General features: G+C 47.2%; 2 protein-coding genes across 4 annotated transcripts; one reads left to right on the forward strand and one right to left on the reverse strand.

Annotated features, from left to right (window-relative positions):
• The first annotated feature begins 3,361 nt into the window (after nucleotides 1-3,361).
• TLDC2 (TBC/LysM-associated domain containing 2) lies at nucleotides 3,362-22,979 on the forward strand. Its single transcript, XM_077832547.1, has 6 exons — nucleotides 3,362-3,505; nucleotides 7,979-8,143; nucleotides 9,283-9,435; nucleotides 14,544-14,639; nucleotides 20,884-20,957; nucleotides 22,844-22,979. Exons 1-6 carry the CDS (start codon nucleotides 3,362-3,364, stop codon nucleotides 22,977-22,979), a joined length of 768 nt encoding a protein of 255 aa, XP_077688673.1.
• A 2,686-nt stretch (nucleotides 22,980-25,665) lies between these two features.
• On the reverse strand, nucleotides 25,666-89,483 carry SAMHD1 (SAM and HD domain containing deoxynucleoside triphosphate triphosphohydrolase 1). 3 transcript variants are annotated; one of them, XM_077832110.1, is made up of 16 exons: nucleotides 89,257-89,483; nucleotides 85,265-85,331; nucleotides 69,997-70,069; nucleotides 68,728-68,888; nucleotides 67,360-67,475; nucleotides 66,505-66,575; nucleotides 65,228-65,383; nucleotides 63,285-63,385; nucleotides 63,048-63,156; nucleotides 54,155-54,246; nucleotides 52,253-52,368; nucleotides 43,965-44,104; nucleotides 39,220-39,315; nucleotides 30,246-30,350; nucleotides 29,758-29,895; nucleotides 25,666-27,440 (listed from the first exon to the last, which is right to left on the reverse strand). In XM_077832110.1, the coding sequence occupies exons 1-16, from the start codon at nucleotides 89,471-89,473 to the stop codon at nucleotides 27,312-27,314; spliced, it is 1,887 nt and encodes a 628-aa protein (XP_077688236.1). In that variant the 5' UTR covers nucleotides 89,474-89,483; the 3' UTR covers nucleotides 25,666-27,311. The 3 variants fall into 3 exon arrangements, with proteins under 3 accessions (XP_077688236.1, XP_077688238.1, XP_077688239.1); XM_077832112.1 differs by lacking the exon at nucleotides 30,246-30,350; XM_077832113.1 differs by lacking the exons at nucleotides 85,265-85,331; nucleotides 89,257-89,483 and adding an exon at nucleotides 84,201-84,244.
• Nucleotides 89,484-133,864: the final 44,381 nt, after the last annotated feature.

A 133,864-nucleotide genomic window follows, 5' to 3' on the forward strand; every position in this document is an offset into this window, starting at 1 on the left:
TACTGTTATTACAGGTAGGAAGTTTTCCCTGAGATTTAATCTAAATCTGCTATTCTATAGATTGAACTCATTGCCTCTTGTCCTGTCCTCTGTGGCAAGAGAGAACAATTTGCACACATTCCTGTCTCACTGGTCTGTCAGGGCCATCATTTGTGCATGTGTTTAATGGTATGCATGTGTAAAGCCAGACATAAGCCTTTGCAGGATGGAGGCCTTCAACTGTACTCTCTGGAGGGCAGGTCCTGCCAGCTGTATGCTCTCTGGTAAGTGCACTCCTGTGGATGCTATCATATTGTAATAACAACTCTCCTTCCCACATAGATCAGAGATGGCAGCAAATACTGGATTTGTGGAATTGGAATATTGGATATTGAATATTAGCAGAAAATACTGGAATTGTGATCAGCAACAAGCGTACTCCTGCTACAGCCGAGCATCACATGAACATACCTTTAGCTCTGTCAGCCAAGTACCCTAGACCTTAAAGGGCCTTGAACTAGCAGGAGCCCCACTCTGACAAGACATGAGCTTGCTCCATGAACAGATTTAGTTGGCTACCAAAGACAGCAGCTCAGAGGCCTGGATAGCTCACAGCACTAGTGACTGACTATAGAGCCCTCTGTTGCTGCGGAGCACGTAGGACTCCCGTCTAAGTCAACGTATTCAGGGTTCTGGAGGTGCTAAGCTCCCACGGACTCAGGGAGAGCTGGGGATGGTCAGCATCTCTAGAAATCAGACCCGTAATGACCAAAGTCAGTGGCATCGGATAGAGGTTCATCGGTCCCTGTGGGAAATGAGTTGGGGGGTCTCCATCCAGTGACCAGCCAACTGTGTCACAGCACTAGCAGCAGAATAATTTGTCCCCTTGCTGTCTGCCTCATGAGAGCAGCTGGGCATCTGCTGGGCAAAGGAGCCGGGGCCCCTCCAGGAGATGTGTGAAGCCCATTGGCGGGGTGGTGTGTGGGGAGCTGGCAGTGCTGCTGCCCCTGTTGTACCTGCTCTGAGGGCTCCGGGGAGCTCAGACAGACCAGCATGGAATTCACTCAGGTGAAGAAACAAATCCTGGAAGCTGAAGAACTGCAGGTTCCAAGAACTGCTTCCTGGGACGGGAGAGAGGAGCTGTCCCTTCAGGATCTCCCTTGTACACCTGGGCAGGGGCAGTGCTCTAAGCCGAGCTCCCCACACCACGGCCTGAGGCGTACCTGCTGGTGGTCAGCAGAGCTGGCAGGTCTACGGTACTGCCTTTCTTTTGTGGCTTGAGCTGGAAAGGAAGTGACAGGGACTGTCAAGGCTAATTCCCCACTCAGGCACTTCGAGTGCAGAAGGTGGCGGCCCGCAAGGATTCTAAAAATTAATACTGGCCACTCTAGGCTTGTATTAAACTCCCAAGGTTACAGCTTTTCTCTGACCTTGGATTGGTAGATGCTGCCACCACCCAAGTGCAGCACCCCTTTGAGAGCCCAGGAAGGCGCACTTGGGAATTCCTTCCTGTGGAGTACTCTCAAGCCCTTTCACCCTCTCTCCGGGGAAGAGCTGAGAAAATAAAAAAAAGGAAATCAGCTGTTGCCACCAGCTAATTAACAAGTGCACAAACCTCTTAAGACACAAAAATCCAATTCTGTTCTTAAAAAAGGTCAATTTTATTAATAAAAAAAAGAAAGAGAATACAACTGGGAACTCAGGCTATTGCTAGATTTTAAAAGAGCAATGACAAGGATTAAGCACCAAGGATCGCTTTCTTGAGGTCCAGCTTACAGGTTACAAGCTAAACAAAAGCACCTGGGATTAGCCTTTAGGAATCCACAATCGCGTCTTCCTAGACATTTCCTAATCTACTTGCATATCTGGGGTTTTAAATGAGTAGTTTCTAGGTATGATACTGATGATTTTTTCATATCTGGCCCAGGCTTCTCACAGCACAGCTGCTGCCCTGTCCGCCTCGCCCCAGGAGAACAACAACAGACCGACAAAAGGGGAGTCTTTTTTCAATTTCAAAAAGTTCTAGCCTTCCCATCGGCTCTTTTGGCCAGATGCCCACTCCCTTCCTTTTACCTGTGCATCACAGTGAGAGTTTTAACCCTTTACAGGTAGAGCAATTAGAGAACAACTACTAAGAGGGATTTTATAGCTACTGGCTGGCTCGGTGTCTATAAAAGGGAGCTCCTCTTCCCCTCCCCCTGCTTCATTTATCACAGGGATGGGGTGGCGAAAGGAAGAGGAATAGTAGATAGAGAGCTCTTCTAGTCTGCACTCACACAGCCCTAGCATTCCTGTCCTAGGGGTTCCAGTGAGGCAGTTGCTATAGGGATACTGTGTGATTAAGAATAGGAGGGGGGTTAGGATGGGCAGTGGGGAACAGGATGAGAGGTGGGGGCCAGACAGGGGGAATGGGGCCATGGGAAAGTGTGCCAGTTGGTGGGGAATGCAAAATGAGGGGTGGGCTGGGCCAGGTGGAAAGGCAGGGGGTCTGGTTGAGAGGGATCAGGAATGAAAGGGGGGCCAGTTGCTGGGGACTGGTAGGGGAGACAGGTCCAGTGAGTGTGGAGAGGAAGAGGAGCCGTATGTGAGATCATCTCTCTACAGAGCAGTGGGGCACTATACAGACAAATCTGGGAAGCTCTGCAGTTTCCTGGGTCTCTTTGTGGGACTGACTGTGTTCTGTGAGTACAAGTGTGTGTTTCTGTTGTCTCAAATAGTCTCTGGGTTGAAGCTTTCTCTGAAGTTGTCAGCATCTCTTGCTGATGCTTACAGTATTTATTCTGCTGTCAGAACAGCCCTCCAGGTGTGGGGACTTTGCTCCTAATCACCTTAGTGTTTGTTTGCCCAGGTTCACTTTCTAATTTCTGTTTGTAGACTTGCTGTATTTCTTATGCCTTTAAAAAGCAGAACTAAACCAAACCCCAGTGTTTCAACCGCTTCTTTCTCCTTAAAAAAATAAACCCACCTTCAGCATTCATGAGCAACCTGAGTAAGAAAGTACATGTAACCGGTCCTCCAATACCAAAGCAGGGTGCTCAGCTCAGTACCCGGGTGAGACCCTACAATAACAAAGCCAGCTGCATGCAATAGAGGGAATAAGCACTATGGTTAGGACCCCAATTTTGCTGCAGTCTTGCAAAGAGCTCTTTGAGACCGCCATCAGGAAGACATTCATGTGCAATTACAAAGAGTTCAAAGCCCTTTAAACTCCTTTTTCCAATTGGAGAGGAGGGGTTTGATCTGTCTTGTAAGCCCTCCACAGACACTTGCTATCCAATGGGGCCCTGAGCAGTAGAGGCCGCCCACGGTTGATGACCTGACTGCTATACCAGGAGGTGGGAGAGCCCAGCTAGAGGGAAGCAGTAAAATCTGCGTTCTTTAGATGGGAGTGTTCTCAACAGGCCATTGGCAGGCACCTGCTTTCCCCTCCCATAGGCAGCTCTCAGCAGTGAGCACAGCTCCATGCACCTGCTGCAGCACTCGCCCACACACCATGAAAGCTCTCCGGGGCAGCTACACTCTCCTGGTATGTACCGCACCGCGTGTGCCCAGGGGAGACGGATGGGGGTTGAAACTCAGAACAAACCGCAGGCAGCTGTGCTCCGTAACTTGCTTCTTTCCTTTCTGAAACAGGCTGATCAGGTTCAGCTGTAAGATGGTGCAATGACGCTAGCTCGGATTTACTGCTACTGGGGCATCAGTTACCAGCTAGATTTCATTGATTTTAACAAGGGGACCTTGTCCAGAGTGCGTAGGCTGTTACCCTTCAGATTGGTACTATTCTTACTAGAGAAAGTCCTGACCCAAAACCCTAGATCCAAGTGTCCCCAGATTTGGGGGAACCAGATCCAGTCATCTCAATCCAGCTCCAAACACTCCTGGACTACAGGAGCTGAGATCCAGAGCTTGAGTTAGAGGGTTGGGCCCATTTCTAAATCCCGGTGCTGGCTTTGAACTGTGCACCTGCAAACCTGCAACTCTCCATCACGGATATGACAGCAGCACGGGCGGCAGGCTGGGTGTTGTACAAATATGTGAGAGACACACTCGCTGTCTCGCAGAGACTGCAGACGGAAAAGAACAGACAAAGGGGCGAAAGCAATACAGCATACAGGCAAAGTGCCCTGGCTGACAGCCAACACAGGGTGTAAATGTTTGAGTTGTTCTTCCCTTCCTTTAATATGGAAAATGAAGGGTGCTTGCTAGTTACAGAGGTCTGTCCTGCTCTCACTGCATCTGGTGCAAGCCTCAGTGTAGATGCAGCCTCAATGGAAAGGGGGCTGATGGTGCGATAGACCCTGGTAATTTACCAGATTCACCTGCACTGGGCTGAACCCCACTTCACATCCATGTCATGTGTCTATATTAGGGGTTTGCACTATCAGTATCACTTCAGCTGTGCAGTGTCTTTAATGCGGACATGGCCCAGCTCCCCTGGCCAAGGGCCCAGCCTGCAGCATCCACCTGCCTTTTCAGTCACAGCTGGCTGCCCAATGTAATCTGATCTGTTTTCTTTTTAAATTGTGATTCTTCGGTGCCGGGCAAGACCAATCAAAACAAACAGGGGCAATGTGGCTCTGACAAGCTCCAGCTCTGTTTACCAAACATCAGCACTGGTTCTGACCTGCATGTGGATCAACGGGGTCCCAGAGCCAGAGGTGCTGGCTTCCCACAGTAACAGGTCCAGGGCCTGACTGTTCCACGGCTCAGGCCTCTGCCTGGAAAGGAATGTGATTTCAGCACCAGAGGTGGGGTGCAAAATGCTGCTGCTTGCTAATTGTTTTCTGTTTCTGGTGCCGGTGGGACTTTCTGTGCATCCTTAACTGTGTTTCCTCCTAGCATGCATGCAAAGGCAAGGGGAGAGAGAGCTGTGCCTTGCGGAGGCAGGTTCTCATTAATTTAATGCAGAAAGAGAGTTGCTTTGCAAGTAGCCCAAGAAAGAAATGCTGAGGCAAGGAGAAAAGATGAGTCGGGAAAGCAACTGACTCTGCTTTCAGCCTTAGCATAGTCCAGCTGGGCCCTGAGTCTTGACTTGAGCAGATATTAGTGGACTTTCTAGGAGATCTGACATGCTTCCTGCTATTTTCCCCTTGTTTATTTGTTTGCATTTTCTTTGGGGATGGGAACTCCCCTGAGTCAGGGAGCGAAGATGAGTTTCTGACCAACTATCCCAGCGAGGGGAAAGCAGGGCTGGGCAGTGATTTCTGCCTGACTCACGGGGCACAAGTGCTGTGAAAAGGCTTTAGATCTGTCAGGGCTGAAATCTCTTGTACAATATCGAGCAGGAAAACTACACCAAAGAGCAAATTCTGCCTTCATAATTTGCCCTTCTAGACTCTGCAGATGTTCGACATTATGCAATGTCCAAGTACTTGTCACAGCCGGTCACGTAGCCGCAGAAATGTTTAATAGGCGGAGCTGATAGAGCCACCTGTAGTAAAGGTTGCTCGACACTTTCACTGTTCTCAGGTCTCTGCTTGAAACAAACAAACAAACAAACAAAAACCTTTCAGCTAAGATGTCCAAGAATGAGATTGGGGGAAACAATATTTTTGCAGTTGTTTAACTGAGACTCTCTAGGGCCTCCATGAGTTAGAGCATAGCCTTGAAATCCAGAGTGTGGTGTGTGGGAGCGGGGGTTACCTTTTGTTCTTCCCCTGAGTATTTGCCCAAATTAGGTCAAGTTATAAAACTATGAAAAAAAATCTCAGTTTGCAGATGGTCAGTAGACACTTGTTAGAGTTTGGCAGCTAAATTCTCTGAAGATTCTGCCCACACTGAGCATGTTCCACTCCCTTAAAGTGCCTAAGTGCCCACTGCACAGGCGCCTTCCCAGGGCTGCAGAGGCTGAGGTGGGCTATCCCTGCATGTGTTCCCCTGCAGCTGTTAAGGCCACCATGGTGCTGCGTGCTGGAACTTTGAGCCGGGAGCCAGTGTCTCCTGCGCTCTCAATGCTCCCTTTGCCAGTGCCCCCGCAGCATGGTGGGCAGGAGGAACCAGCCACATTGGAATGGGGTGAGGGGAGGCCAGGAGCAGGAGCCAGGGACATGGGAGGAGCAGAGTGAGAGGGAAAAGGGGAGTATATAGATGCTGAGGGTGAAGAGGGTGGGAACTAGGGTGGGGAAGATAGGATAGGAGCAGAGTGGAGTGTAGGGGAAAGGCATGGGGCTAAGGGCTCTATAGGTGCAGAGAGAGGAGAAGCCAGGGGATGGGAGCAGGTGGCTCGGGGACAGGAGTCGGAAAGGGTGGGGTGGACAGGAGCAGAGGGGGAGAGGATAGGAGAAGGGAGGGGAAGGAGCCAGGGGTTAGATTGGTGGATAGGAGGAGGAGGAGGGAGGAGCAGAGACAGGCTAGGGAAACAGGAGTAGAGGGATCTACAACCACTAGATCACACTCCCCTACAGATCCTAGAATAGAACCCAGAATTCCTTTGCTGTCATCAAATAGCTGTGTAACTCACTTCTCCTCCTCTGGGCCCCATAGAGGTTAAAGCCTACTGCTGCTGCTACCGGCTCCTCCGGTAGCTCAAGTAGCAGAGGTCTGTGCTGTGGAGCAAAAGACCGAAGCCCTGCTGTGGACCCAAACTGAGGGTCAATATGAGGGAATTTTCATTTTTCAGGGGGGGGTTTTTCTTCAAAAAATTAGGAAAGTATGTCCCCAAAACCACATTAAAAGACTGTTAAAGTTGCCAAGTCAGGCACTCAAAAGCCAGGAAATGCCAGGATCAAGATCGCCCATGCAACCCTTATCCAGGTCCCCCGGGGGGCCGCATCCTGCATTTGAGTTGCACTCAGTAGCACCTGAGCAGCAGCGGGCAGTTTGCCCAGTGGCAATACAAAGCCTGGTGAATACTGGCAGCCCGCCCCTTATCGAAGCCTGGGGGTGGGGCGGCAGGGCAGGTGTCACGTTCTCAGGAGTCAGCTAGGCGTTATGGTGCAGGGTGCCAGTGAGCATAACAAAATCACAGCAACAATGCTGAGATTCCCAGAGCGGGAATTATGTGCCTGGCTCCCTATGTGACGAATGGGGAGACAAAGGTGCCTCACAATGCAATTCACAAAAGCCATCAGGGGAGGTGAGAAGCCACCTAAGCTAGCCAATGGGAGAGGCCAGTTAGAACCGCCCCCTCTCTGCTTGCAGGTCTGAACCCTCGCTTGGCAGTAGGTGCCTGTGCTGTTAGCAAGATGCCTCCAGCACATCTTTGAGCCCCGTGATTAGGGCCCTCACCTGGAATGTGGGAGATTCCTGGTTCAAGTCCCCCCACTGCCTGAGGGGTAGAAGGGCTATGGGGTATTCTCATGTGGGGCTCCCTCTCTCTCTCCTGTCGAAGCTGTTGCACTGGACAGAGTTGGTGTGGAGCCCTCGGGATCCATGCACACAGTGAACCAGATCGTGGTTCGTGGGGCAAGCCCAGGAGTTGGTACATGGCAGCCAGGCCCAGACTGAGGGGCGGTTCTGGCAGCCTCTTTATTCTGTGCCAGTAACAGAAAGGGACCATACAGAAGGTGAATTGCCCCAGGCAGGGGCAGCACTGGCCCCACACGCAGCCAGATATGCCCCTGACTCCCACAGCTCCCAGTGTAGGCAGTGACAGAGGGTGGGGCTGGGCTGGGAGGCGGGCATGTGTGTTTCAGCTGTTCTGGGCTGTGGAGCAGCCCTGGGGTTGCTCTCTCTCACTCCAAAGGCAGTGCTGTGTCCTGGAGCTCCCCAGACTTGGGGAAGCTAAAAGCCACCTTTTCCCCCCGCTGCCTAGGGCCTGACCCACGCATTGGGCCCTTGAGAGGCTCAGACTGGACCCTGCCCAGTGGGCTTAAAATGCCCTTTTCTACTGAAGGGCTCACCAGGCAGGGCGTGGGTGGTGCCAGCCCCATCTCTGTGCACCAGCGCTCTCTAGATGGGATGTCCAGGAGCACTGTGGCTGGGTCCGAGGGGGAAGTGCTGCTCTTTGTGCTGGGGTCCCTTATCTCTTTCCCCACATGGCGTGGGCATCTCCCCCTAGACTGACTGCCTGGAGGAAGCCCAGACCCTGCAGTGTGTGGAGACTGCTGAGCAGGAGGAGCCAGGCCGGGCAGGCGTGGGTGTAACAGCATCGCCCCCAGAGGAGCCCTACCAGCCGGTGCTGAATGGAGAGAGCAACATCCTGTGTGCAGGGCAGGTCCAGCAGGTGAGCTCAGTGCAGCCTGGGGGCTCACCCCATTGCAGGGCTAGGTAACCTCACGGGGTCAGGCTGTGGCCACGTGCTTGGCAGTTCTAGAGCCTCCTCTGGCCTGGAGCTGGCCCCTCCACCCTGTCCTCTGGACAGCTCCTCACTGGGATGGAGCCATTCTGTGGGCACCCCAGGGCATGGAACTCGTTCCCCTGGCCGGCCCGGCCCTCCCGGCTTGGTTCAGGCTGGGCAGTGCTGCTGTAGGCTCCTGCTGTCGTTTCTCTGATTCGTAGCCTTGGATCGGCTCACCGCACAGGGCCTGCAGGGGCAGTTCATGCACCAGCACTGGGCCAGCTTGGACCTCGGGGATCTCAGTGCAACTGGCTCCAAAGCTCTGCCCTGTGGGACTCAGAGGACCATTTGCTCCAGAGACAGTGTGTCACTGGTGAGGGTGCGTGAGCAGGGACCAGCCCCGTCTGGCTCAGGGCCCAGGGGTTTGCCGGGCTGGCAGCTGGGGAGAATGTCCTGGTACTTGTGAAAGGAGGCAAAACCTGATACAGACACACTGAAAGACAGCAAATGTGGAGTCCACAGAGCCACGTATCCAGTCACCCCGCAGAGCTGAGCCCCGTTGCCAAACGACAAAAATAATGAGCAATAAATGCATCTAATAAATCATTTGCCCGAACTGACCATTACCCCTCATTCCTCCCTTCAGTGAATAGCCTTCCACCAGCTCCAGGGTAGGCCTGGACCACAGTGCGCGTTCACCAAGAGGGGTGATGTCCCTGGCAAACCTCGTTCTGGGGGTTCCCCCTTCTGGGACTGGGACACTGGGATTGTTCCACACCCCCACACTGCAAACGCTCTGGCAAATGTTATCCCGAACATCTCTGCCGCCCTGGAGCTGTGTGGGTTCTTCACCCTGAAATAGGTGATAGCAGATAGCAAGTGTGAAAAATCGGGACAGGGGATGGGCTCTGTGCATGCAGCCCCCACGGTGCCATCCAGCCCAAAGCCAGACACCCGGAAGAGGACAGCGGGGAGCAGTTGGGTGAGGGAGGGTGTGGAAGTGACTGATGGGAAAGGCTCCTGCCAGAGGTCGGGGAGCAGCGAGGGACCCTGGTGGGAACTGACTCCTGTGGCTCTGTTCCCAGCTGGTGCCCCACCTCCCACCGAGAGTGACCGGGTACCCTTGGAACCTGCTCTACTGCACCGCCAGGGATGGGTTTAGCCTGAAGAGCATGTACAGGAGTATGAACAAGCTGAGCTCTCCTGTGCTGCTGGTCATCCGAGACACCGACAGGCAGGTGAGAGGAGGGAAATGGAATTGTATATTGCACTGGGCTGGGCTTCCCATGCGAGAGAAACATCCAGCTGCTACAGGCCAGCACAGCTCTGGACCCTGCACACTAGGGTCATCCTGCAGGGTCTGGCCCAGGAGCCTGGCTCCCCTTTCTGGCTGTAAGCCCCTTTCTGGGTCCAAGCATACCCCGCAGCCCCACACACTCTGTGCTGGCTCCCATTCCATCCAGGGCATGTCAGAAACACAAGGCAGGGAAGCTACTGCCCTTGTCCCTAGGTCGGGTGGAAGACCTGCAGCCCGGTTCTGCTCTGTGACCTGACAAGTTGGCTAGGCAGAGGGTTTGTGGCCTGGAGTTGGGGTCTGTGTGGTTTATCCTGAGCAAGCTGCACTAAAGGGGATGGTGCTGAGCTCTCAGTGCATTTGCCCTGGGACTCCCAGAAGAAGCAGGCAGAGACACTGCTTCAGATGTGTTTACCTGACCTCAGTGAATGAGCTGGGGACTGAGGAGAAGAGAGCCAGGGAGATGGACTCCTGGGGGATTCTGCACCAAAAAATTAAAAATTCTGCACACAATATTATAAAATTCTGCGGAATTCTGCATATTTTATTGGTCAAAATACCACAATAGAATCATGGCAATTTCAATTATTTTGGTAATTTATTTCAAAATACCTGTCAGCCACTATGCCAACAATATGGACAACAAAAAAGATTTCCCCAGGAGTAGAGAGTTAAAGAAACCCCTATAACAAAGGTCTCCAAACTGTGGGGCGTGGGCCCCAGTGGGGTGGGGAGAGAGCGCCACCCAGCCCCGGCCCCAGGTCTGCTCTGGCCCCGTCCCCAGCTTTGGCCCCGGCTCCTGGCCCTGTGCCTGACCCTGTCCCCAGCCCTGTTGTGGCTCCACAGCTGGCTGGGGACCCAGCTGCCAGCCCTCAGCCTGGGGCAAAGGCTGGGGGTCGGGGAAGGAGCTGCACCCAGCAGCATGGCTGCCAGCCCCCACCATGGCCCAGCTGCGGCTCTGCTCCCACCCCTGCCTCGAGCCTCGGCCCCTGGCCCCAGACCCACCCTCAGCTGTGGCCCTGCCTTGGCCCCCTTACCCTGTCTGCGTACCCCTCCAGCGGCCCCGCTCCTGGCCCTGGTTCCAGGGAGGAGGCGGGGGGCGTGGACTGGGGCAATTACTTTTCATGAGAAATTGTGGGGGGAAAAAAGTGATTACATGCGAGTCAGGGCCACAAGGCAATCGAGTCACGAGTTGCTGAAATTGTTACTGTAAGGTAAAGCAACAACATTTCACTCCCCACACACCCTGACCCTTCCAGTTGAAATATCCTCTGCCAACCACTGGAAACAACGTGCCCCTGCCCAGGAAATTCTTAACATGTTCTCATTGGTCCACTTTTTACTCCTACTTTTATAGTTAATGTAAAGGGGTGGGTTGCGAAGATTTTTGACTATGAATAAGGGGTCGCCAATCTGAAAAGCCTGAGAGCCGCTCCTGTAGCCCACGGAGCCCCTCGGGATCTGAAACGAAAGGAACGTGTGATCTGTTACAGTTCTGGGCTGTCCCTTCTAAGCAGAGCAGAGACAGGTCTGGAAAGAGAAGGATTTGTTAAGGAATTCCAGTACCCAGACTGGAGATCCAAAATGCAGAGTATGCTCAGTGCAGCCTGGCACACAACCCCCGACCTTACAGTGGTGCTTGCCATTGTTTTGAACTGGCTATGTGCTCTGTGCTGGCCTCAGAGAGTAACCCGGCATCTGTAGACTCACATGGGATTTGACTATGTCAGCATGCTGCTGAGTAAACACCAGCGGGAGGGCAGATGCTGCTGACTGTGGCAGGCAGAACTGTGCTGTTCAAACACACTGGGCGATCTGGAGAGCTTTTTGCTGTCTCTGCCAGTACAAAGCACTGGCCACCCATCTGCACAAACATATTAATTTCCCAGTACTGCACATGGGCCACGGCAAAGGCTGCAATGAAAGGCGTGGTGCTGAGTCAGTGAGGGAGAGAGTTGGTAGGAAACTCTCCATAAACAGGTAAAAGCTGAGAAAGCTCCCTCAGGAGTGGAGACGAGAGCAGGAGGGGCTGGTTGGCAGGGCACCCTGGGTAGCACTCTTCTTGGTCTGGGGGGAGAAACCCAGCCATGCCAATACATTGGTAGGAACAGAGGGGCCTTTCAGTAGGGGGTGGAGGGTGCTGGGCTAGGGCCTGCAGAGCAGGGGGCAGGGGCTGGGCTGCTGAAGGCAGGCCAGGGGTAGGCAGGGCACTGCTGAGGCGAGTGAGGTGGTGTAGCTGAGCTCTGCCAGGGTTTGTTGTTGCCTTTGCTGTCTCTCTGTAAGCTCTGGCCTTGGCCCAAGGTGCAAGTGAAACCTCCTGAACTTCTGGGCCACTAAACTTCTCTTGCATGCTCACGCCCCAGGCTCTCCCCATTCTGTATGGTCCATGGCAGCCCCAGGGCTCCAGCCTGCCAGCCCAAGGGGCCTGTGGGATGCATTCGGAGTCCTGGGGCGTGGGAGGCGCTGGCCGGCTGCTGGGGAACACGTGGGCTGTTTGCAACCGGGCATTCCCAGCAGGGCTCACCTGCCAGGAACTAGTGAGCACCCAGCTGCCCTCTGGTTCGTCTCAGACCAGGACCTCCTCCTCTGGATTTTTATTAGAAGAAAAAGGACAAAGAAGCCGGCCAGTGAATGAGCAGCAGCGTCCTGCCCCAGGGACCCAGGCTAGCTGCCAGGCTGCACAGCCATGCAGTCCCACTCAGAGAGACGCTGCAGCGGGATCCTGAGGCCAGCTCCGGGCACCGGGGAGCTAGTGCCAGAGCAGGAAGAGGTGGGAGGCAAGCAGTTCCCATAGTCTCAGGGATTGCAGGGGGGGCCTCTTATCTACCAGCAATAGCATCCTGGTGCCTGTGCACCTCCTGCAGCCCCACATGTCCCACCTGCTAGTTCCCCCAGCATCCCTTTCCACATTCATTGTGACCTTAGAGTGCATCCCTGCTGGTCTGGCCTATCTCTACCCTCCCTGGTCTCCCCTCGCCACCTGACCCGTCTACGCCCCCTCCCAGGCCCCCTAGGCATGTGCTAATCCCTGACCCACCTCTCTTCCCGGTCTTCTCCTAGGCTAGTCCCACACCTTGCTGCAGGGAGCCCTGCCCTGCCCTGCCCTGCCCCCGGGCATGTCCCCAGTCCCCAGATGCTCGTTTCCGTGGGTCTGCCCATTGCACAGAGTGAACTTAGCCAATCAGTGAAGGGGACACATGCCCCAGGCTGGCGCAGGGCTCAGCCAGGCCTTCCAGCCCCTCCCTGACTGGTCCAGACTAGAGAGACCGCCCCCCTCCCCCCAGCTGCCAGCCTTTTCAGCACTTCCACTTCTTGTCCCAGCTGAACCAGGGAGAGCAGAGGTGACCGGAGAGTTAAACAAGCAGAGGAATTAGCCCAGCATCTCCGGCGCACACAGATGGTAGTGCTGGGATGACCGCACACGCCACTCATCTAGCCCTGGATAGCCAAACCTGGCATAACTCTTCCCTATACCTTGGCACCCGCAAGCCAGAGATCAGTGCCACCCAGGCAGGGAGTGAGGGGCTCACACAGTCCAGCCATGCAGAGCTGGAGCACATGCTGGTTAATATACCAACCCGCCACTGTCCAGTGGCATGGGCAGCTCTGGACTCTGCACACCTGGCTCAGCCCCAACCCAGCAAGAAAATGGAGTTAACTCCCGAGAGCTCACCCCCCTGTGTGCTCCCACTCACTGTATCACACCCACAGCTACAGCACACGCACCCTGCGGGCTCCTCGCCCCTCACCGCAGCACACTTGCCCCCCTGCCGGTAGTGGTGGGATAGCACAAATGCTGTGCTGGGAGTATGGGGGGTAGGAGGCCAGAGGTCCTAGGGGCAGTGCTGAGGCTGAGGGCCTGTGGGGTACAGGAGTGGGGGAGAGCTAAGGTAACGTCGGCTCTCTGTAGTTCACCTACTGCCAGTAACTCATGCAGTGCAACTGGGCCAGGCTGAGCTGTTGGAGGGGATCAAATAATCCACCCGCAATTCCCCAAGGCTTTTGCATCCTGTGTCTGGCCCCCCCAGATGCTCCTTGGAAGGGGCTGGGACTGTTCTGGAGCCCATCCCCAGGTCCCCTGCCCACGGTAGGCATTGGGGTGTGATTGTGTCTCCCTGCAGTGGATGGCTCTGGTAACCGTACAGCCTGCTGGTCACAGCCAACGGAGCGACTCTTTCTCACATGGTCACGGCCTGGGCTGCTGGTGATCAAGGTCCCACGCGCTGGCCCTGCCAGCAGCAATGGTCTATGGGCAGAGCATGCGAGTACCTGTAGCCACAGCCCTGCATGACCCTAGCTGACTAGCACATGGACACCTGTCCTCAGGGAGCATCTGCCAGTGTCAGGGATTAGCCCAGCACTGGCTGGAGGGAGGATCCAAGGGGTGAGGCACCTTTCAGATGTGATGGTGATGGCTTTGTCCTGTCTGATCGACCCCTTTCCAGCTTGGCTGGAGCCCCGGTTACAAGCCGCAGAACCTCCTGACTGAGTGATACAACCTGGAGCCACTGGTCCTCCCCATAGGGCCTCCAGCATGGGATGTGGAGACGTGGAGGGGACAGCGGCGCCATGGATTGGCCTGGGTAGTGACTGTGGGTAACTGTTCATAATGGTGCCTAAAAGCCTGGGTGCAGATTCCAGCAGCCTTAGGGCCCTAGATACCCTGCGTTTGGGAGGGGAGCCAGGGCACACACAGCCTGCCCTGAGAGCTGCAATGGCTTGGAGAGGTAAAGCCAGTAACAGACCTTGCCCAGGTCACTTGCTGCTGCTGGTAACTGCAGAATTGACAGCCCCAGCAGTCACACATCACAAGTGAGGCCTCCAGAAATCACTCACATGATTGGTTTACAAATCAGGAGATTTTTAAAAATAATACATTTTGGGTTCTTTGCCTTCCGGCTTCATTTTGTATCTAATGCAAGCTGAGATTCCCCTGGAATCCCAGGACTCCGGGAGCTGGGGTTTTAAGGAAACCCCAATTACAGCAAAACTTTTGTTAAAACCACGAGAGCCGGCAGTGCTCTGACCTTCTCTCCTCTGCTTCCATTCCAGATGTTTGGGGCCTTCTCCTCCACCACCATCCGACTCAGCAGCTGCTTTTATGGCACAGGGGAGACTTTTCTCTTCTCTTTCTCCCCAGAGCTAAAGGTAACAGTGATGCTCACGTTCTCGGTGCGGGGGCTTTGGAATCAGCCTGTGACTCTCTCTCCCAGGAGCAGAGACAGGGGCTTCTGCTGGCCAAGGCCCAAGTGCAGTGCAGGCCCAGGGGCATGTGGGGGTGCAATCATGCGGGGGAGGGCAAGTCCACAGCATTTCTGCTTCCCCTTCTCTGCCAGCAGTGTGCCCTTGTGGCTCTGCCCCCAACCCTACAGCAGGAGCTCTGGATCACTCAGCCACTCTGTGTGTGTGTGGTGGGGGGGGGCTCCTCCACTTCCACCCTAAAGGCCCCATGCTGCTGGTCAGCTGCTCCCACATTCCTTCCCCAGAGTGTCACCGGGAACCACGCTGGGAGCCGAGCCAGCGCTGGGGAGAGCATGCTGCACTTCTGGGAGCACCAGGCCTGTGCTGGCCCTATGCCTCCTGGAGCGCCCGCCTGGCATCCAAACAAGTCCTTAGTGCTTCTCTTGCTCAGTGCTGAGCAGGACGGGTGCAGGGGGGGATTGAGAGGCTGCTGCTCTGAGGAAGGGAGCATGTCACTAAGCCTCTCGTTAGCATGATGGGCATTGCCCACCATTAGCTGTATGTCTCCTCTGACAGCCATGCTCCACCCACCCCTTCACACCCTGCACTCTTGCCTCATGCAGGGGCTTTGGGCTTGGCTTAGTGCACAGGGCTGAGCCGAGCCCCCTGCAATGCGCACAGCTGCTTTGTGCAACCTGCTGCACACCACACAAACCTGCAAGCCCTAGGCCGCCCTGCTATGCCCGTCAGTGCCCACCGCTGCAACCAAGCAGGCTGCTCCTGGGAGCCTAGGTGAGAAGAGGCCTGGAGGGCCCAAAGTCCGTGGCATGTGGCTGATTGAAGCAGCATGAGTCACACCTTGCACAGCATCACCGAGACAGTTTCCTTCCCAACCTGCAGGCACCGCCTGAACTCAGCAGGGCACGGCCAGTTCCTTCCTCACTGCCTCTAGAAATGGCTGCGTAACCCGGTTCCCAAGCCAGCTCCGCCTCAGGGCTCCTTTAACCGGCAGGAGCATTTAATTAGTAGGAATAATTACCAGTAAGTAATTCCTCTCCTTAGTCATTAAATAGTGAATTAATTGTAACAACAGAACTAAGTAACTGACTAATTCAGCATCTGATTATGGAAAATCACTTGACGTTCCTGCTAATGACTGGCAGAGTCAGACTAACCCACGCTCCTGAGGGCACAATCAAGCGTTGCTTGCAAGGCACAGCTCCCCTGGAAGCTGAGTCTCCGAAGGACTGGGCGGAAGCCTCCTCCTTGGACCCCTACAACACCCTAGAGCTTGCGACCTGGCTGGCTTCAGAGGTGTTTCCGCCTGACTTCTGGAAGGGCAGGGTCAGGCCCTAAGAAAGCCCAATAGTCCATAATGCTTTTCTCAGGGCCTGACAAATCCACCCGGGTAGGTGTCCCCCAGACAGGCACGCCCCGCTCCCCCCGCAACACTCGCTGCCCAGCCCCGGGAGATACTGCAGCAGAGCCCCAGCCTGGGATCCAGTTTGGTGACTGATCAAATCTGAAGCATTAAGACCCCTTTGTGCAGCCAGCTCCAGCCCTGGCATAAGCTGCACTCACCAACATCAGAGCTGAGGTTTGCTCCTTGCTTGCCTGTAACCTGGGGTTTGGTGAATATTTCTCCTTTCCAGTCATAGGATGACCGGACACAGCAATAGACAATGCGTGCTGTGGGTCGGGGGGGATGGGAATTCTTCTTGTAACGTACATGCTAAGAACTGGGAAAGCCACTCCCACAAATAAGACGCCTTTGGTGCTTTAGAGCTAAGGTTGCCCAGGTGCAAATCATAGAATCTTAGGGTTGGAAGGGACCTCAGGAGGTCATCTAGTCCAACCCCCTGCTCAAAGCAGGACCAATCCCCAACTAAATCTACTGGAGTACCCGCTAAAATACTAGGAAACCCTCCTTGCCCTTTCCCGCTGTACATGCCATCTACCCTGTCCCTAGCACCTCACCATCCAGCATACACACACCTTAGCCTGCGCCATGCTGCGCAAGCTGCTGGCATTGCCTGGCATGGGTGGTAGCTCTGGGGCAGGCGGACAGTAGTTTGGGCTGGATTGTTGTTGTCACACTGTGTAGGACTCTGGCTTTGTGGTGGGAGATTAGGAGCAGGTTACATACCAATGTGGCTCTGGAAAGATTTTTAGGAACTGTTTGGTGCATGAAGGTGAGAGTTAGAGCTGCTTAGAAAAATAGCTTTTTTCCCCCCACACTGAAAAATTCAACTTTGTGGTGAAAAATGTTGGCTGAAAACTGAAAATTTCTACTCTGACTGGAGCGGCAGTGCCTCATGGGCATTGCAGTTCTGTTACCTAATGCTCTGAGCAGGGTTTTCTGGCTGGACTACATCGCCCATGATGCACTATTTTCTCCCCGCTTGGTGATGGGAGGAGGTGCACAGAAGTCCCTGGCAGTGATGCATCATGGGTGATATAGTCTAGCCAGAGAGCCCTATCCATGGAAGAAGGTGGCAGCATGAGGCACCCGAACTATTAATCCCATGAGACACTGTGGTGGTATTTTGAACCAGAATGTTTTGGATTTTCACCTCTTTTTGCTAACAAAATATTGAGATTTTCCACAGCAACAGACACTTCATTTGCTTGAAAATCCAATTTTCTATCAAAAAACAGTTTTGATGGGACCTTTTCGAGCAGCCCGAGCAAAAACATCTGTGACACAGGTTCTGTGTTGTGTTAGGCAATCGTGTTCCAGGGGGCTGCCATGTTGGCTTGCTGGGCTTGGCCTCCAGGCTGCACATTTGTTGGTGTGGGGTATGGGGGCTGTACGCTACGGGGGCTGGAGAGATGGGTGAAAAAGGAGCAGTGTGTCCTGAGCAGGAGCAGGAAGAACGTACCTGGGTGTTTCCTAGTGTTTTAGTGAGTGTGCTGCTGGGATCTGTACTGGAGCAACCCTCATTCTCAGCAAACCAAGTGTTTTGTTTGGGGGAATCTGCCCAAACACCTGGCTAAGTCAACTGTTGCTGGGACGGGGGAAATAGTGACTGGGAAGTCCTTGGTTTTCATAACGATCTAACAAGGCAGCTTAGACAAAATGCAGTAGGATGATGGAGAGTTCAGGTACCTCCCGGCTCCGCAACCTGCTCAGGCCCTTGGCCTTCAGCCTGTCGGACGCAGCCGCTTGCTGGGCTCGTGGGGGTCATAACACACGGGAACGGCCAATCCCACTTGCTGCCTCACCTGGAAGCAGCCGGGAACAGGGCTGTCAAACCGAGTCCCATCTTGACTGTGGCGCAGACAGGTCTGTTGGTGAGATTCTCATTGCGTTATAGCAGCTTTATGCCAGCAGAGCCGGCGTGAAGGTGCCATAAGCCGCAGCAAGGCCCCCGTGGGGAACGCTTCGGCATGCAGCTCTGGCACAGGGGTGAATTCCTCCTTGGAGTCCAGTCTTGCCTGCATGTGGGGGCTGGATCTGCCTCTGACTTCAAAATCAGCTCCGTTTCCTAAGGCCGCACGCTGGGAAACCCAAACACAAAGACAGTTTTCATTTGTGATCCTGTACGGCAGCCACGGCTGTGTTGGGTCGGGGTGGGGAGGCTGCTGTATTGTGGGCTGAGTGCTGGACGGTGTGGGCAATGCAGGCGAAGTTTCAGGTGAAGCCTCTCCTTACACTAGGGCCTCTTTCCTCCTCCCAGTTCGCTCCATCTTTCTCCTTTTCTGGGGCTGGGGAGCTCCGTGCACAACACCTCCCACAAGCCATTCTGACCCGCAGCACTGAACTGATTTATCAGCCTCCAACTCAGCTAATTCAAACCCTGTACCTTATCAGCCTCATTTCCTCCCCCCTCTCCCTGTCTGTGGAGTTCAGAGCCACCTCAACATTTAGGGGAATTGTCCACACTAGGAAGAGCCCTGGGCAGTTACTCATTTAACCCCTTATAGGCCTGGCGCACCCTCTGCTAAGCAAGGCACAGGAAATGTTGGCTCCTGGCACAAAGTGCCACCAGGACTGGAACACGAGCTGATAGTGTGAGAACCTGCTCTCTGGCCAGCACTGCTGGTACACCTGTGACTGGCCAAAGGTGCAGTCTAGTGGGACTCTCCCCCTTCCTCACCAGCGGTAGCATTCATCATCCTGCCACATCGCCAGCCACAGGGACCCAAAGCCATGAGTTAGACCCCAGGGAATCACGAGAGGCTGAAAAATAACAAAGGTCAGTTCTTATTCTTTGCCCCCTGGTTTCTGAACCTGGAGGTGCATTCGGGTCAGAGTCACCAGCTTTCCTCTGCTACCACAAGGGCCAAAAGCTGACATATTTTTAAGGAGAGCCAAGATGTGCTGCTGAAGTGACTCCAGGAGCTGGGGCTTGAAGAAATCAACCATCCCAATAGTCGCTATAAAAGCATGCGCGAGGGCAGCACGGCCAATGCTGACTCACAGGCAGTGGGACTCATCGGGAACAGAGCTGTCAGCTGGCACAGCTCCCCCAACGCGCTGCCTGTGTTTACCGCTGTGGTAGTGGCTATGCACAGCCCCATCGGTGACTGCACTGCCCCGGAGAGCGCCCCTGCAGGCAGAGTAAAGGAGCTCGCACCACTCCAGCCAGGGAGGAGGGGCACTGTGGGGTGCTGCTTACCCCAGCCACATGGAGTGGAGGGGGAGCCATGATCCCCTTACTATAGCCTGTGCCTACATTTTGCTAACCAGGACTCTGGAAGAGATAGAAAAGATTCTGCCCAAGTGTGACATACTTCCCTGGGGCACAGCCTGGAATTGAGGAACCGCTGAGCCTTCTGTCTCACGAGCCTGGGCTCCCTCTCTCTCTGTGATGCTGTGACAAGCTGCAGACCCGCTCCTGGTCCTGCCCTTCCACAAACATTCATAGTCTGGGACACTCCCAGCTGAGTTACATGAATGCTTTCACCAGCCACCAATGAACCAACACTAGGGAGGCTTCAGCCAGTTCCTCCCAGCTCCCCAGCCTAGGACCCTAGAGCTGTGCCATCTTGCCCTGGTCAGAAGCCTGACCAGTGTATGTTATTACCCAGTCCGCCTACTCCCTCAATGTGGAGAGGACAATGTACCAACCTCTGTTCCTGAGCAGATTTCCCTTTGCACTTCAAATAACACACTGTTTTCAGGTTAAAATATAAAAAAGATAGATTTTAAGTGATTACAAGTAGTAAGTCTACAGATCAACATAGATTAGCTAAGAAATAAAACAAAATTGCAATCTAAGTTCTATTAAACTAGACAGGATTTGAATCAAGCAGTGTCTCATCTTGATGGTACAAAGAGTTCACCGATCTGCCATATACAGTCTGGGATTCCTCCTTTCCCACTTGGGACCACCTCTGCAGTCCAGTCTCTGTCCCTGAGGTGTCTCCAGGTGTTGGGCGGGGGGGGAAGTGAGGCCAAGTGATAATGTCACTTCCCCCTTTTATAGCTTCTCCCATGTGGAGGGAACTTCATTTTCCCAAACAAAGCCCCCAGCACAGTTAGTGGAAGAGTACAGACACAAGATGGAGTACAGAGTCATATGAGTTGGTCACCTGTCCTTGCATGCTTTGATTACCCATATTCTGGCTAGAACGGTCACAGGTCCAGCAGGTGGGGCTAAGCTTCTTCCATGGCCCATTGTGTTCACTGATGAGCCATCAACCTGACTAGTTCATTCACAGTGTGCTGGCTAGACAATGTAAACTATTTTGTGGGAGCTACTCAGGAGCAAACACATTTGAAATACAGATACTTAGTCAGTATTCATAACTTCAGATACAAAAATGAAACAGGCATGCAAAGAGGATAATCATACTCAGCAAACCATAACTTTTCCATAGACACCTCACACAACATGTTTTGTACAAGATACATCATAATTATATCACCATGGTAGATGTGGGGGGTGCCAGGGTGTTGCATTGGGGTACAGAGCATCACACCAGGTTTCACAGTGAGCTGGTCGGGGTTGGGGAGCTGGTGAATGCATAGTGCAGAGAGGATCAGTGACGCTCTAGGCTGAGTCTTGGTCAGTACTTTGGGCCAAGTAGCTCCTGGTGAGTGGGGTTGCACCAGTGACCCCAGCAGTCATGGCAAGCCACCGCTGACCAGCTCCCTCCACACTGCAGCACAGCTCTCCATTCCTGTGCCAGGTGCTGCCCAGAGGGTGTAATTAGCTGTTCCTACACCCCTGCTCTGATTGCTAATGGTTGCTTCTCCTTACAGGTGTTTAAGTGGACTGGCAGCAACACCTTCTTCATGAAAGGAGATGCAGATTTGCTAGTGATTGGCGGGGGCAGGTATGTAGCTGACTGGATGGAGCTGCCTTTCACTGGCAAGAGTTCTGGGGCCTGTTCTGCCTAGATGCTCCTAGGGGCCCTTCTGCCCTCACAGCATAGGGGAAGGCTGGGGCTGCAGTACTCCAGGCCAAGCACAGCACAGCCCATCCTGAGCCAGCAGCCAAGCGGAGTCCTCCATCCAGTCACAGGGGTCTGTGTGGATGTATCCACTCACACACGCTGCCCTCCTGGAGGCTGGAGACAGACCTGGCTGCTGTCCTGAGATCTGCTGCGCTGGGTAGCCTTGGGAAGTGGAAATGACTTTGCTCATCTAGTGCGCCTTCAGCCCAGCCCAGTCTAGGGAAGGAGGCTCCATGGGAGTCGAGTACACGATTCCTACCAATGAATGGATCTGGCTGATTTCCCCTCTGCAACGTCCATGCTCAGAGGTGAGTGAAGGGTTGCAGACGTGTTTGCACTGGTTGCTCTGTTCTCAGGGTACGTCCACACTTGGAGCAGGAGGAGTAATTGCCAGCTTGAGGTGACATCCCTGGGCTAGCTGTGATGCAGCTGGTGCACTAACACTAGAAGCGTAGGGGAGACAAGGCCATTCCCCTGGGAGCAGAGACACTCAGTACTAACAGGAAGGGGGGTCTTGGGGAGGCTGGACAGCCCCCCCCCCCCAGTCCAAGAGTGGGGGGACAGGTAGCATAGAACATGAAGCTGTGTGTCCCCAGGCAGACCGACTGCGAATCCCTCTGCCAGCACTGAACCCCTGTGTGGGTAACACATGCTCAGCCTGGTCATGGCCCCAGCGCTTTGGGAAGCGCTGAGCCCTTCCCTTCTGCCACCACCCAGCGCTTTGTGACTGACCGCATCCCCTACCTGCTGCCATATTCCAGCCAGTTACAACACAGGGATGTACCTGACAGAACCAGTTTGCACCAGGACTCCCCTGGAGTTGACCTTGACCAGCTAAATCAAGGTAGAACCTGCATGTGCACCAGGAAGAGGACGGGGGCTAGCCATGCTGACACCCCACCCCACCCCATCCACCTTCCCTAGCCTAGAAAAACCCTTGAAAGTGATCGCAAAGCAAAACTGCTCAGCAGCCCCATGCCCTGATCCCTCCAGAGTTCCCCGTGTGCATGGCACTGCCCCTCCTGCTCTGTTCATCTTTCCTGGTCCTGCTCAAGGAGCATAGCAATGGCTGCAGGAAGCCTTGGCTAGAGCATGGCTCCGGCTCCAGCTCCTGCTCCTTGCAGGTTACGCAGCCTCTCTGCGCTATTCACCTAGCTGTGAAACAAGCACATTAAAATGCCCCGTTGCCCTGAGAAGCGGCTGTAGCAAGGGGTGTTGTGGGGCTCTGAATGATTCACTTTCGTGTGTGCTCAGCTAGAAGGAGGAAGCTATTTCTTCCACCAGCCCTGCATCCTGCCCCTGGATCTGAGAGCCAGGCAGGGCTCTTCCCCCTTCTGCAGCCTCGCCAGTAAAACAGGTGCTGCAGGGCGAGTCAGGAGCACAGGACTCCTGTCCAGCCCATTAGCCTCCAGAGGCTCCCTCAGTGCATCTCCTTACCCTGCATGGGGCTGCACCAGCAGGAGCAGCTGGGCTGGGGGCTAAATAAGGCATCTCTAGTGCTCATCAAGAGCCTAGTGCAAAGTGTGGTAGAAAGGCAGCTTTCATGCTGCGCTCAATCCTGGGCGGTGCTGAGTACCCTGCAGTCACTGAGAGCAGGGGTGCCTTGTGCTTGGCAGGATCAGGCCCATTAGCTGTCCTTACACATGGGGACAGAGGCAGGGAACCCTTGTTAGCTGATGGGTCAGAGAGGCCCCTGCTCTGCCTGTCTTGGCCCCGGGACTGGAGCCCTTGTCCGATACTCAGCTCGATCTTCCCTTTATTTTCAGTGGCAAATTCGGCCTGTGGCTGGATGGGGACATGTACCGCGGGGGAAGCCACCGATGTGAGACGTTTGACAACGAAATCCTGTCGCCCCAGGAGCAATTCTTCATTCAGGACCTGGAGGTTTGGGCCTTGACCTGAGCCCTCAAAGCCCACCCCACTGGGGGTCATGGGAACTGACTGCTTTCGAATGGACCCTGGCTGCGCTTGGCAGTTGTTCCCAGCAGTGTCTGGAACCCTTCGGAGGGCAGTGCTCAGCCTCTCCTCCCCTTTGCCAGCCTGTGCTCCTTTCTCCTCCCCCGCCAGCACTCACGCTCCAGAGAGGGCAGCAGGGGCGTTCCCACCCATTTTCCCATCAGTGCGCTCACGCTGTGGGGAATCAGAGCAGCCCCAGGGGCTGGCTCCCACAAGCACTGGATCTCGATAAAAATAGAATCTCACAAGCAACTGGGTGATTTAAAAATAAAATTCCCACAGGAAGTGACTGAGTGTTAGCAGCAGGGGAGCTGCCAGCTGGGGGACGCCCTGCCAGTCAGTGCCGTGAGTTTGGGAAGTGAGCTCAGCTGTTGTCTGCAGTGAGTGAGGCAACCCCCCCTTCAAGGCAGAGAGAGCAGGGGCACCATGAGATGTGATAGCCAGGCCCCCCTCCACGCTCAGAGAAGCTTGTTGAAGTCAGGCCAAGACCAGTATCGGTGGTGCCTGAAAAGCTACACACGAAAGGGGCACACATTTTTCTGAGTAGCAGCCGTGTTAGTCTGTATTCGCAAAAAGAAAAGGAGGACTTGTGGCACCTTAGAGACTAACCAATTTATATGAGCATAAGCTTTCGTGAGCTACAGCTCACTTCATCAGTATGCATCCGATGAAGTGAGCTGTAGCTCACGAAAGCTCATGCTCAAATAAATTGGTTAGTCTCTAAGGTGCCACAAGTCCTCCTTTTCTTTTTACACATTTTTCTGTTGCTTGTCACGAGATGGGCCTGAATCAAAGCCTCAATCCCAGCAGCCCAAGTTGCAGGAGAGGTCCAAACTCTCCCACTGCCTCGTGTCCCTGTAACAGGCCAAAACAAATCCCACAGCAAAATCCCTCCTGATTCATCCTCCCATGAGGTCATGGGGCAGTGCAGGGCCTGAGCAGAGCATGGTGGTTAAAACCCAGCCCAGAGACCGCCACGGTGGACCTAGAGAGCCTGCAGCACTGATGAGCTGTTGGCTTAATATGGCATCAGACTTCTCACCACAGCTGGGGTGACGAGGAGCTAGCTGTGAACTCTGTTCAGACTCTGGAGGCTTAAAGCACATCGGATTCAGCATTTGGATTCCCTCACAGCAAGCTGAAGCCCAAGAGGTGAGGAGTTAGGAAGAGGTGGCTCTAGTCTATCAAGGACTGTGTCATGGATGTAGTCTATCAAGGACTGTGGCTAAGTCATTATGCAAGGTAGCCTATTTCCTCTTGTTTTTTCCTACCCCCCCCCCCCAGATGTTCTGGTTTAACTTGGTTTTAAACTTGGAGAGTGGTCAGTTTGGATGAGCTATTACCAGCAGGAGAGTGAGTCTGTGTGTGTATGGGGGTGGGTTTTTGGAGGGGGGTGAGGGAGTGAGAGAACCTGGATTTGTGCAGGAAATGGCCTAACTTCATTATCATGCACATTGTGTAAAGAGTTGTCACTTTGGATGGGCTATCACCAGCAGGAGAGTGAATTTGTGTGGGGGGGTGGAGGGTGAGAAAACCTGGATTTGTGCTGGAAATGGCCTAACCTGTTGCTCACTTTAGATAAGCTATTACCAGCAGGACAGTGGGGTGGGAGGAGGTATTGTTTCATATTCTCTGTGTATATATAAAGTCTGCTGCAGTTTCCACGGTATGCATCTGATGAAGTGAGCTGTAGCTCACGAAAGCTCATGCTCAAATAAATTGGTTAGTCTCTAAGGTGCCACAAGTACTCCTTTTCTTTTTGCGAATACAGACTAACACGGCTGTTACTCTGAAACCTATCAAGGACTGTGTGGCTCCACATACTGAACGCTACAGTTGCTTGTAAAACTTGAAGAAATAGGCAGATGAATCCAAATCAAACCCTCTGGGATCAGAGCAAGGAAAGCATAGAGAGGTTTACTGGGCAATGGAATGCAACACCTAGGGAATGTGATGAGGCCCCATTACTGGATACATTCAACACTCTCAAAAGGAGCTTTGGTACTTATGTAATCCCCTCTGGCAGATTCACAGTCCCTTTTTACTGGTCACTATCTTATCTGCCTATTAGCATCCCTCCCCTCGTCTTCAAATGCAATCTTCATATCTATAGACCAAACGTCACATTCTCTTCCAGTAGCATATGATGGTAAAACGTTGCTGGTTCTCTCTTTATTTATTACTCACCTACAATAGCTGAGAATTTGAGGTCACTTTGAGCCATCATGACCATTGTGGCAGCATCTCAGTAACATCATGCTAGGCACAGGTCTCCCATCTGGCTGCTCTGGGAACCTGCCACATGTCTCAACACAGGACATTGCTTCCTTGGCCTTCTAATTGGCCTGAATCCTTATTACCTTTCATGGTGCCTTAAACCTGAATTTGACTCCAATCCAAAATTATTCCTGCTCCAAAGGACTGGGAATAGAGCCAATCTCTCTCTTCCAGCATGAAGAGCTTCCAAAGCACAAGGGACATCACAGCAAACTGATGGAAAAAGTCATTCTAAATTGGGCTCAGACTTGCTTTAGCTATGAATGTCTGTCCTTTAAGAATGCATTTGGCAATTTTCATTTTAACTGTGCATTAACTGTAGTATTGATTTTAATACAAACAATCCACACTGCAATTCTATGAAAAAAGTTGTATTAAAATATTTGTATACATTCGTTTTCAGTCAACTCAGGCTCAGTCAGTTTGAACTATTAAAAAAAAAAAAGATCCAGCTCAGAGGTAAAGTTTCACCTTTCAGAAGCAAAGAGCATGGCTCTCTCAAGCAAAAGATTTTCTATAGAACACTCTTTAAAATAGTTTCAAATAAGCAAATACCTTGAAGTGACAGCTGTGAAATGAATACATTATTCTGTATGTAATGTTTCAAGTTGCCTTGAATGACAGGGTTTTAGCACAACTGCTTCACTTTCACTTTGATGAAGTCAAGTACATTCCAGCACTGTTAGAGAGGTGCTTCCCAAGTCCGTGAAGATTTCTGACAACCACCATTTCATCCACCTGTAGATCAGAATCACTGGTAGTGCACTGAAAAAGGGGTTTGTACAACGCCCCCCTCTGGTGAACATATGGGCTTCTGCATATTAAGAAAACAGCATACCAGAATTATGGCCTGCCTCCATCTGGTAATTATCAGATGCCATCTCTAGAAGGGACAGTTTAATTAATTTCATGTAACAGAGCTGGTCTTTCACTGAAGACTTCTTATTACACTGATTTTGTATTCAGACCCACTGGTGACTAACACCTGACTTCCAAAGTCAAAGGTTCAGAAAAAGAGGTTAAGGTTGTTTTCTTCGTGTTTCAGGTACTACTTTAAAAAATGGACACAGGCAACTTAAAAATCCCATTTCTGTATGAAGATTTTTTTTACTTACTATGTTTCGAGGAATCTCTAAATGAAAGACTGGAGGAAAAATCTGCCTAGTTTGTTTGCCCTGTATACTGGACAGCCATTTGTCAGTAGTCAAATCGGGTCCCCACCCCATTTGTGCTGTATGACAAGACCCAGGGGAAAGAACATTTAAATGGCAGGAAAAAGTGATTGTAAAGCCACAAAAACACAATCTAAAAAACAGGGTTAAAAAAAAAGCGCCACACCTCACTGACGCACTTTTCACTTCAGTAAGGCTTAAGAAATCTGAGCTATAGGCTTGGCTCTGTCAGAACATGTGACAACACAATTATCTTAAAAGAAAGGGATCTGAAGTAGGGGACATAAAAGAGAAAAAAAATTGAGAAGATCTATACTGTCTATGACATTTGCCCCAGTAAAGGAAGCTGGGCACTTGCTGCTCACATTTCTCTGATTTTAGGGAAGTCAAAATCATGTTGAAGTGCAATGCTAGTTACACTACAGCAATGGTAAAATATTAATTTCCTTTTGGAATTTTATGGCAGTTTGGGGTATTTCAAAAGCCTTCATTTTTAAAGGTACTCTTGCCACACATCCCCCATACATTCAAGTCAAACACTAGAACAGCAGTTTGTTCGTTCTGCTGCAAGTACTCACTGATCACATATAAAATTCCCCTTTCAATGTCAATGCTCGCAGGGCTTTTAAATCACTATGTTACATACAGGAAACATATAGCAACTTAAAAAACGGCATTATTGTAAACTTGTTCTGTAAAGCTTTTCAAGTAGGTTTTATACAATGTGCTGTTCCCTTTCAAGTATCTTTTAAAGGGATAGAAGGAACAGCACAAAACTGTTACTGGAAAGGCTTTAAATATTGCAAATAAACTCCATTTAACAAATCAGTTATTGAAAGAGTCTGGTTCTGGATTTTGAAGCTTCCCTGCAGTCATTTGCACTTTGCAATTCATCCTCGTCAGGGTCATTCCAGCTTGGTTTCATTGGAGTTAGTTCAGGGGCGACCACATCACCATCCTAGAAAGTAATTGAAAGGAAGTCGAGAAAAAGTTACCAACTTTTACAAGCACATTCTTACTTTATTATTTGTCTTACTGTAGAAACCAGGACCTCATTGTGCTAGTTGCTGTACAAACAGAACAAAACAAGAAGCACAATTTTAGGCTTATGAATAGAAAGGATGAGAAATGAGCCATAAAAGGGTCATTATCAATGACTGAGCACTTTGTAGGTGAGAACTCTGTACAAACGTATCCGAGTCGTTCAGCTGGTTCCCAAAGCTTAGTTATCAATAAATCCAGGAAGTAGGTGAGCCAGAAAATACTTAGTGTATTATCACACAAAGTGAGCCCAGTAACCATCCCATTGTCCATCTCAAATTCAGCTGTCCAATACTGCCACAACAAAGTGCTGAGATCCTGCAGCATACCTGTGGCATGGATTACCCACATTCAGTTTTACAGACTTGGCCACGTTTCACCTGTTAAGACACATTACTACGGTGCAATGAACTGGTGTGGTGGTTGTAAAGCTGGTTGCATGATAAAATTGATATTGTTAGAAGCACAGAAAGCTTTTTACGAATCTCACATGCAAAGCACATTGTAGAAATTAACTCTGATTTGCTCTCAGAACCCAGAACTGTTACAAAAGGATGAGCCCTAAGGGGACTCACATGCCCAAGATCATGCCTGTGGAAACCATATTCCAGTGGCTGGATTTCTGGAGGTACTGAGCGACCCCCAAGATTAGCTGTGGGTGCTCAGCACCCCTGGAAAACAAGCCCTGAGGCCTAACACACTGGTTTTAGAAATGCTCAATACAAGGTATTATGCTTCGTCACACTGAAGGGATTTAAAGCTCTACATTTTTTATTAAAGGACATGAAACTAATTTGTGATGCGAGTACGTTTCTCTCAGAGCTCCTCCAGACTACATTTCATGCAGGGAAAGGTATTTGAGAAAACATCTAGACCTGAAAGAGCAGATACAGAAAGAGGGGCAGCTTAATACGAGATACAGATTAAAAACCAACTGCTATGAGAAAACCTTTAATTGCTGGAAAAAGACACCTTATCACACTGTCCGTACCGAACTTGATGTACAAGTCACACCTACTAAGGCTTACTGTCCAGAAAACTAGAGGTTCAGTGCACCTTATGCAATGCTATGATTTGCATATTTAATACATGTGAAATACCTAATTTACATTCTCATTTTATTTATAATGGCAAAAATGTTATTTGTTTCCATCATATTAACTACTCTGCTACAGTGATGGACATAAATAATTTTATCAGCTGAAAAACAAGTTTACTGGGAGAAATGATAGAGGAGGCAAAGGGCAGCACAGGGGAGGGGATGCTGTCTCAGAAATGCCAAGTTAGCTCTATTGATATTACAGGTGCCACCCCGGCAGGCGACTGAGGTTCCTATTTCCTTCAGGATCAGGTTCTGTCTGTCTCAGAGAGAGTTTTTGACCCACTGACTCAACATCCCCAAGAGCTGGGACCACAGAGGTGGCTCTGGCCCTGCCCCTATTGCAAAAGCCACAACTGCATAAAGGGCCTACAGTGTGCTCCATCCCCATCACGTCCTGTGGTATCTATGGCTCTGGAGTCTGACAAGCAGCAGGGGCAACAGGCTTTACCCACACACAGCAGCAGGGACCTTCGAAACCAGGAATGTTTGGGCAGTCTCTACCCTCTTCCTGTTCAAGTCGCCTTGTTTCCCCAGGAGATTGGGGCTCCTGAACAGGAGCCCATAAAAGATCAACAAAAGAACCAAATTAAATTCTCCTGGGGAAACAGGAAGCTTTACAGGCCTGGGAACTGGTCTGAATGATTCCTTAAAGAGATGCCATTGAGCCCCACCGTGGTGGTTTAGGGCTGGTCTACAAACAAAACTTGCACCAGTTAACGAAACCGATGTAAACCCTTGGGTGGATGCTCTTATTTCAGGATAAAAGTGTCTCACTTCAGTTCAATTTACACCTGTTCCCAATCAGTTTATGTTAACCTGATAAAAGCTACCCTTAAACAGAAATAAGAGTGTCCACATGGGTTTGCATTGGTTTAAGTTCACTGCTTTGGTTAGAACATTCAGCATTCCTGTGTAGACAAGGCCTTACAGGTAAAAAATCCCTAACAATGCACAGATTTTGAAGGTCCCAAGTCCATGTGCCAAGGTGAGACGCTGAAGGAGTAGGGATTATTTTGGGCAAGCTCTCTGGCCTGTGTTGTACAGGAGGTCTGACTAGATTATCACAATGGTCCCTTTTGGCCTGGGAATGGATGAATCTGTGTGTAGGGGTATTTATAAAGTAGTACGTTACCTGTGGTTTAGTAAAATCCATGTTCATACACCACTGAATAAAACACTTTGTTGCAGCATCTAAACTCTTCTCATCCTTTTTCTTGCAATAAACCCGGATCAGCTGCTCTGCAAATGTCTCTGGCAGAAGCCTTGAAACCTTTTGAATAGAGGAAAAGAAATTATACTGTTTCTTGGAATCTAGAGCCAGCTGATCAATGAACTTCAAAATGTTTCCAAATGTAGGTAGAAAAATGTAAGTTCTCATTATAAAGCATAATGTGTACCACAAAATTAGGGAGTTTGACTGGAAAAATTAGTCAATCTGAAGATAATGAGGAATGGATTTTGGATGGACTGTGTTAAATACTAAGATTCCAGATTGTGGTAAAACTGCACCCCACCACCACACTATTGCACAGAAGTATTTCCACAACCTGTTATATGAAAATTTCCTTCAGAAGCAGGCCGGGCATGTATGATAAGGGCCTTTGGCAAAGCGATAGCTACCTGTTCTTTCGAAATCTTGACTGCCTGGCTCGGATCAGACTTGCAATAGAAGCGAACTTTATCAATAGGGTTCTGTTCTTTCATTCCATAGTCCATATTGATAACCTTGATGGAGACAATTCAGAAACGGATACAGATGAACAAAACACGGTTACCCACCTTTTACATAACTGTTGATCTTCGAGATGTTGCTCCATTCCATTCTAGGTGTGCTGCACCCAGACGCGCGGTTGAAAACTTTTGCTGCAGCGGTATCCGTAGCGCCAGCTGTGGTGCCCCCTTGAGTGCTGCGCTCCTGCGTCGGTACATCAGGAGCCGCCGGCCTTACGCCCTCTCAGTTCCTCCTTGCCAGCAAATCTGACAGAGGGGCAGGAGGAATGGACATGAGCAACACAGCTCAAAGAGCAACAGTTACAAAAGAGGTGGGTAACCGCTTTTTCCTCTTCAAGTGCTTGCTCATGTCGATTCCATTCTAAGTGGCTCCCAAGCAGTATCAACGGAAGTGGGCTCGGAGTTCACCGTCTTGCAGGCTGCAGCACTGCTCTGGCAAAGCCAGGGCTGTCTCGAGCTTGCTGGGTAAGCGCATGATGAGATGCGAACACGTGGACAGACGACCAGGTAGTGGCTCTACCGATCTCTTGGATTGGTACCTGCGCCAGGAAGGCCACTGATGACGCTCGTGCCCTAGTCGAGCGTGGTCCCACGATCGCAGGCACTTTCACCAGTTCATAACAGTAGCGGATGCAGGCCGTGATCCAGGACAAAATCCTCTGAGCAGACACTGGGCGACCCTTCATTCTGTCTGCCACCACAACGAACAGCTGTGCTGACTTACAGAACAGCTTTGTCCTGTCTATGTGGAAGGCCAGCGCTCTCCTGATGTCCAGGGTGTGTAGTCTGCACTCCTCATCTGATGTATGAGGCTTTGGAAAGAAGAGGTAAGTATATGTCCTGGCCAGTATGAAACTGGGAAACGACCTTGGGCAGAAACGCTGGGTGCAGTCACAGCTGGACCTTGTCCTTGTAGAAGACCATATAGGGCGGCTCCAAAGTAAGCACCCTGATCTCAGACACCGTGCAGGCCGACGTTATCGCGACCAGGAACAAGTCCTTCCATGAGAGAAGCAGGAGAGAGCAGGAAGCCAGAGGCTGAAAGAGAGACCCCATGAGCCTCGACAGCATGAGATTTGGGTCCTGGGCGGGGAACGGGATCCCAGACGTGCAGGTAGAGACACTCCAGACCTTTCAAAAACCATGCCATCATGTTGTGAGCGAAGATTGACCTGCCTTGGAACAGAGGATGGAAGCCAAGATAGTGGCCAGGTGGACCTTGATCGATAACTGGGACAAACCTTGGAGTTTGAGGTGCAGCAGATAATCCAGTATCTCCTGCCTCAGGACCTGCTCGGCCCGACTATGCCATTCTGAGGCCCAGCACGTGAGTCTTTTCCATTTGGCCAGATAAGTCGCTCTGGTGGAGGGCTTCCTGCTACCCAGCAAGACTTCCTGGACACGGGCCAAGCACGGCCATTCATCCATGCTTAGCGATGCAGCAGCCAAGCCGTCAAGTGCAGCACCTCCAGGTTAGGATGCAAAAGGCTGCTGTGGTTCTGGGACAGCAGATCCAGCCAGAGGGGCAGCTGCAGTGGGGCAGCTACCGAAAGGGTCAGCAACATGCCGAACCAGTGCTCGTGAGGCCACACAGGGGCTATTAGGATAATTCTCACCCTGTCTTGCTTGATCTTCACAAGGAATCAATGACACTGGCGGGAAGGCATACATCAGCGCCCCCAACCATGGAATGAGAAAGGCGTCTGAAAGGGAGCCCCTGTCCATTCCCCGGATCAAACAGAACACGTGGCATTTTCTGTTCTGCCTGAATGTAAATAGGTCCACCTGGGGAGTCCCCAACCTCTAGAAGTTTATGCTGACCATCTCCGGATGGAACGACCACTTGTGGAGAGATGAGAAAGTCCTGCTGAGGTGATCCACCAGGACATTACTGGTTCCACGCCGGTGCGTGGCTACCAGATGAATGGCATGCCACACACAAAAGTCCAAAGGGCAGAGAGCTTCTGGACAAAGGGCCGAAGACCTGGCACTGCCCTGCCTGTTGATGTAATAGATCACGGCGGTATTGTCCGTCAGGACCTGCACCACCTTGTTCCTCAGGTGGGGCAAGAAAGCCTGGCAGGCCAGGCGAACCACTCTGAGCTCCCTAATGTTGATATGGAAGGCTAGATCGTCCCACAACCAGTGGCCCTGGGAGCTCAGCTCGTCCAGGTGGGCTCCCCAGCCCTGGTCCGAAGCATCGGAGACCAGGGTCAGCAACGGGAACAGGGTTGCGAAGGGGACTCCCTCCAACGCTTACCTGAGGTCCAACCATCAATTCAAGGATGACCTGATGTGGTCCAGCACCCAGACTATCTGGTTCAGGTCGTGCCTGTTGGGAATGTAGACTGACGCCAGCCACATTTGCAGGGGCCGAAGATGAAATCGACCATGTACGTACATGCGGCCATATGGCCCAACAGCCACAGGAAGGTGTGAACTGTGGTGGGCAGGTGGTTCTTTACATGGGAGATCAGGTCCATCTGACATGGCCTGAAAACGAGCTCCTGGAAGGAAGGCTCTGGCTCGCATGGAGTTGAGAACCACCCCAATGAACTCTATTCGCTGGATGGGCGTTAAGGTGGATTTTTTCTCGTTTATTAACAGGCCCAGGTTGCGGCAGGTGGAACGCACCAGATTAAGGCTCCTCTGCACTTGCTCCTGAGATGGGCCCTTGACGAACCAGTCGTCATGATACGGGAAGACCTGGACCCCTTGATGTCTCAGGTAAGCAGCCACTGGCCCCACACATTTTGTGAACACCCTTGGGGCCGATCAGAGGCCAAAGGCTAGTACTGTGAATTAAAAATGGCATCTGCCCACTATGAAACTGAGGAAGTGCCTGTGACCTGGGAATATGGAAATAAGCGTCCTTTAAATTGAGGGCAGTGTACTAGTCTCCCAGATCCACGGAGGGCATGATGGAGGTCAGGGACACCATGTGAAACTTCAGCTTTTTGAGAGACTTGTTGAGGCGACGCAGGTCCAGGGTGGGTCTGAGGTCCCCTTTTGCCTTCAAGATTAGGAAGTAGTGGGAGAAGAACCCTTTTCCTTTCGTGTCCCAAGGGACCTCCTCCACCGCCCTCAGGCGCAAGATGTTCTCAACCTCTTGAGTAAGGAGCTGCTCATGAGAAGGGTCCCTGAAGAGGGATGGGGGAAGACTGGGGGTGGGAGGGAGGGATGGCCAAAAATTGCAGGATATAGCTCCGAGATACTATGTCCAGCACCCTGCGGTCCAAGGTGACTCGCGACCAGGCTGAACTGTAGGGACGAAGATGGTTGAGGAAAGAACAAGGTGGATCTGGGAAATTGACTTGGGCATCACTCTCGAGAGCACCTTCAAAACAAATGCTTCTGGCCCCCTGGGCTGCTTTACCGGGCCAGGCTGCGTGGGAGGAGGAGGAAGGGTGGTGAGGACTAAAACTTGCGTGTCTATCCCTTCTCCTTGCAGACCCATTGAGGCTGCCAAGACCTTGGTGGCGGGGGTGGCTGGAACTGCTTCTGTGAAGACTGCAGCGTACGCATGACCAGAAAGCGAAGGATGGCCCGAGTGTCCTTTAACCCAGGCAGCCTCACATCCGTCTGTTCGGAGAAGAGACCATTCCCATGGAACGGGAGGATCTAAATCAAGGGCTGCATCTCTAGGGAAAGACCAGTGGTTTGAAGCCAGGAGCTGCGCCTCATAACCACTGCCACCGCAACCACCCTTGCTGCTGAGTCCACAGTGTCCCACACTATTTGGAGGGAGCACATAGCCGCCGCAGTGCCCTCCTCTACCAGGGTGCTGATTCTTGGGCCAAACCCTGCAGGAGGGACTGACTCTTTGAGCTTACAGAGGGAGTCCCATAAGTTAAAACTGTATCTGCCCAAGAGGGCCGGATGGTTTGCCACCCGGAATTGCAGGCTGGCAGTGGAATAAATTTTTCTCCCAAAAAGGTCCAGTCTTTTGGCCTCTATTTCTGGGAGTTAAGCTAGTGTGCCCCTGCTTATCTTTTTTGTTGGCCGCAGAGACAACCAGCGAACCCGGAGGTGGGTGGGTATAAAGATACTCAAACCCTTTGGCTGGGACAAAGTACTTCTTTTCAGCCCTTTTGGAGGTGGGAAGGATGGAAGACGGGGTTTGCCAGAGGCCGTGGCAATTTTGAGGACCCCGTCATACATTGGTCGGTGCTGCAAACTGTTGCTGCAAGGTGAGTGGTGCGAAGGGGGCATCGTCACAACCGGCACGGCCCCACGTGCTCCAGTAAGGCCACTGGCTGTGCTGCCAATGGGGCACCGATGACTGCGTGGCCTCTCGTGCCCAATTGCACCGGTGGAGTCTGGGCGAGGGGCTGAACTGCTCTTCCGTGCCGGAGGAATCCCCTTCCTGTGACCATGGTGGGGCCATCGATGCCTGTGTCTGCCTGCCGACCGTTATCCCTGGAGACCGGTGCCCGGAGTGAGAGGATCAGTGCCGGTACCGAGGGTACTGGTGTCGTGACAGGGAGCACTCCCATAGGGCAGGCAACCAAGACCTGCACCAAGAGGACGATCAGCGGGAGGCCGAATGGTGCCAATAGTATGGGGACTGGCGCCTCCCCTTAGTCAAAATCTGCATTGAGACAGTGGAGAGCGCAATTGCGGCGACTGAGGGAGAGCCCTGGAGGATGTGGGCTGCGACTCTGGAGATTTGGGACAAGAGTAGGAGAGCGTTGCCTTGCCTCAGGGGATTGGCGGCGCTCCACTGCTCCTTGAGGGGTCTTAGCAGCTGGCTTGTCCTCATAGGGAGCCTTTGCTGTTTCCTGCGGCACGTGTGGTGCCAGCAGCATGGGCGGAGGCCTCTGCTCTCTTGGTGCCGGGGGAGCTTGGGAATGCATCGATGCTGTCAGGAGTTTGGGTCCCCTACTGCTCCTGGGAGTTGGTGGTAGATCCTTTAAGGGGCTAAGGGCGCCGACTGGGGAGATATCGACACGTGGCTCCAGAGTAGGCGGGTGGCCAGAACTGGGTCCTTTGCCCGATGTCCCATGGCCCTTCTTGCCCAGTGCCAGGGAGCAGTGCTTCTTTTTTTCTTTTTGGGCACCAGCACCAGGAATTGGCACCAGGCAGAGCCCGGTTCCAGGGGTGCGCTGCGCACTGAGGCCGAGGTATTAGGTGAGTCTGCAGGAAGGCTCAGAAGCCAGGTGGAGAGCAGCCTCCATGAAGAGAGCCCACAAATGAATATCCCGCGCTGAGTCCTGGGTAGAAAATTTTTTACGAAAACGACACCTGTCCTTCAAATGGGATTCCCCCAAGCACTTGAAGCAGCTTCTGTGGGGGTCACTTACAGGGATAGGCCTATTACAGTCCATGCAGGGCTTAAGCTCCGGAGACTGGGGCATGCCCCGCCGGAGGCGAAGTCCCTGCTGGGACTCTAACTTCTAACTACACTTAACAGCTACTTATCAGTAACTACTAAGCAAACTATTTACAAGGTCCTACAGCTTAAAGTCAGAAGAGATGAAACCGCTAGCCCTTGTTATGCAAGGAAATGCACTCCGACTAACGATAGTGGGTGGCAAAAAGGAACTGAGAGGGCGTAGGGCTGGCGGCGCCTGATAGACCGATGCATGAACGCGGCACTCAAGGGGGTGCCAGAGCCGACCATACGGACACTGCTAAAGCAAAAATCTCCAACGACCGTGCACATGGGCGCACGGACACCTAGAATGGAATCAACACAAGCAAGCACTCACAGAAGAATACATATTTTTGGGTAGTTTTTTAGACTTGAGATTACTAAGATTCTAACAAAAGAGACACTATAATTATTAGTTGTTAGAAAATAGCAAGGATTATTCTAAAATATTTGGCACTAACTAAAACAGTTAATCTTTATGAAAAAACTAAAATTTGTCTCAATTGTTTCATGAAATTAGTTTCACTGATGTGATGAGCTTCAAGAAAGTTATAAAGTATGACCTTAAAAGTGACCTACAATCAGACAGAGAGGCATCCAGCAAACAGAGTTGAGGGAAATCTAAAGTGATTTACAGATTACCTTTCAGATATGCTTCAGATCTGTCTATATGTAGTGGTAGCCCTTAAATTTTAATTTTGCCTCGGTAACTTGACAGTGCTGCCACTAGAATATTTTTGGCAGTTGAACCAAGACAATTTTAACACACCAGTGCTGCCTCCACCCAATACATATAATTTTTCTATTTGTTTTCCAGAATATCTGAATTAAGAAAACAGAATTTTTAGGGTGGAGAGGAATGGGGCACAGAAGGCGAGAGGAGAGATCAAATCAATTTCAGCAGTGAAACACTTGCAGAGAAGCATTTCCCTTTTTCCAATGACTCAGATGTAAATGAAGGCATAGTTTGAGGACAATGGGATTACATCAGTGTGCCTGAGGGCAGCAACTGACTTGCAGAACCTTTAGTACTGGTGGGAATGCATAGACCAGGAAGACCTCTGGTTGCAGGACTGGCCATTACATGACACATTAAGTGCAGATGCAATAAATGTAAAAACAAATGTTAAACCCTAATGATTTTTTTTTTAAGCAAAGTTAACTTTTCCAAGTAGAACTGCTCTGAAAGGGTCTTGACCAAGGTCACACTGCCTATCTGCAGGAATAATGGCTTATAGGAAGACATAGTCCAGTCACAAAGATGTAGTTGGACATTGCACAACCCAAGGGAGAAGGAATGCTTCAGTCTCTTTCTACTTGCAGATGTAATACTTCTGTTATGTTTTTTTTATGCTGGTCTTAGATAGCTATCCATTTTCAAGGTCACAACCCCCTTCCCAAGTGCAAGTTTTCCACCATGTGGGCCTTAATGTATCACAAGCACAAGAGTAATAATGAGATTGCTGTCAGAGCAGGCTGATTCTCAATACTTAGGGCTTGTCTTCACTATCTACGCTGCTGCAATCGATGCAGCGGGTGTCGATCTAGCTGGTCTAGTGAAGACCTGCTAAATTGATAGCAGAGCGCTCTCTGGTCGACTCCAGCTCCCTGAGAAGAGTAAGGTAAATCCACTGGAGAGCGCCTCCCATTAACGTAGTGCAGTGAAGACACTGGGTTATGTCGACCTAAGCTACAGTAACTCCAGCTACATTATTCAAGTAGCTGGAGTAGCGTAATTTAGGTCAACTTACCCCGGTAGTGAAGACAAGCCCTTAAAAGTGACCTACAAAGGTTTTTACATTTAATGATTAGCAAGTCTGTCTTCAAGTCCTCCTAATTTTATTTCTCTAAGTATATATGGTGTATGTATTTCATCACTAGCATAAACAGTCAACTACAATTAAATACTAAATTGAGTAATCATTTATATGGTTAAATATGTACTATTATTATATTTTATTTTTAAAATTCCTTCTTTTATTCCTCCTTGAAGATTGTCTTTTGGATACATTCCTGTGTGCTCAGCAGCTCCTGTAATTCTGTTTTCTGTGAAACAGTCCACACTGCAAACCAATGGAACGTGTTAATCACCGACTATTCCAAGTCAGAGGGTTTTCTCATCCCACGCTGTGCTGTGAGACAGCAATGTAACCACTATGGTCAAAAGGTAGCAATTTATAAAAGTGGTAGAGCTGGCTCAGAGAGCATGCCAAGAGCTGTGATGTCAGTAGGGGGAGGAGCCTATATCCCTCTCCCTTGGGTTTTCATGTGAGGAGAAGTCTCATAGCCATTATTTTTAGTTTTTTCTTTTTGATAACTGGGGTTTTGCCAGAACTAAGGAAAATAGAGGTGAACCTTCATGGACCACAAGCCTCTTTAGATGAAAAATGGAATAAATGCAAAAAAACTTTAGAGGTCATCTTTAACATACTTTAGAGAACACACCAGCAGCCCCACTGCTGGGACTGGATGGCATTTTCCCATTATCTTTTTCAACAGTATTAGTTTAGAAAGGCTTTAAGCTGTTAAGTTAGATTTGTAAGGCAGTCAAACTGCCTTCTGTGTTTTGGTCTCCTTCCCCTACTGGGAGAAACAAACTTGTCCTGAGTGAAGCATTGTGTTAGCACCAACTATTCCTAGGAAACAAGACTGACAATCCAAATCCACACACACCAACTGATAGGTGAAAGCAGCAGGTATTGTTTTCTGCCAGGTCCAGAAGAGGTGAATTTATCATACCCATAATTTCTAACTGTATAATTTAAATCCATTATGACTTCTGAAATTCAGTTTTTGTGAAGGACACTACAGAAATTATTATATTTCACAAAAAAGTCTACTGCAGTGGTTTTTAAGTTGTGGTCACTCAATACTTGCTAGCAGTCTGCAGAAAACTGGCAGGGCACATGGTGCTGGGACCACCACTCATTGCTTCTACAAGCATTCAAGGCTCTTCTTTACAAAAACTAGTAGCAAATGTTACAGAAGAGGAAATAGGAAGTGCTTTCAGGGAGCAGAGCCAGCAATAGAACAGCTAAAAAAGTAACTAAAAATGCTTTCCTAACATTGCTTTTCCATTGCCACAGGGATATTACATGACAACAAATTGGAGAAGAAAATGGGCTATGCAATCCCTGGGAAGAGAGGTGTCCACAAGACAATCTTAACACATGATCCACATTATGAAAAAGTTTGAGAACCCTTGACCTATAGGCTTCAGGAGTAATACATACAGGGAAACTGCTAGGCATCAGATACCAACTGATTACTCCACACAGGGATGGGAATGCACCGAGGGTTACCTTATGCCTTATATTGTCCCTGAATTGTGTAATTAGTGTGAATGGGACAAACTGTTTTCTTATTTTGAATATAAAGTATACTCAGCTTTATTTGCAAACTTTTACATGGTACACTTGGCCCTTTGTGATACAGAAATGAAGACAGAGTATGTTTTACACTAAGTTTGCTCTGAAAGGACACACTTACATCAACTATAAAGTCTTCAGCATTCAATTCAATATCCTGAGGTGCATTCTTTGGTCTGGAAGCAACAATGTCAGCTGGCAGCCTATCATACTGCTCCTGAGAAAGAGAGAACACTTTTAATTCTATTCAAGCACTACCAGTTCCAGATCTGTGCAATTGAACCCATATATATCTGGAGAGAACGCTGCCATGGTTGAGATACTTTATTACTTAAAATACCAGCATTTTTAATGTAAATAATTCACTTTTCAAAAGAAAAGTTCAAGTGAAGATTTTCACCTGCATTAATAGACCATGACTACAGCTGAAGATCGGTCACATGACCAGGTGAAGCTATACAGAAAGTGCTTCAGCAGAGGGAATAAAACCTGCATGAAAGACTGACTTTGAAGTATGTACGTTTTCCATGATACTTGTGTGACTTTTAGCCAGAGATACAATCTATTATGTTGGTGATTTTAGATGGTCCCTTAGAGAGTCACAAAAATCTTTAGTGCCTAGGGCTATCTACTAGCCCTCAAACAGAAATAAGTTGACCTCGAGGGGACTACAGCGCCCTGAACATGTTCCTTTAAGCACATTATCTATGTTCCTATTAAACAGGTCAACTTCCTCAATTCCTCATTCTAAACAGGAAAACAGAAACACTCAATATTTCTTACAGAGTCTGTTTGCAATATTGACAATGGATACAAGTATGTATTCCATAACTGCTGGGAATCTGCCTGTTTCTGCTGCTATCAGGATGTCATCACACAATGAAGGAAAGGGCTGTTGAAGAGAGAGCTCTTACTCCCCAAACAAACTTAATTTAATACCAGAACTGTTAGAGGTAGCTACCTATAACACTTTTTAAACAAGTATCAGAAGGGTAGCCATGTTAGTCTGTATCCACAAAAACAACGAGGAGTCCGGTGGCACCTTAAAGACTAACAGATTTATTTGGGCATAAGCTTTTGTGGGTAAAAAGCCACTTCTTCAGATGCATCTGAAGAAGCATCTAAACAAGTGTCTCAAGGATGAAAGCCATCCTTTGAAAGTAAAAGACAATGGTTTGGAATTTGAATTTCTTTCCAACCAGATAAATTCTGACTTATGAACCATTAATAAGTGGAGTTGATAGGAATGCCTATGATTAAGACTGCCCAACGCATCCCATTATAGGACATTGTTTTCAGGAGTTTATAAAACTTTGGCAAACTAACCATTTGGGCTGAAATTCTCCCTGCCAGGTGTCTGCCTCAGACTGAATTTGTTTGGAAGGTTACTAAGAATGAGACTACGGAAAAATGTCATTCCCCCTATGCCCTCCCCATGCCCAGTTAAAAGTTGTATAATCATTTTGTTGAGAAGCTCTTGCACCTCCAGCCTTTGGAGGAAGAGCATGAAATTGGGGTGTGTGTGTGTTGGGGGTGGAAGGAGCACTCTGGTGTCAAGGATAGGCCTTTTGCTGTTCCTGTGAAAAACTGACCACAATTTGACCAAGTTATAAACCTCTGAAAAAAATCTCTTTGCATGTGCTTAGTAGAGACTAGTTAGAGTTTGGCACCTAAATTATATGAAGATTCTGTCTGTACTGAGCATGCTCCAGCTCAGGGTTGCAGAGGCTAAATAAGACTTGTTTGCAGTTGCTACTGTCAGTTGCAGGGGACTGTTGTGGGGCCAGGCATCAGAACTAAGAGCTGAGATTCTCTCTCCTGTGCTCTCAATACTTCCACTGCGGGCACCCAGGCAGTGAGGAGGTAGAAACTGCCTGATTGGAACGCAGAAAAGACAAAGCACTGACCTGGGCATGGCAATGGAGGGGGTATACTGGTACTGGGAGCTGGTAAAGTTGCAGGGGCAGACAAGGAGACTGGGACTGGCTGGGCAAGAAAACTGGGACAAGCAGCTGAGGGGTGGAAATTAGTAATTCTGTCTTCATGCCAAGGTTTGAATTCTGTGTGTCAAGGTTCCTTCCCCACTCTGAACTCTAGGATACAGATGTGGGGACCTGCATGAAAGACCCCCCTAAGCTTATTTCTACCAGCTTAGGTTAAAACTTCCCAAGGCACAAAGTCTTTGCCCTTGGATTAGGTAAAACACTGCCACTACCAAGTGCTTTAACAAAGATCCAGGGAAAAGGACTACTTGCAGTTCCTATTTCCAAAATATCCCCACAAGCCCTTACACCCCCTTTCCTGGCAAGGCTTGAGAATAAACAAGATAAACACAAACCCCTTGGATTTTTAAGGCCCAAAAAACCCAATCAGATTCTTAAAAATCAGAACTTTATTAGAAGAACAACAACAACAACAAAAAAGATAAGAGAGCAACGCTGTAAGATCAGAATGGAAGATAATCTTACAGGCAGTCAGATTCAAAACATAGAGAATCCCTCTAGGCAAAACCTTAAGTTACAAAAAGACACAGAAACAGGAATACACATTTCCTCCAGCACAGCGAATTTCACCAGCCAAAAACCAAAGAAAACCTAATGCATTTTCTAGCTAGATTAACTAACTAACTTTACAGGAGTTGGAAGGCTTGCATCCTTGATCTGTTCCCGGCAAAGGTATCACACAGACAGACAAAAACCATTTTTCCCCCCTCCAGATTTGAAAGTATCTTGTCCCCTCACTGGTCATTTTGGGTCAGGTGCCAGCGAGGTTACCTTAGCTTCTTAACCCTTTACAGGTGAAACGATTTTGCCTCTGGCCAGGAGGGATTTTATAGCACTGTATACAGAAAGGTGGTTACCCTTCCCTTTATATTTATGACAGTGTGCAATAAATAAGGCCTGCAAACCACACACTGATGGATGAGAAAACAAAATGTTAAATAATGTCTCATTTAGTAAGCATCGTCCATTCAATATGCACTGAATGAGGGAGGGATTCCATGGAAAAAATAGTATTTGACCATGTAATTAAAGATTATATCATAACACATACACACAAAGGGTCATTTCTTACATGGTTGACTGACTTTGCAACCTTAATCTTTTAATGTAATGCATGGGTCATTTCCAAGGCTTTTAAAAAAACAAAGTGTAAAAGAAACGTCATCATGTAGCATCACATTGATAGCCACACATTTCATCAGCAGGCTTTGAACTTTTAGATCCACCACACAGACCTCTGCCACTTGAGCTAATGGAGTAACTGAGATAGCAGTAGTAGGTTGTCATTTTCTATGTTGACCAGCACTAGGGGGAGAGATACTTTGCCAGTGGGTTTCACAGATTTGCTGACAGCAGACGAATGAAGAACCGCTGTAATTTTGGGTCCAAATCCAGGTTCTGTGGGAATGTGCTTTAATGGTCACAAACTATTGTCCATTCCCTCTGGCTCCAAGCATGACCCCTTCTACTCTGTCCCCTCCAACCTATTCTTGTCCCCATCCTCTCTCCTAATCTCAGGCTTCCTCTTCATTCTTCTCCCCAGCCCACTGGCTCCCAGTCTCTCCCACCCCCAATATTTCAGTCAGTCTCTCCCCTCATCCCCACAGGCTCCTTGATCCAAACTACACTCTTCTCTGTTCCCAGGACTGGCTCTTGTCCCCCAGCTGCATTTGGGTCAGACTGTTTCCTCCTCCATGCTGCTTGGGAGACAGAAAGAGGAGTATCTGGAGTACAGGAGAGAGTCTCCCTGCTCTCAGTTCTGATGCACAGAGGCCCCTGGCAGCAGCCATTGCAGGCGCAGTCCTGCTCAACCCCTGCAGTCATGGGCTGGAGTATGCTCAGAAGAGGCAAAACCTTTGGACAAATTTGTGGTCAAAGTAAGCAAGTCTCTATTGAGCATGTGAGAGTCTAGATTTTTCAAAAGATTTTCAAGTTGGCCAAATTTGGGCAGATTTTCTCCAGGGAATCTCCCTTGTCAATTTTCAAATCCCTGCACCAAAGCACGCGTTCAACAGAGCTTATCAATAAAGTAGCTGAAGGGTTTAAAAAAAAAAAAAAAAAAGACAAAACATTTCCCTCTATTCTTATTCTCTGAAACCACCACATCATTTTTGCTGAAATTTTCTAAACCAGTTCAGACAGTGGCAAGACACCCAGCATGCAAAATTTCAGCCCAAACAGTTAAAGTTTGGCAAAGTTATAAACAAATGAAAAGAGTGTTTTATAATGGGACATGCTGGGCAACTTTAAATATTGGCAGCACTACCAGCTCAGTCTAGAATATTTCAGTGTACTATATTAAATTGATATTGACTGTTTTTGAAATAAACAGCTATGCTGAGCCTGAGAAGCAGATAGTGACTAAGGTTGAGAATTTATACCCCCGCAAGTCAAGAAATTCAGAAGTTATATCTCACATGAATGTAAACTCAGCCATACCACTAAAGCCACTCTGACAACAACTTGGAGCCAAAACTACACCAGAGTCTCATTACTCTGCTGAACGGTTTTACTGTTTCCTTGTGTTCAAATGTTCTCATTTGGTTTTTTGGCCGAAGCGATGCTTTTCCACATATTTTTGCAGAACACGTTATTTCAAATAAAAATATCCTGAAACAGTCCTCAGCTCAGCAGTTGATCTTTTTTATCCAAATCTCTTATCCTTCCCCCAGCTTCCTCCATGTAACAGCCCTTCACCCACTTACTGGCTGAGTTTTGAAGAAGACAGGCCATTTACCATTGGCCCAGGCAGTTTTAGGAATGAGAGCAGAATAGAGACAAATCAGCAGAAGTGCATATTTAAAAGAGGCAGCAGAATTTGGAGCCCTCTATCAATAGAGAGTGGATTGAGAACGCTGTTTACCTCTGTAATTTCTTTTCCTGGTTCAGTCCGAGTCTCTCCTAAATACTTGTATAGATCGCGAAGCTCTATTTTACGCAAAATTTCTCGTGCCTCTGTCAGCTCTTTATTACTAGAGTACAGAATTTCCAGAAAGATGTTATCTGTCAAAGTTAAATACATTTCATTTACATAGCCATGTACCCATTGTTACAGCAGAGAGATGTGCATCTGTGAACATATCTCTATATAGAAAGCCTAACCCATGTGCCATGTGCCAAGAAATGAAAACACCATTTTCAAAGAGTTAGCCAGCACACTAACTCAGTGGTCTCCAAATTTTTTTGATCGCGCACCCCATCAGTAAAAAAATTTTGAGCACGCACCCCCAATTTATGTATATTTATGTATCAATTATATACATGTACGACTGTACTAATATATTATGTAAATTATAAAACATACACAACATAGAAACAGAAAAAATAGAAATTAAAAAAGATGAGATAAAGATGAAATAAACAATATTTTTTAAATAATTTATTTTATTTTATTTATTAACAATACAAAAAACCTTTTTGCTCTCACTAAAAAAAATATTATTAATATTTTTAGTGAGAGCAATGTGATGGAATATGCTTTATTATTTTTGAAAATCTTGGTTCTACACTTTGTGATACAGCGGGCGCTCAGGGCGGGGGTGAGAGAGGAGGCTCAGGGCGGGGGTGAGAGAGGAGGCTCAGGGCGGGGGTGAGAGAGGAGGTGCAGGGCACTTACCTGGGGCAGCTCCTGTTTGGTGCATGGGGCGTGCAGTTGGCTCTGCGCAGCGCAGCACCGCCCCCATGGCCACGATGCTGGGAGCTGTGATTCTGGGAGCTGCCCCCACGCCACAGGCAGGGCCACCTGGAATGCAGGGGCTTTACGGGCTTCAGGGCCCTGGGTTAAGGGGGCCCCGGGGCCCTGGCCTGCAGCTCTAAAGCCCCTTTTGGAATGCAGCCCTGCAAGCACGGGCAGGAGGACTCAGGAGGAGCAGGGTCAGCTGCACAGCCAGCGGCTGGAGAGAAGCGGTGCTTTCCCCTTCAAAGAGCCGCTTCTCTCCGGCCGGCTTTGAAGGGGAAAGCGCCGCTTCTTTCTGGCCACTGGCTGCACGGCTGCCCCTGCTCCTCCATGGGCCAGAGGACTCAGGGCCGCTCCTCCCCACTTTTTTCCCCCTCCGGCGGTGCTCCTCCTGCCACGCCGCCCTTTTGCTCCGGCAGTGCTCCTCCTGCTGCACCCCCCAATCGATCGTCTTGAGCACCCCCTGGGGTGCGCACACCCCACTTTGGAGACCACTGAACTAACCTAACAATTTCAAAGTTCCTTCCAGAATAGCGTAGGCTGCCACAGGCTTTTCACAATACTATTAGCATCAGATTGAAAGAAGAGGGTTGCTGACCTCCCAACCCCAGGACAGAAAGTTTAACAGCTTCAGAGCTAACAACCCTCTTTCGTTCCAGGTCATAGCACATCCCAATTCATCCATTCAACATGCATCGGAAAATGCCAATCCCCAGAATTACGGAACTAACACAAGCCTATTTCCTAAAGTAAGGTATGGAAAGTGCTGCATGTTAGGGGGAACTGAAGTATGCCAACTAACTTAGATCAAGCAGTTTCATTATGTACACAGGTACAGTGTCTCAGACTATGGATGCTGGCAACCAAACTCCATTTCTAATCCCTCAAATTGGACACTAGTGCAACAGTGCCAGATACATTTTTACCTGAGACATGCTTTCCAAACAGCAGGGGAATAACTGGTTCTTTTCTATGCATTGTCTATATGTAGAACGTATTCCCCCCCTTTGGTGAGCATGCACCCCACAGACTTGTGCTTGGATTCTTTCAGGTAACACTGTCTGTGTGGGGCTGCCTGTACCCTGAGAGTCCTAAAGGGTGGGTGACCCCAACCATCCCCTCAGTTCCTTTGCTAATACAAAATCCTGGTGCTACCAGACAGGAAGCAAAGTATCAGGAAAAGGAGGGCAGGTCGTGGAATATATGGACTATACATCTCAAAAAACCACAGTTGCTGTAAGGTAGTAACCATTTCTTCTTCAAGTGCTTGTCCATATATATTCTACTGTTTGATTCACAAGCAGTGACCCAGATCACAGGATGTGGGTGCTAGGAGTCTATTTATAATACAGCTGTAGCAAAGTGAGCATCAGATCTTGATGATTCTATGGAGTAATATTGCATAAGTGTATGCACAGAATTCCACTACCGGAACACTTCTCAAAGAAGCTGCAGAAGCTGCTTGAGCCCTGGTGGAGTGGACTGTAGTCCTCAATGGTGGGTCTAAATAAGCTATTTCATAGCATAACTTAATGCAAGTAAAAATCCAATTCAGTCATCTCTGGGTTATATAGCCTGATGTGCAAAAGCTAAAATTAACCGAGGTGAAGCCATGAATGGCTTAGTCCTATCGAGATGTATTGTGGGTCCTATCCTACTTAAGGTATTTAGCTTTTCCGTTGTTGGAATGTGGCTTGGGTAAAGAACACAGATAGGTGTATTACTTGATTCCGATGGCAATCAGAGACAACCTTTGGTAAAAATGTTGGGTGAGCCCTTAAGGTCCCCCTGTCCCTAAGAAATATTGCGTGTGGAGGGCCCACCATGAGTGCTTGTAATCTCCCACCCTTCTAGCTGATGTTACTGCCACTAGGAAGGTTAGTGACAAGTGGAAGAGGAAACATAGCCCGGGGTTTAATGCATCCTTTGAGCCATCAACAGGTTGACACCCAAGGAGGGGGAGACTCCCTGAATAGTGGAATATATGCACATAAGTGCCTTCAGGAATCTAGCTACTGCAGGGTGTGAGAATGTTGAGTGACCCTGCATGAGAGAATGGAAAGCTAAAATGGCTGCTGTGTGGATCTTAAGGGAACTTCTAGACAAACCTTGAATTTCTCAAGGACAGGAGGTATTCCAGTATATCAAGTATCTGAGCTTGAGATGAAGGTAACTGATGTTGATGAGTCCAACAGTGAAGCTTAGCTTCTGTTGTCAGCTGGCCCGAGTGTGTGTGCTCTCTCCATACGCTGTACCAACCCTGCGCAGATAGGTGGCCCAGCAGATCTCAACAGCACTTCTAAGACCACAGACTCAGTTCGGTGATCAAGGAGCTCAGGCAGGTTTATTGCCCTCAAGACACAATACTAGTGCCTGGCAGACTCTACGGGGACACTAACACATGAGTGTCCAGGAGCAAGGACTCAGCTCAGTCAGCAACGGGACTTTCCATTGCCCCCTAGGCCAGACAAAGACACCCCTCCTATGATTTCTCTTTTATACACTGATACAAACAAGTTATGTATTACTCTTCTGATGTGGTTAGTTAACACCCTACACTTTGTACCTGTTGGTTCAAACAAAACATCTCCATTTATTACCCTGTCATCCTGACTTTATCTTTAGGAGGGGTCAGTGTGTACCATCTTCGGGGAGTGTGTTTATACCATAACTTTATATCAGGATGTGCTTGTATTAGCCTTCTGGGATGTATTTATGTGAATACCTAATGCCCAGTACTTCTTAGAAATGCCTGTGTTTTAGCAATGCCAGCCATATTCTTGCAAAGTTCATGTACCGGACAGCAAACTTTTAAGCAGACACTTGCTTTGTAACAGGGCCTGACTCTTGCTGATTTTGGTTCAGGCCTCAGGTCTTGCACCAGGCCCCATGTTCCAGGCTCTCTTTCTAATACAGCTTCCATTTGGTTGAGAAAGCATGCCTTACTGAGTCTTCTCTACTGTGGTTAAGAATATGTTGTACTTCTGATGAGCAGCTCCTCTCTACTGCTATTAACCAACCAGCATCCATGCTGTGAGGTACAGGGAAGTTTGATCCAGATGGAGGATTTGCCCCTCCCTTTGCAATATCACTTATGGCTGAAGAGGTAACTGGACTGGAGCTCGAACGAAGAGATTCACTAAGTCTGAGAAACAGAACTGCTTCAGCCAGACACCAGCATGGTCATCTTGGTGGAGTCCTGTCTCAATTTCTCAATGACTCTTGGGATTAGTGGAATTGAAGGGTATGCATACATTAGATCCAGAGCCCATGGCATCAGGATGCATCCGACAAGAGATACCCAAGCCTGGCCTCCTCTGGAGCAGAACCTGTGACATTTTTTTGATCTGTTGCATATAAATCTATAGCAGGTTGACCTCACCTGGTGAATGTGTCCTGAATGATTATATGCTACAATGACCATTCATGGTTGATTGAAAACTGTCTGCTGAGGTGATCTGCCGGAACATGCCGCCAGCCTGCTAAAAGCACTGTGGGAATAATCTCATGTCACAGGCATCAATTCCAAAGGTAATTTGCTTCTCGACAAAGAGGGGTGAATCCTGCTCCCCCTTGCCTACTGATATAAAACACAGCTGTAATGTTGTCAGTCATGATCAGAAAGGTTAAACCTCTCAGAGCTGGTAGGAATGCTGTACAAGCTTGATGAACAGCCCTTAGCACTAGGATGTTTATATGTAACTAGGCTTCCTGAGATCATAAACCTGGTGTCAGAAGATTGCATAGGTGGCTGCCCATCCAGCCTGGTGGCATCTGTTACCAGAGTCTTCTATGGCAATGGTGCAGAGAAGGACGCTCCCTTGCATACTTTTAGGGGGTCCTCCTACCAGTTCAATGACAGAGCTTCTGGAAGGACCTGCACCCTTCATCTTTATGTGTCTGTCAACCACCCTTATATGCATCAAAGTTGAGGTCTGGCATGCTGAGTTATGTAAATGAACGAAACCATGTGCCCCAGAAGTCTGAGAAATTCTTACAGACATCTGAGGTACTTGTAGGTGGTTAACCAGATTTATTATGGCTTAGAGTCTTCCCTACGGCAGACAGACCATTGCTGTAATAGAGGTCTGAACTACACCTATGAATTCTACCTTTTGACCAGAAATTAACACTGACTTCTTGCTGACACTGTGTCTTCAAGAGGCAAAAAGACAAAGAGTCGGCTTTATGGAGTTGGTCACCTCTTGTAGAGACTTTCCCCAAGTAAGCCAGTTGTCTAGTTGAGTCAAACCTGGACTTCTCAATTCATCAGGTAAGCTACCACTGTCACAAGGCGTTTGATAAATACCCTGGGCACTATGGATAGACCACGTAGCAGGATTCTGTACTAGTAGCATGAATTGCCCACCTGGAACCTTAGGTATTTCCTGTGGTAAGGTGGACTGCTATATGAAAGTCAGTATTCAGGAGGTCAAAATCTGTGTACCAGTCCTGTGGATCAAGAGAAGGAATTATAGAGGCCAGGGTAACCATCCTGAGCTTGAATCTGAATGAAGGTGTTCAGCTGTCTTAAGTCCAGAATAGGGCACCATCCCCCTTTTTTCCTTAAAGTAATGGGAATAAAAACTCTTCCCCTTGTACTCTTCAACTACTACTTCTACTGCTCAGAGATTTAGAAGTGACTGCACTTTTTGATGCAGCATACTCTCTGAGAGGGATCCCTGAAAAGGGATAAGGAAGGTGGGTGAGTGATGGGGAGAGTCTGGAATTAGATGGCATATCTCATCTCTATGATTTCTAGGACCCAGCGGTCCATAATGAAGGTGTTCCAGATCGCATGAAAACAAAACAAATAGTTCCTTAACTGTAAGGACATAAAAGAAAGATCCAGCAGAGGCTGTATGCTGCTTTTGACCAAGGAGACAAATTTGCTGCCTTGATGAACTTGCTGCAGGATGGGAAGATGATGCAGTCGAAACAGATGATTTCCTTCTTTGAAAGAGCTGATGCAGATGGTCTGAGCTGTGCAAAGTAGGGTTGCCTGGAGTATGGCTGAGGCCTGATTTGCTTCCTTTTTGAAGCAAGTATTCCAGAGACCTGAGGGTTACTCTAGAGTCTTTTAGAGGATGATCAGTCCTTGGGTTAAGAAGGTGCATCCATCACACAGCAGATCTACTGTTTGCACCTCTTTTGGGATGCCAGATTGGAACAAAGACGACCCTTCTCATGGCAACTGAGGTGGCCATAGATCTGGGTGCTGTGTGGGATGCTTGAAGATCAGTGCACATCAGAAGCTGTGCCACCAAGATTTTAATTCCTCTGAGGTCAAGAGGGATTAATGTCAGAAAATTGGGAGATAAGAGTCCCAATGTAATTAGCCATTTCATCAGCGAAGACTGATAACTGGCAATCTTCATCTGCAGCTTGGTTGATGAGTATTTTTCGCAGCTGAATAAATCTAATGTTTTGGGATCGTTGTCCCAAGTTGTTGATTTCAGCAGACCTTGATGCTTTGTCCTCTTATGCACTTGCTGCTTCAATCAGTGAGCCAGACACAGAGTACAGAATTGCTCAAAGGTTGCTAAGAGCACCTGGCAACACCGATTTGCCCATTTGGTGTCGGCACCAAGGAAGCAGGCATTTGCCAAAGCAGCTTGGCTGGCTCCAAAAAGCCCTCCCTGATGGGCACTACAAGGTGCCCTGGCATGGAGGTATGTAAAATATCCAGGAGCTTGCAAGACTTGCCCTGGACAGCTTCCACTGGAATCTCTACTATGTCCACCATCCTGAGAGGAATGGAGTACCTACCTCATGAGAGCAGACTTTAAGGAGCTTGGCTTGTTTAGCCTAACAAAATGAAGGCTCAGAGGAGATACAATTGCACTCTATAAATTAGGGCTGTCAAGCAATTAAAAAAAATAATCACAATTAATTGTGAGATTACAAAAATAGTCACAATCAATCACAATTTTAATCACACTGTTAAACAATAATAAAATACCAATTTAAATTCAGCATGGAAGCATGTCCTCTCGAATTGTGGTCAAAGCATGAAGGGACATATGAACATTTAATATATCTGGCAGTGCACGTAAATACCTTGCAACGCTGGTTACAACAGTCCCATGGAAATGCCTGTTCTCACTTTCAGGCAACTTTGTAATTAAGAGGCAGACAGCATTATCTCCCGTAAATGTAAACAAACTTGTCTGTTTTAGTGATTGGCTGAATAAGAAGTAGGACTGAATGGACCTGTAGGCTCTAAAGTTTTAGATTCTTTTTAAAAAATTTAACATAGCACTCAAAAACAAAACAAATTCTACATTTGTGAAGTTACACTTTCATGATAAAGAGATAGTACTACAGTACTTAAATGAGGCGAAGTGAAAAATACTCATATTTTTACAGTGCAAATACTTGTAATAAAAAAATATAAAGTGAGCACTGTACAATTTGTATTCTGTGTTGTAACTGAAATCAATATTTTAAAATATAGAACATCCAAAAATATTTTTGGAATAAATTTAAATTGGTATTCTATTATTAACAGTGCAATTAAAACTGTGATTGTTGTGACTTCTTTTTTAATCTAGTTAATTTGTTTTGTGTTAATCGCTTGTGTTAACTATGATTAATTGACAGCCTTACTATAAATAGGGAGGGAGAGAGAGAAGCTATTTAAGTTAAGGGCCAATGCTGACACAAGAACAAATGGATATAAACTGACCAACAAATGTAGGCTTGGATTTAGACAAAGATTTCTAACAACCAGCGGAGTGAAGTTCTAGAACAGCTTTCAAGGGGAGTATTGGGGGAAAAAACCTAATTGGCTTCAAGGCTGAGCTTGATAAGTTTATGGAGGGGATGGGTATGATGAGGCTGCCTGCAATGGCATATGCCCCATCTGTGACTACTATCAAATATCTCCAAAGGCCAGAGATGGGACACTAGATGGAGAGGCCTCTGAGTTGCTACAAAGAATTCTCCTTCAGGTGTCCAGTGGGTGGGTCTTGCCCACATGCTCCAGGCCTAAATGATCACCATATCTGGAGTCAGGAAGGAATTTTTCTTCAGGCCAGGCTGCAAGAAACCCTGCAGGTTTTTCACCTTCCTTTGCAACACAGGGCACAGATCACTTGCTGGCTTGAATTAGAGCATATGGTGGATTCTCTGTAACTTGAAGTTTTTAAATCAAGATCTGAGGACTGCAGTAACTCACCCAGAGGTTATAGGCCTATTTCATGAGTGGGTGGGCGAGGTTCTGTGGCCTCCAATGTGCAGGATATCAGACAGATAGATGATCACGATGGTCCCTACCAGCCCTAAAGTCTACGAGTCTATGTCATTAAATGTCTGATACACTCCACCCCACATAGTTGTGAACTGTGAAAATTTGAATAGATAAATATCTATCTGTCCAAATTTTTTAAAAAATCAAAATTCTGCCTAGCCTACTTATAAACTGATACCCCATGTAAGCTGGCAAGAACATGTCACCATCAGTGAAAGCTTACCTGTCAGCTTAGTGTAAGCTTCCATATCCTCCATTGCTGTAGAAATCTTGTAGTGTTTTCCACCAGTGCCCTCTATTTTAATATAGGGATCTGCTTTTAGGAAGGCATCTGTAATCCTATTTTGACAGACAGGATATGGATTTAACATTTTAAAAAGAGAAAATGAAAAGCCAAAATGTTTACAAATAAAGGACCATTAGCTAATAAGCATTCCCAGCATGAAGACAGAAGAAGTCAGTTATACCAGGGGTTCTCAAACTGGTAGTCGAGAGCTGTCAGCCTCCACCCCAATACCCGTTTTGCCTCCAGCATTTATAATGATGTTAAATATATAAAAAGTGTTTTTAATTTATAAGGGGGGGGGTTGCACTCAGAGGCTTGCTATGTGAAAGGGGTCACCAGTACAAAAGTTTGAGAACCACTGAGTTATCCTATAACATTTTATGTCTCCCATTGACTAAACCGGGCTTGTAACTGAGTGTGTCAATGCAGAAGCTGAAGCAACCAAACAGTAAATAACTGACCTTTTGACTAGTTAATAGCGTGCTTTCACTTAAAACCCCCATACTTCTGATGAACTAGAAATCTGACAGTATGCAGTGCTTCTGACTGCAAGTTTGACATTACTGTTTGGTTGACTGTAGGAGTATGGAAGTCAGTGACTGACGCTCAGACTATTATAATGTAGAAGTACTGCACAGCACAACACACTTGGTGGTGACTAAATAGCTCCATGAATGAATAACTAAGTTGGATGAATGTTTGTAAAGCATTTTTTGAGGTAAGCTGCCAGGTAAGCTATTCGCCCACTGCACATGGCAAAAAATTATTTAAAAATACAGTTTTCCTAAATGTTAACAGTTTAAAGACATCCAGTGTCTATGGACAAAAAGACAGTATGAAAAGGACATCTGCTCTATTACTGGGCTTGATCAATCTGCTGTCAACTGGTTCTCAGTGTGGCAGGGGAGAGTTCTTATTCCCTTCATTTTTTTGGTTTATATGTATGAACAAAAGCACAATCACCACCATATTGCAGAACTTTAAACGCTTATTTAAAAATTAAGTCTTATGTAACCCAATGGAAGTCAGCTGAATTTTACACCACTTTATACCTTGTTGATTATTTACATATTCTAAAATGGATTTAGCATAACATTTTAAGACTAGTAAAGTTCAGAGGAGTGAAGCTATTTCTAGTAGTTGGAAATCTATTGGGTTCAGATTGTCTCTAATTAAAAAAAAAAAATCAATCTAGAACCAAAAAGGCAGAAGGCTATATAGCCAAACTGCCTTAGTGTGATGAAGGACCAAGACATGCTCAGAGATTAGGGTACAGACAGGGTGCTGTAAAACTGCATATAGAAAACTTAATTTGTGCCTTTTACAGAGGCACAAACATGTGCTTGGTTTCACAGAAATCCCAACTCAGCAGGTTTTCATTCATCTCAGCAACTCACTATAAATAAAGCTAAGATTTTGTCCCAGATATTTTTAGTAAAAGTAATGGACAGGACATGTGAAAAAAAAAAAAAAAAAAGAAAAATATCACGGAAGCCCTTGACCTGTCCCTGAATTTTACTAAAAATATCCATGACAAAAAGGGGAGCTGTGGAGTCCCCATACCACCCACGGCAGCTTGGCAGCTGCGGGGGGCCCCCACTCAGAGTTCCAAGGTCCCCGTCGCCCTTGGCTGCTCAGAGCTCCCGGGGGCCCCCACTGCCCATGGCGGCTGGGAGCTGCAGGGTACCCCCTATACCTCCAGTGGCTCAGAGCTCCAGGGGGCCCCCTGGGGTACCCAGCAGCTCCTGGCCACTACAGGGACCCTGCAGCTCCCAGCCGCCACAGGCTGAAAATCCTAGCCTTAATCACGAACAATCAAAATACACAATGGACACTTACATTGTTTCAATGATGTTGCCAACCTTGTGCTGGTAAGCTCTGCGGTGCAAACAATTCCGTGTATGGAACATGTCATACAGATTTCCAACCTCCTGCAACAAAAGATAAAGTTACCTTTTATTTGTACATTGACTCAAGTCGACTGGATACTGCACTGAGGATTCAGATAAAGTAACTGTTTTGTTCTAGGCCCGGGAGACCTGGCAGGGGTGCTCCGAAAAAGCGAGGCCCAAATGCGGCAAAGCGGCGAACTATTGGCTTTATTGAAGGTAAGTGACACACCCGCAACGGGGACTCCAAGTGTTGCTGTCACGGAGGTGGAGAGCCCAGCGCACCGGAGCAATGCCTGGGACAGAGTCCAACAAAAGGGCGAGTAGCAGGCATTAATAAACCCTTAACAATAACAGCTCATGTATATTTAACTAAGGGGTTGTGCTCCTTCATTGGCAAGCGGCCACACGAGGCAGTCAAGGCTGGTCGGGGACCGGTTTCAACCAGTTCCTCATGTCCGAACCTGACCGATAGTAACCGTCTGCATGAGAAAGCGTTCTTCCTTAGCTAGGCCATCACAGAGTCTTCCGCAGTTCCTTACAGTAACTGTCACAGTTCAGTTTGCACTGTACAACAGAAGGGGTGATTTTCACCATTCTGAAGTCACGAGCAGCTTCTACACCTGGATTTGTAATGATATGGGTACAGTCCCATTTTTACTGTGCTTTTTCCACTCTAGCTTCTGTAGTTGTGAATGAAGAGATTGTAAGGTGACTGATCAACAAAGAGGATGCATTTTGAAAATAATTTTGAAGGTATCAAATACTACATTCTAAACAATGCAACAGAAAAGAACTTTGGCGCTGAAAGTTGTATTTGACAGACTTATGCCTGATGCTTTACAAAGTGATCAGCACCATAATCAATGGACAGTATGTACATTGCAATAAGTGTGAAATATCCCTTCTGGAAGTTGTCCATTATAAGCTATGACTATTCCTTTGATGTCTAAGCCCTACTTTTAACAGTCTTTAATATTTTCAACAAACTGTTTCATGTTTACAAAGCAGACAGTACATTTTTCTGATGCTAGATCCAGAATAAAGTGTAGTCAATGGTTACAGTCCTGGACATTTGGCTGCTGCACCATTAAACCTACAAATGATTTTACTTTTTAGCCAGATGGTTACTGCTCGCAATAAGATCAGAAATACTATCTGTGATTATTTTTTTTACAACTACCTTTCTTGAAGTATGCAAACAGTAAAGAAAACAACCTCTCAACTAAAGGCGATTAATTTATTATTCAAACTGACTTAATAGCTCTGAACAGACCTCCGCATTCCTTGGCTACCACTCTAGTATTCAGAGGCACACTGCAATATCTGATGGTACACACATTATAATACAATATACGTACACACAAACCTCATACATGCAGGAAACAGCTATATGGTAACTTGCAGAGGCACAAGTTATCACATACCTATAAGTGCATCAGCTTCCCACTACCCATCTCGCTGGGATTTATTCCAACATTCCAAGACCCAGCTACTCTTTTCTCCCACTAAACATCAACTTCTCGCTTCCAAAAAACTTGTTTTCTCAGAAGTCCCACTAGATTCTACTCGCTCCTGTGAGGAGATGCCCAGGCCTTGCAGGTTCTGTGTTGCATAAGTAAGGCCCTACCAAATTCATGGTCAATTTCATGGTCATAAGATTTTAAAAATCGTGAAATTTCATGATTTCAGCTATTTAAATCTGAAATTTCATTGTGGTATAATTATAGAGGCCCTGACCCAAAAAGGAATTGTTGGGGGGAGGGGACTGCAAGGTTATTGTAGGAGAGGATTGCAGTACTGCTACCCTTACTTCTGCACTGCTGCTGGCAGCTGTGGTGCCTTCAGAACTGGGCAGCTGTAGAGCGGCAGGGGCTGGCTGGCTGCCACCAGCAGCACAGAAGGATGGCATGGTATGGTATTGCCACCCTTACTTATGCGTTGTTGCTGGCGGCGGTTCTTCCTTCAGATCTGGGCTCCCAGGCAACAGCCGCCAGTCTCCAACCACCCAGCTCTGAAGGCAGTGCAGAAGTAAGAGTGGCAATACTTCAACCCCCTAAAATAACCTTGTGACCCCCCCGGCAACTCCCTTTTGGGTCAGGACCCCTAATTTGAGAAATGCTGGTCTACCCCGTGAAATCTGCATAGTATAGGGTAAAAGCACACAAGAGACCAGATTTCACAGTCTGACGCATTTTTCATGGCCATGAATTTGGTAGGGCCCTATGCATAAGTAATCAGAGAAGCGGGCGAAGTAAGTTTTGTGCTTTTAAAATGTTTTATGGTTTTATTAGGTGTAACTTTGTTTCTGTTCTAGAAAGTTTTCAACAAAAAGGATCAACACTGTAGAATCTTATTCCTCTCTGCTCTGCTGCTTCCTCTAAAAGATTTCTGAGGTTCTGAAGGCAGAAGGAAAGAGTGTTTCATCTCCATATTATAGGCTACACATAAATAAGGTTTCTGGGTCAACCAGGAGATCAGAGCTCCATTACTTGCTCACCTTGCAGACTGCTCAACTAAAAGTTACACTTCTGGAGCCACACTGACATGAGGAAATTACTCACTTTGTGTAGTAACAGAGGTTCTTTGAGATGTGTGTCCCTATGGGTGCTCCACTTTAGGTGTTGATACAGAGGATGCACCCCTGCACTCGTAGCTGGAGATTTAAGGCAGCAGTGCCCAGCTGGGCCGCACATGCACAGACCTTGTCTCACACTGCCTCAGGTGGTTAACTGATGCTGTGCAGCCAACCCCCCCATCCTTCCTTCTCTACTGCAGAGTCCATATAGGATAGAACTCCAACACAAAGGGGAGGAGGGAGGGTAGTGGAGCAACCACAGGGACACACATCTTGAAGAACTTCCGTTACTGCACCTGTTGTAGGCGCCGAGATATGTGGTTTAACTTTCCCCCTTGTGGCAGAGCTCAAGTGTTTAGGAGCTCTATGCTTTTTGGCATCGTTGGTATCAGAGGACCTGGTGCGTCAGCTGTGGATATAGCTGGTGCTGCTGGTACTGGGAGTGCTTGGCCGCTATCGGGGTGCCTTTTCTTAGATGATTCCAAAGTCAGGGCTGTGGTCTCCTGTCTCTTTGCTGGCTTCTTGGCAGTTTGGCTGGGCTTCTTTGCCCTTGAAGAGGGGCCTTTGTGCAACCCGGCCATAGGCAATTTCTGGCCAGGAGGGGTTAATACCTCCCGAAGAGATTTCTCCATGAAAAGCTTCAGCTGTAAAACTCTTGCCTTTCTTGTGCGTGCTCTGAAGTTGTAGCAGTGCAGGCACTTTTGTTGTGTGTGTCCCTCACCAAGACACCAGACGCGCTGTGAGTGGCCATCTGAGAGGGGTATTGACAGCTAGCAGGTAGGGCAACGTTTAAAGCCAAGGGGGGCAGGCATGCCCCAGAAGGGGCGTAGTCTCTCGGTTGTACGGAGAGAGATACAGCTGTAGAGCTGCTGAAGTCGCTGGGCAAATGACACGTAGGGTCCTGTGAGGCTTTATTTATTTATTTTGAGGCAGGGAAAGAGAAAAAGGAGATAGTATTTCAATGAAGACGACTAACTACAGGTAAAAAGGAAACAGAAGAAGAGAGAATTAAGAGTAACTGCGAGGTGCTGCTGAATGCTCCAACGTGAGCCAACAGCAGCAGAGAAGGAAGAGGGGAAGGGTTGGCCGCAAGCATCAGTTAACCGCCTAAGGAAACGTGAGACCGGGTCTGCGCATGTGCAGCCCAACCAGACACTGCTACCTTAAATCTCTGGCTACGAGCATAGGGGTGCATCAACACCTAAAGTGGAGCACCCCCAGGGACAGCACTCAAAGAAGAACATGAATTTACAAATATATATAGTTCAGAAGCCAGAAACCTGAAGTTTGCTGTGAGCTCAGTTTAAAATTGAGACATCCCATATTACACAATAGTATCTGTAACCTTCCATTCTGGCACAGGATGAGGAAAACTGAGCATCCTTGCATACAAATGGCCATACTTGGTCAGACCAAAGGTCCATCCAGCCCAGTATCCTGTCTACCGACAGTAGACTTATCCTTATCTGCTCTAATTTTCTTAATAGGTGCTCTTCATCTACTGTTCCTGGAGATGAGGCACATAGGAGCACCGGGAAGTCTAGCAATCCAGGAACACAAAAAGCTTTTGATAGGAGACTTTGTATGTATTATGGGGACAATTTCTTAATAACTAAAACCCATAAGCAAAGTCCAGCATAATCCACATCACTCTGGCTAGATGGGTAAGAAAGCATACAGAACTGTGTCAACAAAATACTGCTCAGTTGTACACAGAAAAAGACAAACTAGCTAAACTTTTCTTTTTTTTTTTGGTGTACATAACGGTCATGTCCCATTTATGAAATCAAAACCTGGAAGACAACACAGAAAGGCAAGCACAGTGCCTTCAATACCTGATACACATGCTTGAGAATTTCTGGACACAGTAAGAACCAGAAGACAGCAACATACTGTATTTAGTAAAAGGAGTCTGGATTCAGTCATTATACAGACACTATCGTGCTATTATGGCCACAATATAAATTCATTGTTTAAGGTCTGGAAGATGTGCTTTCACATATCTCTGAAAGTCATACAGTAGATTTAATAATTGTTTTTAAATAAATTAGAAAAATAAATTAAGAAATAAGGAAGTGATACATATTCAGCAAATTGAAAATAGCACAAGTTATAACTGATAAAAACATGACATGTCAAGAGTGTGTGGATCTGGTACATGAAACACAGAACACATCTTTCCAGACTTTACTTAATAATATTCAAACCTTACTACGCAATGGGGATGTACTTTGCAGGGAGTACTACTGGTAGTTGGCCAACCAAAGAAGTGCCTCTTACTTCATATCACCATCGATCACCAGTGTTTTCAATGGAAAGATATGACAACCAGCTGGAGCAGAGGAATACAACATAGCACCCGAAGATGCACAAGGAGAATACCTCTAAGCACCTAACAGGATTGCACAATCTCTCCTTCATGAGGACTTGGGGGGGGGGGGGAACATACTTGCCAGTTTCAACTTTAAAATGAATGTCAACCCATTTCACCAGTATCAACTGGTGAGTGCAAGCAACCGGTCATCTCTGCCCTGGTGTGCCTACTCCAAATAAGTGGCAGCAAAGAAAATCAGCACTAATCTAGCTGGCCCAAGGGGGCACTCCCATTTTATTGCCCCACCACTGCTGAACCTCTAGTTTTCTCTTTCTTCATATCTCCTTGTCCCACTCCCTAACTCTGTTGTGCCTGCTCTGCTAAACATACTCCTTCACATTGTTTTCCCTCGTGTCTTATTTTCTCTCCTCTTCTGGCTCTATTTTTCTGTTCCCCTCCCAATCCACTCAGGTCAGACTGCATGGGTTGTGCATTTGAGGCTGATCCAAGTGCCATAGGAGCAGAGAAGAAAAACTCTGGCCAGCAGACTGTGGCTTGAGTCTGCAGTAGTGTATCATCCAAACTGCCCATGCAGCCAGCGGTAAGAGGAACCAATATACAAGCACACAGGGAAGTCTGAGCCGGCTTTCAGGGATCTACCCACCACTATACATCTGCAGGGAGACAGAGTGATGAAGCTTTGCGAGCACACAGCTCCTCTGTACTCCATTAACACACACCCCCGCCCCCCAACTCTATTCATTTTACTTAGGTTTTATACCGACATTTAGGGTATGTTTACACTGCACCTCGGAGTGTACCTAAAAATAATAGTTTGGACATTGCAGCACAGGTGGCGGCTTAGGCTATCCACCCGAGTCCAAGCCCAACTGACCCTCTGAGTGCGAAGCTGGGTGTCCAGCCAAAGCCAAAGCCATGGCCCATGCTGCAATGTTCACACTGGTCTTTTTAGCATGCTACCTCGAGCAGATCGAGGACGTGTCTGTCTACCCAGGCTTGGAGGCACATTCCCAACTGCAGTGTAGATATACACTAATAGACTAGTTAATGCTGCCCTGAGGTGGCTGTCCACCAAGTTGGGGAGTACTGATCTATACGTTGTTTTCATGCTAGATCAAAGGAAAGCACTGGCTATTCAACAAAGGAGCTAGCACCAAGCATATCTCCCGTCTGATAACCTCAGGAAGGTGAGGGCTGTACAGAAGATTATGCCCAGTGGCTCAACTCCTCAAAATCAGGAGGACAAAAGTCAGTGAGTGCAACTTCAGAAGCAGAAAAGGTGAGAGGAATGATTACTATAGATGGGAAGAAGCTGACTTGGGAGTAGAGCAATCTCACAAATTACCTGATATTTACTAGCTAAGACTGTACGAAAAATACTTTCCACTCTCCACAAGCAGATTCCAAGTGTGGCACCTTGGCAGGAAGCTCAGTACATGCCCCTCCCAGTAACTGGGGAGAGGCGGTGGTATTGACGGGGCTTCTCATCAGGATTCTACTTCCTCTGAGCCCTGTTAGGACTCTACACCCTATGGCCAAACACGCACTGCTGCCTATGCCAGTCTCTGGCTAGCAGGTGTCTAAACTTCTCTGACCCTGGATATCACTAAAAATTATTTTATTTATGAGCTGCTAATCCACCATTCAGTAATAAAAGCAGTTTGATTTTCAAAATATTGTATATATAAATCTAAAGAGTGGATTCAAACTTCTGAACATAAAGGGAGTATGCTCCTGCAATTGCCATGTCTATCTGGGCTTCTAAGAATAGCCAGATATAGGGGAAAATAGCTCTCAAGTGTTATCACCATAAGGTAAGCTGTGTATTGCAGTATTTAAAAATAAAAATAATATTTAGCACTTTAAGTGTAAAAGCATGCACAGTCCTTGTAGCACTGACTACTTAATTCTGAACTCCCCATTTGAGGAGGGTATTTTCTCTATTTTATAGATTGGAAAACAGCAGCAAGGGTAAACTAGTTGTTCAGGGTCACAAAAGGAGTCAAAATTGGAGCACGGATAAACTGTAAAGTTCCTCACTGCCAGTCCTATGTTCAAATGCACTAGCTCAAGCTGCCTTCCCCACTGTAAAACACAAACAACAGTATCTAAAAGTATCATCTCACTCTCACCCATTTGCCAACACCTTACAAAATACTGTATATGACCAGCACTCATAGACAAGCCTTCTTTTCAAGTTAAATTTACTTGCCACTTGTCCTGTGGCAGTAGCTTTCTAGCCCTTCCAGTTTCCAGGCAGCTGCACAGGTGGCCTGTGCTGTTGGGGCCATCAAGAACTAGACGGGGCAGCCTCCATGCTGAGATGAAGGGACACCTTCTGCTTTGGAAGATATGGGGTGAGAAGCAGTCAAGGTCAACAGTATGGTACAGAGAATGACCAACATCGCACATACTCGGTGACAAGCTGGACCTAGAATTCTGTGGCAAGGCTCCCTGGTTTCTACAATACTTATAGATGGCAAACTGAAGTTCCATATCAGCTTCAGGAAAGCTAAAATAGAGATTTTCAATGAATTCAACATTAATTAATTAATACACTTTCAAAGCTCTGCAGAATTTGGTACTGAAAATGCATAGCTGCACAGGAGACATTGCTGGGAAGCCAGAGGCTTAAGCGGCTGGGTATCAAATGGCTAGGGCTTTGGGCACCCAGGAATGTGTGGGTGCTGGGTTTTGGCACTAGGGAACTGGCTGAGGCTTTTAGCATTGGTAAGGAATTCATCATCATGTGGGCAAAGGTGGAGATGACTAAATTTGGGGAGGGAAGGGCTTGAACTACTAGTTCTCTTCTCAGCCACGAACAATCAAAACTTGTGTTTCTAGAAGTGAAATCTTAGATTCAACAAGTTCTGTAGCACAAGTAGATTTTGCAAGTTACACAGCTCAAGCATGGTAGAATACATATGGCCCTGAGAATAACTAGCTGAAAGGAACTGCCGAGAGAGGTTGGAATCCTTGCTGGATCCCTGAACCTAGAAAGTCAAGGAGAAATACCATCCCCTCAGACAAGGCATAATTTGGCAGGGAAGGGGATGTCTGTTTCCCAGCTACTCTTGTTCACAAAACTATGCTACTTGTAGCAATGCTGGGAAAGAGACAAGAAAAGTAGGAACTGGTGGATGGCTTCCAAACTACCCTCTATCTTCAAAACTGGCTGGCTATGATTTTAATCCCATCCAAAAGCCAACTCACCAACTGCTTTCCCTGGTACTAGAGATAAGGGTGACTGGCTGGCTGGCAGTGTGAGATGGGCAGACCACCCCAAGGGCTCTAGCTTCTCAGTCAGACCTCTAAAGTACTGCTACGCATCCAGCCCTTTCCCCCCCATGAGAAGAGTAGCAGCAGGAGCTGCTCCTATCCCTCCCACCTTGTGTTACTTTTGACAGCATCTCCTGGGGCAGCGACTACTTCCTCCCATTCCTGCTAAGCACCCTAAGACAGCAGTTTATCCATTTCTGGTCCATGACTCAAAGCAGCCAAAAAATTCACACTGTGGCATCACTTTGTGTGTCCCCCCAGGGGTGGGGGTGCTAATGTTGGAAGCACCTCCCGCGGTCCCTGCATTGTGCTCAGCTCCAGGTCTGTGCACTCACTTTACTACAAAAGGCTCTCAGGGAAATGTTGGCAGCAACAAGAGAAAGGGGACGGAATGAACTGCTTCTTCAATTCCTTGCCCAGCTTCCTCAGGCTCCCATCAACCCAGGGATTTTTGCTGCTTTCCTTTCTCCACCAGTATGCTAGCAAACCCACTAGGCTCCTGCATGCAACCCACTTCAGGGTTGCATTCCATTAGCTGAGCAGAATTGACCTCACGTTCATTTTCATTACAGGTTATGCTTTTCAATCTGCTGCTACAAGAGTACAATACTTCACAAGTTAACATCCTCTGTTCTCCCCCATGCAGTTTACCTTGTCACGGGTACAGATATGCTTCTTGTTTTTCACTTCACAGACCCGAGCGAATTTCAGGAAGCGCTTATAATCAAAATTATTCTGGATTCCTAAGTGATGGCAATCCCTAAAAGTATTCCAGAGAGAATGAGTTAAAAGCATTCAATAATGAAATTTTACTTACAGTAAAAGCAGCAGCATTGGGCAATTTTTTTGTTAGGATTATAATAAAACTAACATCAGGAAGATTTGTACCTGGCAAAGTAATCCCATTTGTCAACATCGATGCCATTTCTTTTGTTAGCCACTATCTCATAAAGGAAGCTTTTCTCTTCTGGTCGACCACGGTATGGCCACTGGAAAACCAGAACAGCTTATTCAGAATAGGTTAACTCATGGTCAGCAGCAATTTCAGAATGTGTTTATAGACGTCAGGAATACATTTTGATTTTGCACATGACAGTATGGATAAATACACCAAAACTACTGATTTAATAAAGAAAATATGACAAAAAGAAATAAGACTAAATTTCAGAAACCGAGCTTGTGACATCAGTATCTAGAGTTGGTGTTTAAGCAGCAAACTCCCCTAAAATGATTAAATGGGTACAAGAGTGCTTAATTTGCAAGTTATACCAGAATTAAGGAAAATCTGCAGCTTTAAGCCACTCAACAGAAGTTTATGGTGATGACAGTTTGTGTCCCTGCAGGCTCCTCCAAGCTCTGACACAAGCCGCCAACCATAAGAAGAAGGGGAGAGAGATTCTCTCTGTACTATTCAAATGCCAGGGATGACAATTATGGAAAATTTGCACCTTTCAGTCTAGGGCCAGAGGCACTCAAGAAGTCAGCAATTACCAAGCACTGGAAAAAAATCAGAGAATGTCAGTTATTGTAAATTGCATGTTCCATGCGTATTAGTGTTTCTTCTGAGGTTAACCAAATACTAGCCTTCATGGCAACTTTAAAATTCCATAAAAAGATCCTGAAAAAAGGAAATGCAATTAACAAATGTTTTGCTTTTATGTTGTCTGTCTATTTATCAGTCTGTCTTTTCTATTTAGAACACAAGCTCTGTGGGGCAGGCAACAGTGTCTGTATACTGCCCAGTACCAAGGGGATCCTGATTTTGATGATGGCCTCTAAGAATTACTGTAATACAAATAATTATCTGTAAACACCAATGTTTGTCATAACAAAGATGAATCTTTGAATTCTATTTTGTATCAAGCTGTCAAGATAGACGTTTTCCATTTATTATGTATGGTTTTTGCGTAAGCCTTTGTAATTTGCTGCAGTGATTGGAATCTCCCCTACCAGAACAGCTTCCCTTTAAAGGAACAGTCTGGTCAGAGAAGCATGCTGGTAGGGTTTCTAGTTTCAGCTCTGCCAATGACTGAATGTATAACTTTGGGCAGGTCACTGAACATCTGTACTTCTTTTTCTTCATCTGCATAACAGGATAAGATTTGGCTGTTTTGCTTATGAAGATTAATAATTGTAAACTCTCCTTCCTTGCCTAATTCGATCACATCACTCCCTTCTTTGAATCCCTCCACTGGCTTCCCAATCACCATTTTATCAAGTTTCCATTTGGTCACCCCTTCAAGATTGTACACAATTCTGCCCCTTGCTCTGGTAAAGCGTCCTCTGATCCAGTACTTCCAGCCTTGTTCACCTGTTCGTCAGCCTCTTGCTGAATCACCTCCTCGTGGCTCCCTATGCGTGATATAACTCCAAGCTCATCAAGGCCCCTACCTTGTCCACATGTAAGTTCCCATTAAAGACCCAATTAAACAAAGTTGTTTGCCATGAACAAGTTGACTTGTATACAAAAACTGCCTCATTTCCTTTCCCTGTAGCTGTCTACTTTTCAACCTGGCCTTAGTTCTTGAGCTTCTTGGAGCAGGGATTGTACTTCTTGAAGGTTTGAGTGCTTAGCATATCAATGAATCCACCAAGTGCTAACAACCCACAAACAACAACGCACTCTGCAGTTTGAGCATGTTCCATCCAAGCATCTCAAAGTAAAGTTTAACAACTTTTCACACTGACCTCCTAACTTAAGTGCCTGAAAGTGTCCCAGAAACTACACAGCTAGAGCTCAAAAAGAGAATAGCAGCAAAAATGATATTTTTATTTCACTTACATTGAAGAGCATTTAAAATAACTTCCAAAGAAGAGGCGAACTGACTCACCAAACCTCGACATGGGGTTGTATCTAGTGGTCCTCCTATTTGTTCCTTGATGAAGTCCATATCTTCTTTCAGGACAAAACCATAATCTTCCATGACTTTTTCTAGCCCATTGGAAGTAATCAGGTGTTCAAACATCTGAACAGAAGCAGTTTCATGCTGCAGAAAGTATATGATGTTACTTTATCAAAACACACAAGCTGCTATCAGACTAAGCCAAAGTCAAATAATGTCTGAGCTGGGAACAGACTAACGTCAAGGACCTGTTCTAGCCATTGGACCAGGCAGTCCTCAGGAAATGCAAAAAGTTAAGCTTCTCATACTAATGTTAACTTGTCCACAGTGCATGTGTGTAGAATTTTGACTATTGGGCTGGTTAAGCATGTGTTTTAATATCCAGGAGGTTCACTGCTGGGAAAGTTACACTACTGAGAAAGCTAACTTTGATATTGACCAACTTCATTTTCTGTTAGGTTAAAATATTCTTCACAACAAGTTTTCTTTCCACTTCTCACATATTAGCACAAAGAGGATTGCAGAGAATATAGGGAAACATTTTTGTTACATTTAAAAAAAATTCCAAACATAACTAGAAAACCTGTCCATTTTTTAAAATTGAAACCTAAATTTTGAACATCCTGTTGCCTTTTTAGCATTTTTAAATCCAATATCTGCTTTCATTACTCTGTCTACAGTTAATGTTTTATGCCTATAAAATCTGGGTTGTGGGCAAAGCTACCCATATACATTAAGGGACTATGCCAACTTGGAACTGGTCAATTTAAACAAAAAGACGTTTAACCAAGTTTTCACGATTTGTTTTATTTTATTTTCCTCATCCCCTGTTGTGCAAGAGTCAGGGTGTATGTGCATGAACAGCAGGGTCTCTGAGCTTTCCTACACACAGCTCAGGGAGACAGCTGGTGACAAATGTCTACCCCTAATGTTCCTCAGTCCCTCTTGCCCCAGGCTCACATGAAGAAAGAATGGCCAGGAGTATGTGCAAAGAAAAGGAAAATTCCCTCTGCTCCTCCGTAGCTTGGATATTATGAGACAGAATAAAAAGAACAAGGGTATCACCATGATTGGAAGAGAGAAACCTTTTTTGACATTTAATCATGGTAAATATGCTTGTCACTCAGATTAGACCACCACTGTCTGCTCACAAAAGCAGGCAGTATTGGCTACCCATATATTTAAAGGTAAATTACCTTTTCCTTTAAAAAAATATTTAAGTGGCATATTTCGCTTGCATATTGTTCCCGGTGTAAAATACTTACCTTCCATTTCAGCCCTGGGCGAGCAAGTGGAATAAATCTTCCATCAAACATGTGTGAAAATGGTCCATGACCTTAAAAATAAAGAGGGTACAGGCTTAATTTGAAACATGTTTGTCAGCAAAAACATAAGTAGGAACTGTGTGAATTTGTATTCTCTCATTTCATTGTACTGCTCTTCACAGAATGGGAGAAGAAGATTCAAATGCAGTAAGTACACTATACCAACGCAGACATTGGAGTAAAAATGGACACAGCAACTTTACAGGGACTGTTCTTCAGAGAGAAGATTAAACTAAAGGTCCTTCTGTCCATCTTCATCCTCTCTCCCTTCTGTCCAAGTGCAAATCGAAGATCCTAGCACACTTTCCAAGAAGTGTCAGGAAAACTGCAGTGTTCTGGCTACTAACTCTTGAAAAACATTTCCAGCTGAGAACCAAGAGACAAAATGTTGATGTGGAATGATGTTCCCTGCTCTTTTTTTTCACCTGTTTAAGCTTTCTTTGTTTTCCCTTCCTACTTGGAGTCTCTGTTTACTGCTTAAATGCAAATTAAGGCAAGCACACATTCCTTTGTTTAGGACAGACCTATTTGCCAACTTCCGCTTGGTGAGGGATGTGGGGTTTGGAACATGTCTTAATAACATCATACAGGTGAATCTTATAACTTCACATACCGCATTGCCACACATTTTATCAGGACAATACTGAGAAGCAAATTATGAGTTTTTAAATCATACCCACATACCTTGTACGAAGATTATTACAATAGCATGTAGGGGGGTGAATACATGGGTGCATTCCGTCACATCCAGCAACCTTTTAAGCTACCAAACAACTGTTCTAAAGAGCTGCTTACCCAAATCGTGACAAAGTCCAGCAATCTGAACACAGAGAATATCTCGCTGGTTTATTTCCAACTCTGGCTGTCTTTCGTGTAATGCCTGGACCAGACATCCTGCCAGATAGCCTACCCTGTTCCAGGCAGAAAATATGAGAAAGTTAATAATTTGAGGTTTAGTAAACAAACAAGAGAAATTGCCAATTCAATTCTGCCTTGGCTATTGCAAACCATAGCTCTAGTGCAGTAGAGAGCAGCAACAGATGCTCAAAACCTAAACTTCAGTCCAGTTATGGAAGCTAGCTACTTCCTTTTTTAAAACCTACACCATCGGGAAAAAATATATATTTGAAGGAAACAAGCAACAGATTTCACATCCAAGGAGTCCTCTCCTCAAGAATTCCATCCCAACCTCATAAGAATACACTTTGATTACAGTATTCTCCCCTCTTCCCACTCTAGTCAGTCAAAATTGCTGCTACCGAAGTCATCTTCCTCTTGTAACTCCAACACAAACCCCTTCAATGACTTCCTTCACCTACCACATAGTCAAAGTCCTTATCCTCATTTTCCACGTCCCTGCACAAGCTTGCTCTTGCTTGGATCTCTGCCCTTATTTCCTTCAACTTCTCCAACCTCCAGAGACATTGGAATGGTCTACACTAGTCCATCCAATGCAGCACCATGACGGTGGCCCGTAACCAGATGTCTCAGAGGATGCAAAAAAAAAAAAATCACTGCGAACAACTAGGCAATAACCTGATTATGGAAGTTCCTTCCTAACATAATCAGTTATTGATTGGCTTACGCCCTGGAGCACGAGTTTATATCCCTTATTTTGAATCCTATTTTATGCAACTGTAGATGTTCTCATTATCCACAAGAATACCTAACCATTTTTTAATTCTTCTGGCCTCTTGGCCCTAATTATATATTGCGGCAATGGGTTTCATAGGTTAATTATGCATTATATAAGAATATTTCTTTTTATCAACTTTACATTTGTCATTCAATCTCATTGAATGACCCCTTATTCTTGTTATGAAAAAAGGGAAGGATTAATGCATGATTTACCTTCTCTACACTATTATTACCACTATCAAATCCTCTCATCTCTAAACTGAGAAGTACCACCATCTTTTCACTCTCAGACAGAAGTTTCTCAAAGCCTTTTGTAATTTTTGTTGCCCACCTCTGGAAACAAACCTTAAGTAACAATTCAGATAGTGGTATCCTCATTGTCTAAAATGCTAGTTTTAAGTTTCAACTAGACACAATACACCAGCCCAGCCCTACAGTCACTCCAGACTGGTGGAAAGGAAGATAACCTTGGCAGAGAAATCAAAATGGAGGAGGAGATTTGTATGCATGAGAATATTGCCTTACCCCAAGGAATGTTCAAAGCGGTTGTGCGATGCTCCTGGGAAAACATAGTAAGTGCCTCCCAGCTGTTTTATATATCGCAGGCGTTGAAACTGAGGTGTGTCAATGATTCGAACAAGGAGAGGATGTATTTCAATATGGCCATGAATAGGATCATTAAAAACCTGGAAAATTTCAAACACCATTGAAACTAAGGTTTAAAAATATGACCTACAAAAGGGAAAAGGCTTGACTTTCTATGATAAAGGAAGTTTGAAAAGTTGTCAATTTTTTTTTTAAACTTTAAAATTCAGTTCTTGTCTATCCTGGAAAATGCCATAGTACTGGAGAATAGTGAAGTTATGACATTAAAAGAGTTACAGCTAAATAACTGAGAGCATAAGGGATTTCCAGCCAGCCAGCTTACAACCTTGTTGACTCCTATTTAACTCAAATTCCTAACACATGGGAAAAAGGATGTATTTATTGTAGAGTCAATGTACCTACTGTGTCAAGTAAAGTAAGAGCCCACAATACATTTCTGAGACAAGAGTCCACCAGCAACGCCAGGAAAGAGCAGACTTGGCATTGCTCGCTTTTAGAAACACAAACAGAGTTCAGAGGGTTAGGAAGGACAATAAGCAGGGAAAAATTATCCAGGCTTCCTTTCTACAACACAAAGCAACAAAAAAAGGCACTCCAACTTGTTAAGTTTCTTGTAGGTCACCTTTAAGTAAAATTATACATTTTAGAAAAAAATTGGGTAATGAGCTACAAAAGATACAAATTTAAATACTTTATACATCTGGGCATTCATTCTGCCAAAGCACACGGTAAAGGCTTAACTATGAATATTTAAGTAAAGCAGACTGAGGCAACAAAAATTATTACTATCTAATTTCAGTAGCTCTGTACAACCACCTTTTCAATATTAATGCTCTTTCTCTAGATGTGCCTTCTATGATAATATTAAATGGGGACCTGCAGATGCAAGAAGCTATTTCACCTACTGGAAAGGACGGAGCTGCACAACCCCATTGCAAGTACAGAAACATGCCCAGAAACGTTAGGCAGAGCTGCTATTTTTATCTTCCTTTTCCTACTTTTATATCACTTAAATATCATTATTCCAACACCACATTTACCTTAGATTCTTTATGTAAATACACTTAAAAGAGTTACTTACATGACACTGGAGGGAGGGGGAAAAAAACCCAAGTCTCATTTTCAAAGTAGGAATAAAATCCTGAGAGTTAGGATCCTGATTCCAGATCAACATGACATTACACTTACCTTCATTATATCACCATGATTTTTTTCTAATTTTTGCAGGCAAACAAGCAATTTCACTCTCAAGTCCAAGGGCCTGGAAATATCAAGAAGATCTGAAAATTATTATAAAGTGAAAAGCAAAATAACACTAATTTAACCATTTATGAAGCTGCTTATATAAATTCATGTTTTTTTACCTCATTTGCTGTAGTAATACGAAATAGCAATATACACTTCTATTATGGCTTTCAGGAAAGGAATTTAAACAGTTTTAAAAACATTCATTTATAAAACCTAGCACCTCACTTAGGTTAAGATAGGCAATGGGAAAAAAAAAATCACACGTATACCCATAAAAAAAAATTGTTTGCAAACAGCGAAGGTTGCTAAATCCACTTGTTCTACAACTCAAAACCATAAACGCAAGGAAAATGAAGGTAACTTACCTATAAACAGAGTTCTTCGAGATGAGCCTCTTCACATTCACTTCTGGGATCACGGCGCCAATGCCATGAGCTTCCAGAACCTTCTCAAAAGCAGTCACCATCGGGGGCCCACTCACCCCCTCCCGCTCCCTCACATACTGAAAGGTTCTGAGTGTACAAAAGCGGGAGTGGCCCCAACCACCAGCCAGTTCCTTCCACTAATTCGGGAATTCTGAAGAAGTAGGGAAGGTGGGCAGGGACTGTGAAAAGGCAGAGGCTCATCTCAAAAAACTGTGTTTACAGAGTATGCAACCTTCATGTCTCCAAGTGGCCTGTGTATATTCCCACTTGTGTGAATTTAACAAGTAGTACAACCCACAGGAAGGTGGGCTGAAGAGTTTTAGGTAAAAAGCACAGCAAAACTATCAAAGAAAAATCAGCTCTGGATGCCAGGTCAAGACAGAATAGAAGTGACTGATCTTGCTCTCCCAAAAGAAATCTTAATGAAGGAAAATTTTTTCCAAAACACACACATATCTGCAGTATCAGTCATACAACAGGATGTGATGAAGACAACATGACATGAATGTTGCCTTTGTCCTAGATGAGGACTGACAATTCCAGGAATATAAAACCCTGTCAGGTCATAGTAACTGTGATTGACGTAGTGTGATAAATGGACAACCTTTGGACCTTGATGGACTGGCTCCTCGGTTAAGCTCCATTTCTCCAAGTGATGGGGAAACCTGTAGAGAAGCTCTGAATATGCAAAAAAGTATGATACCTGTTCTTCCTGAACGTAAAGGAGGCCCAGGAACAGACAGACATTCTAGAGGTCTAAAAGATATGGAAATCTCAGACACTTTAGACTGTTGGGACAGAGATGTGAGCAGGACCACTTGTTCAGTAAAAATGCAACTTGAAGGAGATAGTTACTGAGATACATGCCTAATGGCTAAGCTATCAAGAATGGCATCTTCATTTAAACAGTCTAAAACAACAGCTGAGGACTTTATCAGGTCCACTGCCCAGGTGAGAGATCTCTTTCAAGACACAGCAGGTTTGACTGATCACAAACTCTTGTTTTTCTGTTAGACTTCAGCATAACAATCAAGAAACCAAGCAATCTAGAGTCAAGGTGTTGACCAGAGAAACAATGAACCTGGGTGAAGACTCCTGCCTTATCTCACAGGCAGTAGACCCAGCTGTTTGGAAAGCAAGACTTTATGGATATTAATAGCAAACACCATGATACTGATGACAGAATTGCCCATCTCAAATCATAGCAAATGACATCAACTTGGTACCAGTTGGACCAATATTCAAAAAACCTCGTAACAAGTTCCTGCTCTTGGTGTAGGAAAGGAGTGCAATATTGATGTTACAATTTGCTTGTCTTTAGATCAGAACCATACACAAGCAGAGTGCCTCAAACCTTTTCCCAGGGATATTTACCCCACTTGTAGAACAAGAGAATATAAAATGGATCCCTTGCACTTATACTATTGAGTGAAAAACTCTCTTCAAATATGCTATCAATACATCATCTTTCCTTGGTAGATGAGATATTGGAGACATCCAATGATGACACTGAACTGTATGAACAGGAAATTTCCTGGATACAACTGACTAGAGCAGAGGTTCTCAAACTTCATTGCACTGCGACCCACTTCCGAGAACAAAAATTACTACCCAACCCCAGGAGAAGGGACCGAGACCAAAGAGGCCTCACATCTTCTAAATAGTAGGAAAGTAACCATTTATGCAAATTATTAGGGAAGAACCATGTGGACACTCTATTGAGGTTCATGTCTACACACGAAGAGACACCCAACCATTCAGAGAGAATAATCATGACAGCTAGGAATTTAATGGAACACCTGCTGCCATAGAAAGACCAAGGGGTAAGGTACAGTTTAGTTTTATTGAGAGAGGCCAGCTTTGACTCCACAGGTATGTGTAAAGAGACATACATGGCTAAGGCACAGAAGGGGACTCCTACACCTCTGAAAATTAGAAACGGTTCCGTCTCTGGAACCCAGAGCCAAATACAATGAACCTCACTGTCCAGATTATATGATAGGTAGCAAATCTCATTCACATTGTGGCCAGGAAGCAAACCTCATACACCATTAAGTGTAGATGATGCTGTCTCAATCATTAGGAGCAACTGTTCCTACCAAGATGAGAGAAATCAGAAGTATGTGTACTGAGACCTTATGAGATGCTGGGCCAAATGCTCCACTGAACTCATGTGGTCCTTGGTTCCAAGGAAGGCTTAATAAAGCGAAGGATGAGTGCCGCTCTGTGTTTCTACTACACGTAAAAGGGCCTACCAAAGACACTACCCAACCCCAGGCACTTTGTCTTCCATAGTGGAGCCAGAATTACACCCGGAAAGTCTCCTTCCTGGCTTAGAACCACAAACTAATTATAACTGAAGGTGGGTAACCCAGAGTCCAATAATATGCTAACAAAATTTCCTCCTACGAGAGATCAGAGGCACAGATCCATCAGCATGTTAATGATGTCTGATTCAAGGAATATCAAAGTGGTTCTCATAGCCTGTCATATCAAGCTCTAAATCTGAAATAGGACATACAGACTTTGTATCTTCTCCGCAATGCACCCTTTTAATTCTCTGAGGGATTCCAGGTATCCTGTTGTCTTTGCATTCAAGGGTTAGAGAGATTGTAGACTATAGGCAGTCCTTATTGGAGCATCAGATGGAACTTGTGACACCATATCTCCTACAGAGGCTGTGTAGCAAAGAAGTCTTCAGATCCATGAATTTCAAAATCAACAGAACTGAGATGGGTATAGTACCCTCCCATCCCATGAGAGCTTCTGATCCTGGCATCAGTTCTAAGCCTGTCAGATTCTTATAAATCCAGTCCAGGGCAGCTGAATAAGCCCTTAGAGATGGGCTGGGAGCCCAAGAGAACCTCAACAGTTCATATGCACTGTCACGTTGCCTGGAGTGGCTCACAACTGTGAGTGCCTATCTCAGGGCAGACTGTCAGAAAACAAGGGGAGACATCCCAAACAGCTGGTATATTCTATCATTAGATTTCACCATGCCAGTAACAAATGTGAACTCCTGGATCACTGTACCAGTCTTATCATGGAGTCACAGACAGTCCCCTTAGACCCCCCAGCCTATCTTGCCACCCAGACAAATTGAACTTTGTGATAAATGGTTATTAAAACCAAAAATCACATTACATTAGGTTACTCCCAATCCCAAAGGGTCACTTACCCCAGATCATTTGGTACTCTTGATCTCAAACCAAAGACAATGCTGGCAGCCAATTCTCTAGTAAAAACTAACTAAATATTTATTAGCTAAGAAAAGTAATGAGTTATTGAGAGATTAAAGCAGGTAAAATACATTAAAGGGTGAGTCAAAGTTCGTAAATCTAAAATGACAGCAGAGATGTAGTGATCTGCCAGTTTCCCAAAAGTTTTTTCACAGTTATCCAGAATAACGCTTGGGATCTTTGTCTTCTTATTAAATTATTCTACCCTTATCAGTTAAGTTCCGGAATTGGGCTCTATTCTCCTGAGAGAATGGGTCTTTGAAGTCCAACAACGTAGCAAAATACTATTTCACCAATTATGTGAATAGGATCTAGTAGTTAGCAATTCTGAATTGGAGCTTGTCATGGAGAAAACTTTTCTCCCTATGAGGTCGAGGCATTTAGCACCTTGTCCAAAGGTGCTGTTTGGGGTGTTGCAGCCTGCATCTCTCATTAGCTGCTTGCACCATCACCGAGTTAGGTGTTGGGTGTGAACAAAAACTCTACTCCTACAGGTGGATCAAAATAGCACTTCTCAGCCTTTTTTGGGGTGGGACTGCAGGAGGCGGGAATGTTCCGTATTACCCATAACTGGGTCTATAATAGCCTTGTTGACCAGGATTGCAATGAACTATAACGGTTCAAGTTGAGATTCTCGAACCTCTTCGAGCTGGATCAGGAGCTTGGACATCACTCTTTGCAAGAGCGCCTCATATTACCTGTGATAGTCACGTGGAGACAAAGATGGGGTGACCATCTCATTCAAGGAAGACAATAAAATAGCTGCTAGATCTGTCTTAACCACTGGATCCAGCTCCACTTCCTCTTCCTCACAGTCCAAGAGAGGTGGTTGGTGTTGGCTAGGAGAGGGTAGATAAGGTGCACACATGGAACCGGGGTGCCAAGAGTAAGGGTCCCAGGACCCCAGTAATGCCAGTCCAATGGGTCAACTGGTTGGGGTGTAACCCATGACATTGGGAACACTCATCCCTTAGAGAATCATATCTGGGTGGAGAACAGAACCTCAAACTTCCGTCCAGACTCAGTTCCCAATGTAGGGTTGAAGTCTCATCTGAGTCCTCCAATTTACCATATGAGAAGGTTGGTTCTTGGTCAACCAGCTGAACCACTGGTATCAATGGATGGGTACTCAGGTTTGCAGATGGAAGAGGAGAGTAGACTCATGTCCTCAAGGTGGTATCTTTTTCTGATGTAACAATGTCTCTCTCTAAAGTCAGACTTGAAATGAGATTGAAGACAAAGGAAAGCAAAGATGTCTTCTGGGAAGATGTAAGTCTCAGACTGCTCTAGAGTGCAGGATGAACCAGTGGTGCTTCCCTGGTCAGAGTAGATGTCTGATCCCTTTGGGGCCATGCTGGTACCAGTGCAGAGTCTGAACTGCATGTTGAATTTAACAGTGGTGGATGTCTAAAAGACATTTTTTTCCACAACTGGTGTTGGAAGTTTTTCCCAAACAGCCGCTCCACCTCCACCATGAGAGCAACTTTTCACCCTTTGCCTCTCAAATATTATGCAAGACACAAGCAGCTATAGCCATTGGGATATTTTTCTCACTGAAATCTAATTGTGAGTAAACACTCATTCTGAACCTGCTGAGCCGGTAGCGAAATCCTTTCTTAGTACTGTTGAGGTGGCCAGTGTATGGCTTCATGAGCCAGATCACGATCGACATTTCAACATTGGCAGATTACCATTTGCAGGAAAAACCTGTCTGTCTCTGCTTGCAGCTTTCTGAACAGTCCTCTGTTCTTAAAAACCCGAGCATCATTCATCTTCCTTGACCAGCCCCCACTGGTAACAGTGAAGCACCCCCAGTGATCCATTAGCACTTGCATAACCATTGAAAAGCAGCCCTTTTCCTATCGATGGACTTTGTGGCAAGACGGGCTGGGGACTGAATACAGATATGTGCGCCATCTATCACCCTATCACAGTACAGAAGCCCCATAGCAGCAGATCTATCTACGATGTCCTGCACATTGCTGAGAGTCAGAGTCCTGCATAGCAGATGATTAGTACACTATACACTTGCATGAAACAGCCCCCACTGTGGATTTTCCGATACCAAAATGATTTCCCATTGACCTATGGCAATTCAGCATTATACCACTTGATTCTCAGCAGGCAATGCAGCTCTCATTCTGGTGCCATGCACTGGAGGGCTGGCGCAAGTTCTGTACACAGATTCAGCAACATGACCTTTCATATTTGAAAGTTCTGCAACCACCACTCGTCATCCCAAACATGCATTACAATGCAATCCACCAGTCAGTACTCATTTCTCAGGCCCAAAAGTGGTGGTCCACCATCTGTAGCTCCTCTGCGAATGCAAACAATGGGAATTGTTCTTCACTGCGGCCCTTAACAACATGTGCTTAAGAAATTGTCATGTCTGTTGTCGGGGTACTTCCTGTGGTTCTGAAAACATCAGAGGATCATGCATTTTGTGTTTGCAATGTTCGTGACAACAGTGCAGAGGTGTGTGAGCTCCATGTTTCTGCCACAGATAAGTGACAAGCACCACACAGGTTTGTGGGATTTTTTTAAAAAAATGAAAGCTATGAGAATAGGGATGGCATTATGTATTAGACAGTTGCATGATGAGAACTTGACCCCTAGCTCCCACAGTGACTCATTTCTACTCCACAACATATTGTGAAAATCTCTCAAAAGGCACTGCACCGACAGGTGGTGCATAGTACACTGGAATATCTATCCATGATGCACTGCACTTTGCATACTTACCAGGAGTGCTTGTTGATGCAAAGTGCTGATGTAAGTGGCCAAGCACGCACATGCCTGAGCTACATGTTAACTGTGGGGGCTTGTGCCACTGAAAGTTGCATCAACCAAAGTTTGCACTGTTGACATGGCCTAAACAAGTTCTTCCGCCCCTACCCACAGGGAACACATCCCAGAGCGGGAGTAGCCACAGGACATAGTACAGGAGACAATTCTCGCAGCAATCTACATTCATTTTATTTCTAATGAGTCAGTATTCAATCTCAAAATATACATTTTTAACAAAGCTAAGGTCAGGGTGGGTGAAGCCGAAGAGAAAAACCTCTAACCTAGAGAAGGATCCAGAACCGAAGAAAAAATAGTTGCCATTCAAACTTTACCTGTGTACGTGATGAACAGCTACACTATGGCAGATACAAACAGATGTGCCCAGTGGAGGACAATCCAATCGACACCACACATACAGTACAATTTGAATTGGAAAAAAAACTTTGTTAATGCTGAGTTAAGGTTGCCTGGTAATAGCTCCAGAATATGGAGGTCAGCAAAACCTCAGATTTCTGAAAAACCAGGAAATAGTGTTAAGGTAAATACCCAAGCAACTTTAATCTGACCCCTTGGAACTGGCAATTATCTGCATGCGTTCCAAGTGCATTCACTGTGTTTCGTGTAGCTGTACTGAATGGTGGAGGAATTAGTTGCAGCAGCTTGGAAGAACTGTGATTGTGATATGAGATCTGGGTCTGAGTCCCTCTCATTTGTCTTACCAAAGGAAAGAGTTCCATTTCACGAGGAACCACATTTCACAGTCCGTGACTCATTTTTCGCGGCCATGAATTTGGTAGGGCCCTAACCATAGTTGTCACAGTAACTTTACACATGAGAGATAACTGGTGTTTCTCTTACTCTCCACCTCTGCCCCACAATACGTAGGCCAGTGGCTCTCAACCTTTCCAGACTACTATGCCCCTTTCAGGAGTCTGATTTGTCTTGCAAACCCCCAAGCTACACTCACTTAAAAACAACTTGCTTACAAAATCAGACGTAAAATACAAAAGTGTCACAGAACACTATTACTGAAAAACTGCTTACTTATTTTTGCCATATAATTATAAAATCAATTGACTGGAATATAAATATTGTACTTACATTTCAGTGTACAGAGCAGTATAAACAAGTCACTGTCTATATGAAATTTTAGTTTGTACTGACTTTGCTAGTGCTTTTTCTGTAGCCTGTTGTAAAATTAGGCAAATCTCTAGATGAGTTGATGTACCTGGAACACCTCTGAGTACCCCCAGGGATACACATACCCTGGGTTGAGAACCAGTGATGTAGGCCCCCCCACTCCAACATTTAAGCTCCCCCACCCCTTCCCATCAAACCATTAGTTTGTAAGAAGCTGCTCCTTGCTGTCTCCTGCCCTATGCTGCTCTATACACATCACAGGCAACAGCTTACTGGAGGGCCACACTCTTCCTTACTTATGTAGCTCAAGCTGGGCCCTTCATTCCTGCTACCTAGCTCCAGCTGGGACTCCTTCCCCTGGTTCAGCCAGGCTTCCACAGCCATGTCTTAGGTCCACACAGCCAGCCCCTCCTCCAAACTGGGTCCTTCCCCCGCACTCTGGCAAGCCCCTCTTTCCCCACACAGGGGTGAGATGTATCCTAACTATTCATTTTCTGGAATTCATGTTTTTAAAAGTGCATTACCTTAAGTTCCCCCACCACAGATCCCAGCTCCTATGGAGGAGCAGGGGAAGGAGCTCAGACACCTCAAGAGAAGCAGGGTCCCCCAAATTCCAGAACACACAGCAAGAAGGGAGATTGACTCAGACCCCTGAACAGAGTGTAGGGCTTCCCAAGACCGCAGCAAATACAGGGAAGGGAAGAATTCACCGCTGACAGGTCCCGCTATCCCTAAGTCCCCATCTTCTTCTGCTACCCCTCGCATTCTCTGACCCTTTCAGTCTTGTTCCCTCCTTCTCCCCCAGTTCCTATCTCCTTTATTCTTACCCAAGCCCTGCAACCCTTCTTCCTTTCCCTGTCACCAAGTCCCATTTATCCCTGTTGAAATAATTTTCATAAGTTTATTAATGTTTATCAATAGTTTCCACACCAGTACTTCTTTATTAGTTCATTGGTCACTTGGTGATGGTTACAACCAAAATATCAATTTAAGAATATACACTATTTTATTCTATATCCTAGCAACAATATAAGCATTGTCCAACATACCTACAACAGGGCCAGGCCTGGGAAGTACATTCCCATCATTGTGTAACTCCAGATGAGTAAGGAAAACTTTGACAAAGAAACCCCTAGAAAACCTTGCTTTTTATACACTATAACACACAAGTGATGTCATTGGCTAAGGTCCAATAACCAAAAGACGGATGAGGCAGTTTAGGGCTACACTCTGCTCTCTTCAAGGTTTTTTTCCTTTTCTCACTTTGCTATATTTTTCCCTAGCCACTGAACTAAGCATTTATTTCTAAGCAAACTTATATAATAAATTATTTAGTGCACCTGGTACCCAGTTAACCATATTTCTTTTATTTCTATTGCTTAGCCCAAACCTTAACTAAGATAATGCTGGTATTTAAAAGGGCACTACAAATTTATAACAAACTTTCTCATGAGCTGCACAGGGCTTCAGCTTCCTCGACAATGGGATGCCGTTCCAGAAAGAAGAATTGCTGAGAACACATGGGGTTCCACCTACCAAGGAAGGGGAAGAGAATCTTCAGATACAGACTGGCTAACCTAGTGAGGTGGGCTTTAAAGTACGTTTGATATAGGATAGCAGATAAAAGCCCACAGGGAAGTCCAGAACATGGACACGTAGGTGAAGGATGGAATCTGGGGGGGCGGAGGGGAGGGCGCGGCGGAATATGGGCAATCATAGCAGGGGCAAAGAAGAGTCAAAAGGAATAGAAGGGAAATCTAATGAACATCTAAGATGTCTGTATACTGATACAAAAAGTATGGGGAATAAACAAACTAGAAATATTAGTGAATACTCAAAATTATGACATAAGTGCCATCACAGAAACTTATGGGGGGAATAATTCACTTGACTGGAATATTGGTATAGAAGAGTACAGCTTGTTCAGGAAGGACAGGAAGGGAAAAGGGGAGGAGGTGTTGCCTTATACATCAGAGATGTATACACTTGCACTGAGGTGGAGATAGTGAGAGGCAGACCTGTTGAAAGCCTTGGGGTAAAGATAAAAGGAAAAACAAGGGCAATGTCATGACATGAGTAACCTACAACTGCTAGAAACCTGGTATAATGATCTCAGCACTAGTCTGATCTCTACTTGTGACCAAAGAAAGGTTTCTGGAATCTCTCAACTTTAAGAAAAGCTGGGTTGGTTTTTTTCAGGTGCTGTATCTGAGGAGCCCCGTGGTGAATGGCCCTAAATCTGAATCGCTAAAACAGAATTCTGTGCCCCTAGGAGAGGCACCAAGTTGCAAGGAAATCTGCGGGCTTGTCTACACTTAAAACCCTTCAGCACTGCAGCTGCACTGCTGTAGCTCTTCAGTGAAGAGACTACCTTCAGAACCCTTCCCATTAGCACAGGCAGTGTCTACACTGAAGCACTACAGTGGTGCAACTGTGCTGCTGTAGTGTCTTAAGTGTAGACAAGCCCTTAGAAGGATCAAGCTTTAAAGAGAAAGTTGGTCTTAATCTAACTATAGCAAAGCTACAATAATGGATTAAAGAAGAGTTTTGAACAATGCAAAAAAGTACACTGACACCATCTTAGAGAGAGTAATTCTGCTTAGACAATAGTGTCATTGAGAAGGACCTCGGGGGTTATACAGGACAACAGAATGCAAAGGAGTTATCCAACACTATCTTTTAAAACGCACTGTATAAACTCAGACTATCCTGAGTGAAACAGGCAACAATTAACATGCTGTATCCAGGAGTGGCTCGAGGTGTAGTATGTTCAGTTTGAGGCATGTCAAAAATGACATGAAAATTCAGGGAACAATAAAACTGACTGGAAAAATAAGCCTATATGAGAAAAAGCTGAATTGGGCATGGTTAATCTGGAGAAAATAGCAGTGACAAGACACATAACTAACTATCAACAGAAAGGGCAGCTATAAAGAGGACAGGAACTAAAGAATCTGATTTGTAAATGAGACCTAAGATAACTTTTCTTTGCTTTAGGTTTAAGCCCACAACTGTTAAGTAATATTTAAGAAAGCTTGTCTCATGTCACCAAGCGTACCAAGGAAAGTAGTGGAGTTACCACAAGAAATACCCAAAGCTGAGACTTTATACTTGTCAGGGATAGTTCAGGATCCCATCACAATGCACAGGGAGGACTAAAATATCTACCTAACAATCCCCATCCAGCTCCAATGATTCCCATCAGGCTCAGTCACCTGATACAGAAATTAATATTCTAGTTCAGTGAGCAAAGTCAGAAGTGCCAGACATCTACTTCGGAACATAAAATCAGGCACAGAGATAAAGTTACGATGTCAACAAATTAATGGCTCCTTGATAGGGATGATCAAAGACGCTGAAGGTTTCAAACCTATTATTTTATCAACTGAGATTTGCCAGTTGTTATAGAACCTTCAGGTCCAATATTCTGTCTCAGAGGACCTTGTGCTGAAAAGGAGACAAAGGGTGGGGCAGGATACCCTTTGGCATTCCTTTACATTCCTTTACAAACATTTTTCCTCCATTTATTCAAAAATACTGAACATGTAAGCCAGCTGGCGGAGAACCACACGGCAATTCTGTGGGTTCATTCTATACCCTACAATAGTTAAATATAACTATTCACAAGCCCTGTCCACAGTAGCGCAAAAAAAAATGTGTTAGATAAAAACATGTTCAAAACAACAACTCACTAACAAAGTTCTGGCAGAGCTGAGCATGAGGACTATGTTCAGACATGGCTGTTCTTACACTGTTGTAACTGGATTTTATGCTATAGTGTGAACAGGAATTTCCCCTTCTCACAGTATACATGCAGTATAGGCTAGCCTCTCCTGCAAGCAGTCTAAGCAAGGACAACTTGCATCTCAAGTGAATTTAAAAATAATCACATTTTAAAAAAATTATAGGCTCCCTCCTTCCAAATCAAGCTGCTGATCTGACCTGACCCACATTCAAATATCCTAGAAACACTTCCTGGTCAGCAGAGACAGCCCAAGACTACAAATGAAAGCTGGTTTCTGAATTTGATTTTCTTGTAAATATCAATGAAAGGCAGCTGTACCTTTGCTGTACTACAGAAAAAGCATGCAGAACTAGTAACTTGCACCTTTCCCAAAGTGCAGCACGGGCACAACAGGGTGAGCAGAGCTGGAAGAAGAGTTCAGTGAAGTGATTGGCTCAGTGTCTTTAGTTACCCATTTCTTCTGCATGCCTGTGGAAACTGAAGATGGGGGCAGTTTTCAATTTTAGCCTCACACTGATATATTAATTGGTCCTTGTGCAATGAAGTACACATGGAAGGACGCTTTCCCACTCTTACCACCATTTAACAAGCTGCATGTCCCTTTAGAATCATAGGGTTACAAGGGACTTGCAAGAGCCAAGATGCTGGATTTGTTGGGTCTAAACCATCCAAAACAGATGGCTATCCAGCCTCTTTTGGAAAACCTCCAGGGAAGGAGATTCCCTAGAAAGGGAATGGAATATTGGCATCAGAAGGTTCTATGACAATGAGAGAGTCTGAAGAATGTATTAATCCAGCTGCAGGAAACCACTGAAGAGGAGAGATAGGGAACAGAAGGGAAGAAATATGATAGCATCAGGGATGTCAAAGTGAACTGAGGAAGGAGAATGTGGTTTATTTCTCCCCCACACACATACACCCCACCATTTGCTTGTTTTGTCTTTGGGAGAAAAAAAAAAAACCTGAGAAATGTCAAAATTAGTCTTCCCTTGTTTTGTTGAATCATCTTGAAACATCTGAACCGTGTCTGTACTAGTCATAGCAGCTGAAACACACTAAATCTGAGAGCGGACATCAGCCATGTAGAGTATCTGGGGCTAAAGACCAGAGAGTTTATAACGTAAAAGCAAACAGAAAAAAAGCTTTCCTCCACCATTCAATACAGCTACCCCTGAAACAGTAAATGCAGCTGGAGGGCATGCACCTAATTACCACTGTGTGTTGCCAACCAAGGGGATGCAGAGTTACGGCTGCATGGGAACCTATTTCTTGATTTTCTCAAGTTTGACTTTTGCTGAATTTGACATTTTGGGAGGGCACAAGCTATCACCAGCCAACCTTAACTACAGTAATGTAGTTTTTGGTTTTTTTTTTGTTTTTTTTTTTTTTACCAATTATTATAAATAAGGTGATGATGTGGCTAATCACCAAAAGCCAAGGTGAAAATAGAATTTAAATCTGCTTTTAAGTCCTTTTACTAAGACTTGTTTCTGATAACAAAAGAAAACATGAGTCACAAAGTAGAAGCATAAGAACAATGTGCCCGAGCAGGAAAGGACTTCTTATAAAATGACCTAATATAGGATTCATTTCTCCTCGACACTGAATTGGAGACTGGTCTACACACAGGTTTTGTACAGGTATAACTATCTGTTTAAGAATGTGATCTGTTGCACGGAAATACTTATACCATTACAAGCCATACTGTTGAGGCAGTTATACCAGTGCAAAGTGGCTTATATTGGTACAGCCTATTCCCGTTCCCATATGAGATAAAGGACTTGTCTACACAGTAAAGTTTACCCAGGTTTTTGTCATGTATTTTTACACAAAAAACTTGTGAAAAACACAGTGTTAAATTTGCAAGTCAGGCACTCAGGTTCGGAAATGCCAGAATTAGGGTGCTAATGCAACCTAATTCACCTTTCTTGAACTACAGTACCATTATAATCACATGGTCACACACTACTTTTTCCACAGGACTCCTACCTCCCATGCAAAGAATGGAGGGTGTTCACTGGTAAGGCAGTTACATGCTACCCTGGAGACCTGGATTCTATCCCTGCCTCTGCCACAGAGTTCCTATGTGATGCTAATCAAGACCTCTTTTACAGGTGGTCACTCTGTACATTCATTTTCTGAAGGCCTTCCTCATTTCCTGGGTTTTCTCCTTGTTGTTCAGTGCATGGCTCCAGGCTATATTTACTGCACACTATTCAAATCTTACTCTGAAGACAGAATTATTAAATTTCCTCATGGACTTTTCTCCGGTGCTTAGATCACCATAGTATCTGAGACCTGCACAAATATTCATTGATTTTCACAACACTCTGCTAAGGTGAAGAGTTGGTATTATCCCTCATTTTATAGATGGGGCACAGAGATTAAGGTCAAAACTGTCCACTAATTTTGGGTGTGCAATTTGACATACCCAAGACCTGATTTTTCAGAGAACTACGAATTAGTGTGTTCAACACCTAACTCCCAATGAATGCAGTTTCAGGTATGAGTGCTCAGCACTTCTGCAAATCGGACCCAAGGGTCTCAAATCAGGCACCAGAAGATGAGGCTCACACAGTTACTGAGCACCTGTGAACAGTCTGGTCTAAGTCACTTGCCCAGCACCACACAGGAACTCTGTGGCAGAGGCAGATAGAATCCCATTCTCCAGGGAAGCATTCAACTGACTAACTATGAGACCATCTCACTGCTGTAATTCTCAGCTTCATTCATTACACACCTTCCAACTTCAGTAAGAAATGAAATAGGAGTCTTACAGACAACAGCCTCCTTTACTGTACAAACCTGATTCATCCCTAGAACAGATCCTGCCTGTTCACTGAATGAGCAGGGATCCTGTGGAAAAAAAAATGTGTGATCATATAACTAAAACTCTCAAGTTGTAAAGTGCTTTGAGATCCTGGAATTACAAAGGTGTTATATTAATGCAAAGTAGCATCAGTGTATATCAAGGTGTTCAGATGCACAAACAACTTTAGTCAGTTTTGTATTTAATCTAGTGTTAAATTCTCATTTGTTTAATCAACACTGTCCACTAGCCACCCCATTTAAACATGCCTCCTAAAGTTTGCACCCTCTCCACTGAGCCATACACATGGAATATACCAGCATCCATAACAGTTGATAATATACATACAACTACAAACTAATAACAAATTCTGTTCCAGTTATCTCCTTGTCATCTTTAACCTGTTCTTCTTGCAAATGTTTTTCACATCTCTTTTATAATAATTGCGATAGTTATACATTCTGCCACAGGGCACAATATTACCCCCAAATAACCCAACAGTCACAGAACAAAGCCAGCTGCACATAAAATGACATCCTCAATCAGTTTTTAGCTCTGTTTAACAATTGGCTTATATATCTCTTTTCAAATAATTACAACCCCTACTTTTAAATCAAGAAGTATTTTACAAAATGTACACACTTTTACACATCACTCCAAGCATATCAAGGTGTTTCATTTCTAACAGGCTGTCAGCCTTGACATGAATACCTGAAATTACACAATAGCAAATAAGAGGTGAGCTAACCAAGACAAGATACTGAAATATCACACCACAGGAATCAAAGGACATTTGCAATGAATCACCTGATGACTTTTCTTCCCCAAGATGTAGTATTAAACCTTGGTTAGTTTCAGTGAAGATCAACACCAACAGATCTCTTTATACCACCGCCATCGGGTTTTTTTAAGGCATAGACAAAACTTAGGACAGTTAAACAAAGCCAATGACGAGAAATAAAGATCCCAGAGTTATTAAATGACCAAGATTTCTCAGACAGGAAATGGTCTCAAAAGTTCACTTAGCTCATGTTACTACATCAGTAAAACTTGTTCTTACCCAACTCCTAGGTCTTTAAGTTCAGATTTAGTGAGGTAAGGCAGCACTGCCCCGGTGATTTGATTTTCTGAGGAGTTAAAGGAACAATTGTTACTTCTAGGCTTTCATGTAAGTATTTAAGCTTCTGGAATACTTTACAATGGAAGTATTTAAGCACTGCTGTCTAACATTTATTTTAATTTAGTTAAATAATCCACTTTATAATAGGATCCTCCTAAAATATCCAGATCTCATTTATGAACTACATGTAGGATGAGATTTCAGATCTTGACATTTGAAACTCAAGTGCCTCCACTTCAATTTTACTAAAGCTCTAAGTTCTTGAGGGGGAAAAAAATCATAATCATATGCATCTAAGTGACAATGATAGTGTCCAGCCTTGGTCAAATCAAAACTCCAGATAAGGTCAAAATTGTAAGATTTGTAAAGTATTTTCTAACATCATTATTAGAGATTTTCTAAAAGTTCCCCATTTATAATGCAGCACACAATATCCTTTTCACCCTTTTGTTACTTTATTTTAAAAATTCACTTAGCAAAACATTTGGCCCTCAACTGTAGACAAAGCCTAAATTCAGGAGGCGGAGGGAGCAAGGGGGAAGGCGCTGATCCACGGGGTCCACTGGCAGGCGGGAGGGCGAGCGCGTAGGGGGGCTGCCAGCCGTGGACAAAGCAGGAGGCCAAACTACGTTATAGCGGAGCATTGCACAACTTTAAAGGAGTATGTTCCGTAATGGAGCAGGGATGTAAGATTGAAACAATGTTAAGCAAGAGGACGTTAAGTGGGGAGTTACTGTAGATGGTCCAGGCTGGGAAAAGTGGAGATCAATACAATGAGAGGCTTAATTATTACAAGATTAGATAAACTCTTCAACACTATGTTTAAGGATCACCATATAAAACCCTAAAACAGAACAGTAAGAATAAAGCTATGAAGGGCCTTGAAAGTTAGGACAAGAAGCTTGACTTTAACATAATGGAAGAGTATTGTGTTTGCATGTTGATATAGCTGTGTTGGTTCCAGGCTGTCAGAGAGACAAGATGGGCGAGGTAATATTTTTTATGGGACCAAATTCTGTTAGCAAAAGAGACAAGCTTTTGGTAAGGGATCCAAAGAGGTTGATGTGATCAGAGCAACAAGCAGTGAAGGTGAAATCAGCACAAACATCAAGGGTTAGGCCTAGTCTGCACCCTGAGTTTGTACCAGTATAATGACATCAGTTGGGGGGCGGGTGATTTTTTTTATCGATTAATACTGGAACAACCTTTAGGGCTTTTCTACACTATCAAGTTTTGTTGACAAAACCTATATCGACACCCAAAAGTCGACAAAACAAAAATCGCCAAAGGGTGTTCACTCTTACTCCCTCTGTCAACAGACCATGTCCACATTGGGGACACCATCATCGACAGAGTAAGCAATCCACCACGGGTATGTATCCCACAGTGCAGTGTTGTGGGAAGGAAGATCTGATCGCTGCACATCTTGGGATTCTCTCCAAGTTCTCCCACAGCCCCCTCAGCTGCGGAGAGCAGAGCATGAGTAGCTCTGTGAGCTCTCTATGCTGAGGAATGGCAAAGCAGCACAGCAGTCTGTCCCCCTGCCCCTGCAGCAGCAGTCGTCCTGCTGCTGTGTTCCTAGTGCAGGGCGGAACAGGAGCATTCCAATGATTTCCTCCCCAAACAGAGCGGCACACAGATACTTCCCCTAGCTTTGAAAGGAGAGGGGCACATGCCTGCAGGGCAGCAGAGATCAAAACACTGAGCAATCAGGGCAGGTATTGTAGGGTCCGATGAAGTGAGCTGTAGCTCACGAAAGCTTATGCTCTAATAAATTTGTTAGTCTCTAAGGTGCCACAAGTACTCCTTTTCTTTTTTGGTGGAAGACAGTTCTGTCCCCAAAACAATCAGCAGTGTCCACACTGGCTCTTTGTCAATGATAAAGGGAGGGGAAAAGACAAAAGTCTCTCGTAGGGATGGAAGTTTTTTGTTGCCAAAACTGGGTGTCTTTTGTGACAAAAGTCCCATTGTAGTGTGTACGCTCTTGCTGTTTTGTTGCCAAAGGCAGTTTTTGGCGACAAAAATTGCCAGGGTAGACAAGCCCTTAGTGTGGACGCTGTTATAGTGGTATAACTTATTCATCTTCCTGTATCGGAATAACTATATTGGAATAAAATACTTTACCATCGATATATCTGTACCAAGACCGGGGCGGGGGGGGGGGAGGGAGGGAGGACAAGCGGGGGGAAGGAAGTACAACTTTAACTATAAGAGTGAAGTTAAAGTGGTACAACTTCCTAGTGCAGACATTGCCTCAGACCAGGTCTACACTAGAAATTTAGATCAACTCAGCTACATCGTTGAGAGAGAAAAATCCACATCCAAGTGATGTAGTTAAACTGATTTAAATCCTGGTGTAACTAATTCTTCCATCGACCGAGCTACCACTTCTTAAGGAGTGAGATTAACTACAGTGACTCTTGCTGTAGTAAGTGTCTACACTTAAGGGCTACAGCTTTGCGGCTGCAGCATTTCTAGTGAAGAGAGAGCCTCAATTTAGAAAGAAAATGCAGATACTCTACTCCCACTGCTTGCTGCCGCAAAACAGCTGTTTTGCAGTGTAACAAGCTCCGGGAGGGATGTGGGAGGAACAGGAACACAAGTGCAGGGATTTGGGAAAGGTGTTGAATAGGGGCAGGGAAAGGGAGGAGTTGGGGCGGGGACTTTGGGGAAGGGGTTGGAATGGGGGCAGGGCAGGACCGGGAAGGGGCAGGAGCAGGGGCAGCGGGGAGTCGAGCACCCACCAGTGCCAGCAGAACTCGGCACCTATGTCTACACTAAAATGTAGCTCTCACCAATGTTAACTCACCCACTATGCTGACTTAATAACTCCACCTCTGCAAGAGGGAGAGCACTTAGGTGGATGTAGTTAGGTCAGGGTCAGTGTAGACACTGTGTTGCTGCAATCCACTGTTGCTGCCTTTCAGAAGCCTTCCCACAATGCCCTATGGCGACTGTTAAATTGGTGCAAGCACTCCTGGTGAAGACACACACTGGCAATACAAGAAGCATAGTGTGGGCATGCAAAAGTCATTTTATTACTCACACCTTCTTGTCAACTGTTTGAAATGAGCCATCCTCATTACCACAACAAAAGTGATTTTTCCTCCTGCTTATAATATCCCACTTTAATTGATTTGTCTCATTAGGATTGAGGAGTTGTACAGCAACTCCCATCTTTTCATGTTCTCTGTATATATCTTCCTACTGTATTTTCCACTCCATGCATCTGATGAAGTGGGTTTTCACCCACAAAAGCTTATGCACAAATAAATTTGTTAGTCTCTAATATGCCACAAGTACTCCTCGTTCTTTTTGCTGATACAGACTAACAGGGCTACCACTCAGAAACCTGTCATTACTGTGATGGCTGGACATTGATATAAGTTAGGTGGACTTAATCTTGTACTATAGACTTGCCCCAGACAACTTCTAAACGTAGGTTTAAATCACACAGAAACTAACGGAGCCCAGTAGCTGCATCAGCGTGCCCAATCCTGGCTAACATCAAGCCCTACATATACGTATGGTGGGTAATAGCAATATGCAAAGAAGGCCTGGCGCCAGCTACGATCTGGTATGGGTTGTTTTCTCTGGGGGGTTTCCCTGTGGCTCCAGCACAGTAAAAAGTAACAAGACAGAGAGGGCCAGACACCCACTGGTAACGCACAGGCTTGCCGCACTGAGCCAAACCGTGCCTGGGTGGGAACGGGGCGCGGCCGACGCTGCCTGGTTTCCAATCGAGGGCTCAGGCGGAGACACCGAGCCGCAGCGAGCTCCGCCCAGCGCAGCACCCTGCCAGCCGGGCGGGCGGCGAGCTGAGCTCTCCCGGCGCCCCCCATCCCCCTCCGCCCGCAACACCAGCCGAGCCCGGGCCGGGCAGAGCTCGCAGAGCGGCCCCCCCCGCAGGGTCCAGCCGCCCCGGGCGGTACCTCGGAAGCGGCGCAGCAGGCCGGGCTCGCTAAAGCCGTTGCGGCAGAGGAAGTCGCAGACCTGCTCGGTGCCCCAGTGCCGCGGGTGGGGCCCCTCCGGGGCCAAAGCCCCCCAGGCGGAGACCCGCTTCTCGGGGGTGCAGAACCCATCGGGAGGGCTGGCGGGCCGGCCACGCTTGGCCACGCCTCCGGCCACTGCAGCCCCGCTCCGGCTCATCGCCACAGCTGCCGGCTCCAGCCCGACTGCCCCCCGCGCAGGCGCGCAACGCACGCCCGCTCGCGCTCACCAGGGCCGACAGGCGGGCCCAGCCTATGGTCGCGACCTCCGCCTGTCTCCGCCCGGGGGAGGGGCAAAGCGGCCAGCGCGGCCGGGGCCGTGCGGAACGCGGGTCGCCAGCGCGCGCTGTCCTCGACTCCGCCTCGTTCGTCGCCGCAGCGATCGACACCTCCACGTCACAGACCGTTCCCGCGTCAACGGCACCCCACCCCCTCTGCCACTGACACCCCCTGGTCACTGACACCCCCATCAGCTCTCAGTCACCGACCCCACACGGTCACTGACACGCCCCGGCCACCCCCCACCCGCTCCTCCGTCACCGACCCCCCCCCCGCTCCTGACACGCCCCGGCCACCCCCCACCTGCTCCTCCGTCACCGAACCCCCCATCCTGACACGCCCCGGCCACCCCCCACCTGCTCCTCCGTCACCGACCCCCCATCCTGACACGCCCCGGCCACCCGCTCCTCCGTCACCGACCCCCCATCCTGACACGCCCCGGCCACCCCCCACCTGCTCCTCCGTCACCGACCCCCCCATCCTGACACACCCCGGCCACCCCCCGACCTGCTCCTCAGTCACCGACCCCCCCACTCCTGACACACCCCGGCCACCCCCCGACCTGCTCCTCAGTCACCGACCCCCCATCCTGACACGCCCCGGCCACCCGCTCCTCTGTCACCGACCGCCCCCCCCCCGACAGGCCCCGCCACCCCCGCCACCCGCTCCTCTGTCACCGACCCCCCATCCTGACACGCCCCGGCCACCACCCACCTGCTCCTCCGTCACCGACCCCCCATCCTGACACGCCCCGGCCACCCGCTCCTCCATCACCGACCCCCCATCCTGACACGCCCCGGCCACCCCCCACCTGCTCCTCCGTCACCGACCCCCCATCCTGACACGCCCCGGCCACCCCCCACCTGCTCCTCCGTCACCGACCCCCCATCCTGACATGCCCCGGCCCCCCCCACCTGCTCCTCAGTCACCGACCCCCCCCGCTCCTGACACGCCCCGGCCACCCGCTCCTCCGTCACCGACCCCCCATCCTGACACGCCCCGGCCCCCCCACCTGCTCCTCCGTCACCGACCCCCCCGCTCCTGACACGCCCCAGCCACCCCCCACCTGCTCCTCCGTCACCGACCCCCCATCCTGACACGCCCTTGCCACCCCCCACCTGCTCCTCAGTCACCGACCCCCCCGCTCCTGACACGCCCCGGCCACCCGCTCCTCCGTCACCGACCCCCCATCCTGACACGCACCGGCCACCCCCCACCTTCTCCTCCGTCACCGACCCCCCATCCTGACACGCCCCGGCCACCCCCCACCTGCTCCTCAGTCACCGACCCCCCCGCTCCTGATACGCCCCAGCCACCCGCTCCTCCGTCACCGACCGCCCCGGCCACCCTGCCACCCCGCTCCTCCGTCACCGACCCCCCATCCTGACACTCCCCTGCCACCCGCTCCTCCGTCACCCACCCCCCACCTGCTCCTCAGTCACCGACCCCCCCGTTCCTGACATGCCCCGGCCACCCGCTCCTCAGGCACCGACCCCCCATCCTGACGCTCCCCCTGCCACCCGCTCCTCCGTCACCCACCCCCCACCTGCTCCTCAGTCACCGACCCCCCCCGCTCCTGACACGCCCCGGCCACCCGCTCCTCCGTCACCGACCGCCCCCCCCGACACGCCCCGGCCACCCCGCCACCCGCTCCTCTGTCACCGACCCCCCATCCTGACACGGCCCGGCCACCCCCCACCTGCTCCTCCATCACCGACCCCCCATCCTGACACGCCCCGGCCACCCGCTCCTCCGTCACCGACCCCCCCATCCTGACACACCCCGGCCACCCCCCGACCTGCTCCTCAGTCACCGACTCCCCCACTCCTGACACACCCCGGCCACCCGCTCCTCTGTCACCGACCGCCCCCCCCGACAGGCCCCGCCACCCCGCCACCCGCTCCTCTGTCACCGACCCCCCATCATGACACTCTCCTGCCACCCGCTCCTCCGTCACCGACCCCCATCCTGACACACCCCGGCCACCCCCCCACCTGCTCCTCAGTCACCGACCCCCCGCTCCTGACACGCCCTGGCCACCCGCTCCTCCGTCACCAACCGCCCCCCCCAACAGGCCCTGGCCACCCCGCCACCCGCTCCTCAGGCACCGACCCCCCATCCTGACACTCCCCTTCCACCTGCTCCTTCGTCACCGACCCCCCATCCTGACACGCCCCGGCCACCCGCTCCTCAGGCACCGACCCCCCATCCTGACACTCCCCTGCCACCCGCTCCTCCGTCACCGACCGCCCCCCCGCCACGCCCCGGCCACCCCGCCACCTGCTCCTCAGGCACCGACCCCCCATCCTGACACTCCCCAGCCACCCCACCACCCGCTCCTCAGGCACCGACACCCCCCCCTTCCTGACACGCCCCAGGCACCTCCCCACCCGCTCCTCAGTCACCGACCCCCCCTTCTGACACGCTCTGGCCACCTCCCCACCTGCTCCTCAGGCTCCGAACCCCCATCCGGACACTCCCCTGCCACCCGCTCCTCAGGCACCAACCCCCCCGCTCCTGACACGCCCCAGCCACACCGCCACCCACTCCTCAGGCACCGACCCCCCCGCTCCTGACATGCCCCAGCCACCCGCTCCTCAGGCACCGACCCCCCATCCTGACATGCCCCGGCCACCCGCTCCTCAGGCACCGACGGCCCCCCTTCCTGACACGCCCCGGCCACCCCCCACCCGCTTCTCAGTCACCGACCCCCACCCCTGACACGCCCCGGCCACCCGGTCCTCACTCACCGAACCCCCATCCTGACACGCCCCGGCCACCCGCTACTCAGGCTCCGACCGCCCCCCCAACACGTCCCGGCCACACCGCCACCCACTCCTCAGGCACCGACACCCCCATCTTGACACGCCCCGGCCACCCTGCCACCCGCTTGTTGGGGACCACAGGTCATGGCCACTAGTTAAGTCGAGGGGATGGAAGGTCATAAGGGTCGAGGAAGTCTCCCTGCTCTAGGCCTAAGGGCTTCTTGTCAACCCCCCCTTAACTAAACTCAGGCCCGGCTGGTTTGAGTAAGCTCTTTTGCTCTTAAAACAATGTTGCAGCCGCAGATAATGCCTTATAGTGTAAGGCAAGTTAAAGGCAACAGGTGGAGACAGCTTCAAGGCCAGACAGGATGTGCTGGTTGTTGAAGTTGCTAGGAATGCTTGTTAGAGGTTGCAGGAAATAAACATTGTTGTAACCCATATAAGGAAGGCAGAGTATTTGTGCAAAGCTTTGATTGGCTGATGTGTAGTGCAGTAGCATTAAGGAATAGAAAAGTGTGTGTAATGACCTGCTCTGAGGTGCAGGATTTGAGATTTCTCTCCCGGTACCTTTCTTTGGAATTCTAGATAAACTTTTCTGCTTCTCCACCCCGTTGTGTTTATTGGGTGACGCACACTGGACAATGAACCCCTGCTGGTGCTTGCCTCAGGCACGCTGTGCTGGCAACACGTTTCTCAGTCACCGACCCCCCATCCTGACACGCCCCAGCCACCCACTCCTCAGCCACCGACACCCCCTCCTGATATGCCCCGGCCACCCTCCCACCCGCTCCTCAGTCACCGACCCCCCCCGCTGCTGACATACCCTGGTCACCCCGCCACCCGCTCCTCACTCACCGACCCCCCCTCGTGACATGCCCCGGCCGCCCTGCCCCCCACTCCTCAGTCACCGACGCCCCCTCGTGACACGCCCCAGCCACCCTGCCCCCCGCTCCCTGCTCCTCAGTCACCGAACCCCCACCCCCCTCAACACTCCTCTGGCCACCCTGCCACCCACTCCTGACACTCCCCGGCCACCCTGCCACACGCTCCTCGGTTACCAACACGCCCCTCCTGACACTCCCCAGCCACCCTGCCACACACTCCTCAGTCATCGACCTCCCGGCTCCTGACGCGCCCCGGCCACCCTCCCACCCACTCCTCAGTCACCGACCCCCCCCGCTCCTGACACGCCCCAGCCAACCTCCCACCCGCTCCTCAGTCAGCGACCTCCCCACTCCTGACACACCCCGGCCACCCTCCCACCCGCTCCTCAGTCGCCGACACGCCCCCTCGTGACACGACCCGGCCACCCTGCCCCCCGCTCCCTGCTCCTCAGTCACCGACACCCCCCCCCGACACTCCCCGGCCACCCTGCCACACACTCCTCAGTCACCGACCGCCCCGCTCCTGACACTCCCCGGCCACCCTGCCACCCGCTCCTCAGTCACCGACCTTCCCGCTTCTGACACGCCCCAGCCACCCTCCCACCCACTCCTCAGTCACTGACACACCCCCTCGTGACAAGCTCTGGCCACCCTGCCACCCACTCCTCAGTCACCAACCCCCCCTCATGGTCACCGACCCCCCCGCTCCTGACACTCCCCGGCCACCCTGCCACCCGCTCCTCAGTCCTCAACCCCCCTCCTGGCACTCCCCAGCCACCCTGCCACCCCCTCCTCAGTCACCGACACCCCGACACTCCTCAGCCACCCTGCCACACACTCCTCAGTCACTGACCTCTCCTGACACTCCCTGGCCACCCTGCAACACACTCCTCAGTCACCCTCCCCCAGTCACCAACACGCCCCTCCTGCCACTCCCTGGCCACCCTGCCACACACTCCTCAGTCATGGACACGTCCTGGTCACTCACAGCCCCTTAATCTCTCAGTCACCAACACCATTCAACTGAGTGCTGAGAGCCACTATAGCTGGCACAGAACAGCAGGCATGAGTGAAAGAAGAAAACCCCTCTCTAGGGCAGCATTCAGAAAAAGAAAGGAAGCAAAGGAAGCTTTTCTATCTAAGCAGGAAGGAGCTCTCCTGAGATACATAGACACAAATGTTCACGGTGAGCCTTCCGACCCCAATGAGGATGTGAGTGGCAAGGAGATGCCTGATCTTCCAGTTAGTCAGAGTGCAGGTGACCTGGCAGCTACTGCAGCATCCATATCTCCATCTCAAATGGATGTAACCATGCACATTCCTGAAGAAAAGCGTAGATCAGAGAAGAGTGTGGTGGAGGCACAAGAAACAGCTGCTGCTGAGTTTAGTTCCTTAAGTCTAGATGATCCAGGACTGTGGACCCACTTGAGCAGTAGCCTGAGGGACTTCCTTGTACTGCATAGACTACAGCAAGTGAAAAACTTCATGTTCCCCAAAGACAATGAAAATAGAAGTGTCCATCCAACACATTACTGGCATGAAATCCCCAATAGTGACAAAGTGGAGAGGCCATGGCTTATGTACTCAAAACCCCAGAATGCTGCATACTGTTTTTGTTGCAAACTCTTCCAGTCTAATGTTCCAGCCACATTGGGTTCTACAGGAAGAAAGGACTGGAAAAATCTGGCTAGAAATCTGGCATGCCATGAGAAGGCAGCAAATCACCAGAGCATTCCATAGGTGAAAAGAGCTTGAGATGAGACTAAGGTTAAAGGCCACCATAGGTGATCAGCATCAAGAGAAGATTGCATCAGAGTCTCTTTACTGGCAAAATGTTCTGAGAAGGCTCATTGCCATTGTGAGAATGCTTGCTACCCAAAACCTAGCACCGCGTGGCACTTCAGATCAGCTGTATGTGCCAAACAATGGAAACTTCCTTAAAATTGTGGAGCTGATGGCTGAGTTTGATGCTGTACTCCAGGAGCATCTAAGAAGAGTCACCACCCAAGAAATGTACAGACACCACTACCTTGGAAAAGTACACACACCACTACAGCTTGGCTGTAGACAATGGATCGTGTGGTGTGGTCTGGCTGAAAGCTGGAGGCATGTAGGTAGGAATAGCGGTCAGTAGGTTTCCGGTATAGGGTGGTGTTTATGTGACCATCGCTTATTAGCACAGTAGTGTCCAGGAAGTGGATCTCTTGTGTGGACTGGTCCAGGCTAAGGTTGATGGTGGGAGGGAAATTGTTGAAAACAGAAGATAGTGGCAGATCTGAAGTCAGCAAGGTATTATTCTGTTATTCTGGACTGCACACCTGACATCAGCCATACTGAACAAAGGACTTTAATGGTGCATTTTGTAATAACAGAACCTAGTGAAAATGTCCCTGCAATGGTGACTGTCAGAGAGCATTTTCTAGAATTTATTGACACTGATGACTACAGGAGCTGGTATGACAAATATGCTTCTTAAAAAGCTGGAAGATACGGGAATTGTGATAGCTGACAAGAGAGGTCAGGGCTATGACAATGGTGCCAACATGAGAGGAAAGAACAGAGAAGTGCAGACATGGATCCCAGAGTTAAACCCTCGAGCTTTTTTTGTCCCATGCAGTTCTCATTAATTGAGCTTGGTGGTCAGTGATGCAGCATCAGCTTCTAGTGAGGCTGCTGAATTTTTTAATGTATTTTTCCTCTGCATCAACTCATCAACGGAAAATTTTGAAGCAACATCCTCTCTTGACACTGAAACCACTGAGTGCCACATGATGGGAAAGTTGAATGGAGGTGATAAAGCCTATCAAACACCAAATTGGGAAGGTAGATGATGCCATAGTTGCCATTATGGAGGATAATGCTATGACAGGAACTGTTCGTGGGAGAACAGTGGCAGAGGGAAATGGAATCACCAGAAACATACATACCTTCAAATTTCTGTGTGGCTTAGTGTTGTGGCATGACATACTGTTTAAAATAAATGTTGTAAGCAAGAAACTCCAAGGTGTTGACCTTGATATATCTGAAGCAATGGAACAACTGGACAAAGCAAAGCCATACCTACAGTCTTACTGGTCAGATGAGGGATTTCAAAACATTCTGAAGAGCGCACAGAAGTTGGCAGAGGAACTTCACACTGAAGCTATTTTCCCACCCATTCAAGAATACAAGAGTCACCGAAGATGATGACATTTTGATTACGAGGCATGGGATAATCCCATAAGAGACCCCAAACAACAATTCAAAGTTGAATTCTTTAACCAGGTGCTAGATTGTGCAATCCAGTCAGTTGAAGAACATTTCATGCAGCTCAAAGAACCACAGCACTATATTTGGGATGTTGTATGATATTCCAAAACTCCTCTCTATACCAGCAATGCAGGGCACTAGAGACAGTGTTGACACATGATGACATGCACGATATTGATGCGAGTGATTTAGGTGATGAACTGAAAGCCCTTTCAAGATACATTTCAGCAGGATCAACTCCAAAGGCTGTTCTGGAATATATGTGTACAAATAAGATGACCACCCTCTTTCCAAATGCTTTTGTTGCCCTGCGCCTACTTCTAACACTTCCTGCAACAGTTGCCAGTGGAGAACGCAGCTTTTCCAAGCTGAAGTTAATAAAACCACATCTACGCTCCACAATGACACAGGAGAGGCTGGTCAGCCTTGCAACTGTCTCAATAGAGCATGAGCTGACCCAGACTGTGGACGTTCAGGAAGCAGTTCAAATCTTTGCAACCAAGAAGGCACAGAAAGCACCACGGTGATTATTCAAACAGATAAAAATGCCAATGTTTACTATGCAGACAAGAAAAGTTAACAGCAAATGTAAGTGTTACTTAAAATTTTTGAACAAGGCATTTTAAGTTGTTAGTTCTCCTTTATTGGGGTAGGTGGTAGAGCAGTACCATGAGAGAAGTAGAACAGGAAGAAGGTAGAACTGAGACCTTTCAGAGTTTTGGCCCAAGCAAAGGGGTATGAGGGCATCATTTGAGCTCCCCACCTCAGGTGCCAAAATGTTGTGGACTGGCCCTGCCCAGACTACAAGGAGACTGGTCTGTAAAGGAAGCTTACTGGAACACCTCTGAGGGTGAGGTTTCATCTGGATTCAGTTTTCTTACTGTATTAGACATAGACTTGTGTGTTCTATTTTATTTTGCTTGGTAATTCACTTTGTTCTGTCTGTTACTACTTGGAACCACTTAAATCCTACTTTCTGTATTTAATAAAATCACTTTTTACTTATTATTTAACCCAGAGTATGTATTAATACCTGGGGTAGGGGGAAGAGGGGGGAAAATAGCTGTGCATCTCTCTCTATCAGTGTTATAGAGGGTGAACAATTTATGAGTTTACCCTGTATAAGCTTTATACAGGGTAAAACGGATTTATTTGGGGTTTGGACCCCACTGGGAGTTGGACATCTGAGTGTTAAAGACAGGAACACTTCTTAAGCTGCTTTCAGTTCAGCTTGCAGTTTGTGGGATGTGGTTCAGACCTGGGTCGGTGTTTCTGGCCGGCAAGCGTGTCTGGCACATCCAGGCAGGGTTCTGGAGTCCCAAGCTGGCAGGAAAAGCAGGGGCAGAAGTAGTCGTGGCACATCAGTTGGCAGCCCCACAGGGGTTTCTATGATCTAACCCATCACACTCCCCTTTTCCCAAACCCCATACACAATAATGCTAGCAATGAGACAAGCGCTATAAGACAGACATGAGACCTAAAACATGAAACACAAAACATAAGACAACATAAGACTTTGTTGCAACGATGCACCATGGTACATCTCAATTGTTCTTCAGCTGGTACCATCTCTTTCTGGTGCTCTGAAAAACAGAAGCTGTGATAAAGACTTAAACATTGTAAACTGTAGGCTATCATAGAGCAGAACATGGGGTCGGGGTGGTTCCCCCTACATGCTTGACTTGTCCCCAATGGACCCACTTCCCATAGAGGCCTCAGTCAATTTGGAACACTATCACTTCCCTTATTACAAATAGTAAACACCCCCTCCCACCTTGCTTGGAGGGGCTTAGTGTTCCATTTCATATACATTACCTGATCACTGACCTATAGGGTAATCCCCAGATATTCCACCTGTGGTTGTATTAATTGTGCCTTTTCCAGGGATGCCTTCATACCATGCTGCTGAATCAACTCCAGTACTCGTTCAGTCCTCCCTCAGGCATCCACATCATCCATTCCCATTATCGGATATTGTCCACATATGAGACCACCCACCCCTTATCCCCCGGAGGGAGATGGTCTAACATTTGGGTCACTACCTTATGCGCAATAGCGGGGTTGCTATGAAATCCCTGGTGTACAAGGGTAAAGCAATACTGTACCCAGTCCACATGGAATGCAAATCAGTCCTGTGATCCTTCCTTGAGTGGGATAGCATAGAAACAGACAAATCCAATACAGAAAATCTTTTAGCTTCCCTCGGTATGTCTTGCAACACCTGGGTCACATCCATGATTACTGGAGCCCAGTGGGGGGTCATCGCATTGACCCTCCGATAGTCAACAGTCAGTCTCCATGAGACACCATCAGCTTTCCTCACAGGCCACATGAGGGAGTTAAAGGGGGAAGTCATTCTTTTCACTACTCCCTGCTCTTCCAGCTCTTTGACTAGCTCTGCTACAGACCAGCGTGCCACAGTGGGGAACAGAATATTGTTTCTGGGGGCGGGGACTGCTGGTCCTTCTATTTTCACTGGTTCCCCAGTCCATTTACTGCAGTCCAACTTGTGGGCCGCCTATGCCTGGGGAAAACGCTTCCTCCATTCCTCCTTGCTATCCCCGGTCACTGCCGCCACTCCCAACACACTACGCGTCAGCAATCCGGTATCTCCCTTCCTTACTTCAGGGGTCCAGTCTTTCTTTCAGGTCCTCCATAAACCTTCCTATTAGCACAATCAACCACTATTCCTCCCTCCCACAAGCAATCTATGCCCAAAATTGGCTCTGTAGTTGTGGGGATATAAATCCAGTGCCATCTTTGGATAATATTCCCCTCCCAACACTTGCCCCTTCACCGAACTGCCATCAAATCCATGGATCTCAATGGTTCCCTGGATTGGCACTCATGGCACGGGGCAGGGAAGCAGCGAGACAGCTGCGCCAGTGTCCACCAGCACCACAAAATCTAGTTCAGATGTCTCAGAGTGTTCATGTGGCCCCCACACCCGAAGGTGCACCCGCAACCTTCCTCCCAAATCCACTTGGAGAGGTCCCACCCAGGTCCATCCCTGGGTGCTTTCCTCTCCCAGTCCACTGGGGCCCCCCTAATCTGAAGTTACTTTCTTGGCCCCAATATCGCCCCCCAGCTCCGGGAGCTTCAACCCTAGCTGAATACAGCGGAGTACTAGGGTCTCTGTGGGTTTCCTGTCCCATTGATCCATGGGTTCCCCATGGTCCTTTAAGGCCATCCACAACTGTGTGCGGAGCCGACTGGTGTCTGATGAGGGGTGCCTTTGTCGAGGTGCTGGGGCTGAGGCCACAGCGACAGGAGGAGGAGCCCCAGCTCTGGGCTGACCAACCACTCTGGTGGCCTGGTACGCTGCTTCCTTAAGGTGTGATATGTCTAGGGGCTCTCCCTGCCTCCACACTCCCATAGCAATCTGAACATCTTTGGGCAACATTGCTGCAATAAGCCTTAATTCGGCCGTTGGAACCACAATCTAGGACAGAGTGCTAGGGATCGCTCCCCCCTGGGCACGGGCCGGATTCCGCCCAGTTAACAATCCCGCTAATACCGTTCTCTCCACAAAGACATCAGGGGCCTCCCCTGGAGCATGGGAGCCTGCTGCATACTGGCAGCTGACCTCCTGCAGTGCCTCTCCTTGAGCCAAATTGCAAACCATTGTGAACGGGGACTGCCACCGTCCGTCCGCCTGCGTCCGCAGTGTGATTCCCATATCGCACCCCAGTACAGTGGATGCCATCCTCAAACAGCTTCCTAACCTCCTCTGGATTTAACCCCTGATCCTCTGTCTCCATCAGAAACTGATAATGCCCTTTCCAAGAATGTGCTCACCTTGGCCCTAACTCAGAGAAGTTATCTCCATGGGGGTCAAGGCTATTCCTGCATAGTTACCCTGGTTACGGGTCTGGGGGGCCACGCTGGAAAGTTAACCGTTGCACAGCTGCCACCGGGGCTGGCCAAGCTCCTGGCCCATCTGGCGGCCATTCTGGGTCTGGGTCATACCATGTGTCTCCGTCCCAGTCTCTGGGGTCATATCGGAGCGGCAGCTTTGTCCCCGATCCTGGGGGTCTTGCTGCTCTACAGCCGGGACAGGTCCCCTGCTCTAACACCAGTTCCCGCAAACACTCCACCCAGACCTCCAACTCCTTAGACTGTTCCCTCTCTTCCTCGACCTGTTCAGCTCTGTCCATTGCCTTGACGGCGGAGATTGCTAGCTGCTGACAACTTGACCCTGCCGCTTGCGCCTTCCACATATCCCTTTCCGCCTTTACTCACTCCAACTCCTATTTCACTTGCATAGTTTCAGAATTATAATCAGCTTTAGCAGTTTGCCAAGCACAACAAGTTTGCCACAACAGCCATGCTGCCGCCTGATCCTTAGTCTTTGAATCCAGATGATAAAACTCACAGTATTTCTGGTACGTATTTTCTACATCCACCCTGGTGTCCCCTGATGAAACCACCCCTGGGACAACACCCTTGGAGTGTGCCCAGAGTAGGAGGAGGGGAAATTTTGCAACCTTCACCTCCCTTGTGGATTCAGGGGGGCTCTTTCCCTTTCTAAACAGTGGCATCGTACCCAAAATCAGGAAGGGGGAGCAGGTGCACCGGGATTCCTAGGCTACCCGAACGTGCTCTCTACTCTTTGTTGCCCCTTTCCTCTACTGTACCTGGAAGGGGGAGCAGGTGCCACACATGCTCTCTACTCCGTGTTGCCCCTTTCCACTAGTGTACCCTATCGGTGGCTGCCTGCAGTCTCTACCACTAATGTTACCTCAATTTCCCTAGAAACCAACCCAGGGTTACACTTATATTGGTTTTATTAAATGCTGCTATTGGATCAAACAGAAAAGGGATGGAGCTTATTCATGCACCCACACACTCACGCAGGCAGAAAGTTACTGGAGACAGCAGAGGAAGCCGAGAAGCTGAAGCAGAGTAGATCTGGTGTGTTCGCCTGAGTCATGGATCCAGGCAGGAGAGCAGATCAAGAAGCAGGGGCCTTGTGCGCATGCCTTCCTCCTTTTACTGGGACTGGGTGGCTCCTGTCACGTACACTGAGTTTTTCCTTCTGTGTCCATCACCGAGAAGCATTCTCAGACCTCGTTTTTTTTTATGCATACCAGGTTCTTCTTTTCTTTACAGCACCCCGTGATTGCCTTCTCAGAGCAGATTACATCAGACACATCTGGCTCCTGCCTCTGGGCTCTTTTCTCCTTGCAGTTCCTCTCTGCCCAGTCCCATGTACACTCTCTTGTTCACACTCACCCTGATCGCGTGATGGAATAGTGCGAAGCTTGGAGGTTCTACAAGTGGTAACTGAAAAGGTTACAAAGCTTGCAAAAAAGTTACAATATTTAAAAGGCTATGCTAACAATGACTAAAAGTTACAAAGTTTGCAAAAGGTTACAGAACTTAATGATTATACTAGCAATGACTGAAAAGTTACAAATCTTACAGTCTCATTCTACTGGATTGAGCGGAGGCTTTACACAACATTCTTTGTCTTATATTGAGGCTCTGGGGGGTAAGTCCTTTTTCCTCCCCTGTCCTTCCTAGGAGTTCTCTCTCTCCAGCTCAGTGTGCTTTAGGAAAACCAGGGCCTCAGGCTCTTGGCCAGGCAGTCGCTGCGACTCCTATTCAGGTGCCATGCAGGTTCTGGGAGCCAAGTCAGAGGCTGCAGTTGCTGGCCTCTGCCTGCTGCAGCACAGTGGGCCACCAGGGGTTGTGGCTGTGAGAAGGGGTGTGAACTGGAGGGTGGCAGCAGCTGGAGGAGGCATCACTGCAACCAGCAGGGGCACCATTTCAGATTTCAGTGGGAGGGGAAACTTTCAGCAGGGCATCGGGGCCATATATGAGTGGCATTGTGACCCCATGTGCCAGGTCAAGATGTCAAAGTGCCAGAACATTGCTCTCTTTTGGATTTCAGATGCTGGAGAGATGTTCTAGACCGCTTGAGCGGCAACACCCTCATCCCTAGTTGAAATACAGGATAAAAAGCATCCTGCATTGATTGAGTACAGAACAGGCAATCTTTTATTTATGTAAGGGACACTCTTTATAATATGGGACTGCTGGCAACCCTAGGCCCCTACTGACATTGACACCTTCAGTGCCCTGAGGGACACTGACACACCCACAGATATTGAGACTCCTGACATCCCCACAGACACTGTCACTGCAAAACCAACACCCCGATGCATGCCTTCAGGGACTCGGAGCCCCCTGCAGACATTGATGCCCCCAGAGACACTGACACTCCCAATATGGTGCCCCCACAGACATCAATGCTCCTGTCACTTGTAGCCCACGGAGACACCAATGACCCTCAAAGACACCCCCCCACACACACACATCCATAACTCTCAGTTTGCCAAGGCCCAAATGTGAGAGATGTATGACAAACGAACCTATTGATGCCAGCTGGCAGAGGGCACAAGGGATTCATAAAGTTTTACAGGAATCATCTGGGTCAGATATAATAGTTCACTAAAGGATGTCAGGTAAGGTCTCTATCAAGAGCCAGTAGCCCACTGATTAAAATAATCATTTGAGGCCAGGTCTATACTAAATGTTAGGTCGTTCCAGCTATGTCGCTCAGGGGTGTGAAAAATCCACTTTACTACTTGTAGCCAGTTTCTTTAGTGTATTGAGTGTTTGTTTTATTTGCTCAGTAATCTACTTTGATCTGTTTGCTATGCCTTATAATCACTTTTTATAAGTTTTTTTAACCTTTTAACTTTTTATAACCACATGGAGGAAGGGAGCAAATTTCATGAGCTTACGCTGTACGGTTTTCTGTGCAGCTCAAGACAATACAATTTTGGGTTTACACTCTAGAAGGGGTATGCACTTAAGTGCTGGGCAATTCCCACAGTGAGTCTTCCCACACTGATCTCTGTGTTTGTGGTCCTACCTGCATGTGTGCTGGAGGAGGCTTGAGGGCCTGGCTCAGCGGGGCAATGCAAGGGAACCCACACTGGTGGAACTGGTGGGATCAATGGTTCCCCAGGACATCAGGTGGCACCCTGGAGAGGGGCGGGGCAACTCATCACAACAACCAGGCCCTAAAAAGTCCTACGACCTAAGAATATACCAACAGAAAGGGGGAGGTGGGTCAAGCAGATGCCTGGGTCTTGCTCTGAGCCCTGTAGCAGTTAGAGGCAGGTAAGAAAGTGACCTCACATAATTGTGTGAGCTCATATCAGGTTTGCAAGACAGTGCTGATGAGGCAGAGACCTCATAGAGGCCTGTGCACTGACATCAGCCCAGTAGGACCAGGGTACTGGTGGATGTGCCAAGAACCTTGCAGCATCCTGGGCCTTAACATAAGGCCAGAAGCAGATTAGGTTTTGGTGAGGTAGGAAACGTACAAGGGCCATTTCCCTGTCATTTATCCTAGATAAAGATAAAAGTATATGAGATAAGGATCTCATAGAGACTTATTCCATGTAATCAGACAATGTTTGGTTTTGTATTCCCCATGCTAAGGTTTGCATATGATGGGATTTTAGACAGCTGTATGGTAGATCAGGTGACTTGTACTTTAATGTAAACTGAAGGCTAGCCCTCTGCAGGCCAAGACTGATGTAACCTTGTCAGACATTTATTTCTTGGAATTGTACTATTGTCTTCACAAATTCCACTTTTTCGCTCTCAAACAGGCAGTGGAAAAATTCAGGTAAATGATAGCATCCTTCATAGTCTTCTCTTCAAATCTCTGCAATAAGGTTTAAGTTGCCTGATGTCTTACTCCACTGAAGTGTCTTCTTGAAAAGACCTTGTCTTTTCATTTCTCAGGCCAATTAAGCAATATACAATTAATGTTAAATGTTCATTGCCCTTTTTTATACTCTGTGGAGAGTCTGTTTATATCCATCCCAGTAGTTTCTGAGATTTCCTTTCATTCTTTCTCTGCTTTTAGCAACAACAAACAAAAAAATTCCTGAAAGCAGAATCACTTCAGCTCACTTGGCAGAGACTTCTGCCAGTTCTAGGAATGGGGCATGCACAAATACCTTGATTGTTTTGTCTAAAGTTCCCATTATCTCATCTTTGGTTTCCAGTTGTGCTTTAATCATGGTGCAGACAGTCCAACTCATAGAGGTCATGAAGCAGATAGTAGACACTTGATTATTTTCTACAAACCTCAAGACAAGCTTGGAGTCACTCTGATTTGCAAAGAATGTATTTTCTCCTTTAGCAACTTATTTATGCTACTGTACTTTCTCTTGAGCTGTAAAAACTACAGTAAAGAGAATATCTTCTTGTATATTGACAACAAAATTCAGGTAATCAGAACTATCAGTTGTGGAGTATGGTTTCCCTCCCACCCGCCCTCCAGAGCTGGTGAAGGACTTGTCTACATAGGAAAATTATTCTGGATTAAGCAGGGAGGGAGAGATTTAAAGTGCACTAGCTATTTCGGCATTGCTCCCCAGGTGGACACTTATTCCAGAATAGCTATCATGGAATAGCTATTCTGGTCATTTCCCCCATGTAGCTTTCCCCAAAGCATAGAGGACACCTTTTACAATTAGATCAGAAACTTTCCCATTGTTTCCTGTTTCATAGATATTAAGGTCAGAAGGGACCATTATGATCATCTAGTCTGACCTCCTGTACAACGCAGGCCACAGAGTCTCACCCACCCACTCCTGCAAAAACCTCTCACCTATGTCTGAGCTATTGAAGTTCTCAAATTGTGGTTTAAAGACTTCAAGGAGCAGAGAATCCTCCAGCAAGTGACCCATGCCCCATGCTACAGAGGAAGGTGAAAAACCACCAGGGCCTCTTCCAATCTGCCCTGGAGGAAAATTCAATCTGTCCTGGAGGACTGTTGTTGTTATAGTAACAGTCACTAATGTCATACACATTGTGAGTCACTGATGTATGATCATTCAGGATGAAACTGTCCATAGAAAGAGTTATAGAGATATCATGCAGTGACCACAACCAGACAGTCTCTTCATGGACAGTTAAACTTCTCTGCAGTTCCTCTGTCATGCAGAGCAGCTGCCCCTAGTGGTCCTACAAGCACCCCCTGCAGTTTCCCTCCAAATTCTCTAGAATAATCCAGTTAAAACTGAAGTCTTTGAAACTATATTCCCCTTCTCCTGGGAACTAATTTATTCAATATCATTCAGCTCCCACAAAAGCGTCTTTCTGCTTCCCCCTCAGGTTTAGGGTCTCAGAGTCCTCCTACTTGGGACTGTGACTTTAAGAAGGGAGTTAGGAGCCAGGATTTAAATTTAGGGATTACAGATCACTCCTTTGTGGAGTGGGCTGTTGGCAAACTTCTTTCCTTCAGCAGCTGATTACTCTTCCTCAGGCTCCTCCTCTATATCCCTAGATTTGACTGGAGTTAATGATATGACCTTCCTGTCACATGACTAAAAGCATTTCCCTCACTCCTTAGAAGGCAAGTTAAGCTTATCACAGGTGGATTGGGGGCCCACGTTCCCTTAAGAGGCCAGTCACTGTAGGATAAGGACATTGTGAGGCAGCAGTGCCTTAGCTGAAGTTTCTGCCTGTGCAGTATGTAACTACCTTGACTTTGCATTACTAATTCCTCCTCCTCCAAAACCTGATCTGTAATACCCCAAAATCTGCTTCTATTTGGCAAAAGGGAACCACTCATTATTTTGTTCTACAATAGCACCAGAAGTCCCAACTAAGGTTGTGTCTTTGCTACAAGTACTACAGCTGGGGGAATGCAGCTGCAGGAGGTGAGTGTAGACACTACGTTGACAGAAAGGGTTTTTCCATTGGTGTAGTAAATCCACCTCCTCGAGAGGCAGTAGCTAGGCTGATGGAAGGAAGAATCCTTGTATTGACCTAGCTGCGTCTACAGGGGTGAGGTTGACCTAACTATATCGCACAGTGTGTGAAATTTTTCAGAACTCTAAGTGATGTAGCTAGATTGACCTAAATCTTAGGTGTAGACCAGAATTAGGACAGTCCCTTCCTCAAGGAGCTTGCAATCTAAATAAAAAAAAGACAGTGTAAATATTCAGTTCTCTGCAGCAAAAATAAATATAGGCATACAATAATATAGTCGTTGCTAAAGTTTCTCACAGGGCCAGTTTAACTTGATTTATGCTGTCGCTGGTTTTTCAGTCCCTGAAGGTCCCAACAGCAAAAACGTTCCTGGAGCCTGCCCTTTTCCATGAGGTTCTAAAAAGCTTTGATGTGAGGCAATGAATACCCAGGACTATCCCTTTGAACTGTGAGCGTCAAATGTCTCCTTCCAGTGGCTAATCCATGCTCTCTCTCTCTCCTTCCAAAGTTGATGTCTCAGCAATAAAGAGGGACATGTATTGTGCATCTAGATGGGTCCTTTCACCAAAGCAAACAATTCTTTCTTAAAATATTAAAGGCTTGTCTACCAATATAATTATGCTGCTTTAGTAACACTGATATAACTCCCTGTGTGGACATTTTAATTCCCAAATAAGAGTATCCACACAGGAATTATACTCGTATAACTAGAGCAGTACAGTTATTCCAGAAAATTTCCCCATGTAGCCCAAAAGACTCTACGTAAATTCTTTTTGTAATATATTTTCATACCACAAAGCATTGGAAATGTGACCATTAAATGTTATCCAGATAATCATCTTAGATTTCAGATGTGATTCTACTAGTTAGAACAAAGGCCTGGAAGTCAGGACTGCTGCATTCTCTGCCACTGACTTGATACATGTGTAACCTTTATTTAGGTGGGCTAGAGTTCACTTCATTTCCCTTCTCTAGTACTTAAAAAAACCCGACTCCCACAGAAAAGTGGCTGGAGACCCAGAGTTCAGTCTCTCAGGATTTTCAGCAAGGATTGCACAGTGTCAACCTCCCGACATTCAAGTCCCAAAAGGAACTAAAGAAATTCATTTAATTAAATAACTTCATAAAATCTTATGATAAAGAAATAAATATGTCATGTTGTAAAAAATAGAGTGGCTCTTTTATAATCCACAGACATTATCTTCAGTTATACATAAACAAATAAAGAAAACAAGTTAAAATCTGAACAGTTCAGTCCCCACAGAAACACAGCGAGAAGAAACTCAGAGTTTCCAAAAGCCTAGGTTGAGTTTGCCTGAGTCTCAGTTAGTCTTTGATCACCAAATCTAAACTGTCTACCGAGTCCAAAACAGCATCTTCCCTCCACATGCTTGCAGGAATCTTCAGTTGGAATCCATGCTGACTCTTCCTCTTCTGAAATCACAGCTAGCCAGTCAGCTAACTGATTAACCAACCACTCAGTTAAGTATACAGATTAAAAAAAACCTCTGTTTCAAGAAAATACAAAATGGAGAATAGCAAAATATAAATGACTCTTTCCCCATTATCACATTTAAACAAAAATTGGTGAATCATAGTAATTGAGACAATAACTAAAACAGTTTGGCTAAAATCAAACAATATTCAAAGCATACAGTTAAAACAGAATATATTATTTCCCCCTTGCTATAATTAGCATTGCCCAGGCTTCCCTGTTATAGAGGTAACAATATCACTAACCTGCTGCAAAATGCTTCAGAGCTAAGGACAACAGCCTACTTCCTGCTCCTAGGCTCAGCTTCTCCCAACTCACCCAGGCCATGTGGCCCTTTGTAAAGGAGCTGCCTTGACTGCTTGCCTTCATGGAGTCTGACCACAGCAACAGGGAACCTATGGAGCAGATCCAAAATTACCACACGCAATGACAGAAGCTTCTGAATGTGGAGTGCTAAATCTGCCTAGCAACAATGACCCAGACACAACACACACCTCCCTCCCTCCAGTGGGTCTCTTAAAGAGATATCTCCCTTGTAGATATATGGGTTACACATGACTTTGGGTCAAGCCACTTATCTTTTCTGTCGCTCCATCTATTAAACTGGGGATAATATCTCTCTCCAGAGGGATTAGATAATGAATATTCATACAGCACTTGTCAGGAATTAGGATTCGCAGCTGACCCTGGGACCAGCTAGCTCCATGTCCCTAATGAGAAACAGACTCACAGCTGAATCACCTGATTGGTCAGACTGCATGATTGGTGGGAATATTTAGCAAACTGCTTCTTAAGCCTAGCAGCAGCTCAAAGCATTTACACATAGCTGTGTTAGCTGCTTGTAAGGGCTTGAGATCCATGGATGAACCACACATTGTATGTGTTGTTTTAGCCTGGTCTTTGTGGGCCAGGCTGGATGTCCCTTCCTCAGGTGCATGGGGGAGTAGGGGAGGGTTCAAGAAGACTCCCACCTTGTGTATTCCATGCAAGGTGCAACCACTCAGTGAGAGAACCTGGATTTGTGCAGGAAATGGCCTAACTTCATTATCATGCACATTGTGTAAAGAGTTGTCACTTTGGATGGGCTATCACCAGCAGGAGAGTGAATTTGTGTGGGGGGGTGGAGGGTGAGAAAACCTGGATTTGTGCTGGAAATGGCCTAACCTGATGATTCCTTTAGATAAGCTATTACCAGCAGGACAGTGGGGTGGGAGGAGGTATTGTTTCATATTCTCTGTGTATATATAAAGTCTGCTGCAGTTTCCACGGTATGCATCTGATGAAGTGAGCTGTAGCTCACGAAAGCTCATGCTCAAATAAATTGGTTAGTCTCTAAGGTGCCACAAGTACTCCTTTTCTTTTTTCAGAATTGTAGAATCATAGAAAGGTAGGGCTGGAAGGGACCTTGAGAGGTCATGTAATCCTGCCCCCTGCACTATAGCAGGACAAAGTCAACTAGACCATCCCTGACAGGTTTTTGTCTAAGCTGTTCTTAAAAATCTCCAAGGGCGGGGATTCCACAACCTCCCTTGGTTCCTATTCCAGTGCTTAACCACCCTGACAGGAAGTTTTTCCTGAGGTCCAATGTAAATCTCCCTTGCTGCAATTTAAGCCCGTTACTTCTGGCCCGGTGATCAGTGGACAAATCTCCCTTGCTGCAGATTAAGCCTAGTAATTGTTGTCCTACCTGTCACAGCTCAGGACAACTGCACCTGTCTTCCCCCTCTGTTGTCCAGCAAGGGCACCCATTCTAAGCTCCTCAGCCTTCACCTCTCTTGGGAAGAGACCCATGTCTCTCTTCAGCCTGACTGGGGTATTTCCAGGCTGAACAGTTTCCTGACTACACTGTGATATACCCAGCAAAAGACAGGCTGCCTAAGCAGGCTTGTTTGGCCTTCTCTTCCGTGATGGTTAACAGTGTAATTAGCACAGATATTCGTTACCATGCAGCAATTTTATTCTTAAGGTAAAACCAATGCAGAGAAAACATCTTAAAAACAATAAAAGAATCTACACAGAAGGGTAATAAGCTTACCAGAGATCACCCCAGCTCCAGCATGGGTTTGGGCAGGTGAGCAGTCCTTCAAACCCCACACAGGTTCAAGTTCATAATACCCTTTGCTCAGATCAAGAACCCCTATGAATCTGTGAGTGAGTCCTTTATTCAGTTTAGGTTCTTTGAAGAGATCATTCATAGGTAATCAGCCAGACAATAGGTCCCTTTCCAAAGGCAAAGCTTCAAACAGCTGAAGAGTTATATTAGCATACTCCCTCCTCCTAGAGATATCCTGGGAAACCCACTTAATTTTAAAAGTTCAAATTGTTTCAAAAAGTCCTTTGAAGTTCCTAGCATTTCCCAAGGTTTAAATTAGTCACATCTCCTAGAGCTGTTGCAGACAGTCCACAGTAACACATAAACAATTGCATTTTTGACCCCAAAGTTATTAAACTTATTGAATTAAGTTAAAACTTATTGAACTAAGGTTTATCCAGGTGATTGGCCTATTTGTCTCACTATCTTCAATGGACATGGAGAACAATTGATCAGTGTCTTCTTTGTAACAGCCCTTAACATATTAGAAGATGGTTTTCAGGTCCCCCTTCAGTCTTCTTCTTTTCTCATGCTAAACGGGGCCGTTTTCTTAAACCTTTCCTCATAGGTCAGGTTTTCTAAACTTTTTGTCATTTTTGTTGCTCTCCTCTGGAACTGCTCCAGTTTGTTTCTTCCTTAAAGTGTGGCAACCAAAAGTATACACAGTACTCCAGCTGAGGCCTCATCAGTGTTGGGTACAGCAGTAAAATTACCTCCCATGTCTTATATACAACACTCCTGTTAATACACCCCAAAATGATATTATGCTTTTTTGTAACTGCATCACATTGTTGACTCATTCAGTTTTTGATCAACTGTAACCCCCAAGTACTTTTCAACAGTACTGCTGCCTAGCCAATTATTCCACATTTTGTAGTTGCACATTTGATTTTTCATTCCTAAGTGTAGTACTTCGCACTCATCTTTATTGAATTTCATCTTGTTGAATTCAGATCAATTCTCCAATTGATCAATGTTGTTTTGAATTCTAATCCTACCCTCCAAAGTGCTTGCAGCCCCTCCCAGTCTGGTGTCATCTGCAAATTTTATTAGCTTACTCTCCATTTCATTATCCAAGTCATTAATGAAAATATTGAATAGTACCAGACCCAAGACAAACCCCTGCAGGATCCCATTAGAAACATTCTACCAATTTGACACCAAACCATTGATAACTAGTATCTGAGTATGGTCATTCAATCAGTTGTGCACCAATCTTATCGCAATTTCATCTGGACCACATTTCCCGAGTTTGCTTATGAGAATGTCATGTGGTACAGTGTCAAAATTCTTACTAAAATCAAGATATATCACATCTACTGCTTCCCACAATTCACTAGGCCAGTAACCCTGTCAAAGAAAGACATGGTTTGGCATAATTTGTTCTGGACAACTCCACATTGGCTATTCCTTACAACGCCATAATCCTCTAGGTGCTTACAAATTGATTGTTTAATAATTTGTTCCAATATCTTCCAGCTACCTTTTTAAAGGTAGGTACCATTTCTTTAACACTGCACCTGCCATCCATGAGTTCTCAGAGGTAATTGCTAATGCTTCTGAAATTGCTTCAACTAGTTCATTAAGTAACCTAGTGAATTTTTTTAGGCCCTGCCAATGTGTAAACATTTAATTTATCTAAATAGTCTTTCACCTGTTGTTGTTTTTTTTTTTCTATTTGGGCTTGTATTCCTTCCTCCTAATTGTTTATATTAATTGTGTTAAGCATCTGGTCACAATTAACCTTTCAGTGAAGACTGAACCAAATAGAGATTAAACACCTCAGACTCTTGATGCCATTTGTTTTTAGCTCTCCTTCCATGTTATATAGTGGACCTACATTTTACTTTGTTTTTCTCCTTCTGCTAACGTATTTATAGAATCTCTTCTTATTGCCTTTTATATCCTATGCTAGGTGTAACTCATTTTGTGCCTTAGCCTTTCTGATTTTGTTGCTACATGCTTGCACTAATCTTTTGTACTCATCCTTAGCAATTTGTTAATGTTTCCAATTTTTGAAGGATTCCTTTTTGATTTTCAGATAATTCAAGAACTACTGATGGAACCATATTCATCTCTCACTATTCTTCCAAACTTTCTTTCAGATTGAGATAGTTTGCTGTTGTGTCTTTAATATTGGCTCTTTGAGATGCTGTCTCTTTCAGAAAATTCCAGCTCTCCTGAACTTTTAGAGTTCAGCTCTCCTGAATTCCTGAACTCTTTTTCATTTCGAGTTGCTTCCCATGGGACTTTACCTACCTGAATTCTCTGAATTTGAATTATTCTCTGAATTTGTTAAAGCCTGCTTTTTTGAAGTCCGTTATCCTTATTTGGCTGCTTTCACTTGTTCCTTTCCTCAGAATCTTGAAATCTACCATTTTATTATCATTTCCACCCAAATTGCCTTAAGATTCATAACCAATTCTTCCCTGTCAGAACCAAGTTTAAAATGGCTGCTCGATTTACTTCTGCCACCTTCTGAAATAAGTTGTCCTCAGTACATTCCAAGAACTTAGTGGAGATTTTGTGTTTTGCCATATTATTTTTCCAACAGATGTCTGGATAGTTAAAGTCCCCCATTACTGTCAGGTCTTGTGTTTTGGATTCTATTTCTTTTACAAAAGCCTCATCCAGCTCCTCCAACTTATTTGATGGTGTATAGTAGACCCCTAAAATGATGTTTTCCCTGTTTCCCTTCCTTTTATCTTCACCCTGACACTTGCCATTAGTTGGTCTTTCATCTCCTTCTGGAAGACTTCACACAAGTATATGTATTCCTGATGCACAATGCAACACCTCCTTCCTTTTTTTTTCTACTTGTCCTTCCTGAACAAGTTATACCCCTCTATACGAATCTCAGTGATGCTAATTAAGTTATAATTGAGTTTGTGTACTAATACTTCCAGTTTTTCCAGCTTATTCCCTGTGATGTGGTGTTTACCCCACACAAGTGTAGAAAGGGTTAATCTCAGCAGGGAGCAGTGAAGGTGAGTGGCCCAGAGAGGCTGTGTGAGGTACAGCCAATCAGGGGGGATTTGAAGGGAGCAACCAATCTGGGCCCAGCAGGCCCAGATAAGAGGAGGTGCAGGACAGAGTAGCAGAGTCAGTAGCTGCCTGGAGCTTGTGGAGTCAGTATTGCCAACTTAGAAATTTTGTAATTAGATTTAGCAACTTTTTGTTTTCCATAGTGAGGAAATAAGTGTCAAAGTGACCAGTGACATATCTAGTGACTTTCACTGCCAGTTACAGTGACATTCAGAGAAAAGTTGCCAACTTGTAAATCACAAAATCATTCACAAGCAGCTTAATAGTGTTAATAAAATCCATTCCATGCTCTTCTTACTATATTCTGTTGCACACCAAGTCAATGTTGTTATGTCTCACTTGGGCATGTCCTCAGAAGGAAGTTCATTTACTCCTGGGGGAATTTTGCACCAAAAAATTAAAAATTCTGCACACAATATTTGAAAATTCTGCATATTTTACTTGTCAAAGTAACACACCAGGAAATCCTCTCCCCGTCGGGGAATCGAACCCTGGGGAACTGCATAGCACACGGGGATACTCACCGCTGTACTAACGAGGAGAACTGGTGGGGAAACAGGGCCCTTTGGCTCACCCGCTGCCAAGAGCATTAACTGCGGGCTCAGCACGGCCAAAGGGGACAGCGGACAAGGGAAAGGAGGAGGCCACTGTACTGGAATGCTAAACTGTATTATTCTCTTCAGTCACTTGGTGGCACTGTGACTAAAATACCTGATTTCAACCAATCTCAGCCATACCTGGCAGAGCATAAAACCATCTTATGGTGAACACATCTGCTGTGCAGAAGACAGCTCTGTAGCCAATCCATAGATGCTCCAGAAGTAGAGAACATGGTGTCAGGAGTAAAGGGAGAAGAGGAAGAGAAGGGAAACAGCAACAAAGGTTGCCAAGACAAGGAACAAAGCTTACGGGATCTCCTCAGCATGCCACTCTTCAATGCCCCAGAGAACTTCTCAGTTGACAAACTTTCCCAACGGACAGGCTGCTAGCAATACTTTGCAATGTTTCGAATGGCAAAGAAACTCCATAAAGAAACTGGAAACAGACAGCTAGCTTCTTTCCTTTCTGCTGTGGGGAAGCGGGGAGAGCATATCGTTTCACCCTTTGCCTTTCCTGCAGACAGTCAACAAGGGTGGCTAGGAAAGGGTTCTGCCTATGTTCGATGCACCCTTTCTACCTCAGAGCAATGTGGTTTATGAGAGAGCATCTTTCCACCAGCGAATTGCAGAGCCAGGGGAAAATGTCCAAAGTTTTCGACGAGCTCTGCCTACATTGGCTGAGAGCTGTCCTTTTGGGAATGTACACCATGAAAATCTCAGGGACAGGCAGGTTATTGGGTGAAGAGCTACAAATCTTTCCCAGTGGCTACAGCTAAAGAGGGATTTCTCCCTAGCCACAGCCAGTCAAACAGCAAAAGACTCTGACCTGCCGAACCAGCATAACCGTGCACAAGCTGAGAAAGGAACCCACTTCCAAAGTGGCCAGCCTTGAAGGGAGCAGCCAAGATGGATGAAAAGACTAAAATCACTTCCCAAGACTTTCACAAGGGACATCACTCAGTTAAGAAACTGCCAGCTCTAGAACCTGGGGGCCGTCAACTTGCATGGAGGAAAAGGACGGTCAACGCCAACTCTCGTAAAGAAAAAGAATTCAGCGCCCAGGTGATAGGTGAGCGAGATCCACAGTGCAGACATCAACAGAAACCGTCGACATCTACAGCTTGTTCCTCACAAAGACCAACGAACAGAGCAAACTCTACAGATGGAAGAGGCAGAACAAGAAGGAGGAGACCCAAGGATTCCAAACCCACCGCAGTCCGTCCCCATTGCAACTAATGGACAGCCACAGGACCAAGTTGTTATGCGCTCAGGTGCTCTAAATAGAAAAGCTCTGCCATTAGGGGACTCTTCACAGACTGATATGCAGTGAGCTTCAAAGACAGCGTAAGAGTGGGCAGAGAGATGGAATGGAATGCTCAAGCGTACGCTACTGCTGATCCCTTAAGAGGCACTGTGTTGAAAGGACCTTCTTTCAAGGAACCTCAGCCATATCCAGCAGTGCATTGATGAAAGAACCTGACCATGGAGCCAACAGGCATGTCTGAGAAAGCTCTGTGGGCAGGCTGCAGCTGTTTCAGAAAGACATGAGAGAGGGGAACAAAGAGCAGCCACGCCAGGAAATCCTCTCCCCGTTGGGGAATCGAACCCTGGGGAACCGCATAACACACGGGGATACTCACCACTGTACTAACGAGGAGAACTCGTGGGGAAACGGGGCCTTTTGGCTCAGTTGCTGTCAGGAGCACCAACTGCGGGCTCAGTATGGCCAAAGAGGACATCAGGCATGGGAAAGGAGGAGGCCACTGTACTGGTGGCACTAGCTTTCAGTGAGGAAGAAGAGGAGTTGCGAACTTTAGTCCTGTGGCCAGGGCTACGAGGAAGGGGTCTTGTGCAAAAAGGCCCAGGGAATGCAGCAATAGCTATTGAAGGAAGCAGCACGTGGCTGCTATTTGTAGGATCCCAGGGTTGGGATCCAGATTAGTGGGGAGGCCTGGGTCCTCCATAGTGCCAACTGGCAAAGTGGCCAAAACCCCAAGAAGGAGACAAGTTTTTTTTTGAAGGCCAAGCACAGGGCTGGAATTTGAAGTTAGAGAAGGGCTGAAGACCCTGCAGAGCACCAGCCGCTTGTTGGATTTTGTTATCCCGGAAGGGGACAGAACTTGAAAGAGGGACCTGGCTGGAGAGCTCCAGTAAGAACCAAGAAATGTAAAGAGTCTCCAGGAGAAAACCCGATGGTACTGCTCTATAGCCGGGTAGTCAGGGACTTAAAGCTAACCCAGAAGTGGCTGAGAACTGAGCACAGACATGGGGTTAAAGACATTAACAGGGGCACAGAGAAAGGCCTTGCTGGACCTCTTACTGGTTCATCCATCCATTCACCTATTAACTGATTGTCTTAGGTGAAGGGCTGAGCCACTAAAGTCTCACCTGATGAGAGTAACAGCCCACAGGGGGAGCCCCAGGTAGAGAAAAGAAAGAGTGCAGGATTGCACCCAGCCAACAGGAGGCACTCACAAGAGGTGACTGTGCCCCATCAGACACCTCAAAAGGTCCTTCTCAAGAATTTTCCATTTTGTACTTTTCACATGGCGCAATATCAACACCAAGTCCCCTGTTTCAGAAGAGCATGAAAGAAATTTTGCATATGGCTAAGTCTATTAATATGGTAACATAGTAACCTGGAGCAAAAGGGAATATTGTGCTGCGATCCCAAAGGGGAGTGATAAAGTCCCAGAAACTGCTTAGAGCAGAGAGAAGGTCTCTCTAACTCTTCTGCAGCAGAAGGAACCAGGGTGTTTCCAGGGGTGGGAGGGGCTGAGGCTGGCTCCTGCACAGGAGGGAAAAGCAGCCTGCCCTCAGGGCTGGGGTGGAGCAGGAGGAGGAGATGGCTCCGGTTATGAATGAAGCTGTCCCAGATATCAGCTGTGGTCCCACTCTAGAGAGCATCACAGAGTGTGTCCTGAAGGGATCTCCAGGAATGGAAAATGGGGAAAGGTGTTTTTTTTAAGCAGATGGGAAATTGTTTAGGGAATTGCTATGGGAAAAAAACAAAACACCCTTGGCAGCCCTATAAGCAGTTGGCTGTGCCCACCCAGCACCATAGGGAATTAATGTTTTTAGCATATGGTTGTCCTTTTGCTGGACACTTGGGGGCACAGAGAATTTATGACAGCTTAAGGAGAAATTCTACTGGTGAGGAGAACAGAACAATGTGAGGAATTACTGCAGGTCTTGTGAATTCTGTCAAGAAAGTAAAACACCTGTAGGACCCCAGGAAGTTGCCCTACTCTCCTTGCCTGTGATACAAGAGGTATTTCAGAGGGTAGCAATGGACATTGTGGGTCCTATGCCATGCCCTACCTGAAAGGGGAAGAAATATCTTGGTGGTGGTGGGTTTTGCCACTAGAGAGCCTGAAGCAGTGGCTCTGACTAACACTGAGTCAGAATCTGTGGCAAGAGACCTCACTAGCTTCAGGAGAGTGGGTTTCCCTAGAGCAGGGGTGGGCAAACTACGGGCCAGGGGCTGCATCCGGCCCTTCAGACATTTTAATCCGGCCCTTGAGCTCCTGCTGGGGAGCAGGGTTCAGGACTTTCCCTGCTCCAGCCAGGGAGCAGGGTCAGGGGCTTGCCCCACTTTGTGCGGCTCCTAGAAATGGCAGTATGTTACCTCTCTGGCTCCTACATGTGGGGGCTCCCAATGCTGCCTCTGCCCCAAGCACTGCCTCCGCAGCTCCCATTGGCCAGGAACCGTGGGGGCAGCGTGCAGAGCTGCCTGGCCGCACCTCCGCATAGGAGCCAGCGGGGGGACATGCTGCTGCTTCTGGGAGCTACTTGAGGTAAGCACCACCTGGAGCCTGCACCCCAGACCCCCTCCTGTGCCCCAAGTCCCTACCCCAGCCCTGATTCCCCTCCCACCCTCCAAACCCCTCAGTCCCAGCCCCACCCAGAGCCTGCACAACCAGCCAGAGCTGCACCCCAATCTCCTGCCCCAACCCAGAGCCTCCTCCCACATCCTGAACTCCTCATTTCTGGCCCCACTCCAGAGCCCGCATCCCCATCGGGAGCCCTCACCCCCTCCCACACCCCAATGCCCAATTTCATAAGCATTTATGGCCCACCATACAATTTCCATACCCAGATGTGGCCCTGGGGTCAAAAAGTTTGCCCAACCCTACCCTAGAGAGATTTTTATCTGACTGTGGGTCAACTTTCATGACTCAATTTCCATAGCTCACAGAATAGCTATGTGGGGATTTAACAACTAAAAGATACCTCATATCTCCCAGAAATAAGTGGTTTGGTGGAAAGATTCAGTGTGACCCTAAAAAGCTATGCTGGGAATGTATTGTGACAAAGTTCTTTCTCTACCTTGGTGGGTCTTGCACTTAGTGGCGGATTTGCTCGCCTCGGAGATTTTCGGCAGCCCTGTTTGGCTATTTTCGTGAACCCACAGTCCAGGTCAACTCCTCCTGTGTCTGACCAGGAGTTGGGAGGTTTGGGGGGAACCCGGGCCCACCCTCTGCTCTGGGTTCCAGCCCAGGGCCCTGTGGAATGCAGCTGTCTAGAGTGCCTCCTGGAACAGCCGTGTGACAGCGACAACTCCCTGGGCTACTTCCCCATGGCCTCCTCCCAACACCTTCTTTATCCTCACCATACGACCTTCCTCCTGGTGTCTGATAATGCTTGTACTCCTCAGTCCTCCAACAGTACACGTTCTCACTCTCAGCTCCTAGTGCCTCTTGCTCCCAGCTCCTCACACACGCACCACAAACTGAAGTGAGCTCCTTTTTAAACCCAGGTGCCCTGATTAGCCTGTCTTAATTGATTCTAGCAGCTTCTTGATTGGCTGCAGGTGTTCTAATCAGCCTGTCTGTCTTAATTGTTTCCAGAAAGTTCCTGATTGTTCTGGAACCTTCCCTGTTACCTTACCCAGGGAAAAGGGACCTACTTAACCTGGGGCTAATATATCTGCCTTCTATCACTCTCCTGTAGCCATCTGGCCCAACCCTGTCACAGTATGCAAATAGAGGGTTCAAGATTGGGACAAATTATTAATATATTTCCTGTTTACTTATAGGGAGGTATCAAGAATCAACTGGGTTCTCTCCCATTTGTTCTCCTATACAGCCAGAAAGTCAGGGAACCCCTAGATCTCAGAGACTCCTGGGAAGGGGAAATTGAAGCAGATGAAGAGCCAGTAACTAAATATGTACAAAGGTTCAGAAACGAATTAAAAGACATGTTGGGTATTGTACAAACTAACCTCAAAGACAGTCAGTCCAGACAAAAGGCATGATACGATAAACATGCTTGTAAGCACCCTTTTGAAATAAGAATGGTGTTGATATTATGGCCTGTGAAAAAGTGCAAAATGCAAAATTCTTAGACTACATTTAAAGTCTGATGCGTATCCTGTATGCAGTGTGGTTGTATCTGTGTTTGTTGCAGGATATTAGAGAGACAAGGTGGGTGAGTCCTGAAGAAGAGCTGTGTGACTCGAAAGCTTGTCTCTCTCACCAACAGAAATTGGTCCAATAAAAGATATTACCTCCCCCACCTTGTCTTTTTGGTATGTATCCTGCAGCTTTTAATTTTATTTCAATACTTTAACAATCAGAAGAAAATTGCAACATGGATAAAAAACAGATACTTGTATAACATCACAAAAAAACCTGTGCTGGATGACTTCCTTTCCCCTCTCAGTTAATTTATTTTTGTCCAACTCCTGTCTCTGACATCCTGATAACACCTTACTACGTATTCACAAGACACTTGGAGAATTCTCATTGATTAGGATAATTATAATTGGTATGATCCAGCAGTTCTCAAACTGTGGGTCATGACCCCAAAGTGGGTCATGCGTTCATTTTAATGGGGTTGCCAGGGCTGGCATTAGACTCACTGGGGCCCAGGGCAGAAAGCTGAATCCTGAGTCATGCTGCCCCGGGCTGAAGCCAAACCCCAAACAACTTAGCTTCATGGGGCCCCCTGTGGCGTGGGGCCTCAGGCAACTGCCATGCTTGCTACCCCCTAACACTGGCCCTGATTCTAGAATAAAACAGGGGCACTGGGGTCATGTAGTAATTCTTGTTGTCAGAAGGGAGGCACAGTGCAATGAAGTCTGAGAACTGTTGTATAATCTACTGTTTTGTATGTGTCATTCTAAAGTGTAGAACAAACGGTTAGTAACCTTTCTGTAACTCTTGTTCTTTGAAATGTGCTGCATGTGTCCATTTCACTGTAGAAGCATGCATGCCCCAAGCACAGTTGCTGGAAATTTTCCCCTTAGTGGTACTCATTGGGTTGACTCTGGTACTGCATACTGAGAGCATCAGTATAAAGGCCCAGTTGACCCCGCACCCCTCAGTTCCTTCTTTCTGGCCAACTCTGAAGAGGGTCCCGTAATGCTCTTATTGAGAGGTAGGGCCACTTTTGATGGACCCGCAGTGGCCGGGAGGTAGATAAGGATATGAGAGGACTCTTCTACTACCTCCGCTTGCAAGCCTAAGTTCATGATCACCCTCTTCAACAGCTCTTGGTAGGCCTTGAAGTCATCTTGAGGGGGTGACACGCCCACCCTCGACCACCTCATCTGGGAAGGCGCCCACACCGGCAGGGAGCCTCTCTCTCCTTCTGTACCAATGGGAGCCAGATCCTGAAGGTCAGCACCAGGCTTGATACCAGAGTGCTGGTCGGGCACTGCCCGATGGGACAGAAGAGCCCTTCTCTAATAGGCCCCAAAGTAAAAGAGTCTTGTGTGGGATCCTGGCATCGGGGAGAATCCTCACAGGTTCCAAAAGGGTCACTGCATTGGCATAGGCCCGTGACCACTGGGCCCAGCAATCAATGGCATTCTTGTGCCCAGGTCCATGGCAGGGTAGGGTTGACAGAATGGTTTACAAGGGTGACTCCTCAGACGGGAGTATGACCCAATGATGAGTCTTCCCCTAGGGACCACAGAGGTGTGGTTCCTATTGATGCTGGGGCAGGGAAGTTTGTGTTGTGCCCAGCAAGGATGGTTTCCCTCTGGACGTTACCATGGGTCCTGGAACCAGATAAGAGCTGGTAATTATGTGCTCCCTCTGCCCACCACCACAGACGCTGCTCTCTGTATTGCTGGCAACAGCAGTACTGAGAGCGCCAGCAGGTCTCTGGCCGCAGCAAATGCCTGCAGCGTGGACAGCCCCTGGTGCTGACGGTTCATCCAGGACCAGATTGAACAGTATCTGCAGATGGGCCGGAGTCAACTGTGCTGCCTGCGATGTGGAGGCAGAGGAGTGGCCTGACTTCATTTGCACTTTGCTCTGCTCTCCATTCCTGGCTTCTTCAGAATAGGGAAATGCCCCCTGTCAGCCAGCTGCTTCTTATGCTTCTTTCCCAGCGCTAGGGATGATGAACGGTACTGGGCCTCCTGTATGGCAGGATGAGTGCTCCGCACCAACAATGAGATACTCAGGGCTGAGTTCAAATGGCTTGGCTCAGAGGAAGAGCTAAGCACTGTGTTCATCAAAAGGACTGTCAAGGTTCCTCCCCCACTCTGAACCCTAGGGTACAGATGTGGGGACCTGCATGAAAACCTCCTAAGCTTATTTTTACCAGCTTAGGTTAAAACTTCCCCAAGGTAAAAATTAATTTTATCCTTTGTCCTTGGAATATCCACTGCCACCACCAAACTCTAACTGGGTTTACTGGGAAACATAGTTTGGAAACGTCTTTCCCCCCCAAAATCCTCCCAAATCTTTCACCCCACTTCCTGGGAAAGGTTTGGTAAAAATCCTCACCAATCTGCATAGGTGACCACAGACCCAAACCCTTGGATCTGAGAACAATGAAAAAGCATTCAGTTTTCTTACAAGAAGACTTTTAATAGAAATAGAAGTAAAGAGAGGTAAATGAATCACCTCTGTAAAATCAGGATGGTAGATACCTTACAAGGTAATTAGATTCAAAACATAGAGAATCCCTCTAGGCAAAACCTTAAGTTACAAAAAAGACACACAGACAGAAATAATCATTCTATTCAGCACAATTCTTTTCTCAGCCATTTAAAGAAATCATAATCTAACACATACCTAGCTAGATTACTTACTAAAAGTTCTAAGACTCCATTCCTGGTCTATCCCCGGCAAAAGCTGCATACCAACAGACCCAGACCCTTTGTTTCTCTCCCTCCTCCCAGCTTTTGAAAGTATCTTGTCTCCTCATTGGTCATTTTGGTCAGGTGCCAGCGAGGTTACCTTTAGCTTCTTAACCCTTTACAGGTGAGAGGATTTTTCCTCTGGCCAGAAGGGATTTTAAAGGGGTTTACCCTTCCCTTTATATTTATGACAAGGACCTTTAACCTGGCCTCCCAATCCTTCTTTGTACGAGGTTTAAACGCACAGCAGATCCAACAGTGATCCCCGATGAGAGCCTCACCTAAGCACTTTAAGAAACTAGAGTGCGTGTTGCTCAAAGGCATACCTTGTTGCAGGAGGCATGAGGCTTGAAGCCCAGTGACCAAGGCTTACCTCTGCACTGGGAGTGGATGAAACTCTGCTGATGGAGAAGCACCAACTAAACTATCAACTATTTACACTCTAACTATACAAAGTATTAAGAAAACAAAGATAAACAAAGACCACGGAGAACAGTTTGCTATAGCAAGGACAGCAGTTCCAGTGACTGTCATGGACACTAAGAAGTAGCTGAGGGTCACAGGGTTGACCAGGCCCTTATACCAACGCTATGCGTGTGCAGCACCAGAGTCGACCCAACTGGTACCACAGAGGGAAAAGCTTCCATCAACCGTGCTTGCGGCATGCACACTCCTACAATGGAATGGACAGGTGCTGTCACTTGAAGAACTGCAAGCTCTTTAGAGCAAGGACTATATCTTTTGTATTTTCACAGTGCCTAGTGAATCTGCCTCTCCAGTAAAGCGAACACTTAGAACATTTATGGTGTTCTTCAGAAGTTAAAATGCATATTAATGGAGGAACAAGAGAAGGCTACTTACTGAGGTTCTTCGAGATGTGTGTCCCTGTGGATGCTCCACTCCAGGTGATGGTGCGTCCCAGCGCCGTTGATCGGAGATCTTCGGTAGCAGTGCCTGGTCGGGACGCATGTGCTCAGTTGCTGTCTCGCGGCATTGTTAGAGTCTGCCTGAGCATGCACATCCCACACCCCGTCGGTTCCTTCTCTACCGTAGAGATATCAGAATAGTACTCCAAAGTAGAAGGGAGGAGGGTGGGTAGTAGAGCACTCACAGGGACACACATCTCGAAGAACCTGCTACTGCAAGGTGGGTAACCTTCTCTTCTTCTTCAAGTGCTGTCCCTGTGGGTGCTCCACTCCAGGTGAATGTGAAGCAGTACCCACTATGGATGGTGGGACTTTGGAGTTGCAGCAGTGACAACTGTAGACAGTACTGTGTGGCCTACTATGGTGTCTGCTGTGGTATCCTGTGTGATAGTGTAATGTTTGGCAAATGTATGGTCAGATGTCCACGTGGCCACTTTGCAGATGTCAGTAATAGGTATGTTATGGAGGAAGGCAACAGATGTTGACATCACCCGAGTAGAATGAGTTCTGATGCCCTCGGGCGGTTGGCCATTCTGAGTTCAGTAACAGGATCTGATGCAGTCAGATATCCACTTGGAACGTCATTGCTTAGAGATGGCCACCCCCTTCGATCTCTTGGTAGTGGAGACAAATAGCCGAGAGGATTTACAAAATCGTTTAGTCCTGTCTAGATAAAAAGCGATTGCTCGTCTGACATCGAGGGTATGCCGCTTCTTGCGAAGTCTTATGAGATTTGGGATAGAATGCAGGTAAGTATATTGGTTGATTAAGGTGGAAGGTAGACACCACCTTAGGGAGAAATTTAGGATGGGGTCACAAGATAACCTTATCTTTAGAGAAGGTTGTGTAGAAGGGTAGGCCATCAGGGCGCTTATTTCCCCTACTCTTCTCGCTGACGTTATGGCGACTAAGAAAGCTACCTTCATAGGCATGTGGAGAAGGGATGAGGCAGCTAAGGGTTCAAAGGGAGGTTTAATAAGACCGCGTAGAACTAGATTGAGATTCCAGGCGGCTGTCAGTGGATGAAACTCAGGGTAGAGATTTTGCAGGCCCGTGAGAAAGCGTTTTATTGTGGGGTGGGCAAAAAGTGAATATCCGTCCACTTACTCATGAAGGTGGTGAGGTCCGCGAGGTGTACTCTGATGGAGCTAAGCGAGAGCCCGTTGTGTTTTAGTTTCGGAAGGTAGTCTAAGATGTTAGGGAGGGTCACAGCATGGGGCGTTAAGCGTTATGGGAGCACCAGATGGAGAAGCGTTTCTACTTTTGCAAGTAAGTCTTAAGAGTGGAGTCTCTTCTACTGTGCAGGAGGATATACCGGACCTGCTCAGAACAGGCTAGTTCATGGGTTTGGAACCATGAAGGAACCATGCCATCAGATGGAGTTTCTGGAGCTGCAGATGAAGAAGTCGTCCCTTGTCCTGAGACAGCAGGTCTGGTCTGTTGGGGAGAGTCCTTGGAGGACGGGTGGAAATGAGCAGCAATAAGGGTACCATGTCTGTCTGGGCCAAGCTGGGGCAATAAGTATGACCTGGGCCTTGTCGTCGTCTGATCTTGTGGAGAACCCTGTGTATCAGAGGGATCAGTGGAAAAGCATACACGAGGGAGTTGTTCCACAGGATGAGGAATGTGTCTCCTAGGGATGCAGTCCTGAGTCCCACTCTGGTGCAAAAGAGGTGACATTTGTGATTCTGGGTTGTGGCAAAGAGGTCAATCGATGGAGTGCCCCCAGAGGGAGAAGAGCTGTCATCGTATCATGGGATGTAATTCCCATTCGTGTTCCTCAAAGAAGTGTCAACAACCACATACCACACAACAGAACCACTAACCCAGGAACTTATCCTTGCAACAAAGCCCGTTGCCAATTGTGCCCACATATCTATTCAGGGGACACCATCACAGGGCCTAATAACATCAGCCACACTATCAGAGGCTCGTTCACCTGCACATCCACCAATGTGATTTATGCCATCATGTGCCAGCAATGCCCCTCTGCCATGTACATTGGTCAAACTGGACAGTCTCTACGTAAAAGAATAAATGGACACAAATCAGATGTCAAGAATTATAACATTCATAAACCAGTCGGAGAACACTTCAATCTCTCTGGTCACACAATCACAGACATGAAGGTCGCTATCTTAAAACAAAAAAACTTCAAATCCAGACTCCAGCGAGAAACTGCTGAATTGGAACTCATTTGCAAATTGGATACTATTAATTTAGGCTTAAATAGAGACTGGGAGTGGCTAAGTCATTATGCAAGGTAGCCTATTTCCTCTTGTTTTTGCCTCCCCCCCCCCCCCAGATGTTCTGGTTTAACTTGGATTTAAACTTGGAGAGTGGTCAGTTTGGACGAGCTATTACCAGCAGGAGAGTGAGTCTGTGTGTGTATGGGGGTGGGTTTTTGGAGGGGGGTGAGGGAGTGAGAGAACCTGGATTTGTGCAGGAAATGGCCTAACTTCATTATCATGCACATTGTGTAAAGAGTTGTCACTTTGGATGGGCTATCACCAGCAGGAGAGTGAATTTGTGTGGGGGGGTGGAGGGTGAGAAAACCTGGATTTGTGCTGGAAATGGCCTAACCTGACGATTACTTTAGATAAGCTATTACCAGCAGGACAGTGGGGTGGGAGGAGGTATTGTTTCATATTCTCTGTGTATATATAAAGTCTGCTGCAGTTTCCACGGTATGTATCTGATGAAGTGAGCTGTAGCTCACGAAAGCTCATGCTCAAATAAACTGGTTAGTCTCTAAGGTGCCACAAGTACTCCTTTTCTTTTTGCGAATACAGACTAACACGGCTGTTACTCTGAAGCAGTAGTGTTGTGACATCCAGGTAGGTAAGAAGTGGTAATTTCTATGTGGTGTTGTATGCACCAATTCCATAACCAGGTGGCCTCCATGCATAGGGAGTGCGATCGTGCTCCCCCCCCGTGTTGATGTAAACCATACATTCTATATTGTCCATTAGGACCCAGACAGATTTGTTCTCTATTAGGGGGAGGAAGCAAAGGCAGGCATGTCTGACTGCCCTGAGCTCTAGGAGATTTATGTGCAGACGTGTCTCTGACAGGGACCAGCGACCCTGTGCCATGTGTCCCCCGAGGTGGCATACTTGACCACGAAGGTGGTGGCTGCCATGTGGCCAAGTAGCTGTAGGCAAATTCTTGCTTGTATCCTGGGGCGAATGGAGAGTGTGTGTATGAGATGTGTAATAGCTAGGAATCTGTTGTGTGGGAGCGAGGCTCTGGTTTGAATTGAGTCCAGGTGAGCACCGATGAATTTGATCTGTTGTGGGGTGTCAGGGTGGATTTTTGAAAGTTTATTTGTAGACCTAAATTATGGAAGAGAGAGATGGCAAAATGGGTAGCTTGTAATGTCTTGTCGTATGAGCCACCTTTGATGAGGTGGTCGTCCAGGTAGGGGAAAAGAATAATCCCATGCCTGCGAAGGTGGGCCACAACTACAGCTAGGGTCTTGGAGAATACTCTCGGTGCTGTGGAGAGTCCGAATGGGAGTACCCTGTATTGAAAATGGTCGTGTCCGAGTGTGAATCACAGGAAGCGTCTTCGTGCTGGGTAAATGGATATGTGAAAATAGGCATCCTGTAGGTCGAGGGCTGTGAACCAGTCCCCTTGTTCCAGCATGGGTATTATTGTGCCCAATGTGACCATCATGTGACTATGTGAATTTCTGGACATGTACGAATTTGTTCAGTTGGCATAGATCTAATATAGGTCTCCATCCCCCGCCCTTCTTTTGGGTCGGAAAGTAGTGGGAGTAGAACCCTTTCCCTCAGTATTGTGTCGGCACAGTTTTCACTGCACCTAGCTGTAGGAGACAAGCCACTTCTAGGCGAAGTAGGTCCTCGTGAGAGGGGTCCCTGAAGAGGGACGGGGAAGGGTGGGTGGGTAGGATAGAAAAGGGATGGAGTAACCTGACTGAACTATTTCCAGGACCCAACGGTCCTGTGTGACCTGTTGCCAGGCATGGTGGAAAACCTGGAGGTGGTGGCAAAATGGGCAAATAGGCGGTGGAGTCAAGGGTTGGTCACGCAGACCCTCAACCAACACTTCAAAATTGCTGTTTGTTTCCCGATGGGAGGTAGCTGGTTTCGCCTGGTTTTGTCTGTGCCTAGGGAGTCTAGCATGATTCCTGGCTATATCATATGGTCTGGGCTGGGGTCAGTGATATTGGTGTGTGCATGGCCTCTAATAAGGTTGATACCTTTCTCTCTTGGGGAGGGACGGGTATATGCCCAGCATGCGCAGGGTTGCTCTAAAGTCTTTCATCGTGTGAAGGACTTTGTCTGTGTTTTTGGAAAAAAGCTTATCTTTATCAAAGATAGGTCCTCCACTTTAGTCTGCAGGTCTTTGGGGATACTGGATGCAGAAAGCCAGGAAGATCTGCACATAACCACTGCAGTTGCGGTAGTGCGGGCTGCTGTGTCGGCCATGTCAATAGATGCTTGTAGGGCTGTCCTGGACACCAATTGGCCCTCGACCAGGACTGACTTAGTCTGCTCTCCTGTCCTCTGGGATATGGGAGGTAAAATCAAAGAGCTTATTGTAATTGTCCAAGTCGTAGCTTGCAAGTAGGGTGAAATAGTTTGCGATTCTGAATTGCGAAGTGGAGGAGGTATAAACCTTGCGGCCCAAGAGGTCAAGGCTTTTGAGGTCCTCGTCCTGCGGGGTGGGCCGACACTGTGGCTGTTTCATCCTGTGTGTCACCACATCCATTACAAGAGAATTAGGCTGTGGATGAGAAAATAAGAAGTTTTAAATAAGAAAGGAACTGATGGGCAGGATCCCCTGGGAGAATAACATGAGAGGGAAAGGAGTCCAGGAGAGCTGGCTGTATTTTAAAGAATCCTTATTGAGGTTACAGGGACAAACCATCCCGATGTGTAGAAAGAACAGTAAATATGGCAGGCGACCAGCTTGGCTTAACAGTGAAATCCTTGCTGATCTTAAACACAAAAAAGAAGCTTACAAGAAGTGGAAGATTGGACAAATGACCAGGGAAGAGTGTAAAAATATTGCTCGGGCATGCAGGAGTGAAATCAGGAAGGCCAAATCACACCTGGAGTTGCAGCTAGCAAGAGATGTTAAGAGTAACAAGAAGGGTTTCTTCAGGTATGTTGGCAACAAGAAGAAAGTCAAGGTTAAGTGTGGGCCTCTTACTGAATGAGGGAGGCAACCTAGTGACAGAGGATGTGGAAAAAGCTAATGTACTCAATGCTTTTTTTGCCTCTGTCTTCACAAACAAGGTCAGCTCCCAGACTACTGCACTGGGCAGCACAGCATGGGGAGGAGGTGACCAGCCCTCTGTGGAGAAAGAAGTGGTTCGGGACTATTTAGAAAAGCTGGATGAGCACAAATCCATGGGGCCGGATGCGCTGCATCCGAGAGTGCTAAAGGAGTTGGCGGATGTGATTGCAGAGCCATTGGCCATTATCTTTGAAAACTCATGGCGATCGGGGGAGGTCCTGGACGACTGGAAAAAGGCTAATGTAGTGCCCATCTTTAAAAAAGGGAAGAAGGAGGATCCTGGGAACTACAGGCCAGTCAGCCTCACCTCAGTCCCTGGAAAAATCATGGAGCAGGTCCTCAAGGAATCAGTTCTGAAGCACTTAGAGGAGAGGAAAGTGATCAGGAACAGTCACCATGGATTCACCAAGGGCAAATCATGCCTGACTAATCTAATTGCCTTCTATGACGAGATAACTGGCTTTGTGGATGAGGGGAAAATGGTGGATGTGTTGTTCCTTGATTTTAGCAAAGCTTTTGACACGGTCTCCCACAGTATTGTTGCCAGCAAGTTAAAGAAGTATGGGCTGGATGAATGGACTGTAAGCTGGATAGAAAGCTGGCTAGATTGTCGAGCTCAACGGGTAGTGATCAATGGCTCCATGTCTAGTTGGCAGCCGGTATCAAGTGGAGTGCCCCAAGGGTCGGTCCTCGGGCCGGTTTTGTTCAATATCTTCATAAATTATCTGGAGGATGGTGTGGATTGCACCCTCAGCAAGTTTGCAGATGACACTAAACTGGGAGGAGAGGTAGATATGCTGGAGGGTAGGGATAGGATACAGAGGGACCTAGACAAATTAGAGGATTGGGCCAAAAGAAATCTGATGAGGTTCAACAAGGACAAGTGCAGAGTCCTGCACTTAGGATGGAAGAATCCCATGCACCGCAACAGACTAGGAACCGAATGGCTCGGCAGCAGTTCGGCAGAAAAGGACCTAGGGGTAACAGTGGATGAGAAGCTGGATATGAGTCTACAGTGTGCCAAGAAGGCAATGGCATTTTGGGATGTATATGTAGGGGCATTGCCAGCAGATAGAGGGATGTGATCATTCCCCTCTATTCGACATTGGTGAGGCCTCATGTGGAGTACTGTGTCCAGTTTTGGGCCCCACACTACAAGGATGTGGAAAAATTGGAAAGAGTCCAGTGGAGGGCAACAAAAATGATTAGGGGAGTGGAACGCATGACTTATGAGGAGAGGCTGAGGGAACTGGGATTGTTTAGTCTGCGGAAGAGAAGAATGAGGGGGGATTTGATAGCTGCTTTCAACTACCTGAAAGGGGGTTCCAAAGAGGATGGATCTAGACTGTTTTCAGTGATAGCTGATGACAGAACAAGGAGTAATGATCTCAAGTTGTAGTGGGGAAGGTTTAGGTTGGATATTAGGAAAAACTTTTTCACTAGGAGGGTGGTGAAACACTGGAGTGCGTTACCTAGGGAGGTGGTGGAATCTCCTTCCTTAGATATTTTTAAGGTCAGGTTTGACAAAGCCCTGGCTGGGATGATTTAATTGGGGATTGGTCCTGCTTTGAGCAGGGGGTTGGACTAGATGACCTCCTGAGGTCCCTTCCATATTCTATATTGATATTCTATGATTCTATAAAGTCTACCTTCTTAGCAGGAACATAATATTTACATTCAGCCTTTTTGCAAGTTGCTGGGATAGAGGCTGGGGTCTGCCAAAGGGTGTCAGCTGGTTCCAGGAGTGCTTCATTTATGGGGAATGCGATCTTTGAGGGCGCAGAGGGTTGGAGGATTTTGAGGAGTCCGTGTTGTGACTCCTGGACCTCCTCTAAAGGGATGTCCTGACTGCCACCCTTTTGAAAAGTTCCTGAAATTGTTTAAATTCGTCCACGTTTTGTGGAGGCAGCGGCATGAGGGCTCCATCTGGAGCTGATGGATAGTTAGGAGTCAGTGAATTAGGGTATGGTTCATAGTCCATCTCTTCAGGGCTGGAGATAGAGGCACAGAACAGGCTTGTGGTCTGGTGGAAGAACCACAAAAACGAGTGGCAGCAGGAGCTGGCCAAGGGTACCACTGAAGCCCAGGCATAGGATAAGAGAATTGAGGTCTCACCCACGGGGGATGAAGTAGGGAAACTGAGGCTGGTGCTTGTGAGCCGTGTCCTGAGGTGGAGGAGGAGAGGCAGGTGGGGAGAACTCTGCCTCCTGCTGCATATCAGGCTTGCTGTCAGTGAAGGTAGAAAGGTCAGGTGGGGAGAGCGGCCGGTCAAACAGTGAGCGCTGTGTGTCAAGGAGCGGAGAGTCAGGCTCAGGGGCCACTGAGATGTCGTCCTGATTTAAGAATTGCTGCTGCTCTCTGCGCTGTGATCCAGCCAAGCGGGGTTTGTGATCAAAGCACGTACTGACTTCTGCTTTGCTTTCGCGGGTGCCGCGGGCCGTTTGTAGGTGCCCTGCGGGAGGTCCACTGTTGCTGCTGGAGTGATAGGCAGGCTCAGCGCCGACATTCTTGTCGGCACCGGGTCTATTTTTGGTGCCAAGGAGACCTTCCCGCTACGGGAAGTTGGATTCCTGCCTCTGCGCTGTGCGAGAGCCATGGCAGAGGTGCTGGGATAGTTGGAGGTGCCTGCCTTTGGCGCTGTCAGCACAGAGGGCAAGGATCTCGCAGGAGACCCTTTACTGTTTTGAAAGTCTCTGCACGGAGACTGTTGGGCTTCCTGCCTTTTCGCTTGAGAGGGTGAAGCTGTGCTCCCAACTGGTTCTGACCTGGCCGGGGAGCATGAGGGAGAGGGTTTGCTATTGCCCATCTCCATAAGCGGCTGTAGGTATTTCTCCATCAGGAGTATTTTCAACCGCAGGTCTCTGTAATGATGAGCCCTTGTTTTCAGGCTATTACAATGGACACACTTGGCAGGGACGTGTGTCTCGCCAAGGCACTTCACGCAGCGTGAGTGTCCGTTGGATCATGGCATAGGCTCCTGACAGGAGTCACATTTCTTGAATCCTGAAGACCCTGGCATTATTGTACGAGTAATGCCTGGGCAGAGTGTCTCAACAGGAGACAAACTCTAGTCAACTATTCTAAAGGAAGGGAAATAACTGGGATGTTTCTAACTATTTCTATGTCTTTGTACTTATTTCCTTCAGTTACCAGGGAAGAGGATCAGTACTGCCCCGAGTCCTGTCTTCAGCTGAGGATGGTTGAGAAGGAACTGAGGGAGGTCCGGGGGGCGTGTGCTCAGGCAGACTCTAACAATGCTGCGAGACAGCAGCTGAGTGCATTTCCCGACAAGGTACTGCTACTGAAGATCTCCGATCAACAGTGCTGGGACGCACTGTCACCTGGAGTGGAGCACCCTCAGGGACAGCACTCGAGTAAGAATCAGTCTTTTCCCTGTAAACCACATGTGTTTCACATACCTATGTCAAACAAAATGGAAGTGGCTAAAACTTAGTCTCCCTCAGTCTCTCTTATGGAAGCTGTTTCTCTGGCAGGGAGAGGTGACTTGAACGTGGCTATTTCACAATGCATGAGTGCTGTACCCTAGGGGTTGGAAGTTACAAGGTAGGCAGCACTACTTCTTCCCCCCAATCCCCTCGTTTAGGGGAAGTAGACATCTACCTTATTATTCTTAAATAAATGCCAAGCCACCTGACTCCAGGAGGAGGGTTCTCACTCATGGGTTGCTAGCAGATACGCACCTCTCTGCAGCCTGTACCTATCTCAGAGAGGAGTGGGACTTAGGACACTCCCCTTTGGTCCTCTCACAGGGCCAAAGCCCTTCCATTTTAGGTTTTTACCAAAACATTCCCAGGGTTTACAATAGCTATTACTTAGTTTTTAGCAATTTTCACCCACAATTTGGACCATTAAACTAAATGAAAATACTGATTGTTAAGCAAATCCAATAGATTACATTAGATAGGTGTTTGTTGTTAATAAATTGGTCTGACTGTAAATACAAGGCTAGCTGTTTAAAATAAGGCAATGTAGTGGAAGACACACACACACACACATACACACCAGTGCTTGAGTTCTAGAAAAAAGTAGCAGAACTCCCAAGACCCAGCTCCACACTCCAGGAGAGATGACAGCTATGTATCTTGGACAGACCCTCTGGAAGGAGATGGCAGCTTGGTAACCTCGGCTGCCAAGCCACCATTTCATCTTCCCGAATGGAGAGCCTGATCAGAAGTACTCTTCCCCCGCCCCCGTATCCTCCCATCCCACAGTATTAGCCCTGATATTTACCCTGAAAAATGTGAAGTTAACTTTTTGCACCAATTCTCACCCTTTTAAAAAATGTTGTAATGAACACTGAGAAATTTACAGGAAATTTTAAACAAAATAAACTAAAACAAAGGGCCTTGACCATTGGCTACCTTGGTTTCTCCGTATCTAGCCTGCTGGCTTTTGTGTATCAATCTAAGATACCTATCTCTCCCCATTCATGGTATAAGGAGCGTAGGCATCTAACTCAGGCTTTGTGAATTGCAATGTTGTTCCTGTGATTTTCTAAGTGCCTAAAAGTTAGGCATTGTGATGCCTACCATGGCAATGCCTAAATTCCTTTGTGAATTTGGGCCTAAGTACTCAAGGTATGACAGCCAAAGTATTGTCATGGATCAGAAACTGGCGACAAGCAGAAAACAAGTAGGTCAGAAGAAATGGTCAATTTTCATCATGGCAGAAGGTTAACTGCAGCTGCTTCAAAGGTCTGTACTAGGCTATTCAATATATTTACTAACAATATGGAAGAGGATGGCCACATTTGCAGACGACAAAATTATTTGGGCTAGTCAAGACCGGAGAGGGGTGTGAAGAGCTTCACCAACTAAGCCAAGTGAATGGCAGCACGATGGGAGATTAAATTCAATTCTGATGCCAAGTAATGCACATTGTAGGAAATAATCAGAACCTCTTAAACACCTTATAGGATGTTCTAAATTAACTATCAGCTCAGCAAGAGACCTGGTCTGCTTAATGAAAACCTTTCTAAGTGTGCAATAGCAATCAACAGCAAACAAAATGTGAGGATGTATAAGAAATGAGAGACTACTGGTATGGTACACCTCACCTGGAACGTGTTCAATTCAGTATTAAGTGCTGTATCCATATAGAAACTGAATCCTGATAGTTTTGTTATATCTCTCACATTGTTTAGAATGACTCTTGAGGAAGCTTGTGTGTAGTACATGTGACAATTCCACTGAGCAATATTTTAAAGATCAAGATAAATTATTTACACTCTAGTAACTTGATAATTGTAGGAAAGGAAATTAAGCAAAATAATCTGCTTGGCTTTTGTCTGTTGGGGGACAAAAATCTGTCAGTAAAATGAATTTAAACAGTTCTCAGAACTTAAACACTGCATCCTTTTCTCATTCTTATTCCCTGCTGTCATCTATTTGGCATTATTTTACTCACAGGCCCTGTCTACACAGGGAAATTGATCTGTGGTTGACAGATGTCAAACATAGTACCCAGGGTTTTAGTTGCTGAAGTAAATAAAGCCAATTTAAGCATAACATTACTTACAGAAAGCATGATTCAAAGGCAATTTTCCTAGTATACGCAAGGCCACTGAAAACTACAGGATTTTTTTTTTAATTCTAACATTTCACCTTTTTACTATTGTTCAAAGGCCAAAATCCATATGCTGTTTATGTATAGACTATGTCAGCTCTTTTTACAGGCCCAAAGTCCAGAGTTTGGTCAAGAGGCTGGAGGCCTAGCAAATAGTAAACAATATTAGCTAAGAGAAGCAGAACAAACAAAAGACAACCTTGCTTTTTGCTAAAATAAGCTTGGTCAGCAAAATGCCAGGTGGGGAGCCATAACTGGTGTCTTTATTTGAAGCTGCAAACAGACCAAAGGAATGAAAGGGGCCCTGTTTCTTCTGTAGGAAGAGATACCTTCCCACACATCAACCTTGAGTTTATGGAAAAGGTTCAAACATGTCAGGATGAGATATGACATCCTCCCTCTCACAGAGGCACACCCCTCCTCCCAAGCAACTACCAGTGCCTGCCTTAGAAACACAAATGAGCAACTGAAAAACAATTTCTATCACCATATACTTTTCACTGTTTTCCAGTTTT

Source organism: Eretmochelys imbricata, chromosome 13 (genome assembly GCF_965152235.1).
Source record: "Eretmochelys imbricata isolate rEreImb1 chromosome 13, rEreImb1.hap1, whole genome shotgun sequence".
NCBI lineage: Eukaryota > Metazoa > Chordata > Testudines > Cheloniidae > Eretmochelys > Eretmochelys imbricata.

What these genes read in the sequence shown, in the direction of transcription:
- SAMHD1 (XM_077832110.1), bottom strand. Translation starts at nt 89,473, where the DNA reads ATGAGCCGGAGCGGGGCTGCAGTGGCCGGAGGCGTGGCCAAGCGTGGC. An exon ending in ATCATGGTGATATAATGAAG is followed by an intron (nt 68,889 to 69,996) that starts GTAAGTGTAATG and finishes GAAATTTTCCAG; the next exon opens with GTTTTTAATGATCCTATTCA. An exon ending in GCCCAGGGCTGAAATGGAAG is followed by an intron (nt 65,384 to 66,504) that starts GTAAGTATTTTA and finishes TACTTTCTGCAG; the next exon opens with CATGAAACTGCTTCTGTTCA.
- TLDC2 (XM_077832547.1), top strand. Translation starts at nt 3,362, where the DNA reads ATGGGAGTGTTCTCAACAGGCCATTGGCAGGCACCTGCTTTCCCCTCC. An exon ending in GGGGCAGCTACACTCTCCTG is followed by an intron (nt 3,506 to 7,978) that starts GTATGTACCGCA and finishes ATCTCCCCCTAG; the next exon opens with ACTGACTGCCTGGAGGAAGC. An exon ending in CTAGTGATTGGCGGGGGCAG is followed by an intron (nt 20,958 to 22,843) that starts GTATGTAGCTGA and finishes CTTTATTTTCAG; the next exon opens with TGGCAAATTCGGCCTGTGGC.